Source organism: Pinus tabuliformis, chromosome J (genome assembly GCF_031772625.1).
Source record: "Pinus tabuliformis cultivar Carrire ecotype Pingquan chromosome J, CPIR1, whole genome shotgun sequence".
Taxonomy (NCBI): Eukaryota; Viridiplantae; Streptophyta; class Pinopsida; order Pinales; family Pinaceae; genus Pinus; species Pinus tabuliformis.
In genome coordinates, this window is record NC_142295.1 from 562,673,706 (window position 1) to 562,817,884 (window position 144,179).

Below are 144,179 nucleotides of genomic sequence, written 5' to 3' on the forward strand. Positions count from 1 at the left end.
TTCAATGATTTTCTCTCTTTGCCAAATGAGAGTGATGAATTTGAAAAAGGAGTGTGACATCTTATATAGAGGTTGATTTTTATTTTTCATTAGAAAAACCCACTTTCTAATGCTTTGGAAATTTTTCTTCTTTCCTCCAAATCTCTGTTTAATACTTTTCTCTCTTTGTCTCTTTTCAGGTGGATGATGCTTGGATTGAACTGATTTCTTCAGTGGTTTCATTTTCTTGTAGCAAGGAGAAATGTTTGGGGTAGTTGGGAACACTTATTACACAAAATTGATTGAATTACATGAAAAGAATATAAATTAACTAAAAATACTCTGTTTTCATCTCAAAAACATGTTTTTGAGATGAAAATTACATTAGCGACAAAATATTTATGTACAATCATCATGACTTACTGGCAATCACTCTTTGTTTATTGGTCATCCTCATACCTTTGTTGCCCTTTATTTACACTTCAAATCATGCTTTTGACAATGGAAATGAACCCTAAGACCTAATGTTTTTGAGATGAAAATTACATTAGTGACAAAATATTTATGTACAATCATCATGACTTACTGGCAATCACTCTTTGTTTATTGGTCATCCTCATACCTTTGTTGCCATTTATTTACACTTGAAATCATTCTTTTGATCTTGGAAATGAACCCTAAGACCTAATGGAAATACCTTGGAAATGAACCCTAAAACCTAATGGAAAGACAACTGCCTTGACACCTAAAGTAACACATTTGAAACCTCAACTAAATACAACATGGAAATGGGTCAGCAAATGTACCTCATGAGGGAAGATTTGATTTTCTAAGAAAAAGAGAACCATCAGTGAACCATTTTAACATGACCTAATGGAATGATCCAAAATTCAGTATGAGACACCTAACATGAAAATACAAAGAGCAGATTTGATCCCTGATGGAAGTATGCATATACTGACACTAACAAGATCAGACAATGGAGGTGAATATTGCAGCAAAGAGTTTGATAGTTACTGTCTAGAGAATGGAATTCATAGAGAGAAGACAGTTCGAGGAACACCACAAGAAAATGGTGTGTTAGAAAGGATGAACAAGACAATCATGGAGCGTGCAAGGTGCATGAGATTGCATGCAAGATTGCCTTTACAATTTTGGGTAGATGCTATAGATACTGTTGTTTATCTAATAAACATAGGGCCTTCAAGTTCCTTGGATGGTGGTATTCCAGAGGAGGCATGGACAGGTAAAAAGGTAAACTACTCATTTTTAAAGACTTTTGGTTGTGAAGCCTTTGTCCCATTAATAAAGAAAATAAAACAAAGCTTGAGGAAAAATCAAATAAATGTACCTTTATTGGATATGGTGTTAATTATTTTGGTTATCGCTTTTATGATTATGAAAAACACAAAATTATTAGAAGAAGAGATGTCATATCAATGAAAAGGTCTTTTATAAGGATTAGCTGTAGGAAAAGAAACAGGAAAAAGAAAACAGAGAATACACAATGCTTGATGAGATCACAAAAAAAAGTGATGGTGCCTGAAAATCATAATGATCAGCAACCATAACAACAACAACAACCACAACAACAACAAACACCTCAAACACCTGAAAGTGGTGTTAGAAGATACACTAGGATAAGTAGACCCCCTGAATGATACTCTCCATCATTATATTATGTATTGTTGACAGATTCTGGTGAACCGGAATGTTATGAAGAAGTAGTGTAGGTAGAAACTAGGAAGAAGGGGGAGCAAGCCATGAAAGAAGAGATGGACTCCTTAGCACATAACCAGACATGGGAATTAGTCAGGTTTCCTGCAGGTAAAACATCATTGTAGAATAAATGGGTTTACAGGTTGAAGGAAGAAGATGGAGGTAGAAAAAGCTATAAAGCTAGACTTGTGGTGAAGGGGTTTGCACAGAAAAAGGGTATATTATTTGATGAGATATTTTCTCCTGTTGTTAAATTGACTTCAATCGGAACTATTTTAAGTCTAGTAGCAGCTAAAGATTTGCATCTTGAGCAGTGAGATGTAAAGACAACCTTTCTCCATGGGGATTTGAAGGAAGAGATATATGTAGCAGCCACAAGGATATGAGGTAAAAGGGAAGGAGAAACTAGTGTGCAGGTTGAAGAGGAGCTTGTATGGCTTAAAATAGGCTCCAAGGCAATGGTATCTAAAATTTGACAGGTTTATGTCTGAACAAGGTTATACTAGATGCCACTTTGATCATTGTGTTTATCTCAAAAGGAAAAATGATGACAACTATATTATACTATTATTGTATGTAGATGACATGCTTGTTGCAGGTTCTAACATGCAAGAAATAAATGTGCTCAAAATAAAATTGGCAAACTCATTTGCAATGAAGGATTTGGGTGCTACAAAACAAATCCTTGGTATGAGAATAACTAGAGACAAGAAGAATCACAAATTAACATCGTCTCAGAGTGAGTACATACAAAAGGTGTTGAAAAGGTTTAATATGCAGAATGAAAAACCTAGTTAGTATACCTTTGGCTAGCCATTTCAAACTAAGTAAGGAAATGTGTCCCAAGACTTAGGAAGAAATGAATTATATGTCTAAAGTTCCATATACATCAGCAGTTGGAAGCTTAATGTATGCAATGGTCTGCACAAGGCCTGATATTGCACATGCAGTGAGAGTTGTAAGTAGGTACATGAACAATCTAGGAAAAGAACATTGGATGGTAGTGAAGTGGATTCTCAGGTATTTGAGAGGTACCACAAATCAAGCATTATGCTTTGGTGGTTCAAACATTGCTCTGCAGGGATATGTTGATGCAGATATGGGGGGTGATAGAGATAATAGGATATGTGTTTGTTATAGATGGAACAATTGTCAGTTGGGTCTCAAAACTGCAAAGTGTTGTTGCACTCAACAAAGGAAGCAAAGTATGTTGCTACTACCGAGGCTAGTAAAGAAATGATTTGGTTACAAAGGTTTCTGGATGAATTAGGTAAGAAGCAGGAGTTGGGCAGGTTATACAGTGACATCCAAAGTGCCATACATCTTGCAAAGAACTCTGAATTTCATTCCAAGACTAAACATATACAACTCAAGTACCATTTCATACGGTCAACATTGGAAGATGGATAGTTGAAGCTGGAAAAGATACACACTAACCAAAATCTTGTAGATATGTTAACAAAAGTTGTAACCAGGGAGAAACTGAGATTTTGCTCAGTTTCAATTAGTCTTCAAGTATGATGAAGAAGATGAAAAACAACTAGGTCCAAAGTGGAGTTATTGTCCAGCAAATGAAGCAGAGGTGGAGTTGCCATAATCAGTCTCCAAGTGGGATCATTCATTAGGAAGAGATATTCGTAATCAATATGGGTCATTCATTAGGCAGAGATTTGATGGTAGAAGTTATGTTTAATTTAGGGTTTTTTTTCCCTAGAAGGCAAACCCTCGCTATATATTAGGGAATTGTATTGCATCTATGTACATTTGTATTATGAGTGAGAAAGAGAGAGGAGATTGTGTGAGAGAGAAGAGGGAATTACAACAGATCTATTGTAAGTTGTATCTCTTCAGTTTGCTGGATAATATAAAAGGAAGGAATGGTTGTTTCTCTGTGGACGTAGCCCAAATTGGGTGAACCATGTATATCTGTGTCTCTCTTGTTTTATGTGTTTTATGTTTTTATATTTCTACAATATATTTTATGTGTTCCATTGATCTATAATATATAATTTTCTAATAGTTATAATGTGATTTTCCATTGTATATTACTTCTGAATTGATTCTTTTGAACTGCCTTGCATTTTGTCACATTTGTAAACACAAATGCCATGCATTCTATCACATCTTGTTTATACTTTTATCAGTTAGTTCATTCATCGAAGACCAACTGTTACCAAGGACAACACACACTAACAATCTCCCTGAATCAAACCTTTGACCATTATTCTATTCCATCATTTTGTTACCTCTGATATGTCCTGTAGATTCATCTAGTTATCATATACTTGTTCTGTTAGAAGTGGGTTGCCATAAAGTACAATACATGCATCGTAATGCCAACAATCTCCCCCTTTGGACTTGATGGAAACTACTTTCATGTTTGATCACCACAACCTGTAAATAACATCAAACTACTCTCCAAACACCAAGCTACTCTCCCCTTTTGACATCAAGGGCAAAGGGTTGGCTAACCAATGTTAAATTAAGACTTCCATATCTGAACAACTGAATATGAACATTGATCATGCTCCCCCTAGGCACATGTTGAATTCTCTGATCAAACTCCCCCTTAGTACATGTTGAGATGCACTATATTGTCCATGTTCCCCCTGAGCACATGCAAAGTCTACAGAAATATTTTTCAAAATAATAACATGACTCTTTATTGACCTTCCTATCACCAATGACTCATACATACATAAATCACCCAGTCACGTGGGGATACACCAAATTTGACTCGACCTGTCAACCAAGTGGGATTACATATTTGACATGATCTCAAAAGTCCATACATGATTGAATATGACAATTATTGCATCACAAGTCTTTACATGACCTTTAAATCAAATGATATACATGACATTTATAAAAAATACCAAATATTTAAACAAGACCATGATAGTTATCAACAACTATCATACACCATATATGATTTGCACCATAAGCATCTGTCAGCAGCATCCAAAACAACAACCATAATATGTCCATCATCAGTTTGCAAGATAAGCCAATTTACCTTTAATATCATTAACCTGTGACAAAGTATGTTGTATATGGATACCAACTCATCTTCTTTATCTTAACAAGAGCACCTTGCTCCATAACATTCCACGAATCAACTAAGCATATGTCATATTTCCAAGCAGTAGTACAAAACCATTCACATCATATCTTATATATATATATATATATATAGATATATATATATATACATGTGAAACCACTATAGTCATCATCTATGACCATAATATCATCATTGTCATAACAATAAATGCATAATCTTTCCATAACTACCCTCAATATATCAATCATGTGTCTTCACTAGGGATTTTTCCAACATCCCACATTTGATAAAAATCAACCATGATAAACATATGTGAGATCCAAACCAATCATCATAAAGTAAGAATTCATCACATTATGTGACTAAGTAAGCCATGTCTTCAATTAGTTATGTCTTCATGAGACCTGCAATAACTCCATTTTCTTGGCCAACCAACATTATTTACCAATGTATAAGTAAGCATCCATGTATCAACATAATATGTATCCATCATAGAGATAGAAATATGTATCTAGAAAACCATGAGCTCATAGTCATTTGTCAAGCTTTCTTGATACCATCAACAACAACAATCCTCAACCATGTGAGAGCCAAGAACTATAGGAATCCTCATCCATAACTGCACCATATGAAGTTTATGCATCTTTGAAGGCATGATGACAACAACATAAAATAAATGACACTAATGAAGTTGTGTACTCAAGCTTTGTTCTTCTCCTTGTCCTTATGAAGATCACCATGTAAGCAACATACCATATGTACTATATGCATCATCAAAAGAGTCATCCACAATCATCCATAAATCTGATCTGAATAACAACTATGTGGCTCAAGCAATATAAGTATCATCTGAGACTTTATCATAGGCAACCCATGACTATAGCATAGTATGATGTATCATTTAAGCACCTCAAAAACATAAGCATCCTGACCATTGGTAAGAATCGTTTTGTACCAAAGACTTCTAAACATAATTCCAACAATGCATTATTAGAAGCATAGCATATTCTCCCCCTGAACCTGTGCCAACTGTTCACTTTTAGATCTTATCATTGCACATATTAGTAAGAATCATCAAGGCATCATCATCAACTAGTTATACATCAAGTTATCAACAACTTATGAGGATCAAAATTACTTCTAAGTAACATCCACAGACTGTAGTCATCAATCATCTAGACAGAAAACATAATTGATACTTATTTGAATCATATCAGACCCTTTTTCTAAGTCTATCCCACTGCATCTTCAACAAACCAACATATACATGATTGTGCAGCTTCTAACTCACGTATATACGCAACTTGTACTCACGATAACTGTGTATGAGAATGAGAACACTGAAATTTCATATTTTCAGTTCCTCCTGAGTCTATTCTATTTGTATACTGAGTTATGCCACACTTTTCTTAATGTAATTCCTTCTTCTTCCATACCTTGGAGTGTAATGATGTTTGCTACTTTTGGTATGTTGCCGAAATTTGCTTCTGCATTCTTTTGCTATATGCCCAAAATTGTTACAAGAATAACATATTATATGTTTCATATTCCTTCTAAAGCAATCAATGGCTTTGTGACCAAACATATTGCAAGAAAAACAGTATCCCTTAGAGTACCTGGAAGATGATGATATTTCTGTGTGACGGTTATTAGCTTGAACAATTCTACTTCCGCACCTGGTTGCAACATGTCCAAAATTATGACAGATATGACATTCAACATTATTCATCAGAGGAAAGAATCGATTAACACTTCCATAGTTAGGAGTAAATGATTTTCTTTGAAGGCTTTCTTTTCTTGGTTGTTGATGGGGTTGACCTCTTATCTCCTTGTTGGGCATTTCAGATTTGCATTAGAGTTCCTTGCCTTAGTTTGTGAGCTAGATTCGTTTTTACTAGTTTCATGAAAACCACGACCAAATTTGATGGTAGGAGACCTTTGAATACTAAGAATATTATCCAAAATCTTAGTACTATCTTGAAATCTCAAAAGTTTATCCTTTTCCTCTAATTTACCTTTTAGGATATTTACCTCAACCTGATATTACTCTTCCTTTTCTAGATGCTTCTTCTTCATGATTTCTTTAGCTTTTCTTCCTTCTTCCACTTGTTGTTTTAATTTGAGAATCTCATTTTCTTTTTCTTCATCTTCTTGAGGTAATCTTCATTTTGTTTGAATTTTCAAGATCTTATTTCATTTGCTTCATTTCTCAATGATGTCACTTCATCCTGTAGCCTTTAACATTGATCTTCCTTTTCCTTGTACTGCTACCTTACTTTGTTTCCTTCCTCCAATGAAGGATTTGGGTGCTATAAAACAAATCCTTGGTATAAGAATAACTAGAGATAGGAAGAATCACAAATTAACATCGTCTCAGAGTGAGTACATACAGAAGGTGTTGAAAAGGTTTAATATGCAGAATGAAAAACCAGTTAGTATACCTTTGGCTAGCCATTTCAAACTAAGTAAGGAAATGTGTCCCAAGACTCAGGAAGAAATGAATCATATGTCTAAAGTTCCGTATGAATCAACAGTTGGAAGCTTAATGTATGCAATGGTCTGCACAAGACCTGATATTGCACATGCAGTGAGAGTTGTAAGTAGGTACATGAACAATCTAGGAAAAGAACATTGGATGGTAGTGAAGTGGATTCTCAGGTATTTGAAAGGTACCACAAATCAAGCATTATGCTTTGGTGGTTCAAACATTGCTCTACAAGGATATGTTGATGCAGATATGGCGGGTGATAGAGATAATAGGAGGAGCACCACAGGGTATGTGTTTGTTATAGGTGGAACAACTGTCAGTTGGGTCTCAAAACTGCAAAGTGTTGTTGCACTCAACAAAGGAAGCAAAGTATGTTGCTACTACCGAGGCTAGTAAAGAAATGATTTGGTTACAAAGGTTTCTGGATGAATTGGGTAAGAAGCAGGAGTTGGATAGGTTATAAAGTGACATCCAGAGTGCCATACATCTTGCAAAGAACTCTGAATTTCATCCCAATACTAAACATATAAAACTCAAGTACCATTTCATACGGTCAACATTGGAAGATGGATAGTTGAAGCTGGAAAAGATACACAGTAGCCAAAATCTTGCAGATATGTTAACAGAAGTTGTAACCAGTGGAAAACTGAGATTTTGCTCAGTTTCAATTAGTCTTCAAGTATGATGAAGAAGATGAAAAACAACTAGGTCCAAAGTGGAGTTATTGTCCAGCAAATGAAGCAGAGTTGGAGTTGCCATAATCAGTCTCCAAGTGGGATCATTCATTAGGAAGAGATCTTCGTAATCAATATGGGTCATTCATTAGGCAGAGATTTGATGGTAGAAGTTATTTTTAATTTAGGATTTTTTTCCCTAGAAGGCAACCCCTCACTATATATTAGGGAATTGTATTGTATCTATGTACATTTGTATTATGAGTGAGAAAGAGAGAGGAGATTGTGTGCGAGAGAAGAGGGAATTACAATGGATCTGTTGTAGGTTGTATCTCTTCAGTTTGCTGGATAATATAAAAGGAAGGAATGGATGTTTCTTTGTGGACGTGGCCCAAATTGGGTGAACCATGTATATCTGTGTCTCTCTTGTTTTATGTGTTTTATGTTTTTATATTTCTACAATATATTTTATGTGTTCCATTGATCTTTAATATATAATTTTCTAATAGTTATAATGTGATTTTCCATTGTATATTACTTCTGAATTGATTCTTTTGAACTGCCTTGCATTCTGTCACATTTGTAAACACAAATGCCATGCATTCTGTCACATCCTGTTTATACTTTTATCAATTAGTTCATTCATCGAAGAACAATTGTTACCAAGGAAAACACACACTAACAATCTCCCTGTATCAAACCTTTGACCATTATTTTGTTCCATCATTTTGTTACCTCTGATCTGTCCTGTAGATTCATCTAGTTATCATATACTTGTTCTATTACAAGTGGGTTGCCATCAAGTACAATACATGCATCGTAATGCCAACAATCTCCCCCTTTGGACTTGATGGAAACTACTTTCGTGTTTGATCACCACAACCTGTAAATAACATCAAACTACTCTCCAAACACCAAGCTACTCTCCCCTTTTGACATCAAGGGCAAAGGGTTGGCTAACCAATGTTAAATTAAGACTTCCATATCTGAACAACTGAATATGAACATTGATCATGCTCCCCGTAGGCACATGTTGAATTCTTTGATCAAACTCCATGAAGGGGTGACATATGGTAATTTGTAGCTAGCGTGAGCACGGGAAGCAACATACGTTGATCCGTGATTATAACGATCATGGAGACATCATACACTAGCCAAGGACATAGTGGGAGTCCCATGCATCATATGGTAATCCAGAGAGCACAAGCATAAGAGCCGACATACACTAACCCAATTCATCATGCGCACGAAGGTCACGTATGACAATCCATGATTGAATATGAAAATTATTGCATCACAGGTCTTTATATGACCTTTAAATCAAATGATATACATGACATTTATAAAAAATACCAAAGATTTAAACAAGACCATGATAGTTATCAACAACTATCATACACCATATATGATTTGCACCATAAGAATCTGTCAGCAGCATCCAAAACAACAACCATCATATGTCATAAGCCAATTTACCTTTAATATCATTAACCTGTGACAAAGTATGTTGTATATGGATACCAACTCATCTTCTTTATCTTAACAATAGCACATTGCTCCATAACATTCCACGAATCAACTAAGAATATGTCATATTTCCAAGCAGTAGTACAAAACCATTCACATCATATCATATATCTATATAGATATATATATATATATATATATATATATATATATATATATATATATATATATATATATATATATATATATATATATATATATATATATATATATATATATATATATATATATATATATATATACACACACACACACATGTGAAACCACTATAGTCATCATCTATGACCATAATATCATCATTGTCATAACAATAAATGCATGGTCTTTCCATAACTACCCTCAATATATCAATCATGTGTCTTCACTAGGGATTTTTCCAACATCCCACATTTGATAAAAATCAACCATGATAAAAATATGTGAGATCCAAACCAATCATCATAAAGTAAGAATTCATCACATTATGTAACTAAGTAAGCCATGTCTCCAATTAGTTATGTCTTCATGAGACCTGCAATAACACCATTTTCTTGGCCAACCAACATTATTTACCAATGTGTATTATAAGTAATCATCCATGTATCAACATAATATGTATCCATCATAGAGATGGAAATATGTATCTAGAAAACCATGAGCTCATAGTCATTTGTCAAGCTTTCTTGATACCATCAACAATAACAATCGTCAACCATGTGAGAGCTAATAACTGTGGGAATCCTCATCCATAACTGCACCATATGAAGTTTATGCATCTTTGAAGGCATGATGACAACAACATAAAAGAAATGACACTAATGAAGTTGTGTACTCAAGCTTTGTTCTTCTCCTTGTCCTTATGAAGATCACCATGTAAGGAACATACCATATGTACTATATGCATCATCAAAAGAGTCATCCACAATCATCCATACATCTGATCTGAATAACAACTCTGTGGCTCAAGCAATATAAGTATCATCTGAGACTTTATCATAGGCAACCCATGACTATAGCATAGTATGATGTATCATTTAAACACCTTAAAAACATAAGCATCCTCACCATTGGTAAGAATCGTTTTGTACCGAAGACTTCTAAACATAATGCCAACAATGCATTATTAGAAGCATAGCATATTCTCCCCCTGAACCTATGCCAACTGTTCACTGTTAGATCTTATCATTGCACATATTAGTAAGAATCATCAAGGCATCAGCATCAACTAGTTATACATCAAGTTATCAACAACTTATGAGGATCAAAATTACTTCTAAGTAACATCCACAGACTATAGTCATCAATCATCTAGACAGAAAAGATAATTGATACTTATTTGAATCATATCAGACCCTTTTTCCCGAGTCTATCCCACTACATCTTCATGAAACCAACATATACATGACTGTGCAGCTTCTAACTCACGTATATACGCAACTTGTACTCGGGATAACTGTGTGTGAGAATTAGAACACTGAAATTTCATATTTTCAATTCCTCCTGAGTCTATTCTATTTGTATACTGAGTTATGCCACATTTTTCTGAATGTAATTCCTTCTTCTTCCATACCTTGGAGTGTAATGATGTTTTCTACTTTTGGTATGTTGGCCGAAATTTTCTTTTGCATTCTTTTGCTATATGCCCAAAATTGTTACAAGCATAACATATTATATGTTTCATATTCCTTCTAAAGCAATCAATGGCTTTGTGACCAAACATATTGCAAGAAAAACAGTATCCCTTAGAGTACCTGGAAGATGATGATATTTTTGTGTGACGGTTATTAGCTTGAACACTTCTACTTCCACACCTGGTTGCAACATGTCCAAAATTATGACAGATATGACATTCAACATTATTCATCAGAGGAAAGAATCGATTAACACTTCCATAGTTAGGAGTAAATGATTTTCTTTGAAGGCTTTCTTTTCTTGGTTGTTGATGGGGTTGACCTCTTATCTCCTTGTTGGGCATTCCAGATTTGCATTAGAGTTCCTTGCCTCAGTTTGTGAGCTAGATTCATTTTTACTAGTTTCATGAAAACCACGACCAAATTTGATGGTAGGAGACCTTTGACTACTAAGAATATTATCCAAAATCTTAGTACTATCTTGAAATCTCAAAAGTTTATCCTTTTCTTCTAATTTACCTTTTAGGATATACACCTCAACCTGATATTACTCTTCCTTTTCTAGATGCTTCTTCTTCATGATTTCTTCAGTTTTTCTTCCTTCTTCCACTTGTTGTTTTAATTTGAGAATCTCATTTTCTTGTTCTTCATCTTCTTGAGGTAATCTTCATTTTGTTTGAATTTTCAAGATCTTCTTTCATTTGCTTCATTTCTCAATGATGTCACTTCATCATGTAGCCTTTGACATTGATCTTCCTTTTCCTTGTACTGCTACCTTACTTTGTTTCCTTCCTCCAATGAAGGATTTGGGTGCTACAAAACAAATCCTTGGTATGAGAATAACTAGAGATAGGAAGAATCACAAATTGTCTCAGAGTGAGTACATACAAAAGGTGTTGAAAAGGTTTAATATGCAGAATGAAAAACCAGTTAGTATACCTTTGGCTAGCCATTTCAAACTAAGTAAGGAAATGTGTCCCAAGACTTAGGAAGAAATGAATTATATGTCTAAAGTTCCATATGCATCAGTAGTTGGAAGCTTAATGTATGCAATGGTCTGCACAAGGCCTGATATTGCACATGCAGTGAGAGTTGTAAGTAGGTACATGAACAATCTAGGAAAAGAACATTGGATGGTAGTGAAGTGGATTCTCAGGTATTTGAGAGGTACCACAAATCAAGCATTATGCTTTGGTGGTTCAAACACTGCTCTACAGGGATATGTTGATGTAGATATGGTGGCTGATAGAGATAATAGGAGGAGCACCACAGGGTATGTGTTTGTTATAGGTGGAACAACTGTCATTTGGGTCTCAAAATTGCAAAGTGTTGTTGCACTCAACAACGGAAGAAAAGTGTGTTGCTACTACTGAGGCTAGTAAAGAAATGATTTGGTTACAAAGGTTTCTGGATGAATTGGGTAAGAAGCAGGAGTTGGGCAGGTTATAAAGTGACATCCAGAGTGCCATACATCTTGCAAAGAACTCTGAATTTCATTCCAAGACTAAACATATACAACTCAAGTACCATTTCATACGGTCAACGTTGGAAGATGGACAGTTGAAGCTGGAAAAGATACACACTAGCCAAAATCTTGTAGATATGTTAACAAAAGTTGTAACCAGGGAGAAACTGAGATTTGCTCAGTTTCAATTAGTCTTCAAGTATGATGAAGAAGATGAAAAACAACCAGGTCCAAAGTGGAGTTATTGTCCAGCGAATGAAGCAGAGGTGGAGTTTCCATAATCAGTCTCCAAGTGGGATCATTCATTAGGAAGATATCTTCGTAATCAATATGGGTCATTCATTAGGCAGAGATTTGATGGTAGAAGTTATGTTTAATTTAGGGTTTTTTTCCCTAGAAGGCAACCCCTCGCTATATAGTAGGGAATTGTATTACATCTATGTACATTTGTATTATGAGTGAGAAAGAGAGAGGAGATTGTGTGAGAGAGAAGAGGGAATTACAACGGATCTGTTGTAGGTTGTATCTCTTCAGTTTGCTGGATAATATAAAAGGAAGGAATGGTTGTTTCTCTGTGGACGTAGCCCAAATTGGGTGAACCATGTATATCTGTGTCTCTCTTGTTTTATGTGTTTTATATTTCTACAATATATTTTATGTGTTCCATTGATTTGTAATATATAATTTTCTAATAGTTATAATGTGATTTTCCATTGTATATTACTTCTGAATTGATTCTTTTGAACTACCTTGCATTTTGTCACATTTGTAAACACAAATGCCATGCATTTGGTCACATTCTGTTTATACTTTTATCAATTAGTTCATTCATCGAAGAACAACTGTTACCAAGGACAACACACACTAACAATCTACCTGTATCAAACCTTTGACCATTATTCTGTTCCATCATTTTGTTACCTTTGATTTGTCCTGTAGATTCATCTAGTTATCATATACTTGTTCTGTTAGAAGTGGGTTGCCATCAAGTACAATACATGCATCGTAATGCCAACAATCTCCCCCTTTGGACTTGATGGAAACTACTTTTGTGTTTGATCACCACAACCTGTAAATAACATCAAACTACTCTCCAAACACCAAGCTACTCTCCCCTTTTGACATCAAGGACAAAGGGTTGGCTAACCAATGTTAAATTAAGACTTCCATATCTGAACAACTGAATATGAACATTGATCATGCTCCCCCTAGGCACATGTTGAATTCTCTGATCAAACTCCCCCTTAGTACATGTTGAGATACACTATACTATCCATGTTCCCCCTGAGCACATGCAGAGTCTACAGAAATATTTTTCAAAATAATAACATGACTCTTTATTGACCTTCCTATCACCAATGACTCATACATACATAAATCACCCAGCCAAGTGGGGATACACCAAATTTGACTCAACCATTCAACCAAGTGGGATTACATATTTGACATGATCTCAAAAGTCCATACATGATTGAATATGACAATTATTGCATCATAGGTCTTTAGATGACCTTTAAATCAAATGATATACATGACATTTATAACAAATACCAAAGATTTAAACAAGACCATGATAGTTATCAACAACTATCATACACCATATATGATTTGCACCATAAGCATTTGTCAGTAGCATCCAAAACAACAACCATCATATGTCCATCATCAGTTTGCAAGATAAGCCAATTTACCTTTAATATCATTAACCTGTGACAAAGTATGTTGTATATGGATACCAACTCATCTTGGATAACAACCATCATATGCTCCATAACATTCCACGAATCAACTAAGGATATGTCATATTTCCAAGCAGTAGTACAAAACCATTCACATCATATGTTATATATATATATATATATATATATATATATATATACATGTGAAACCACTATAGTCATCATCTATGACCATAATATCATCATTGTCATAACAATAAATGCATGATCTTTCCATAACTACCCTCAATATATCAATCATGTGTCTTCACTAGTGATTTTCCAACATCCCACATTTGATAAAATTCAACCATCATAAACATATGTGAGATCCAAACCAATCATCATAAAGTAAGAATTCATCACATTATGTGACTAAGTAAGCCATGTATTCAATTAGTTATGTCTTCATGAGACCTGCAATAACACCATTTTCTTGGCCAACCAACATTATTTACCAATGTGTATTATAAGTAATCATCCATGTATCAACATAATATGTATCCATCATAGAGATAGAAATATGTATCTAGAAAACCATGAGCTCATAGTCATTTGTCAAGCTTTCTTGATACCATCAACAACAACAATCCTCAACCATGTGAGAGCTAAGAACTGTAGGAATCCTCATCCATAACTACACCATATGAAGTTTATGCATCTTTGAAGGCATGATGACAACAACATAAAAGAAATGACACTAATGAAGTTGTGTACTCAAGCTTTGTTCTTTTCCTTGTCCTTATGAAGATCACCATGTAAGGAATATATCATATGTACTATATGCATCATCAAAAGAGTCATACCCAATCATCAATACATCTGATCTGAATAACAACTATGTGGCTCAAGCAATATAAGTATCATATGAGACTTTATCATAAGCAACCCATGACTATAACATAGTATGATGTATCATTTAAACACCTCAAAAACATAAGAATCCTCACCATTGGTAAGAATCGTTTTGTACCAAATACTTCTAAACATAATGCCAACAATGCATTATTAAAAGCATAGCATATTCTCCCCCTGAACCTGTGCCAACTGTTCGCTGTTAGATCTTATCATTGCACATATTAGTAAGAATCATCAAGGTATCATCATCAAATAGTTATACATCAAGTTATCAACAACTTATGAGGATCAAAATTACTTCTAAGTAACATCCACAGACTGTAGTCATCAATCATCTAGACAGAAAAGATAATTGATACTTATTTGAATCATATTAGACCCTTTTTCTGAGTCTATCCCACTACATCTTCATCAAACCAACATATACATGACTGTTCAGCTTCTAACTCACGTATATACGCAACTTGTACTCACGATAACTGTGTATGAGAATTAGAACACTGAAATTTCATATTTTCAGTTCCTCTTGAGTCTATTCTATTTGTATACTGAGTTATGCCACATTTTTCTGAATGTAATTCCTTCTTCTTCCATACCTTGGAGTGTAATGATGTTTGCTACTTTTGGTATGTTGGCCGAAATTTGCTTCTGCATTCTTTTGCTATATGCCCAAAATTGTTACAAGCATAACATATTATATGTGTCATATTCCTTCTAAAGCAATCAATGGATTTGTGACCAAACATATTGCAAGAAAAACAGTATCCCTTAGAGTACCTGGAAGATGATGATATTTGTGTGTGACGGTTATTAGCTTGAACAATTCTACTTCCGCACCTGGTTGCAACATGTCCAAAATTATGACAGGTATGACATTCAACATTATTCATCAGAGGAAAGAATTGATTAACACTTCCATAGTTAGGATTAAATTATTTTCTTTAAAGGCTTTCTTTTCTTGGTTGTTGATGGGGTTGACCTCTTATCTCCTTGTTGGGCATTTCAGATTTGCATTAGAGTTCCTTGCCTCAGTTTGTGAGCTAGATTCATTTTTACTAGTTTCATGAAAACCAAAACCAAATTTGATGGTAGGAGACCTTTGACTACTAAGAATACTATCCAAAATCTTAGTACTATCTTGAAATCTCAAAAGTTTATCCTTTTCTTCTAATTTATCTTTTAGGATATTTACCTCAACCTGATATTACTCTTCCTTTTCTAGATGCTTATTCTTCATGATTTCTTCAGTTTTTCTTCCTTCTTCCACTTGTTTTTTTAATTTGAGAATCGCATTTTCTTGTTCTTCATCTTCTTGAGGTAATCTTCATTTTGTTTGAATTTTCAAGATCTTCTTTCATTTGCTTCATTTCTTAATGATGTCACTTCATCCTGTAGCCTTTGACATTGATCTTCCTTTTCCTTGTACTGCTACCTTACTTTGTTTCCTTCCTCCAACTGAGCTTTTAACCTGGTAACTTCTTCTTTGTAGGCACATTCCCTTTTATCAATTAGAGCCTTTTGATCTCTAATTGTGTCTATGAGCCTTTTAAATTCTGCCTCTATTTGATTTCTTTCCCTTTCACCCATAAGAGAAAATTCAGTTGTTTCGTTGTCACATCCATTATCTTCAAATGGACAGAGAAATGTATCACCAGAGGACAACAAATTTATGCCTGATAAATATTTTGCTTGTTCTTCTTCATTTTGAGTGATTTTGAATCTGAAGAGTTGCTTCCACATAATGGCCAATCGTCTCTCCTACTATCACAGTTCCTTTGAGATGTCTTCTTCTTTTGAGGTGCTTTCTTCTTTTGCTTCTTTCCCATTGTTACTATGGATCTCCTTCAAGCGATCAAGCTTCTGCCAACGGACCAACTCTAATACCAATTGCTGGGAAAAATATTGAGAGGGGGGTGAATCAATATTTACAAATCAATAAATTTTTCATTTTATCATCATATTTATATATGCTACTTCAGTGAAGGGAACTCATGTGTGCATGCAAATTTTCTTAACGAAACTAGTGTATATCCAATGAACTTATGATTCAGTTAATTCATCATATGTTTATCTTTAATCAATGCATCGATACTTATTTTAAACATTAAACAGTAGCCATGTGTAGTAATTGCATAATAAACCATCACACATAAGCAACACACATGAACACAAAGATTTAAGGTGGAAACCCAATTCGAGATAAAAACCACATGCTGCTTTTGTCTCTGTCTATTTTTAATATAAGAAAAAGTTGTTTACAATCTTGTATTGGTGAAAACTCATACTAGTATGCAAGCACCCACCTGCAGAAGGCTACAACCTTCTCTTGTTCTCCAGTTTCTATTGGAAGGGAGCTACAACCCACTGGCTCTTGTACTAGCTGATATGTTTACCAATACATAGGAGCCGACCTACCACCTTTACTCATTCTCCAGCTGCTACTGGAAGGGAGCTCCAACTCCTTGATCTAATCACCAACCACTACTGGCAGGAAGTTTCGACTTCCCCACTGAAGGCTCCAACCCTCATTATCCTCCAGGGACCACGTTTCATAAATTTTCATACTGGATACTCCTGGTACACATCAATACAATATGAAGGCCATATTTTATCAAATTTTCATACTGGACCCATCAGTAACATTGAAGTCAAAATCAATTATCACTACAATACAACCATTAAAAACATCTGCATCAACCAATCACTGAAACTCAATCATCAATCTCTGATATAACTGAAACCCAATCATCAATCTTTGAATCAATCACAACTGAATCAATTGATCATTGAAACCTCTGCCATAACTGAGTCACCTAATCTTCAATTTCTGAATCAACCACAACTGAATCAATCAATCATTGAAAACTCAATCAACCGACACTTAACCAAAATTCAACCAATCAACTGGAACTGATAGATCACTGTAACCAGTACACAGGTTTGAACCTAGAACACTGCATCAAAAACTAGAACCAACTACAACCTCAAAAATCATATATCAGAATGTATATGCTACTTCAATGAAGCCAACTTGCATGTATACGCTGCTTCCTTTAACCCAACCTGCGTATAACTGCAAAAATAATGAATCATAAAAACCTCTGACTCGTAAACTATACCAATCAATGATATTCTTAATGTCTACTATCAAATTACGAAGTTCTAAACAGATAGCAGCAAAGATCACCCTTCTTACTCAATCAATCAATCAACCAGACTCAATCTCCTTATACAGTCAATTCTACTTTCAGATCTAATGAAGACATCAATGACAGACAACATTAAAACAACAACAATGATCATATAGATCAGTCATCCTTGAACAAAAAGCTTTTCTTTTGCATACGCTACTTGGAAGTGTCAAACCTATGTATACGCACCTTCACCAAGGCGAACCAACGTATAGATCTGCAAATAAAAACTTATAACGTCGCAACTATTCTAGAATTCAGATATACCCATATCATAGAATTTAAAGGACAAAACATTTTCTAGCACTCAGATCTATCCTATCCATTATTAGATCACATAATGATAAGTTATTATGATCCTGATCCATCATTAGATATCGTCCATCATCAAATATTCAGGTGCATACTTAGTCCAGATCAAGCAAAGCATCAGAAACCCATAACATGCATAATTTCTTTTGATCTAACACTTCATAAGATATTCATTACTTGTGTACTTAGCCCTTTGATCTTCTCCTCATATAGTTTTAGCCTTTCTCAATACCTCAGACAAAAAAAACACTTAGAATCTGTGGTATTCTTAGAAAAGCTCAAGTAACCATTATTTCGCTCAATATTGTGGGTTAATACCATGGTATGGACCCTTGGTATTCTTTCACCTTAATTTCCTTAATTTTCCATCCCATACGCTCTTTTCCTATTGTGAAAGTGCATGCATACGTATACACTCTTTTTGTATACTGAACTCGCCTGTATACACTCTTTTTCTACAGAACCCGCGTATACAACTTAGCATACCTGAAAACATTCTTTTTCCTCAATTTTTTAATTTTGATCTGTAATCATTTGTTCATCATCCTATTCTTCTATACCATTACTCTGCTGCCTTTGAATAGACTTGTTATAATGTGATTTTCCATTGTATATTACTTCTAAACTGGTTCTTTTGAACTTCCCCAATTTTTTTCACATCTGTAAACACAACTGCTATGCATTCTGTCACATCCTCTTTATACTTTTATCAATTAGTTCATTCATCAAAGAACAATGGTTACCAAGGACAACACACACTAACAATTTCCCTGTATCAAACCTTTGACCATTATTCTATTCCATCATTTTGTTACCTCTGATCTTTCCTGTAGATTCATCTAGTTATCATATACTTGTTCTATTATAAGTGGGTTGCCATCAAGTACAACACATGCATCATAATTCCAACAACTCCCACTTAATTCTCAACCAAAAAAAAAAGTGACACCTTGAAACAAGTGTCACATACACTACTACTACGTATTTCCTTAGCTTGGTGTGTATGAGTTGTTAACTAGCAACGATCCTTGCTTTGTGGATGAGTTAATTTGGAGTGGAGGGAGAGCTGGGAGTTAACTCCTACAAAATTTGCTGCTAACTTCACAAAAGAAATGTTTTGTAACCTCAATGAAATGGCAAGTTGTTGGGGCAAAGTGATTGTGTTGTGGGGAAAAATGCCTATGCAGGACGATCCTATCCACCTAAGGTGTGACAGCGCCTTAGCAACAAACGAATACTGCTATTATGATTTCTTCCTTTATGAAATGTGAAAGAGGGGAGATTGGTAGACTTACCGTTGTCTTCCAGTTGTCCCTCGATCTAGATCCTCTTCTCTTTGGGTGTCCACAGCTACTTGCCTCCTCGCTTGCTTCAAGAGAACAACTACTTGAATCCCACGAGATCACAAGAGAACAGCTACCTGTGACAAGAGAACAGCTACTTGCGACAAGAGAAGAACACAACACAAAGGCAAATATACATATTCATAAATGATTCAGGATTAGAAGTAAATCAAATACACTAATGCAATCATATAAAATACACCAGCATATAGGAAAGAATCAAGATAGCTTTATTGATTGATAACAAGGTTCAGGAAGAGATACAACCCATAGGGCCCCAATCCAGCATCTCCTTCCCAGCAGAATGGAATTCCTTCTTCAGCTCCCTTCAAAGCATTAAGCACCCAATGTTTCCAGCCACAAACCAACAACAATTCTTTGCAATAACAAAATGCCAGCCTCCTAGATCCCATGGAGGAGAGATCTATATATAGATGTTTGGAGAGAGGATGAGTCAGCTTGAGATCTGACTAGTGTCCTCTCCCTCTCTCAGTTCTTGAGTCCACTTGGAGGTTCTTGCTTCCACTTGGAGATTTGGAACCTCTTACTCATCACCAGTCGCATTCCTTGATGCAAGTGTCATTTTGGAAGCTTCCTGGGCATTGACACCTTGAGGAATGAGCCTTCCACTTGTCCAATTACGCTCAGCGCAGGTAGCCTTTGTTGGAGTTGACATTCAACGTAGGTAGACAGTGGCGCAGTTGACATTCAGCGCAGATGCTCAGTGGAGCAGTTGACATGATCCAGAATTGGCTTGTTTTTGAGTGTTTTCAGGTGGAGAACTTCTGTGAATTGCTGTGGTTGGTTTGCCTTGTTCCTCTAGGGGTAGGAACAACATGTTTAGGGACTTTGGATCCCTTAGATTATGGACATTTCATGCTCAATGCTGAAAGGCACAAAAATGTCTATAACAGTTGCCCCCTAAAGTATGAGGCCGTTTATCGGGTGAAATGCTTTATCCAGGAGGATCCGAAGTTCATCCATTTGCTGGGAGGAGACCTGTAATAAGATACAATACAATGCATTATGATTCATACTGCTTTCATGATCTAGCTGAGGCGGGCATTCCCATGCTCAGCTTTATAAATTCATTTTTGTACATAGAACAGATGATCGTCTGATGGTAGACTGATAATTTTGTTGAAATTATCATCCTTTGAGTAGGATGATCATCTGCTGCAATGATGTACATGTCAAATGTCTTTATTTTTCCTGAATATATATCACAACCCAGATGGATGAAACTAGATCCGGGGTCTTCAAACTCATTCGATCTTCACTCTAAGTACAAGTCGATCCATGTGAGAATTGCGCTGAAGTCGAACATGGAAAGACATCGCTTGATTACCGGTCAATGATGTAAACCGTTAACAAGCGTGAGAGGAATCACCGATAATGATAATGACCCTCAAGGTACTGCAGTACAATTCACGTGGTGTGAATAAAGGACTTGGCGTCGAACACCACGCAAAATCTTCTGGTCGAAGGTCATTGATGTATACCTGTCGCCGGAAGTGAGAAACTTGCCATTGAGGCATGCAAGCTTCAAAGTACTGAAGGGGTTGTTCCTAGATCAACTTCTTGGATAATGAGCTGATGTCGACAAGAAGCGATCCGTCAAAGGAGGGCCTTGATGAATCTCACATCAGTGACATGGAACGGAGCTAATGATTTTAATGGAGGTGAAAACGATCTGTGACATATGATTCAGGGTGGCGGTCATGAATGGATGAAGGATAATGTATGGTAGTGGATGGGACCCGGTTGACTCTTTCTGAACGACTTCTCTTGAACATATGGCGACACTGATGCGATGGATTGGTAGCATTACCCCAAATATGGATGGTATGGCGAGACCATGGTGATTTGACCGGTGAATGAGACAACCCAACCCGATTGTGGTACGGAGGAAAAGTGTCATGTTCAAGAGCGACCTGCTACCATCAAAGTTTTCTCGATTTTCTCCCAATTTTTCCCCAGTCATTGTTGACCAGTACCTCTTTATTTTTGTCAAGCTTGAGGAGGATAACATATGCTTGTTCTATAACCTGCCCTTCGGGCAAGCCCATCGCTATGTTTTAACGAGCCTAGCGATAGTGAAACTCGTTCTCGTCTAAAGACAAGTTTGTCGCTATTTAGTGGTTTAATGAGTCTAACGACAAGGATAACTCGGTCCTTTTCATTTTTAGAGAGTCTGAAAAGGTACGTAAAGTTAACTCCAAAAGTCCTTTTTCGTCATCTAATCCCTTAAGTCCGAAAAAGTATAAAACAATACAGAAGGGATGAGTTTTCGATAGTTTTAACGAGCCGAACAAAACAAGTGCTCAATCTTTTTGTGCAATAATCCCTCAGGTCCAAAAAGATTAAAATCTAGAGGAGGGATAGCACTTCTGGTCGCTTTAACGAGCTGGAAGGCCAAAACTCAGCAATCTTTTCATATTTTACGAGTCAATTGAAAAGAGCTTAAAGAAGACTCGTCTTCTGAGAAACGAGTGATGAACAGGGTTAGCAGCTGATTCCAGGTACAGGTTGGAATTTTCCAATCACGGCAGTGTCACAAGGATGGCTAGGTGAAATCACTCTTCGCAGCTGTTCCTCAAAATGGGTAAACAATCAAATGGAGGTAAACGATTGGCCAAATGAAAAGTGGAGGTGACGGTGCAAACACGACCAAGGCTTTTATGGCTGATAAGGTTACGTACACAATGGTTATTTTACCGGTAATGGGTTCATTTTTTAAAGAGCTTGAATGCGCCAAAACACTGCTCAAGCTTATGTTTATTTTTTAACGAGCATGAATTCCGCGTTAAAACTGCTCGGATCTTGCGTTTATTTTTTAACGAGCATGAACTTTATGCTAAAACTGCTCGATTAAGTTTGCATGCCCCCAGCATAATAATGCAAATCGAGGTGCATGCCCCCCAAGCTTCATTGCATTCAACTTGGTGGTTGGAATGAAGGTTTACCTCCGAGATCTTTGAAAGACTCGACCTGGAAAGGGAGTCGTTTCATTTTTTAATGAGGTTGACACAGTAAAAGAACTATCCTCATGACTCCTTGTTTCATTTTTTAACGAGGTTGACACGAGATAAGAACTGTCCTCGGAGTACAAATCCATTAGATATAGAAGGCTTCATATTCCACTGTGGCCACTTCCGCCAGATTACTCGGAGGCGGTAGGGCAAAAGTACCCATTAAGGCAGGGTCTTTTAGGAGACCTACTCCGATATTTTGGAGTGAATGATTCCTTTCATGGATCATTGGAATGCTTCCCGTAACTTGTGAACTGTTGGGGAGAAATATTTGTTGGTCGACGATTGTAATTCCTCCTTGGAAGGGAAATGCAATCTTCCTGAAGTAGGTCGACACAACTGCGGCCATGGCATATATCCAGGGTCTTCCCAATAGGATGTTGTAATCAAGGTTTCCGTCGATTACTTCAACATCAATTTCTGCTGTTTTCCCTCCTAGTTCAACTTTCAAGTTATTTAGAATACCATACGGGGTATAGGTCCTTCCGTCGAATGCTTTCAATGTCGTCGAAGATCGCGACAAGGTCGGAGACCCTAAAGTTTTCCAGCAACTCATCGACATAATACATGTAGATGCCCCCTCATCAATGATTGTTCGGTGAACAGTTTTGTTGAGGGATTTCACTTGAATAAGGAAAGCTAGTTGAGCTGGTAACTGAGGATCATATCCTTTATGATCAAAGGCCACAAGATTGGAACCCATTGGGTCAATCCCACCTATTGCTGATAATAAAGCTTGCTCTTGGGAGAAGCAATTTTGCGGTACATCAAGTGTCGACATAGCGGACGGCGATTGGGCCAGGTCCTCTATCTGTGCTATTTTCGCACAAGGATTAAATGTCGATTTGTGTACTGCCCCCTTTTGCGACTTTATCATTGGCTCAGGAACGATGGGTGGCACAACTTCGGTCAAAGTTGTTGTCGAACTACTAAGTTGTTCATTAGCCTTGTTGTTCGACAACTTTGGATTCCTGTAATCTTTATTCCTCGTCAAAGCATCATTTTGCTGCTTTGATACAGACAACATAACCACTTGGGATCGGGAAGCATTTTGATTAGCAACCAGTTTGGTTCCCGGGCTTGGAAACGGATCAGTCAACACAACTGAGGTTTTCGAATTCTTAAAGAATCTTTTAAGCTCAACTTTGTATGGACAATCTGCTGTCCAATGATCCTCATCGCATATATGACACCCCGTAGGGGGTTTCCTTTTTCTCCCTTTCTTTTTCTTCTTGCCCCCTGGTTGCTTCAGTTGTTTGCCCTTGTTGTCCGACACGACACTTACTTCCGAGGCAAGAAGTTCCTCATTTGCATTTTGACCGGAAATCTTACGGGCCTTTTTAGATATAGCCTTTGTCGATTTCATGTCTGTTGCGCCAATCACGCCATCGCCAGCATGAGAGTCATTGTTTGATTTAGGAGGAGGAGGAATTGAGAATTCCGGTCTAGGGGCATCAGGTATTTTGTCGTAGAGTGTGCCGGACTGAGTGTAAACCAAGTCCAGATATTGCGCACGAGCGATGACTTTCTCTTCCGTTACGACTCCCCCCTTTGCCACATCTTCCGTGATGGCAGGAAGTAATGACTTGATAAACCATTCAGCTAATAGCTGATCGGGAATGTACGTTTTTACCATCCTACGACGACGTCGCCACTCATGTATATGATCAGATATGTGAGTGGCCATTGTCTGTTTGAAGTTGGTTAGGAGTTCCATTCCCGTTTCATACCTTATCGGTAATTGAAAATGGGTTAAGAAAGTCGTGGCTAAGGTACTGAAATTGTCGAACGAAGCTCTAGGCAATTCGATATACCATTTTGCTGCTGGACCCGTTAACGTCCTCTGAAAAAGGCGAAGTCTTATCGAATCATCATTCAGGGTGTTTGAAGAACACCACAGATGAAATGTCATCACATGATTCGACGGATCTTCGCCCGGATTTCCATTAAATTTAGGAATATCTGACGAAAGTTTATGCGGAATCGCTGGCCACCAAGGGGCATAAGCAATTGGATCATTCGTCAGCTGGTTTAGATCTGGTAATTCTAGAGTTGCTACAAAGGGCAACTGTTGATTCAGGTTAGGCGAAGCATACCCAGGATAAGATGGAATCGCCTGAGCAGTGGGTCTTTGCATACCAGCATAATGTATTTGATGCTGGCAACTTTGACAAGGTTGATGGGCATAACCATTATAATATGGTTGTTGATTACCGCTTTGGAAATGTGCAAGCCCCGGAAGTGATGATTGATGCTATGTGATTCGTTCTCCACATTTCACTAGTTTCAATCCCACTTCTTCACCCCTGTGAGCATCACCCGATGCAATGAGTGCTAAGTGAACTATTCAAAAATCATGAGAAAGTAGTCACTTTACGACTACCTCTCATGGAAATGGTCATACTTTGAATGACTTACTTAACACAGTTGAATCCCAAAAATGATATCTAATATAATGCACTGCGAAAATCCCCCATACTTAAATTCAAAAAGAGTCAAGGGATCTCTACCTGAATGGTTCATGAGGCACAATACTTGCTAAGGTTTTGCAAATGGGGTAGCAAGCTAAGTGGGCTTGATTGTGGGGAAAAACTCCACAATTAAGCGCGCTTGAGCCAGAGGAGTTCTGGGATGGGTGACCTCCTGGGAAGTCCTGGTTACCGGGTGCAAGCCCCGGAAGTGATGATTGATGCTATGTGATTCGTTCTCCACATTTCACTAGTTTCAATCCCACTTCTTCACCCCTGTGAGCATCACCCGATGCAATGAGTGCTAAGTGAACTATTCAAAAATCATGAGAAAGTAGTCACTTTACGACTACCTCTCATGGAAATGGTCATACTTTGAATGACTTACTTAACGCAGTTGAATCCCAAAAATGATATCTATTACAAAGACTTGTTGCTCAGGTCCTTGATATGATTGCTGGAATGGGGGTTGTTGAGTTTGAACCAGCTCTGGTTGTTGAACCATTTTCTGTTGACCAATACTGGATGATTGACCAAGATGAGGAGTCACAGTACTTGTTTGATCCTGAGTCGCTCCTGATAAGGAGGCACTAATCTGAGGTTGTGATTGAGTTGTTAAGACAAGAGGTTTTTGTATTGCAACCTGAGAAACTTGGGGTTGACATACAACAGGTAGCGCTTGTACTTGCGACGCAATCACCATACCCGGTATAGTGGCAACATTCGACACAGGGTGGACTGGTTGCATTGAATATGCAACTCTTGGTTGCTGAGGCAGTATCGGTACCCATCCGCTGGATGTAATTCCAGTTTGACCTGAACTTTGTTGTAAACTCCCATATGGTTGTTCTCCGGGGGGGAACAATGAAAAGGCATACTGCCCTCCATATGGTGGCAATCCAGTACTTAAAGGGTAGATTGGCCTTTGAAGACACATTGGATCAATTTGTTGAGTTTCAACATAAGAAATACCAGATGATAATCCAGATGAAGAAATAGGAACTAACCATGTCATCAAAACAGTCTCTGATTGGACTCCAGCTTGTTGTTGACAATTTGCCGGGACAGATAGTATACCAGCGAACATCGTTGGAGTAGCAGCAGGAGGCTCTACCGCTGCTGTGTCGGATGACACAGTCCTGGATGTCGACGGTTGTTCAGACATATTTAGTCTATCCAAAAGATTTCCTAACGATTCTATAAGAACTTTGTGATGAAGGTAGACTAACTTCGAAGATCAACGAGGGAAAGGTGATGATTATTTCATTTAAAATAAATTTTTAACGACGCTTAGACACAACTTGCTTTTTCACCTTTAAAGAGTCAAGAAAAAGCTAAAGATGACTCTAGTCTCCTTCGATGTTTTAACGAGCCCGAAGTGACAAATTCTCGGATGGACTTTTTCTGTTATAGAGTCTGAAAAAGGCCAAAAGGAACTGCTCTGGAGTTCTAGGCAAAGGGTGTGCCAAAATTTTCGCAAAACCGCAGAATACTTTTTAGGGTACGGGCGGTCGATCTTCTTGAATGCTGTGTTCAGTGCATTGCGATCAGTAGGGCGGCCGACACGGCTTCCTATGGATAAAGGTTTTATGCCTATAGGGGTCTCCCAATATATACGCGACGGTACGTGGGAGCACAATCCGTACTGGCGCTATCGTTCCTCAAGAGGAATCACCCACCATCCACAAGATCGACAGTCACCAGGCTTAACGACGCCGGAACACGTCTCTAGCCTAGACCTCTATGTTGTGCGTTATGTTGCAAAGCGTTGTTAAGTTCATTCAATTTATTTTAGGTTGATCTTTTTAAAGTTTGCCTTTCAAGGTTCACCACGAGATGTATGATACAATTCCTAAATGCAGTCTAAAGATGATAAGCAAGCTTTATATCTTTTCAACTTTGAAAATCCTAGCTACTAAGGGAAAAGAAAGACACCATCTTTTCTCAAAGAGCAATCAGCACACTCTAATGCACTTTTCCTAAATCCAACATGCAAACTATAAATGCAAAATGCACAATGCAGGTGTTTGTTTTCCGCTTTCTTAGTATTGATGCCTACAAAGAAAGCCTTTTGTACAACTTTGAATTTTCTTTTAAATGATCAATACAAACAAGTTCACTTTTTCGAAATCAGAGAAGATAGAAGAGATTACAACACTTAACGATTTTCGAAATAAAGACTTGTTTTGACACTTCAAAAGAGACAAATTCAAACCAATAAGCAAAAGTAAATGTATAATCAATCTGCAAACAACCAATGAACTCTCTTCTAAGATCACAATCAATCAGATCTGAATCAAAGGCTACAGGATGACTACTTTACTCATGCAAAGGAAAACTATAAATGACGCCACAAACACATAAAAACACTCACAGTCTTTTTGTACAAAAGGAGGCGGAATCTAAGCAAAGAAAAGGAGTTATCAGACTGGTACCTATGCTGGTTAAAGGCTGCAAAAACAGAGATCAAAACAGGGCAACAGACAACAGAGAACCCCAGCTGCACAAGGCTAAACTGGTTCAGCGCAAGTTCAACACTGTGGGTTTGACATTCAGCACAGGTAGCCTTCACGGGACCTGCGTTGAAATGCAAACTGCCTTCACAGTGTCTGCGCTGAAGGAGAAACTCTCGTTTCCCCTGGGTTCTGGGTCACAAAATGCTCAAAAATCAATTGTTTCAGGCCAAATCAGAAACACAAGCAAGGTATAATCAGAGGGATGCTTTGAGAGGGTACTAAAGACTATCACAAAGGATCATCAAGTCATTTGTGAGTCCATTGTTCAGATCATAGACAAAATCCAGTGAAGGATCAAGGCAGCAACAATCTACTTTGGAGAAGCAGTTCGATTGTTGTTGTTGAGTCTATGAAGCAAACAATGATGTAAACACAAATAAAATGACTAAAGCAATCTTCCCCAGCGGAGTCGCCAATTTGTTGTGGGGAAAAATGCTTATGCAGGACGATCATATCCACCTAAGGTGTGACAGCGCCTTAGCAACAAACGAATACTGCTATTATGATTTCTTCCTTTATGAAATGTGAAAGAGGGGAGATTGGTAGACTTACCATTGTCTTCCGGTTGTCCCTCGATCTAGATCCTCTTCTCTTTGGGTGTCCACAGCTACTTGCCTCCTCGCTTGCTTCAAGAGAACAGCTACTTGAATCCCACGAGATCACAAGAGAACAACTACCTGTGACAAGAGAACAGCTACTTGCGACAAGAGAAGAACACAACACAAAGGCAAATATACATATTCATAAATGATTCAGGATTAGAAGTAAATCAAATACACTAATGCAATCATATAAAATAGACCAGCATATAGGAAAGAATCAAGATAGCTTTATTGATTGATAACAAGGTTCAGGAAGAGATACAACCCATAGGGTCCCAATCCAGCATCTCCTTCCCAGCAGAATGGAATTCCTTCTTCAACTCCCTTCAAAGCATTAAGCACCCAATGTTTCCAGCCACAAACCAACAGCAATTCTTTGCAATAACAAATTTCCAGCCTCCTAGATTCCATGGAGGAGAGATCTATATATAGATGTTTGGAGAGAGGATGAGTCAGCTTGAGATCTGACTAGTGTCCTCTCCCTCTCTCAGTTCTTGAGTCCACTTGGAGGTTCTTGCTTCCACTTGGAGATTTGGAACCTCTTACTCATCACCAGTCGAATTCCTTGATGCAAGTGTCATTTTGGAAGCTTCCTGGGCATTGACACCTTGAGGAATGAGCTTGCCACTTGTCCAATTACGCTCAGCGCAGGTAGCCTTTGTTGGAGTTGACATTCAACGCAGGTAGACAGTGGCGCAGTTGACATTCAGCGCAGATGCTCAGTGGAGCAGTTGACATGATCCAGAATTGGCTTGTTTTTGAGTGTTTTCAGGTGGAGAACTTCTGTGAATTGCTGTGGTTGGTTTGCCTTGTTCCTCTAGGGGTAGGAACAACATGTTTAGGGACTTTGGATCCCTTAGATTATGGACATTTCATGCTCAATGATGAAAGGCACAAAAATGTCTATAACAGATTGTATATCATTTAATTTGTCAACCCGGGGGTTCCATAAACTTGTGAAACATGCGTGCAATGTATGTGCTAGAAATTGTCTTTTAGTTTAGATCAATCTAACTATAAAATAACGAAAACTAATTCATCTAATCTATGAAATCAAATAATGAAAATGAAATTCAACTAACCTGTGAAATAAAAAACAACTAATGTATATTTAGTTACTCCAACATTCAATTATGAAGTGTTACCTTCTTGAGATGATGTGTAAGTAACTATTTATACTTTAAATTCTAATGTCCTAGAAAAGCAAATAAAGTGTGCAGAAAATAACTTAGTAATTGCATGTATTAAATATTCAACCATTCATTCTTGAAATATGATTAAATCAATTTCTTAGAATGATTTTTAGGAATATCAGTTAATGCAATTAAATAGGGATCTTAAAAGCAAATATAAAAGCACGAAAAGGTAAAGCTCAATGATTGCATGGGTTGAACATTCAATCACCCAATTTGAAGTCACCTTCTTGGCTTGATCCTTTATTCAATTATACAATGAATTGATGGTTTGATCTAAGAAAGTAAATAACAAAATATGAAAGGAAATTAAATAACTATGAGCCCTTGCCTCAAACTTAATCCAATTAGAAAATACATAAATCTTCCCTATTGAAATGTTTTTAGAAAAGCAAAGATTACACGGTCATTCTAAAACTAATACTAAGAAAGAAAATGAACTTACAAAAGCAATTAAATCTCACAATCATTAGATGACCATTCAAATGGTGTATGAGGATGGCAAGTGAAGAAGCTCCATATGCAAGCAAAACTAAATCTTCAAATCTCCAAGTATAAGCTCCAAATTCTCTATTAAAAACATGAGAATTTCTCTAACTTTACACATGGCTTTCAAAGGAGAAGACTCTCCTATTTATACAAAAACATAATAAGCTACCCTATTTAATGAGGATCCACTAAAATCTCATATAGTTACAACCAAATAGCTCATAATGAGACACATATCCCCTAAATGTCTCATAAAGTTCTAATCCAAATAAGGAATGATGAGATACCTCATAGAGTTACAATCCAAATAGGACACATATCCTTCTTTGACCTTTATCCAAATCTCCTTTGAAGGGAATTCGAATTTGAGCATTGGAGGCCACATAAGGGTGCCTTGGAAGCTTCCTAATGACTTACACATGTCATGAAACTCAAGACACATATATAGATACATGAAACCATGTTAATTTCCTAGTTTTTAATCATAAATTCACTTTAAACACATAAAATAAATAACTTTGGTAAATAAGGATCCTAACCCAAATATTTATGAAAATGGTGGCTAATGAAAGGTTACATGGTTATGGAGTTGCGACATGTGAGTGAAATGGTGGCGATAAAGGTGAAAGTGGATGTCATTTTGAAGACATTTTGGAGGCCCAACATACCCCCCAACTAGAGTAATTGCATGTCCTCATGCAAATATTGCATTAATTCCTTTGATTTGCTCACAACGTCTTTGCTTTTGAATGAGCTTGGCTTATATGATATGTCCTTAAACTTTGCATTTGACAATTTTATTTATTTTTGCAAAGAATTCCTTGTTATACATTGAATTACAACATGTTTGGTTGGTTGTTGTGTTTCAACCAAATTCTAATTGGTATTGGTTCTTGCGTTTCAATACCTTGTTTCTTTTTGTTGTAGCAAGATTCATTGAACATATTTAAGAATGCATCTTTAAAATCAGCCATATAGTGTGCTCTTAATTTAGACATAATTTGCAAATCATATAACTTTTTGAACCATAATGCAATCATAATTGATTATGGCAAGTATGTTAGGATGAAATGAAAATGTGTGATGGTGTATGATATATGAATATTAAATGATGTCCCTTCCCCCCAACTAAAAATTAGAAAACCACATACCTTCACTTACCTTCAATGTGCATGAGTTATGGATATTGAAGAGTGTGGTTGCTTCTGGATCATGGAATGAAATGTAGAATTCATCTGCTTCTTGGTTACATAAATGGTGGATGAGGTTGTGAAGTGCATTCTTTATTTCTGCTGCTAAATCTGTTGTATCTGCTGCAAAATGCTGAAATGATATAGTCTTCAATCGCTATAAAACAGATGGTACAACTCTAGTCATGCGAATAAATGTGTCGGTGTCAAACATGAAGAGAGGTCATTGGATTACCGACCATTGATGAATGTTGTTAACCAATGCGAGACAAACTTGCGATTAATGTCAACGAGTGCTAAGGTACCTAAGTACATCTTGCAAAGGGCGAATAAATGAGCCAATGTCAAGCCACTTGCAAGATCCAACGATCAAGGGACATTGATGTATTCCCATGATTGTTGGTGTATAGAAATTTTGAATAATATGACATTTATTCACAGAGGTTATCCCGATTATACACTATTGCGGAATACATGCATAATACATAACCTCCTCTATGTTGATCATCAATTTAGCAGCATTAAAAAAAATGAAACATCAATCGCATGCACACATTAACACAGTATGTAACCCGGGGAAAGCATATAGCTGAAAACCCCACACTATCTGTATATTATAATGATTGAGAACATGTAACAATACATAGTACAATACTCCTCACAAGTACTCAGTACTATCTCCACCTGTTACACACAAACTAGCTCAGATCTGAATCAATCACAAGTTGAAATCTCCTCTGCTGCTTGCCTGCCTCCACTGCGCAATCCTGCATGAGAATCAATCACTATGTGAATTCGAATTCCCTTGGTTATACTACGCAAGCCTCATGGGCAATCTCCATCCATGCATGTGAAAATCTCATGCACAACTATAGTCACAACTGATAGCAATCTCAACCTCTAACACCTGTCTCCACTGAACTGTACATGCACTGAGTTAACTGATGTATTCTTTAGTTGCTTTATGAGCTAATAATTAGTGAAATAATTTAACAATTAATTCACATCACTCATCACTAGTGTATTCTGCAGTTATACTAAATACAACTAATTTAACCAAGTCAAACTGAACACAACTCCATCAACTCCACCGAAACTCAACCACATGAGTTCTAACTGAAGTCCTGCATGAAATAGCTCAACTGAACCACATGAAAAGCGTATTTCCTTCTGACAGCTACATGTGCCACATCTGTAGCTCAAACTGAAGTGCTCCAAGAGGATAAGATAATGGTTATAGTCCAAATATTATTATGAGACAATAATATTCGACTGTTCTATTTTTAGCCTGGCAGTCTAAAAATAGAAACCACCTATATGTCTAAAAATAGAAGTCCACATATTTTTACCAACATGACCAATCATCCACAAATAGCATCCTGCAACTCATAGACCATGATCCATATGTCTAAAAATAGGCATAGTCTAAAAATAGACTTTGCGCCAAAAATAGCCTGCGGGCCCACTTAGTGAAGGTGACTCCTTTCCACTAAGCTCCATCATCTTGTTGCATTTTCAACACTCCCTCTCAACAAGATATGGATTATCTGCAACCCCTATCCTGCAACTCTGGAATGTTCTGCATGCAACACATTTGCCTGGTACACTTGCTCCAACAACACTTGGAACAAAAAACACTCCCAACTGACCACTCTGTTGGGCTAGGAACATACTTTGATGCTGAAGCTCTACCTGCTGCTGAAAAGTGTTCCCTCTCTGACATCTGCGCTACTGCAACATCTCCATGCATCTCGCACCATTGCACACCTCTCTGTGCCACCTAGCACTGTGCAAAACACTTGTTCCTCTCGCATTATTGCAGCCTGCTAGCTATGCGCTGTCCTGGGATTCCCTACACCGTCGCTCTCTCTGCTGCTCCATCCGCATCTGTCTCTACCCAATCAGTCAGTTCCTGCTACTCCACATTAGGGATCCCGTAGCAAGGTCTCATCCAAGAGGTTGGGTTACCTCAAGGATCCTGCCCCCCCTCCTTGGGATGATCACTCTATATTGCCCCACCTCCTACCTGGAGGTATGGCTGCATGTGATCCCTCAGCCCACCTGGCTCAAAGTTTCCCCCTACTGGAGGTCTCTCATGAGTAGATGTCTCTACTCAATCTCCTCTCAGCTTCCCTTGTTGTGACTGCTCCACAACCTCCTGAAGCTGTTGCACCAATTGTGGCTCCTCCACAATCGTCTGAGACTTCTTCTGGCTCTGCATGTTGACAGGTAATATATGCTCCCTCTCAACCACCAAGTCTCCATCAGTTGCCTCGCTACTCAAGGCTTTGCATGCATCTTGAACCTCAAGAGCATATAGGTTCTTGACCCGTGAACCAATCTGCTTCACGTCTAGTGATGATGTGTCTAAGGAAAACCTTTCCCTTACTGAAGACTACATCATAGCCTCCGTCTTCCAGCATCGCGATTGACACCAAGTTTCTCTTTAGTCCTGGTACATACTTGACATCGGTCAAGGTAAGGCGAGCTCCATGCTCCCTTTGAAAAATAATCGTGCCTACACCTGAGACAGTATACTTCTCATTATTACCCATCTCTATGAGTATCTGGAGATCTTTCTCCTCCAAAGCACTGAACAAACCCTTGTCACCGGTCATGTGGAAAGAAGCTCCACTGTCAAGAAACCAACCACTCCCACCATGGATGAAACCATGCATGCGAAGAGTGTGAAATCCAACTCGAACTGTGAAGCAAGTGTGTCACCTTCAGATCCTTCCCTAGATCCCTTCTTGGATTTCTTCTTTGGGCAATTAGTAGCATAATGGCCCAACTCATGACAACGAAAGCATCTCACCTTCGACTTGTCAACCTTCTTCCCATCATTGGAAGAACTGGATTTGGAAAGAGAACCCTTCTCCTTCCCCTTCTTTTCTTTTGTAGCCAAAGCACAATTTTCTTCATCAGATGCCTTTGATGAAGATCCATCCCTAGTATTCTGCCTGATCTCCTCTTGCACAAGATCTGACCAAAGTCTCTCCCATCCTGGAAATTTCTCCCGACCATTGAGAGAGTCCTGATAGGAATGCCAACTCTTCAGAAGACCAAGGAGAGCCAAGCTCACGAAGTCCTCATCATCAACAGTCACCCCCACACTTCCCAGCTCATCCCGGCATTGGGTGAACTTTGTGAGATACCTAGGCATACTGTCTCCATTCTCACACTTAATGTTTCTGAGTTTATCCTTGAGCACCAACTTCCTCTGATTGCTCTTGCTTTGGAACAGATTTGTCAACGCTTTCCACATCAAGTATGGAGAAGCCTTTCCATGCAGGCTGGATACAATGTGATCCTTCACGCCCTCCAACAGAATCCTTCAACACTTTGCTGTCTTCTTTTGCCAAGCCACAACTTCAGCAGCATCAGTAGGTTTTGGGACCTTAGCCTCTATGAAATCCTTCAACCCATTATCATCTAACACCTCCTCCATCCTGTCTTTCCATGCAATATAATTTGAGCTGCCCTCAAGAGCATACTCCAATCGCAATCCGTTGAAAGACATTGCCACGTTGACACCAAGAAAACACTGCTGCAAATTTGAATTCCACCAGCTCAAAACTCAACTGCTTCTGATCTAAAATTCGTGAGAACAAAGTATTTCTCGTACAGAGATTGACTGTATGGGTTTTTACCGGATATCTCACCTTCCAAAGGAAGGATGAATCCAGAGGCTACGTGGCTCGATTACAGACTTTGCCTGAAGAAATAAAATGTAAACACTTTCTGAATAATAGATCTAATGATCAACAGCTCTGATACCATGTAGAAATTTTGAATAATATGACACTTATTCACAGAGATTATTCCGCTTATACACTATTGCGGAATACATGCATAATACATAACCTCCTCTACATTGATCATCAATTTAGCAGCATTAAAAACAATGAAACATTAATTGCATGTACACATTAACACAGTATGTAACCCGGGGAAAGCATACAGCTGAAAACCCCACACTATCTGTATATTATCATGATTGAGAACATGTAACAATACATAGTACAATACTCCTCACAAGTACTCAGTACTATCTCCACCTGTTACACACAAACTAGCTCAGATCTGAATCAATCACAGGTTCAAATCTCCTCTGCTGCTTGCCTGCCTCCACTGCGCAATCCTGCATGAGAATCAATCACTATGTGAATTCGAATTCCATTGGTTATACTACGCAAGCCTCATGGGAAATCTCCATCCATGCATGTGCAAATCTCATGCACAACTATAGTCACAACTGATAGCAATCTCAACCTATAACACTTGTCTCCACTGAACTGTACATGCACTGAGTTAACTGATGTATTATTTAGTTGCTTTATGAGTTAATAATTAGTGAATTAATTTAACAATTAATTCACATCACTCATCACTAGTGTATTCTGCAGTTAGACTAAATACAACAAGTTTAACCAAGTCAAACTGAACACAACTCCATCAACTCCACAATCAACTCCACTGAAACTCAACGACATGAGTTCTAACTGAAGTCCTGCATGAAATAGCTCAAATGACCCACAAGAAAAGCATATTTCCTTCTGACAGCTGCATGTGCCACATCTGTAGCTCAAACTGAAGTGCTCCAAGAGGATAAGATAATGTTTATAGTCCAAATATTATTATGAGACAATAATATTCAACTGTTCTATTTTTAGCCTAACAGTCTAAAAATAGAAACCGCCTATATGTCTAAAAATAGAAGTCCATATATTTTTACCAACATGACCAATCATCCACAAATAGCATCCTGCAACTCATAGACCATGATCCATATGTCTAAAAATAGACATAGTCTAAAAATAGACTTTGCGCCAAAAATAGCCTGCGGGCCCACTTAGTGATGGCGACTCCTTTCCACTAAGCTCCATCATCTTGTTACATTTTCAACATGGTGAGAGAGCCTGTCATTAAGGCATACAAGCCTCAAGGTACTAATTATGACTCTAGCCCTGAACCTAGATAATGTGTTGATGTCGATAGGCCAAGGCTTGTTAGAAGGAAGGCCTTAAGGAATCCTCCATCATCTAACGTAAGCATGAAGCAATGATTTTGAAGGACTATGAATGGAAAATTTTGTAGTGGATCAAGGTTTATTTAACAGAAAGGAAAATGACAAGTGAATGGAAATTAAAAGGACAAACTAACATGCAAGTGAGCTGAATGTCTTTATGAAAATCGGTTATGAGTTAATGAAAGTAAGGCAAGAAAATATAGTTTCTATGAATAAAAAAAATGAGCAGTGAAGGAAAATGAGATGAGAATTTTATTAACTGATTAAGTGAAATGCAATATGACTGCAAAGGAAATGAGGTGAAGGTTTTATTCACTGGAGTATGGATGCAATGGAAACATTGTCATCTGAATGGCTTGCAACTACTGGATCTAATATGCATTAGCATGTGATCATGCATTGATGTTTCATCTCTGTTGCTTCTCTTAACATTTTCTTTTGAAATAAATGTGGTCTTTGAGAGACACTATTTGCTTATAGTCATCTATTCTTCCTCCTGGAACCTATAAAAACTAGTACTTCTTCTCTAATGGATTGTAAGGTTATCAAAATAGAGAGGTGATCAATTTCTCTGTTAATGACATTTACATAAAAAAAATAAGAATCAATACTATTAAACAAGTTCATGAAAGAAAACCAAAAGAGTTTATACCTGTGTCAAAAGTAGTGCCTCAAGTTATCTTTTGTTTTTCTCAGCAATTTCTTCATTATTTACTATTTCAAAATCTGATAATAGCTTCCTCATTTTGTATATCTCGTCAAGATCTTCCAACAACACTTGAATTATCGAATTCCGATGTCGTATGAGGAAGTTAGACTGTTTTGAAATTTTTATGAAATAGTGAAAATTGTCATGTAAAATGTGGCATGGGAACATGATTCTTCAGTGAAAGCTAATGTAAGCAGATGAAATGGCATGTTGATCATGAATTTCTAGTTAGAATGCATTGTTTGACAAATAAATCATTGAGTTAAATGCATAGCTGCAGAATGTGCACAGTTTCTGTAGCTAAAATATTGTCGATCTTCTTTGGCTGTGCCATGGCATAAGATTTTTCATTTTGTGTTGTCATTGGCTTTTGTATCTGCAAGGCTCATGATCATATAAAAATACTTTATGAAAAAAAATAAAAATGCATGTCCACAAGATTCGATCTTGCCATCTACAGGATTCTTGTTAAGCCATTGTGGGTATCCACAATCCTGTAGATGAAGCACCCTATCAGTTTTTTTTTTTTTTCAATTTCAACCCAATATCAGAAAACAACCTTTCGATTTGCTGCAAATATTAACATTTTTTTTTTCCAAAACTATTTTCCTTATGGAAAAAATATTTACAATTAAAACTATATATAAAAAATGATGTTATAAAACAACATGAAAAAGAAAAAGAAAATATTTACAAAATCATTTGTAATAATGACACCACCATGAAAAAAATTGAATTATAAAAATCAAACAACGCGTGAGGTTTTTCTTTGAGGTTTGCTTGCAGCAGCGTTGATGGAGGAAGAAATGGCCAACGTTGATGTCATTGCCACGTGATTGAGTAGGTGAGAGTGGCAGATATATCTCCTTGGGTGGTCTATGAAATTGATATCAGCTCCAGTGGCGGCTTCTGCACTAAAGAGAGAGGAGGAAATTAGTAAATGTGTGCACATTTTGAACACACATGGCTTCGGTGAGATCTACTAACTGCGTAGTGGGTATGAATTAAATTGGATTCTTAGGTCATGTGCCATGTGGATCGAATGCTACAGCAAAGTTTGTTTTTAATTTGAATTCTTCCCTCTTCAACGTGCCATGTTCAAACAGTTCACAATGTATTAATTAGAAATCATTTTTCTTCACGCAATCAGTGAAACAGGGTCCCGAAGAATCTCATATTTCTCTCAAACGGTTGCGAAATTGAGAAAAATATTTTTGGGTTATTTAATTCGACCTATTTTGAGAAAAATCCATGTCTCAGTTTTTTGAAATTTTCCTCGGTTTGCTCAGAAAACACATTTTAAAATCATGTGTCAAAACAGTTACGTTTTCTATGATGCTCAACAACTAAAATCATTTGTTGTGGTTGGATTTGCAGGTTTTGATGTGAGGTTGAGCAGTCAGCTTATCAGAAACTTTTTATTAATTCTATTGGTGGTGAATGGATAAGAAGAATTTTCCTAGCATTCTTTCTTCTAGTTGAAACCGTTCACTGTGTATAGATAAAAATCGTTTTTTTTCACGCAGAGAGCAAAATAAGACTCTGAAGAACTGCAAAATTCTCTCAATTGGTTGCAAAATCCAGAAAATGGTTTTTGGGTTACCTAATTGCCCCTATTTCGAAAAAAACCCATGTCGTAGATTTTACTAATTCACCCTGTTTTATTCAAAAAACACGTTTTAAAATCGTTTGTCAAAACAATTACGTTTTTTGGAAATGTTCCTGCAACCAAAATCAATTTCTGGTGGTTTTGATTTACAGGTTTTGAAGGTTGGACTTGTGGCTCCGTGGATGTCTTCTAGCAAAGGAAAAGAGAAGATCTAATTATATCAATTGTCCTATGGGAAATTATGGGGAACTCGAAATATGGGACATCGCTTTGAAGAAATTGAACGAGTGAGTTTTGATCACGAAGTTACTGATCCAAAGATCTGCCTAAGAAATCTAACCGCATCATTTTTGTATCCCCACAAAAAATTATTAATTACAGAGGTAAGGATCATAATTTTTGCACATGGATTTGCAAGTCTTGCAACATTCTTTAGAGGTTTTGACTTTCAAATCACAACCCCTAATTGACCGTTTTTCCCAAAACTTTTGGTGTTTAACGCTACTACTTTTTTAGGCGCAAATTAAATTGGAGTTTACCAGCAGATTTGCAGTCACCATAGATGTAGCTGGTATTGAAGGACGTGTTTTGTTAATTAAATATATATATTTTTAATTGATTTGTTAATAAAATTATATATGTTATACTTTCAAAAATTTAAAATATACATATATATTTCATTAAAGAAAACATATTTTTTTTTTTATATAAGTTTATTATAAAACTAAATCAAATGAAATGGTGAAAACATAAATTAACTGCAGAATTGCATTCTGTAGCCAAATAAATTTTTATGATATACTAACAAAACAATTTCTTTTTCTGATCCTTCAGGTCACACGAAGTGCAGAAGGAGAGAATACTTGATATTTTTTTATTTTGTTAGTATAGTCAAGATTTTATCAATCAATTCCTCTGTAAATTTGAAAAAATAAAATGAAAAGGATTGATCTCATACCTTAAATTATTGTTCATGATCTTCACTTCCGCTCCTTGTTCTCAATCATTTGTTTTATTGCAAATATTTTATGTAAAGGGTTAGTAGATGGATGGTTCTCACTGCACCAAAAAACATCAAATTTATCCTAAAAACAAAAGAAAAAAATATTTTTCCTATCTATCTAAAAACTATTTTTATTTTTATTTTTTAAGTATATTCATTCTTCCAATGAAGCCATTTACAGATTAGAATTTTTGAAATGCTCATATCCCAACTTGAAAAATATACTTGATTGTTTGTAAGGATATGCAAAATTAACTTGACCTTTCGATTTGCCGCAAGGATCTCTTGAATAATTGATGAATATTGTGGCGTAACTGCTTCTTGATACCATTCCTCAATGTAGTCTTTGGGTTGCATTCTAGATCCTATGTCCATAAATGGTTAGTAAAAACAAAAACAAATAAAATACACTCTAAACTGAAAGCTAGTTCCTATGCACACTTCCCCGACAATGATGCCAAAATGTTAGGTCAAAGTGATTGTCTATCATTTAATTTGTCAACCTGGGGGTTTCGTAAACTTGTGAAGCATGTGTGCACTGTATGTGCTAGAAATTGTCTTTCAGTTTAGATTATTCTAACTACAAAATAACGAAAACTAATTCATCTAATCTATGAAATCAAATAATGAAAATGAAATTCAACTAACCTGTGAAATAAAAAACAACTAACGTATAGTTAGTTACTCCAACATTCAATTATGAAGTGTTACCTTCTTGAGATGATGTGTAAGTAACTATTTATACTTTAAATTCTAATGTCCTAGAAAATCAAGTAAAGTGTGCAAAAAATAACTCAGTAATTGCATGTATTAAATATTCAACCATTCAATCTTGAAATATGATTAAATCAATTTCTTAGAATGATCTTTAAGAATATCAGTTAATGCAATTAAATGAGGATCTTAAAAGAAAATATAAAAGCATGAAAAAGTAAAGCTCAATGATTGCATAGGTTGAACATTCAATCACCCAATTTGAAGTCACCTTCTTGGACTGATCCTTTATTCAATTATACAATGAATTGATGGTTTGATCCAAGAAAATAAATAACAGAACATGAAAGGAAACTAAATAACTATGAGCTCTTGCCTCAAACTTAATCCAATTAGAAAATACATAAATCTTCCCTATTGAAATGTTTTTATAACAACAAAGATTACATAGTCATTCTAAAACTAATACTAAGAAATCAAATGAACTTTAATCTATAAAATCAATTAAATCTCACAATCATTAGATGGCCATTCCAATGGTGTATGAGGATGGCAAGTGAAGAAGCTCCATATCCAAGCAAAATTAAATCTTCAAATCTCTAAGTATAAGCTCCAAATTCTCTATTAAAAACATGAGCATTTCTCCAACTTTACACATACCTTTCAAAGGAGAATGCTCTCCTATTTATACAAAAACATAAGAAGCTACCCTATTTAATAAGGATCCACTAAAATCTCATATAGTTACAACCAAATAGCTCATAATGAGACACATACCCCCTAAGTGTCTCATAGAGTTCCAATCCAAATAAGAAATGATGAGACACCTCATAGAGTTACAATCCAAATAGGACACATCCTTTTTTGACCTTTATCCAAATCTCCTTTGAAGGGAATTCGATTTTGAGCATGGGAGGCCACATAAGGGTGCCTTGGAAGCTTCCAAATGACCTACACATGTCATGAAACTCAAGCCACATATATAGATACATGAAACCATGTTAATTTCCTAGTTTTTAATTATAAATTCACTTTAAACACATAAACTAATAACTTTGGTAAATAAGGATCCTAACCCAAATATTTATGAAAATGATGGCTAATTAAATTTTATATGGTTATGGAGTTGCGACATGTGAGTGAAATGGTGGTGATAAAGGTGAAAGTGGATGTCATTTTGAAGACATTTTGGAGGCCCAACACAAGTAAGGTCATGTTGCTGCATTAGAGTTTACTTTGTTGAGCGTAGAGGTCTCCTAGCTAGAAAAGTGTAATCTTTTGGGCTGCGTACGAAAAGGGGGAGTGAGATGGGTTCTACTCCCACTCACTTATCTTTAATTTAATTGTTATCAAATTTTTTTCTTGTGAATGTTTGGTTTGATGGGGAATGAAAAATGGCAAGGAGAACCTTCAAAAAGGCAAGTGAGGAGAAGATGAATGTAAAGTTATATAAGCAGATTTTAAAAAGGAAAAAGGATGAGCTTATGTAAACAAGGCAAGAAGAGTTAATATATCTAGGCAAGAATAACCCAAATAGTTTTTGGTAGAAACTTCAACCAAGAAAGAAACAAATTGAAAATAATATTACAGCTAATTAGTGGTTTGACTATGCAAGACAACTCTATGAAAAAGAATTAGAGGTTGAGCCTCCTCCCAGGATCAACACAACTACAATGCTTTTCACATTACAAGAGGTGGAGGTAGGAATTAAAAAGTTGAAGATAGGGAAGGAAAAGTACTTGGTTGAACTTCAAGAAAAATATCTAAAGTGGGGAATGAACATTTTGGCGCCGCACATCGTGGAAATACTCAACAACATCATTCGGAAAGGATTCCCAAGAGATTGTATAACTAGTCTAGCAATACCCCTTTTTAAAAGTGGAGACATTAATGATCCTTCCAACTATAGAACCATTATGATTAATCCTTTTTTTGCAACGCTTTTTAGCGACATGGTAGAAAATAGAATCAGTAAGTGGGCAGAAGTAAAATAAAAGAGGGCAAAATGGAAAGCAGGTTTTAGGCCGAAGCATTCTATAGTAGATCATGGTATCACACTGAGACACATCACTGAAAGGTTTGTGGGGGGGAAGGAGTATTTTTCTTCTTTGTTGACTTCCAAAATGCATTTGACATGATCCCTAGAGATAAGTTGTGGCGTAGAATGGAAGAAATTGAAATTCCTTTGCATTATAGAGATGCTTTCCATAGGCTTTATCAAGAGGTGAAAGTCAAAATTAGAACTTTAGCAGGAATTGCAAAAAGTTTTAGAAGCGGCATCAGATTCAAGCAAGGCTTCCCTTTATCCCCTACCCTCTTTGGTTTATATATTGATAAATTGGAAGAGTGGCTAAATTTGCAAGGTGGGGATGGTGTTCGGTTGGGAGATTTTGTGACAAAGCTTCTTTTATATGTTTATGACCTTGTATTGATTGCTAAATCGACCCATGGATTGCAGATGCACCTCTATGCCATTGATATTTTTTGTAAAGAAGTGGGGATGCAAGTCAATACCAGTAAGACCAAAAAATGATTTTCTCTAATAAAAGGAAGCAGAGCCAACATTCATTTTTCTTTGAAGGAAACATTCTTGAGAAAGTAAATGAATACAAGTACCTGAGGATTGATTTCAACAATAAGCTTACTTGGGAGGACTACAAAAAGAAGAGAATTTTAGGAGGGTGGAAAGCATTATATGCACTTCAAAACAGATGTAGAGAGACAGAGTTATGGGATTGGAAAATGATTAAAGTGCTTTTTAGACTCTTAATTTTCCCAATGACATTATATGGGTGTGAACTGTGGGCTAGCAACATCCTTGTTTCAAAATGGAAACAAATTGAGAAAATCCAAAAATGCTTGATCAAGAGCAAGTTCAAAATAAAAATTTCGGTTCCTTATGAGATAATATTGAGTGAAACAAGATCATCTCCCATTGAAGCAATTGATATGGTGCGTCTTATAAGGTATCTAAAAATAATTGAGAAAATGGGAGTAGGTAGATGGCCGAAAGTTATCTTCAATGAAGGCATGAGTGAAAGAAATAAATCATGGATGAGATAAAACAACAAATGGATTAAAACATGGAATATTTACCTCAATGCATGTCCCACAAATAGAAAGGAGTTAAAGAATTTTGTTATGGAGAAGCTCTGTAAGCATATATGGGATAAAGAGTTGGGTAGAAAGAAGAGGTACTATGTTAAGGAATTCAACCCCACTTGTGATCTCCAACAAAAAGAGTACATTGGAGCTAACATTCTGTAAAGAGAAAAGATTCTTATTGCTCAATTAAGAATTAACTCACATAAACTTCGATGTGAAACGGGATGGTGGAAGAGACCTAAAGAGGCTTGGGAAGAACAAGTGTGTACTTTTTTCGGGTAGTGGAACTGGAAAAGAATTTCATTTTGGAATGTGATGCTTTCAGAGACATCAGGGACGTCATTGGCAGTATATTAGCATCAATTCCTTGGCATTGTCTTTTCAGTGAGGGGACTGTTAGAAGGTTGGGTCATCTCATCATCAATTTGAGTAAGAAAATAATTGAATTGCAAAAGGAAAAAAACAGGGAGGCTGGTAGTCCCATAGACTATATTTAGTCTCGTGGATGTTAAAATATCATTCATTCTTTAATCTTTAAACCATACCTCAAACTAAATTACATCTTGAGTAATTTGTGGGTATCCAAAATTCAACGTGCTACCTCCTTTCCTTAGTTTATTTAGAATTTGGATTGTTATGCCCTAGGTGGATGCCCAATCATCGGTAATCCCTTCTGGAAATGGTCCTTGACTTGACTTTCATTTTCCATGTCATTTCCTTTCTTTCTTTGACTTGGAGAGAATTTATTGTTTTCTGTAATTATTTAATTTTTGGGTAATTTGTTTCCAATTTATCCACTAAACTTAGGAAAATGGGGTTTTGAGAGGGAAATATTGATTTTTTTACCCCCAAAGTGTATCTTAAAAGAATGTTGAGGTGGAAAGGATGAATTTTGATCACTGATACCTGCCCAAAATCTTTTGGTATCACTTATTTACATTTTACATACAACTTTATTAAAAAATCTTTTCCCGCGAGATTTTTTTCCAAATATGACCTAGCATGGTAATCTACATCTATCCTAGACCTAGGATGGACCCAAGTCCCCACCATCAAGCTGCACTCCAACTTTGGAGGTATATATGAGTGAAAAAACTCAGCTAGTTATTCATTGTTAAAAAATGTGAATAATTAGCTCAGTGAAAAAAACACTCTAGAGTGTACTCGATAACAAGGTTCTAAGTTGCCTAGACCTATTACAAAGATTTTTTTATGATGCTAGTGACAATTTTACAATTCCCTGCAGAGTTGCGAAATCTGAGGTATAGAATGTAGATAGAGGAGAGAGAAAGGGGTTAGAATGCCTTGCTAACTTCTAGAATTCTGGAAAAATTGATAAGTGCCCTGTGTCTTGGGCCATGGGGTCTTCATAATCTGCTAAATGAAACTCAAAAAGCAACATTTGGCTCCCCATGGGGATGTGTGCTATATATTCATGAAAGAATGTGAGAACCTAGAATCAGCATCCAAACAACGCAACGCAATTAAAAGTACATGTACCTGCACCTAACATATATCATGATAATCCAAAAATAAACATGGCATGATAAAGGAAATGTTGAAAGGAAATGCATAAGTAAAATGTTAATACTAAGAGCAAAAGATAAAAGGAGATTAGGGTTAGAGATACAATTACAAAAATGCCCCCTGGGCATCAGATTTCTTTTGTGTAAAACAATTTGAGAATCTAACCATTAGAAGGTAAGTTAAGTGGTTCCCCATCAAGAGTACTTAAATGGAAAGAATTATGTTTTGCTTGACCTCTGATAATGGATGGGCCAAGCCACAAGATATCAAATTTCATATCTTTCCACGTTTTTTCCTTTCTTCGATCCCAAAAAAGTACCATGTCACCTTGTTGTAATGGCCTCTGTCGAGAAGATTTGTCAAAAATTATTTTTATCTTTGCTTGATTTTTGGAACTCTGATCAAAAGCTTTTCTCCTAGTCTCATCCAACTCAATAATTTGATGAATTCTATGTTGAACTATGTCCTTCTCTAATGTAAAATTGTGAAGAAGTTGATATGATGGAAGCCTCAAATGTATAGGTAAAGTAACATCCAAACTGCACACAAGTTCAAAAGGACTCTTTCCTGTAGAACTTTTCTTTGTTATGTGATCATCCCATAATGCATACTTAATCTTGCTATCCCAATCTCTTTTATTGCCCCCCATAATCTTCTTAATGATGGTAATTAAATTCTTATTACTTGATTCCGCAAGACCATTCCCTTTTCGATAGTAATTTTTTGACTGGGACAAAATAATACCACACTTGAAGAAAGCAAATGAAAATTCCTTTGAACTGAAGGCTTTGGAATTATCAATAGTGTTTTTAGCAAGCACCCCAAATCTAGTGATAATCTTATTCTCTATGAAATCCATCACTACTTTCTCAGTCGTGAATTTGGTAGGGATGGATTCTACCCATTTAGTGAAATAATTTGTTGTTGTTAAAATCCATGAGTAGTCATTACTTGAATTACCATTGAACTTCCCTATAAAGCTAAGACCCCAATGTTGAACTGGAGCTTCAACTACCACTGGTTGCAAGGGTAGGTCAACCAATTTTTGTTTTCCACTGAACAACTGATAAGCTTGGAAACCTCTTACAAACTTGTGCCCATCTGAAAATATGGTGGTCCAATAATATACAACCCTAAGGATCTTATGGGTTGTAGTCTTAACTGCGTATGACCACCACAAAACCCTGCATGAAACTTTGATATAATCTTCTTAGCTTGAAACTCATCAACACATTTAAGTATAATTCCTTCTGGGTTTCTCCATCATAAACCACTTTGAATGATGCAATACTTAGTGGCTTTTAACCTCAATGCCCTTCTCTTATGTCCTACTAAGTGGCTTGGGAAAGTAAGGTTCTACAAATAGTAGATAATATCCCCATACCATACCAACTGCTCTAATTTCTGAAGATCTGATGAAGTCATTGACTCCGATGAAGTGTTTAGGAAAATCAATCCCAAGGATTCCTCATTACCTTCTGTCAAAATTGGGGTCAATCCATGACCCTTAACCAATTTAGTGGGTCTAATATCTAAATCATACTCTTGAATATTATTGACACATATAGCTCTGGTTCCTAAGCAATCAGTTTGAGCATGAATCTCTTTTACTGTCGAGTGTGGGACAAGGGCTATGACTTTGGAATATCCCATATATACTCTGAAATGCTTGAGTGAATTTACTAATGCATAGGCTTTGTTTTCCATGATATGTTGCTTCAACTTTGATACTTGTAATGCTGTACTCATGAACACAATGGGTTGACCTTGACCCTCATCATTCTTTTGAAGCAAAACCCTTGCAATAGTATCTTCTGAACCAAAATAAAATATCATGAAGTCTTTGGCATAATTTAGACCTACAAGGACATGTGTTTTTGTTATTAAGCCCTTAATATCTTGGAAAGCCTTTTTTCCTTTGTCAACCCATTCAAATTTTGCATTTTTCTTCAGGAGACTCTGAATGGGTTTTGCTACCTCAACAAAATTTGGGATAAACCTCCTAAGGAAATTAATTTTCCCAAGAAAAGATTGGATGGATTTAACAGTATGAGGAAAAAGGAATATTTTGTATCACTTCTACTCTATGGATCAAACTTCATACCATCCTTGGAAATTATGTGACCAAGTAAATTTCCCCTTGTTACCCAAAATATAGACTTTTCTGGATTAAGGGAGATACCATACTCCCTACACCTTTTAAATATTTTCCTGAGATGACCAATGTGTGCTACACCATCCTTTGAAAAAATTGTAAGGTCATCTTGATATATTTCAATGATTTAGCATATTAAGCCTTTGAGAGCATAGTCCATTTCTCTCTGAAAAGTATCCTGTGCATTTGTTATCCCAAAAGGCATCCTGAAGTATTCAAAGGTCCCTCATGGGGTGGTGAAGGTAGTCTTGTGCATATCCCCTTTATTGACCATGACTTGATTGTAACCAGAAAATCCATCTAGCAAAGACATCATACTTGAACCCGTAACTCTTTGCAATAAAGTTTCCATATTGGGCAAAGGTTAGTTATCCTTCTTGTAAGCTAAGTTGAGATTTTTGAAATCAACACAAATTCGGATGGAACCATTTTTCTTTCTCACAATCACCAAATTAGAACATCATGTGGAATGTCATGTCTATGATATAATTTATGCCACCAACATCTTTTGGAGTTCCTTTTGAACCAAATGGGCTAAGTTTTAATTTATTTGCCTAAGTTTTTGCTTAAATGGATTAACATTTTCATTCTTAAGGGGAATGGTATGTTCCATCACATCCTCCGTATATCCTTTAAGTTCATCATAAGAAAAAACTAAGACATCCCAATACTCAAGAAGTAAATTAACAAGTTTCTTTCTTTCTTTCTTCCTCAATCTTTACCATGTTAGGATCCTTGTCAAGTGCTTTACAATCTTAGGGTATTTTACCTTCATTGTTGCTAGTGCTTGTCAAAAATCCTTTCCAAAGCTACATGTCCCTTAGGAGTGAGATTTGTCTTGTCACTTTCACACTCCACATAATTACATCCTTCCTCCTTGTAACTAACTTAGAAACCTGAGAATTATTTCATATTATTAAGGAATCTAATCACTTGAATTTCATCACCGAAAACTTACCAACGCTAGAACATTATCAGGAACTGATGGCCTGAAAATCACCCCCACTTTTACTTTATCTGTAACCAAGTTTTCTGCAAGTTGTAATGTAGACGTTGACACTGCTAGCTCATTTACATGATTATTCTTTTCTCTAAGTATTGCCTCAATTTTCAATGCATCAAATAATCTCATATTATCCCATACAACATTCCAATATTTTCTAAGTCTATCATTCTTGCAAGAAAAATGATTCTTTACTTACAGAATGACAAAATATGAATCACCCTTGATACTTAGCAATTTAACTTTCAAATCTTTTGCCAATTCCAAATCCAACAAGACAACCTGATATTCTGCCACATTGTTGGTAACATCAAACTCTAATCTATATGAAAACTTGAAAAATGACCAAGAGGAGATTTAAGGACAATCCCCACACCTTTACCAAACTTAGACTGAGTTACATCCAAATTCATGTACCAAAGTCCATTACTTGAACTTTCAACCTTTTTTCCAATGGGTTATGGAGTTACCTAATATGGCATAGTTCGTCAATCCATCTGATTCATACGCAATTTCATTGTTCGGCTCCTTTGGGTTCTCAACATGATATTTTCTCTCCAATTCTCTATCAAGTCTATCAAGTCTAATAAATCTGTTATTAGGTGCAGGAATGGTGGCATAAGATAAATCCATTTGAATAATACCACCTAAATCTAAAGCGCATTTGCTTGATAAAAGGATGCCCCATGCATATGGTACATCTATCACAACTATGTCCACGACAACCATAATATCTAGATATTCTAACAAATGTAAGTCTTGTAAATATTTTATCAATCCACAAACTTCTATTATCTTGGAATCCATACAAAAATGTTGTGGTAATACCTAGGAATCGTTAAGTTCATTTGTTCCATAACCTTATTTGTCATGACACTAGAAGATGCACTAGAGTCCAAGATGCAATTGTGCAAGAGAAAACCATTACCAATCATGTAATGAAGAAAGGTTGATGACCTTTGTTTCCTTTTTCTCTATCCATGTGTTGATAGTGTTGGACCCACCAACATATTAGGGGATCTCCCTAGTAAGAAGTCCCAACTAGACCTCAAACCTTTTGGAGTAGGAGTCCCAATAGTGGGTAGTAAAGCAATTCCTTGACTGTGATAACCCACAGAGGTAAGTGTGATATATTTCTCAGAAGCAAGTGCATGACCTTGCAGCGAGTCAAGTGAGATGCATGGGGTTTCTAACACATGGAGGGGAAAAGGAAGTGTGTACCTTAGAAGCTTGTAATAGTACAGAACTTGAAAGGAACACATGAGCTAACTGACATCACAAGTTGAAAAGAAGAATAGTCCACAATCCAAAGTGACGGGTTAAACCAACAACACGTTTGCAACAAGATTCATATAATTTCATACAAAATAGTTCATACACAAATGTGTAAGTTAAATAAAATACATTGCTAAAGCAACCACAATAGTCCAACTACAATAACAACATATGCATGAAAACGTGTTGGCTCTATTATATATTATATTAAGTGAAATTTCCATCGATACATACTGTTTCATGGAAAACTAGTGCCGATTCGAACTACTAGTCCCACTAAGATGGGTAGCTGTCTTAGAAACAAACAATGAAAGCTTTTTAAGAGTTCCTTTAAGTGTGATAGATGGAAGAGAAGAAAATAGGACCAACCTGGATCTTCCACTTTGATCCTAGCTTAATTTCTCCTTTCCTTGATAGAATTTTCCACTCCTCTCCTACTTGCCTCGCTTCAAAGAGTACCTATAGAGTCAAAGTAACAACAAAATATTAAAGCATCTCTATCTAAAACATCATAAACAATGTAGAATTAGAAATAAATTGACCATACAATTGCATTCATAAACAAGATTCACAAATACACGATTATATGGAGGAAAACTTAAAGAACTTTATTAATAGTAATGTAAGAGAGGATTACAACCCAACTGTCTGATCCAGCATCATCCTCCCAGTTGTAGAAGCCCTCTTCACCTCATGAACAAGAAAATCACCCAACAATGCAATGTCTCTTCTCACCAACAAACCAACAGCACTTCCTTACAAAATACAAAATTTCAGCCTCTAGATCTCTAAGATGAGGGATCCATTTATAGATGTCTTGCAAGGGTGTGAGTCAGCTCTGGATTTTTGATTAGTGTCATTCCATTGATAGTTCTTGGTTCCACTTGGAGATTTCATTGATCTCTTACTCATCCCGGGGTGAATTCTGAGAGGCAAGTGTCACAAGAGAAGTTTCTGGAATATTTCATGATCATCCACTTAGCAAACTATCTCTGCCATTTGTCTATTCTCACTCATCGCACCCCACAGAGGGCCATTTCAGTATGCATCTCACTTGGCCAGTTTGGCAGTCATTATGCATCGCACCTTGCCCATGGAGCAGTCTGTATGGTCCAGTTTTGGCCAGTTCTGAGTAGTTTTTCAGGTGGAACTTCTGGGAAATGATGTAATCAGTTGACCGTGATCCTTTAGGGTATGAAAAAAAACTTTTAGGGACTTAAGAAGCCCTTAGTTTATGGACATATGAGTTTGGGGTTGTAGTGCCCAAATATGCCTATAACACATACACAATTGACAACCACTAGCCCTAATAGTGGAACATTACAGTTAACACTGCCTGCTCCTCCAAAGAGATGTACTTGCTCTACATTGTGGAGAAGCCAAGGCTCGTAACAATACTCTCCAAGACCTCTCTAAGAAATGCCTAGCTAAAAGATTCGCTCCCAAAAACCTGTTCTATGAGTTATGAGGTTCTATTTATAACAAAGGGTGGGGTAACCATTGACATTCCCCTTTGTGACTCTTGGAATACCCTCATGACTCTTCACATTACATAGTAGTTGTCCTTATTCCACTAGTGACACTTGGAATTTTAGTTACCCATGTGAGACAAAATAGGCTAGAGATAGCCTAACAAGACAACACACTATGACTTTGAGGTTCGGCGAAAGGCAAAATCGGTAACATCCACTTGATACTTCTCAATCTTGTACTGATGCCAAGCTTGGTGTTGTGATGTGATGTCCCCAAATTACTTGATTTTGTCTCACTGAAAGTGGACTCTTGCCTTCATGGAATCCAAGCATGTGGTCTTGGAACCTGTTCAGTCTCATCTTGAAGTATGCACTGCACTATATTATTGGGTTGTTGGAGCTTGACCTAGGTTCGAAGTTAATTAGCCAAACAATTCCTATACTACTGACCCTTTTGGCAACAGTTCACGCAGCGCATACTGAGGTCTCACCCGAAGTAGTATGGGGGGGTGCTGGAAGCAGGTTTCCGCACCCTTGAGATGTTTGAGGGTTTGGTTTGGTCCAACTGCGAGTCCCATCACATAGGTTACTTTGCGCACTTTCCTGGCCTTAATGCCTTGATATATTTGCCTTCACGCAACCCTAACCCAAGGCAGAGGGACTTTTACGTTGCTGGAGTAGCAGTCTGCACTATTCCCCTAAATCACACCCGATATATTACTTATCTTCTTATACCAATTAGTTATCTTCGTGCAATTAGATGCCTTGTGTTATATTTGCTTGTTTTAGCACATTCATATGAGTTCGCGCAGTAAATAAATAGTAAACTTGCAATTCATACTCAATAATACATAAGACAGGAAAAGATACACAGAAATATGGCAAAACTTCTGTTTATTAATTCTTCCAATGGTTACAGACATGACTTGCCCTGTGCACTCAGCTGCAGGGGTCCGTGCACCCAGCTGCGGACTACTAGGCCTCTACGCACTCAGTTGCAGAGCCTTCTCCTACTCTATGACCCAAAGACACGATTTACACTTGACTCAATGCTTCATCAATTTTCTCTCTTCATCTTTGATTCTCTTCTCTACACTTAGAGCCTCACTCTATTTATACAAAACTGACATTATATTACAAAAACAAGGGTGGACAACCCTGTGACTCTATTATGACTTTGTGCTACACACCCACAAATCACAGAGTCTTTATAATGGACTTAGTCAAAACTTGGGTTTTAAGCCCCAAAACATGTCTTGGGGAGATTCCACGCCCAACAGGCCCCCAACACAAACATCGTGACTCGCCCTCGAGTCACTCTGTCAGTGCGGAGACCTTCGCACGGAGACCCTCCAACTCTGCTCGAACAGCTGCAAGGTTAGCAATGCACTGAGTGGTTGCCTGCCAAATCTGCTGTACACGTTCTTTCGAGACTGTGGTGTTGGAACTGCTTCCCTAGATTTGTTCTTGTGTCCCCTACATTTGCATGAACTTGCCTTCAATTGTTGCTGTAATGATGAAGGCCTTGTCGATCCAAGGCTGAACGCGCACCTTCAAAACTACTTCTTTGTTTCTTGCTGCGTCCACTTGCTCTTTCAGCGCTTTGGCCTGCTGCATCAGCGTAAGCCTCTGAGTCAGGGCCACCGTCTGCACAGTCCCCTTGATGCTATCATACTGCTGCTAGAGCTCACGTGCCTCTATTTATAAGCATTGGATGTTAGGGTTCTCCTGCAGGTTGGTGGGGACCTCGAATGACTCCTCCAACATTCTGGTGTAGTCCCATATTGCACTGTTGATCTCTTCCATCCCCAATGTAATAGAACTAGTGCATTGTTCTCTGACTTTTGAAGGGGTGTATGGCTACACCTTCAACCGTAGCTCTGCTATCTGAAGGTTCACCTCTAGCTGAACCTTGGTCATTTCTTCTCGTGCCTCGTGCAACCCTGCGGCTAATCTATGGATACGCACCTCTGCTGGTGGTGTCTGCTGGGATGGCTAGCTCAGGGACCATCCGGCAGGCTTCTTCTAGTACTTATACCATATGCCTTTTCTGTGACACCACTTCGTTGCACTTCTAGATCAACTGTTCCATGTTGATCTTTTGCTCACTCAACACTTGCAATGCGTGGCTCTCCCTAGCCCGTAGTTCTATAGTAATCCCATCCTGCAGAACATAGAGCGTCTCCCACAGGAGCACAACCATGTTGATCCCTATCACTTTGAGTGCACTAACCGTAGGCCTTTCGGCCTCATTTGTTGTAACTAGGCCTCTTCTGGTAGCACTATTGTGTTTGTTGTCCGAACGCACAACATTTGCTCAGCTGCAGTTGTCCCTACTGCGAGGCTAGTCGAAAGGGTACCAGCCTGAGGAGTGCACACTTGTAACTCCTGAAGCTGCACTCAGAGGGCCCCCAACACAATCTTATTCTCTTGTGTGAAGTTTTGGAGGGCCTTGGAGGTGACGTTGCGCACCGTCTTGCCTATGTCATGCAGATCCCCCACCATAAGGGTGATCGGGTCGATAGACAACTTTGATGCTTTGACCTTCTTGCGCGGCCTCGTCTGCTCGCTTGGACGCTGGCGCTTCAGTTGTGTTGACGTTGTTTGTGGGTCCGCGCTGCCCTCCTCTTCCTCTGTTTCCATCTCTTTCTCTTGCCCATGCGAAGGTGACTGCTGGCCCTCGTGCACCTTCTCGACTGCCTCATGTGCTGCTGCTGCTGTGGCCTTTTTCTATTCAACTGTTGTCTATGCAGCATCCCGTGCCTCCTACACTTTTGCTTCCACTACTTCTTGCTTTCTCTTTTCTTCCAACTCTGCCATGCGTAGTTTGGCCTCCTCTTTCCTCTCCTGCGCAACAAAATTTTCCACCGCTGTAATGTCTGGGGCATGCCACTCTGGCGACCATGTCTCCAATACATCAAAAATCACATCATCGGTGGCTATGAAGGGTAGCTCATTCCATTTCTTGTTTGGGTCCTTGTGCACTCTGAGATATATGTTGTGGAAGTCTGGTTTAAATTCTACAAAACTCTGCAGGCTATTGTAGACAGTGGGTGATAACAGCGGCTTGCAGTTAATCCCCATTCTGAAGTTCATCTCCATGAACACCCATAATATCTTACTGTTGCAGATCCAGTTCACGTCCTTAGTGGCCCACAGTGAAGCGTACTTGACGGCCTCTGGCAGATCCTTGTCAATTGTGGTGAACTGGTTGTCCTCCGGCAATTCCCCTGCCACCAGCACTATGGATAGAAAAAGCCATGCATAGTGGAATGTCTTTCCTTTTTCCTATGCCTCGCAGCAATTTTCTAGGAACTCCTTACACAAGAACTCAGACCAATTAAACTAGACCCCCTCTGTGCAGTACTCAGCAAGTGCCACCATTGGCGTTGGTACCTCGTCTGTGCAACACTTCCACATAACTTTACTCGCCAGTATCTAAGTCGCCACCATGACTTCTTTGTTGTTGATACCGGAGATTGCGTAGCCCCGCTTCTTCTTCTCCCGCTTGTATTTCTTCTTCATGGCCTCTGCGATGGCCAAATCGCTGCTCTTCACCTCCAAGATATCTGTGGGGTCCTCTCCTTTGCACGGGAGCTGGGTAATGCGATGTATTAAGTGGTCTGTGATGGGGATGGGCTCCTCTAGCCACAAACACCCACCATGCAAAAGGCAGAGTAGCTGCCTGATGATGAATATCGTTACTGGGGCGTGGTAGAAATGCAGCACCCAGAGCAGGTTTATTAACCCTGCTTTTTCTACGCCGCATAACCACTTTCGTGGCTCCAATTCGATAACCTCCATTGTGGTGTTCTTCTTGGGATTCATGAGCTGTGCGGTCTCTAGATGAAGGAATTTCTTGTGGTCAACAAGATCCCAATCTTCAAATTTCAATCTTGGCACCCATCCTAGGTGCGTGCCCTCAAAGATGATGTCGTTCGGGAGGAGTGGAGTTTGGAGAGAGCTCTTGCTCTCGTCGAGGTCTTTGGGCACTTTCACCTTCCCCTTCCGTGGAGGGATATATGCGAGTAGCTTGGTTGGAGGGTACGTAGGCTTGGTTTCTTCCTCCATGCCATTTTCCTCATCTTCTTCAATTATGAGGTCCTCTAGGTCTTCCTCCTCCTCCTCGGTTTCCAAGTTAACCGCTTTCCCTTTCTCCTCCATTGTTAATCTGGTGTGCAATGGTTTTCGTGGGGGGACACACACCGGAATCATTAGTTGTTTGTCTTTCTTCGGTTTCAGTGTGCATGGTGATTTATGGATTTCTGCCACAATCCCAGCATCTTCAGGGGCATCTTCCACACTCAGGGTATGTGCAGCCTCTTCAGTGGTCATCTCAGCAATTTCCCTAGCTTCCTCAAATGCTACCATCTTGCTCGTCCAGAAATCTCTCAATTGCTTAATTAGGGGCTCAATCAATGCTCGACACAGGGCAAACATGTCTCAGCTCAGAATACGCGGGGCATACAATAGCTCAATTCACACATGACCAAGTGTTGTTTGCTAGATAGCCCTGTGTAATTTATAGCGCCTTTTGAATTTGAATTCGACTGTTCCCCGCAAATCCAGTTCATTAATGCTCCCTTGGTGGAAAAGTTTCCCAAATCTTTCCCATAAAGCACATCTTAACTACGTGCAGCCCGCTCCATTTGGTCTCAAGTCAAGCATCACATCGTGAATAGTGACTCCAACGGTCATTTTCCAGCCAACCCACGTGGCAGCGCAGCCCCCCTTGCGCAGTTGTGGACCTTGTGACACTTTGCTCCTGCGCGCAGTTCCAACATTGCATAGCTCTCAGGTAGAGTAGGTTATAGTCTCGCGCATCCTTTCAACCACCTAGAGTGCTAAGACTATACTTCCCATGGCCAGTCAGGTGGCGACGCCACTTGTATATGGTTTCAACCAGTCACACATCACTTTTCCTAGAACACATCCACGTTTTATTGTTACTGGCTGCATCACGCACCTCATCATCTACAATTGGCCACCTTGGTTGATCCGTTTAGTAATGTACGGTCCAATCCAAGGCATCAGGTTGGTCAAATATCAACGGTAGTCCCCAAATTTGTCAATGTAATCATGCGCACCCTGTTTTATCACCCTGGTTTTCTTATCAAGAAAATCTTTCTTTATTTCATCCTCACGCTTCTTGACTTCCACTTCCAGCAGAGCACTTTTCTCCCTTAATCGCATTATTTCTTTCATAAGTTTTTGGAGCCTAAGATCACCCTGTCAGATTTTGTCCTCAGGTCCCAAGCGTTCTTCTTCGTTCAGCTGTGCGATCCCTTCTTCCAAGGCTCCGCGAGCCGTTGTATCTACTGGCACTGTTATGCACAAACTAGTCATTTTATACGCTATGGGGATTACAACGTTCACTCCATAATCTATCCTTAGAGGCGCCTGCTCCGTTAGTTTCTTGCACGTTGTCCTATAAGCCCATAGTACTATAGGAATGCGAAGGTCCTAATCAGTCCGCTGTGTCTTGTGTACCTTATTCAGCGCTTCACATACTTCATTAAAGGCTTCTGCGTGGATAACTTTTTGCACATTCGTTCCTTCCATACCTTGTTGTTCCAACCAGAGGGGTCATTCGCACAATTTCCTCGCCCGCCCATGCTTACTAACCATGTCTCCTAACACAAAGGTTGTGTGTATCCACGCAGGTTTGTAACATACACCTGTATCCATCTGGACATGTGCGCATGCAGATAATTCCATCTGACAATCTTATCTGTTAATCACATTTGAGGCTTCCCAAACCACATGCGCATCATCCTCCTACATTCGTGCCAGTCCCCAAAGCTTTCTTGGTGCATACCCCATCACCTCGCGGGTGTAGCACGTAGTGCCCATTTGAAAGCTTCGAAATGTTGTTGTTCTGGCACCTCTCTTTCAAATCTGTTCAGGAATTCATCTACCTTGCTTAACCCTTCATACGTAGGTAGATCCCTTACCTCTGTTGATAGGTAGTGCAACGATCTCGTCATCATGTTACAGCTCAGCATGGTTACCTCATGTAATTGGTTCTGCCATCACTCTATCTCCTCGTCAGAATCCGTTGTATAGGAGCTTTCACACTACAATGAGATTCATCCATTTGCGGTGGGATTCACCCAGTCTTTCTCTCATGCGATTATCTTGTAGATGTAGTCCAAGTCATCGTCACTTTCATAGTCACGCAATGGCTCTGTGTAGTGCGATCCTTCTGCAAGGTCCAAAGGCATAACTACGTGCAAAGAATTTTTGTCAAAAATCATCTTGCGCTTCTTCAGATTTATCACCCCATTCATGTCAGTGGCTAAATCGATTCCTAATAGCACAGGGTATGGATTGATGTCATCAACAATCTCTATCACTTCACAATCTGCCAGCATGTTCACTCCTTCAATATCCACTGTGATCCCCTGCAATCTTCCCATAGGTAGGATCATTTCCTGGCTCGCCATCCGTAGCTGGATAGGAGACCATTGCAGCGTAGGCCCTCCCATTCACTCCCATGTCTACTTTGGCAGAATGTTCGCATTTGATCCTAGGTCCAGAATCACTTGGTCCATCTCATATTCCCAAATCTGCACGGTCAATCTCATTTCTCTTCCCGTCCTCATCGCATGATTTCCAACCTTCCTGACTACGCGCGGTTCGCCTGGCGCGGTCTCGACACATCTATTTATGAGTTCCTGCAATCACTTTACAACCTTGATGTCGCGTAGTAGCTTCATGCATGTTTCCAGGAACATTGTGAGCATCGAGGGGTCCATTTACGGCTCCGGTCTATCTTTGCTTTCTAAAATGGAGGCATCAGCGAAGCTCTTCCTAGCTTCCATGAAGGTTTCCTTAGCATGCTCCAAATCAAACTATGGTTCTTTTGTCAGAGCCTTGCGAACCCAAGTACTCTCTTTAGGCTACTTGCCTTTGTCATCCCCTGTCATAATTCCACTTCGGAGCACAATATTCACATTAGGGTCTTCCTTGTGTGGCTCAGACCTCATCATTTGCAGGTTCTAAGTTGGGGGAGGTTGGAGCGTTCCCTTGTCGCATAACCATGCTATCAGTGTGGGACAATCCTCTGTCTCATGATAAAACAATGTAAAATACAAGCATGATGGACGCGTTGGATTCGTAAAATCATGGGCATAATGCCCTGGCCCTCCGCAATTGTAACATATTAGCTATCCACAACCTCTTCTAGGTCCTCCTTCACCTCGGCCTCATCCGCACCCCTGAAATTCAGTTTGCGCCATTTCTGCATTCTGGTCAAGGGGCCGCATTTCGGCCTGAACCCTGGAGGTGGGAATCCTATCCATCATCAGTTCATAACTTCTACAGGTGTGCTCATCATGTCCCACTGACCTACAGAAATTACAGAACAACTGTTGTGAATTCTGTGTGTACTTCTGCAATAAATGGAAGTTGTCTGTAGCATGCTTTCCTTCTATTTGACAAATCGCGCACTATAATGTAGGCACCACGCTAGGTCCTGCTTGTGCCTCTAGTCTCAACGGCATTGATCTTCCTCTCGCAAGGTAATTCGTGAACACTAGGCAGTTGTCCTTGTCATGACCCGAACCCTTACATCTAACACACCATACCCTGTCACACACCTCTGGGTGAGTTGTCCTGTCCTGTTTCAGACTCTGCATCTCAAGGCACAAGTTTTTCAACTACACATGGATCTGCTGAACTCCCAGGTTTGGATCTTATATCGAGGTCTCATGCAGTCTCATCACGATCTCCAAGGCCTCGGCCTAAGCGGTTAGCCTTTGTTGTGACAACGCATTCCTTAAATGCGGCGTTAGTGATGCTACAAACCATTCAGGTATTGTTCATCCATCAAAGTCATGTTAGCTTCACAAATTGTGCACTTCAGTCTCTGATCCAACTCCGAAGGGGTATCGCCTAATAGCATCGTGATCTCCTTGAACCCAATGATCGACTGCGCCTTTGCCTTCGGCCTACTAAATTATTTGTTTAATGCAGTTTGGATATCTATGATCCCTACATTTGGATCGCCATTGGAATTCTTAATGTACCAGGTCAGCACGCGATCCTGCAGAGCGCTGACCAATGTTTCTTTCTTTATATTTTCATCCGTAACTCCTTGCGCTTCCCATACAAATTTTATCATGAACCAAAATTGGTTTGTATCTTCATTCCCTACTCCCTTGAACACTGGAAAATTTATCGCACTTGCCATATTGACTCGCGGTGGTGGCAGAGGTGGTATGGGCGAAGATGGGGGTGAATACAGTGAAACTGGTGGTGGTGTGGGTGGGGGTGGTATGCATGGAGTCCCCTACCTTATAAAATTGATCGTACTTCTTGGTGAGACCTTCATGAGCACTTCCTCGTCCCTCACGAAGGTGAAATCAAGGGGCTAGTTTCTCATTCTGCACTTTCTTCGATTATGTAAATTCTCCCAATTCACGTAGCCCCAAACATCAATTTATTCGCATAACCCACCTTTCACACAGAAGCATTTTGATCCAAGTTTTAAAAGACTTAACATACTTACCTCATAGTCTTTGAGGAAGCATTGCTCTACCTCGCTGTAGTTGACTGAAATATCTACCGCGAACTCAGTGACGAATCCTCCTATAATTCGATCGAGCCAATGATCAACAGTGCACGTGATCTTACTGTAGAAATTTGAATAATTAAGTACTTATTCACAGAGATTATCTCAATTATACACTATTTCAGAATACATGCACAATACATAATCTCCTCTACGTTGATCATCAATTTAGCAGCATCAAAAACAATGAAACATCAATTGCATGCACACATTAACACAATATGTAACCCAGGGAAAGCTTATAGCTGAAAACCCCACACTATATGTATATTAATGATTGAGAACATGTAACAATACATAGTACAATACTCCTCACAAGTATCCAGCACTATGTCCACCTGTTACACACAAAACTAGCTCAGATCCAAACAAGTCACAGGTTCAAATCTCCTCCGCTGCTTTGCTTGCCTCTATTGCACAATACCAAGTGAAAATTACCCACACTGAAAATCACGTGAGCACAAGCTATTTCACTGGGCATATACTGCGCAATCCTCATGGGCATACTCAATCCATTGATTGTGCAAGATCTCATGCACAACTATAGTCACAGCTGATAGCAATCTCAACCTCTAACACCTGTCTCCATTGAACTGTACATGCACTGACATGCAACTGAGTTAATTTATGTACTCTTTAGTTGCTTTATGAGTTAATAATTAATTCACACAACTCATCACTAGTCTATTTGCAGTTAGACTAATTACAACTAGTTCAACCAAGTCAAACTGAACACAACTCCATCAACTCCAAAGTCAACTCCACCAAACTCAACCACATGAGTTCTAACTGAAGTCCTGCATGCAATAGCTCAACTGACCCACAAAGAAAGCGTATTTCCTTCTGACAGCTACATGTGCCACATATGTAGCTCAAATTGAAGTGCTCCAAGAGGATAAGATAATGTTTATAGTCTAAATATAGTCTAAATATTACTAAGGGCAGCCTAAAAATAGACTTTGATCACTTCGCTGTGAACCAGAAATAGAAGTCCATCTATTTTTCCCAACATGACCAATCATCCATAAACAACATCCTGCAACTCATAGACCATGATCCATATGTCTAAAAATAGACTTTGCGCCAAAAATACCCTGCGGGCCCACTTAGTGAAGGTGACTTCTTTCCACTAAGCTCCATCATCTTGTTGCATTCTCAACACTCCCTCTCAACAAGATATGGATTATCAGCAACCCCTATCCTGCCTCGGTGGTATTCGAATTTGCTCCTGGTGAGCGCCTTCGTCAAGATATCAACATCCTGATCCTCCATTGGAATGTATGAAAGTAACATGATTCTCCGCTACACAAAATCTCTAATATGATGGTACCTGATGTCAATGTGCTTAGATCTATCATGAAAAACAGGATTAGCCGAGAGTTTAATGCAACTCTGGTTATCATAGTAAATCACAGTAGGCTCCAAGTAAGAACCGAACAAACTAACCAGAATCTTCCTCATCCATATAGCTCGCATGCAACGAAACTTTCTGCCATATACTCGGCCTCTGCTAAACTGAGTGCCATGGATCTCTGCTTCCTGCTGTACCAAGAAACTATTGTCGACCCAATACTGAAGACCCCTCCTGATGTGCTCTTTCTATCTGTTGGGCTCCCTGCCCAATTTGCATCCGTGAAGCCACATAGCTTCACCTCATCCTCCTGTTTGTACCACAATCCATATCCCGATGTGCCTCTAAGATAACGCAATACATGCTTGCCTGCCTTCCAGAAGAGCTTCGTTGCCTTAACCATAGCTTGTGAAAGCTGGTTAACAGCATAGCATATATCGAGTCATGTATTGACCAGATACATAAGCGACCCCACCAACTGTCGATAAACAGTGGCATCCACTTCTTCTGCCGAAGTGGCATCCTCCTTCCTCAAACCTCTAGGAAGAGGAGTATCAACAGGCTTGCAGCCATGCATGTTGAACTTCTCCAGTATCTCCCGAGCATACTTACCCTGAGAAACAAATAGTCCATCACTGCGGTGCCAAGTTTCCAATCCCAGGAAATAATGAAGGAGGCCCAAGTCCTTCATCTCAAACTCCTCAGCAAGATCATCCTTGCATGAAAGTATCAACAGCTCATCACCCATTAGAATCAAATCATCTACATAAAGTACAATGATAAGCAACTTACCCTCCACCACAATCTGGTATAGGTTAGGATCCGCCTCACTGTTGGAGAATCCAAGTCCGGTGAAATAACTGTCTATCCGTGTGTACCAAGCACGTGGTGCTTTTTTCAACTCATACAGTGCTCTCTTGAGCCTGCACACATGCGACTCGCTGCTAAAGATCTCAAAACCTTCGAGCTGCTCAATGTACACCTCCTCCTCAATGACTCCGTTGAGAAACGCAGCCTTCACATCCATTTGATGAATGTGCCACCCCATCTACGCTGAGAGAGAAAGAATCGTCCGTATGGAAGAATACCTTGCGACAGGTGCAAAGGTCTCCTCATAATCGATCCCCTCTATTTGTGAAAAGCCTCGGGCAAAAAATCTTGCCTTGTACTTCTCTACACTCCCGTCGGCTGCCTGCTTAACTTTGTAGATCCAAACCCACCACTGATTTCCCTTCCGGTCTAGGAACAATCTCCCATGCACTGTTTCTGACAATCGAATCATACTCTTCCACCATGGCGTCTACCCATGCGGGATCCTCCACAGCTTCCTCGAAAGAGGATGGCTCAGTCACAACACATTTGCTCATAAGAGCCATGTATCCAGTGTACCGATCAGGTGACTGTCGTTGACTGCGTTGGGCTGTAGGTGGTCCTACAACTTTCTCTGCATCTTGAGCCAGTCGCTCAGCTTCTGTCAATTGCTTTCGCCCTCTGATGGTTGGCGCTGCATGAGTGGTCTCTTCCACTCCATGAACCTCGTCTTGTGGCTGATACATGTCCTTAAGCTCATCCTTAGGAACTAATAGCTCCTCATCTGCATGCAAGTGTGGCTCCCTCTCAAGTGAACACTTCATGGCTTTCTCCTCCTGAAATTTTATATCTCGTCACACAAAAACCTTACCACTGTCTGGAAAATACACATGATAGTTGTGGGGCGTATCAGTGTACCCCACAAATATCCCAACCTCTGCGGTCGGCTCCAACTTCTTCCTGGCATCCTTCATCACATGCATGTAAATGTTAGCACCAAAAATCATCAAATGAGAAAGATCAGGCTTCTTACCAGAATAAGCCTCCTCGGGTGTACTCATGCCAAGTATCCTGTGAGGACAACGGTTCTGCACATATACTGCAGTATTGCATGCTTCCACACACAAGTGAAGGGGTAAGCCCTGATCATGCAACATTGCCCATGCAGCACCCACGATCGTTCTGTCTTCCGCTCAACAACCCCGTTCTGCTGTGGGTTATGGGGAGCTATGAGCTCTCTTCGAATCCCTTCTGCACTGCAGAAATCCTTGAACTCGCCAGAGATGTATTCACCACCATTATCGCTCCTAAGAGCCTTCACCTTCTTCCCTGTCTCCTTCTCGACTAGTGCTTTGAACTCACAGAACTTTGAGTATGTCTCGCTCTTCTTCTGCATGAAGAAGATCCATCACTTACGAGAGAAATCATCAACAAAGATCACATAATACCTGTGTTTTGCTGTTGAAGCTACTGACAAAGTTCCACACACGTCTGTGTGAATTCTCTCAAGGATCTTCGTGGTGCGAATATCCTTCTCGTGAAAGGTGGCTTTCACAAACTTTCCCAAAGTACACCCCTTGCACTGATCTGACTGTGCAAGAGTGCCTTTAGGAAGCCCTGTAGTGAACTGCTGCAGTATCTTCAAGGCTCCATGGTGAAGGTGACCCAATCTCCTATGCCACAGCTCGCCATCATCCCGGCTCACCAATCCTTCTGCCTTGCATGCCATTGCTGCGCATCCACCTACATGTAACTGATAAAGGTTCCTCACTTGAACCCCTATCTTCCGGGTTTCTCCAGTTGTCTTACTGCGCAGGAAAGCCTTTCCCTCACTGAAAACAACATCATATCCCTTGTCTTCTAACATCGACACAGAGATAAGATTCTTCTTCAATCCTGGAACATGCATCACTTCCTTCAATACGAAGGGTTTACCAGACTCCCTCTCAAAGGAAATGGTACCGATATCGGTCACACTGTGTCTACCGTCGTCGCCCATCTCGATGTGCACTCCAAGATCTTTGTCCTCCAGATCAGAAAACAAATCTCGATCTCTTGTCATGTGAAAAGACGCACCATTGTCCAAGAACTACACCGATCCCATCACACTTGAAACCAAGCATGCAATCAATGAAAAATCAAGCTCAAACTATGAGGCTAGAGCCTCTCCTGCTGTAGATCCAGCAGCTTGCTTGTTCTTCTTCTTCTGTAGACAATTAGTGGCATAGTGTCCGTGCCGGTGACACTGAAAGCACTTCACCTTTGACATGTCCTACTTCTTGCCTTTCGCACCAGACTGAGAAGCTTTCTTGCTCTTCCCCTTCTTTGCTTTGGCAGCCAAAGTGCAATTTTCTTCATCACTGCCCTTTGATGAAGATTTGTCCCTGGTATTCTGCCTGATCTCCTCCTGCACAAGATCTGACCAAAGTCTCTCCCATCCTGGCAATTTCTCCCGACCATTGACAGAGTCCTGATAGGAATGCCAACTCTTCGGAAGACCAAGGAGAGCCAAGCTCACCAAGTCCTCATCATCAATAGTCACCCCCACACTTCCTAGCTCATCTCTGCAGTGAGTGAACTTTGTGAGATACTTGGGCATATTGTCTCCCTTCTCACATTTGATGTTTCTGAGTTTATCCTTGAGTGCCAGCTTCCTCTGATCACTCTTGCTTTGGAATAGATTTGTCAACGCTTTCCACATCAAATATGGAGAAGCCTTTCCATGCAGGCTGGACACAATGTGATCCTTCACACCCTCCAACAGAATCCTTCGACACTTTGCTGTCTTCTTTTGCCAACCATCAACTTGAGCAGTATCAGTAGGCTTTGGGACCTCAACCTCTATGAACTCCTTCAGCCCGTTATCATCTAACACTGCCTCCATCCTGTCCTTCCATGAAATATAGTTTGAGCTGCCCTCAAGAGCATACTCCAATCGCAATCCATTGAAAGACATTGCCACGTTGATACCAAGAAAACACTGCTGCAAATTCGAATTCCACCAGCTCCAAATTCAACCGCCTCTCATCTAAGATTCGTGAGAACAAAGTATTTCTCGTACAGAGACTGAATGTATGGGCTCTTACCAGATATCTCACCTTCCAAAGGAAGGATGAATCCAGAGGCTACCTGGCCCGATTACAGACTCTGCTTGAAGAAATAGAATGTAAACATTTTTTGAATAGTAGATCTGATGATCAACAGCTCTGATACCATGTAGAAATTTTGAATAATTAAGTACTTATTCACAGAGATTATCCTGATTATACACTATTGCGGAATACATGCACAATACATAATCTCCTCTACGTTGATCATCAATTTAGTAGCATCAAAAACAATGAAACATCAATCTCATGCACACATTAACACAGTATGTAACCTGGGGAATGCTTACAGCTGAAAGCCCCACACTATTTGTATATTAATGATTGAGAACATGTAACAATACATAGTACAATACTCCTCACAAGTATGCAGCACTATCTCCACCTGTTACACACAAAACTAGCTCAGATCCGAACAAGTCACAGGTTCAAATCTCCTCCACTGCTTTGTCTACCTCTATTGCACAATACCAAGTGAAAATCACCCACACTGAAAATCATGTGAGCACAGGCTATTTCATTGGGCATATACTGCACAATCCTCATGGGCATACTCAATCCATTGATTGTGCAAGATCTCATGCACAACTATAGTCACAACTGATAGCAATCTCAACCTCTAACACCTGTCTCCACTGAACTGTACAAGCACTGACATGCAACTGAGTTAATTGATGTATTCTTTAGTTGCTTTATGAGTTAATAATTAATTCACACAACTCATCACTAGTCTATTTGCAGTTAGACTAATTACAACTAGTTCAACCAAGTCAAATTGAACACAACTCCATCAACTCCACAATCAACTCCACCAAACTCAACCACATGAGTTCTAACTGAAGTCCTGCATGAAATAGCTCAACTGACCCACAAAGAAAGCATATTTCCTTCTGAAAACTGCATGTGCCACATGTTAGAAAATTATATATTATGGAGCAATGGAACACATAAAATATTGCAGAAATATAAACACAGAAAACGCACAAAACAAGAGAGACACAGATATACGTGGTTCACCCAGTTTGGGCTATGTCCACCCCGAACAGCCAGTCCTTCCTTTCTATTATCCAGCAAAATGAAGAGACACAACCTACAGAAAATCCACTGTAATATCCTCTGTTTTCTCTCACAGTCTCGCCTCTCTGTTTCTCGCTCACATAATACACATCTATCACACAGCCTCAAATACAATGCCCTCATACATAGAGAGGGGTTGCCTTCTAGGGCAAAAAACCCTAAACTAAACATAAGTTCTACCGTCAGATCATCCGCCTAATGAATGGCCCAGATTGACTAGAAATTACTATACTTTTACAAGGCATTTTTACAGTTGTTTTTAGCTTCAGGGGCGCTGCCCCCGAAACCCCCTGCCAGGGGGGGTCTCCCAAAGGTCGCAGCCACCCCCCCTGGACCCCCCTGCAACAAATATAATACGGGCGGCGTTGCCGCCCCCATTTCGAACTGGGGTCCAATGTGGCGATACCTTTGAATATAGAAGATAATCAGGCTCCACATCCAACACCACATCTGTAGCTCAAACTGAAGTGCTCCAAGAGGATAAGATAATGTTTATAGTATAAATATTACTAAGGGCTAATAATATTTGACTGTTTCTATTTTTAGCCTGGCAGTCTAAAAATAGACTTTGATCACTCCACTGTGAACCAGAAATAGAAGTCCATCTATTTTTCCCAACATGACCAATCATCCATAAACAACATCCTACAACTCATAGACCATGATCCATATGTCTAAAAATAGACATAGTCTAAAAATAGACTTTGCGCCAAAAATACCCTACGGGCCCACTTAGTGAAGGCGACTTCTTTCCACTAAGCTCCATCATCTTGTTGCATTCTCAAAACTTATCCTCTGATGCTTCCAATTTGTGCACCAATTCTGGAGTCCACACAATAGGTCTGTCGAGTTTTCACCTTCCTTGGCTGTTTGCTAGCTTTACGATCCACTCGTACAATTCAGTAGGGAAAGATGCGAAGAAAATTCATGGATTTCTGTGTACAGTAGTAGTCCAACCATTATTCTTTTGATAGTTGCAGATTCCTGTTCTCCCACGTCACGAACTCATGAATCTTCCTATCCAACCACTCTTCAATTCCTTTCTCAGTTGGATTCCAGTGATACGACATCAGACATCTCTATGCAGATCCCAGTCCCGGCAACGGAACCTTGTGTTGGCTTATTGGGGCCTGACCCAGGTTCGGAGTTAATTAGCCAAACAAATCCCTATACTACTCGCCCTTTCGGCAACAGTCCGCGCAGCACAGACTGAGGTCTCACCCGAAGTAGTATGGGGGGGTGCTGGAACCAGGTTTCTGCACCCTTGAGATGTTTGAGGGTTTGGTTTGGTCCAACTATGAGTCCCTTCGCACAGGTTACTTTGCACACTTTCTTGGCCTTCGTGCCCTGATATACTCGCCTTTGCGCAACCCTAACCCAAGGCTGAGGGACTTTTGTGCTGCAGGAGCAACGGTCTACATTATTCCCCTAAATCACACCCAAGATATTACTTATCTTCTTATACCAGTTAGTTATCTTCGCGCAATTGGATGCCTTATGTTATATTTACTTGTTTTAGCAGATTCATATGAGTTTGCGCAGTAAATAAATAGTAAAATTGAAATTCATACACAATAATACATAAGACAGGAAAAGATACACAGAAATATGGTAAAACTTATCTTTATTAATTCCTCCAATGGTTACAAACTCGACCTGCCCTGTGCACTTAGTTGCAGGGGTCTATGCACTCGGCTGTAGGGATCTACACACTCAGCTGCGGACTACTAGGCATCTGCACATTCAACTGCAAATCCTTCTCCTACTCTATGACCCAAAGACACGATTTACACTTGACTCAATGCTTCATCAATTTTCTCTCTTCATCTTCTATTCTCTTTTCTACACTTAGAGCCTCACTCTATTTATACAATCCCATGGTCTGCGAACCATGGGTAGATCTTTCAAACCAAAATTATATTACAAAAACAAGGACAGACAACCTTTTGACTCTATTATGAATTCGTGCTCTGCGCCCACAATTCGCGGAGTCTTTACAATGGACTTAGTCAAAACTTGGGCTTTAAGCCCTAAAACATGGCTTGGGGGATTCCATGCCTAACATGTACTGATTGTGGTTGGACCACTGATGTACTTCTGCATGTTGACCGCGTTCAACTGCAAGTCTTCATTGGTGGCCTTACGCATCAACTGTTCCATGTACCTGTTGACCTCTAACCCGACTTGGTTCTTGTGCTTAGCTTTGGTGAGGAAACCTGTATTTGTTCACTCTTTTTCTCAATTGCTGGTTTTTCCAACTTATCAACCTGTATGGGTGTTGTTTGCTCTGTCATTCACCTTTCATTTTTCCTTATTCCTTGTTTCCTCTTCTCATCTCTTGTTCTTCCTTCGACTCTTGTTCTGCTTGCTACGATCTCAATTCCACTACCCACAAGCTCTTCTCTTTGCTCTATTGTCTGTGTCCTCTGCTTCCTTTTTCTTCTGTTGTCAAAGCTGCCTACATGAAGATTGAACGTGCTTTTGCTCTACAACTTTGTTCTCCCTCATTTATGTCAGCAACTTCATATTTCCCTGTTCCTGTACTGGATTGCTGCCTTCCACTACTGCTATGTTAGTGTTGATTGACGCTTGCTCAACTTCTTCCATGGTATTGCTTTTAGTGGTCGCTCTTGAAGCCACTCTCTTTGGTGCTATGGTACAATGGCTGTTAGAGAGAATTTCTTAGCAAGTGTGGTACCTGTGGGACATAAAAGACACTCATGGAAATAAAACATTAGCTCTTGCAAATCCAACTTCACAACATGATAAAGCAACAACCAAAGAATCTAATGAGAGGAATTACGTAATTTTGACTGACAGGGGTGATTGACTGACTGTTGGAACTGTGCACTGCACTGTCCAAGTAGTCAGTGTGGAAGCTTGATGACTAGAACTAAGAAATGCGCATTTCAGTCTGGGACAGGGCTTGGTAGAGACTGTGCATTGCATAGTCTCGGTGACCAAGCTAGGAGACTGGCTCCTAGAACTACATAGTTTGCAGTTGGAGCTAGCCTAGGACAGGCTCTGTGTAATTCGAAAAGCCAAGGGAGAGGCCTTAAGTTTCCAGATTGCACAGTGCATGCAAGTGAATGTGAGATCCGGGTAAGGGGAGCCCAAACCTGTCCATGGGGAGCGTGCAAACAGGAAGATCTAAAAGATGATGCAAGTATGAGTACAAATCTAGTTAAGTGTAGATGTATGCATGTGAAATAAGTGCAACAAGTGATTAAACTAAAGGAACATGAATCATGTGAAGGGAGTCGCTGCAACGATGACCCTTAGAGAAAAAATTGGGTCATGCATGCGATGCTTAAGAAAGATAATAAAAAAATTGAAACAACACTTCTACAAGACAAAACAAGTTAAAACGTTGGTCTTTGAACAACATGAGTGAAACAACACTCTCACAAGTTGAACAAACAAAAATGAGAGAAAAATAAACAAAAGACGATAAAAGCAAAATTCACGCCTAAAAGCGATGACAATACTCCGAAGGCTCCTTGATCTCCCAGGGAAGCTAGAGCTTGATGATGGAATGCATAAGTGAGCTATAGAGTCATCCATTACATATATTTGAGCAAATGGAGTTCATGACACATATGCTTGAGATCAAGGACAATAACAACACTTAGCAGAAAGTTCTAAAGATAGCAATGTGTCACCTTCGGGAAACTGATAGAAGATCCCTCCTTCCCAGGGATTCTTTTCTTCTTAGCTCCTTTCTTTTCAGGAACACTGTTATGCACTTCCTGGAAAGATTACAGAGTTCTGGAGGGAACTGGGCAACCTTCTGGCACATGCATCAGACAACAACTGGTGGAATGCTTTTGCGCAATTCCTAGGCTGAGTGGCTCTGGATGCCTCTCATGCTCTGTGCAGTTTCCCAACTAAAGATAAGTTGTCAGCTGGGTCTGTGCAGTTTTAGAGCCTAAGCTCACTGTCAGGATGTTGTACACAATTCTTGAGAGCAATGATATTGGGCTGCTCTGCGCAATTCTTGAGAGCGAGGTAGGCTGCTGGCTGCTCTGCGCAATTCTTGTGAGCAAGGCAGGCTGTTGGCATCTTTCCCGGTGCGTTTATATTTACAAAATGCACTGCCACAATGATGGTGCGTTATGTTCACACACTGAAATGTGGTGCACCCTGTAAATTTACAGGGCACACTGCTCTTGATGCAAACCAAACATATCGAGCGCACCGCTCGCTGAACAATTTTTTTTCAAAAACAATGAGAAATTGAACCTAATTTGCAATTCTAATCTGCTAAAAACTTAAATTAGAAAGAAACATAAAGATTACCTGGACATTTGGTCGTCGGGGAGGCATTATGGACACGTAATGGAGAAAAACAATTTTTTACATAGTTTGAAAAAATTAGAAACTCAAACAATGAACACGATACTGAAAGGTGGTGAGCAAGAGAAGCACCAATGTCAGGGCGCTTGCATGTGGCAAGAGTGGCACTGGTGCTTCAAAGCTCTCCCACACTGTAGATGGTAAAAATGAAAATTACGGTTGGGAGGGTTTTTTTTTAACCCTCCTCTGGTGCATTTCGCGAAGCGTACCAGGCAGGTTATATCTAAAAGCATCATGTTTTTTTTGTTGTTGTTTTTTTTTTTTTTAATTTAACCCTCCTCTAGTTCATTTTTCGAAGCGTACCAGGGCTGGTTATATCTAAAAGCATCATTATTTTTTTTCACAATGCTTTATCGAGACATCAAAAGCATATATATTATTATTATATTTTTTTTCGTGAGCCTTTATCGAAACAACATATATATCATATATATATATATATATATATATATATATATATCTCTCTCTCTCTCTCTCTCTATATATATATATATATACACACACACACACACATATACATATATATATTATTATTATTAATTTTTTTTTCTTTCCATGAAGCTTTATCGAGACACCAAAATCATCATGTTATTGTCTTTTTTTTTGTCAATCACGATGCTTTATCGAGACACTAAAAGCATCATGTTGTTGTTGTTTGTTTTTTTTTGTTTTTAATATCGAAATGCTTTATCAAGACACCCCTAGGCTTTACATTATTGGTAGTGCACCGATGTTGTGGTTTTACAATAGCACCGATATTTTTTGGAAATTAGAAACCATTTATTAGTATGGATTATAAGATGCCCTTGGGTGTTGTTATACATTTTCCCCACTGGGACATCATTGTCGAATAATACCGATACATTTTACTATATGGAGGAGTCTGATGCTAGCGAATATTCAAGCACCAATGCGTTTGGGTATTTATAGCACCGTCTTTTTTTATTTTTCAAACAAAAAAACATCTATAGTGCACCATGTTATATGCATCTCTAGTATGTGTATGGATAATAAAGCACAGATGCACTTAAATAATTTAGATGCATCGTCAAAGAAACATCCGCTAAAACATTTGCCTCCCCACCTCCGCTGGTGACCTCTGCTACAAATGGATTTTTGGGCTATTTTTATAGGGGCGTCTGCAAAAACCTCTGCTACAAGGTCTTTTCCTTTTAGTGAGTTTGATTCCCCCAACTCTTAACTAGAGATACAATATCAAATCTTCTAGAGTCATATTCATAATGATCATGTGGTTAGCCCCTTTCCTAGGAAAAAAGGGGCTAGAAGTAGCATCCTCTTGATTCATGGTGGTCAAAATAGGAAGGTCAACTTTCTAGCGACATGACCTTTGCATACAAACTCCAATTGAGGTGATTCTTGAGTCATTGGAAATATATTTGTGTGTAGAATAGTTCCATGGGGTACCTCACTTAAGCAACAAAATTTTACGCCAAAAAAACATCATTTGATGCCTTAAATTGCTTCTCGAAGGTTTCAGACCCCAATGTGCAAATCTAGGACTTGCTAGTAAATTCCTCCAATTTTTCCACTCTAAAAGCATTAAGATGGATAAAAAACAATATAATTATTCAATCTAGATCACATCATGCTTTCCTCAATGCTTCATGATTTCATTGCATTTGTCAACTAAACATGTTCCATCTACACTTTCTCTTATTATCCCTTCATGAATGCAAGACTAATGCATTATTCCCATAATTAGCTTTGCAAAATTGTGTCATCCATTTTCCAATTCAAATGGATTGTAGTCCATTATGAAACTCTTTTACATGCCATAACCAAATTAGGTTGCATCCAACAACTCTAGCTAGCTCAACTGGTCTAAGTGAACAAAATGCCTTAAGTAATCCTCCAAAAGGCCATTGATATGTTCAATTTGCACATAAATATGTGGATGCTAACTTAAACTCGTTATCAATTTGGTTCCTACAAGCCTGAACAACTCTGTAAAAATTCTCCCAGTGAACCTTGTGTCTTTATTTAATATAATTCTCAATGGGATACCCCACTACTTCACAATATTCTTAAAGCACAACTTTGCAACTTCTTCTTCTATACAATGCATCTTCATTGGTGTGAACATTGCATACTTGGAATATCAAGTAACAACTACCATAATCTCATTATACCCTTGTGAAACTTAAATTTGAGTGATGAAGTCTATGGAGACACTTGCACAAGGTCTCTCTAGCACCAACGAATGCCAAAGTGGACCAACCTACATTTTAGTGTCTACCTTGTCTTGTTGGCACACAAGGCAAGTCTAAATGTATTATTCCACATTTCACCTCATATGTTCCCAATAGTAACCTCATTCCAACATTTCCATTGTACTTTATTGTCTGACGTGGCTAACCAAAGAAAATCATGACACTCCCTCAAGAGTTCCTTCCAAAGGTTAGATGACTTATGCATGTAGATGTGATGACTAGAGTAAAAAAATCCACTATGCACCCACAATTCCCTTGTTTTTTATTCCTTCGCTTGTCCCATGATGTTCAAAGTTATGGAACCCTTGTTCAATCCTTCCTTGATCTTTTCGAAGCTTGTTAAAACTTGTGCTTGACTACCCATGAGCATTAACAACTCATCCTCCTTTAAGGCTTCAAGTTGTACCTTCCCGTGTAAGGCATCTGCTACCATGTTCAATTTACATGGTTGATACTCAATGGTGATGGCTACCAAGAAGTCTTACCACCATGCCTACTTAGGTGACATCTTTGGTTGGGTAGCATAGTAAGTTGAATTGTATGTCTTCACAATGAATAATTTGTGTAACAATTAGTGTCCCATGCTTGTAGATAGTGTGCAACTAGATTCATCTCTTTCTTGTGGATAGGGTACCTCTATTCACAATCTTGTAGATTTTTAGTCTCATAGGGCACTGGACATCATACTTTGCACTTTGGTTCACATCATACTTTGCGTTTTGGTTCAAGGTACTTCTTTCATTGGTTTTGTGGTTTGTTCTTCTTTAACAAGTGACTAAATGGTGTCAAAATATTAGAGTAACCTTTAACAAATATGTGGTAGTAGTTATCTAAACCAATGAAAATCCTTACCTTATGAACTATTACCAATTTCTCCCAATCCTCAATTTCCCTTATTTTTGCAGCACATGGATGCATCCTTGTAAAATCCAATAGCTCAAGAATGGAATTTTAGTCTGCCTAAAGACACACTTGGACATCTTCATTTACAGTTGATTATGCCTTGGTGTATCAAAGAAACCTACCAAATGCCTCTTATGGTTTTCCATGTTCTCGCTGAGTATCATAATGTCACTTGTGTAGACAACCACGAGCTTTTCTAAGAAAGGTCTAGGACATTATTCATCAAAATCTAAAAGGTGGTTGGAGTGTTGCATAACCCAAATGGCATAACAAGGAATTCAAAAATATGATACATTGTCATGCATGATATCTTTGACTTATCTACAACCCTTGCTTGGTAGTATTTCTACCTCGAGTCCAATTTTGAGAAAACCTTGGCCTTAGCCAACTTATCAATGTAACCTACCATCAAAGGGGGTACCTACTTTTTATTGTCTACTTGTTTAATGCACGATAGTCCAAGCATAACCTCAATTCTAGTGTGTCCTTCTTCTTTTAGAAGAGGGCTAGTATGCCATATGAAAAACCAAAAGACATTGTGAAGCCAAGATCGATGAACACATTCAACCATTGCTTAAACTCTTCTAACTTGGGTCTAGAAAGATGATAAGAAGCTTTAATAGTTTGTTGCAATATCAATTCAAGCTTAATATAATGGTCAATAGTGCACCTAGGTGGGAGAAATTTAGGCAAAGAATAAAAAATTTGATCTATAAACTCATCTAACACATTTTTAAGTGTTGGTGGAATATACATCGGCACTCCACCCTCATCCACTTATCTAATAACTATTGCAAAAAATCGAGACTCTAGGTGGTTGGCTACCCTCTTCGTGCTTGATGTAGGTTTAATCCACACCTTTCTATTTTGCTTCATTATTGTCGTGCACTCAACAAATGTCTTCCATCCACTAAGTATCACCAACTTTTTTATAAATGGCACAAGAACTAAATTCATTCTCCTTAGGTATTTTTGCATAAGAACAACTTTAAAGTCATACATCTAGAATACCATAAAGTTTTCACTACCCTTCTATTTTTCCATCTACATGTGAACTGCAAATGTAACCCTAATTGTTGCCTTAGCCTTAAAATTGATTACCTCTACTAAAGCATTGCATGAATTAACTCTAAACCCAATTTCACTTGCCACCTCCTTCTTTAGGAAGATGTGCAAGGCATAAAAATCCAACAATGTGAGTATTATCCTTCCCTTGATGATTGAATTTTTTGTACATCTTAACCTGGATAAAATGCACTCTAAGGCATGGTAAGACACTCATCCAGGCCACTTCTAGACTCACCATAGCTTGCAACAATGAATCAATATCATCATATACCTTCATCCAATCTCCAATGACTACTAGCACTATTTTGGACAATTTTTGAAAGAGGGGTAGCTCCAATAATTATGCTGCTAGATGTTGCCTCAATGAGTGCCCAAGCCTCCTAAGCAACTTCCTTGCCAAAAGATGATTTCAAAGTCACTTTGAATCATTTAGACCACCCTCGCAACCTACTACTCCATTTTGAAACACGTGGAAAACATCGAACAAGGTTTTGAAACCAACTCTTTTGAGAAGTCAAGCTTTTATACTACATATCACAAACCTAAGAGTCTTGCCCAAAATTTTCCTTTCGTCATCTCCATTCATGTAATGTTGCCTTGCTATGGTCATAATGGATTAACCAACTTGCACTTACTACAACTAGACTATGCGTCTTCTTTTAAGGTCCACCCATAACTTCACCTTAAGCTACAATATGTTAGATGCACAATAAAGTTCACCAATAATAGGGGCACATCCAATTATATCTTGCAAAACATTCCAACAAAACTTCAAATTATCCAATATTCAATACTTCGCCAACCTAAATCAAAGCAAAAAATATAGCGTTCATCCAAGTAAAGTAACCATACTACACAAGTATAGGTGGCACACAAGGTGAATGCCTTAACTATATTTATATGAAGAATGATACAAAGTAAAAAAGAGGAGCACAACTAATTGTTTACAACTTATTTATAGACATAGTTATATTAGGCACAACTATGTACAAGGATTGTCAATCCAACCCTTAAAGCAACTCCAAATATGCCCTAATATGCCAACCTTTTACTTAACACAAATCACAAAGCTCTTTTACACTATAATGAATGGCTAATGCTTCTTCTTCCATCATTAGCATCTTCGAGACATCCTCCTTTTATGTGACACTTGGCTTGCACTAGCAAGCTCCTTCACTCTAAGGTAAACTAAGTGACAATTGTCACCATTGATTCCTTTAGTACCTTGTTCATTAATTGTTCACATCTAGCAAGTACACTTAACTATGCCTAGTCTGCCTGGCGAGTGCACCTAATAATGCTTTCATGTGTACCCAAGTACCTCCAAGTATGTAAGGTAACTTGAATGGCTAAGAGACATTTATCTCCTTGGGTCTACATGTTCAACTTATGTGCTTAAGTCATCCCAACTCATATAAAGGTGACATGGAACAATTCACCATTTTTTCCATTGACTGGGTAGACGCCCTTTGGCATTGCAACCTTCTATGGCAACACTTTGTGGGAACCTAGGTGGAGCACTTACCACCATCCATAGTCAACGAATTTACAATAATCGACCACAATTCAAAGCAAAAGATACAACAAAATTATTCTTGTTACAAACATTTCTCTTGAAGAAGGATAAAAGAGCTACAAAAGGAATTGTGACAACTGCCATTCTTTTATTTTGCACATCATCACCCACTATCCATATAAAGAGGCTTTGAATGATTATGATATCTATAAATGTCACCAAATATAAGCTTCCATCTAGCAAGCTCATTGGTTATTTGTGTTTGTACTTCCTTGTCCAATTGTCCATACTTGGTTAGATATCTCCCTACAATGTAAAAAAGATAAGAAGGAAAATTCTAATAATAAAAAAATCACCATGAGGGAATTCAATATTGAAAACCAATGGACTCGTGCACTCCCATATTTCGATAAGCATCCTAAGGTGGATCTTATATAATATAAATTATTTGCGACACCACCTCATAAGTGAAAAATATATGTTCTTTCTCCTCAATCACATGTTGCATTTCCTGATATGTTGAATGGTAGAATTTTTATTGTACATCTTATTCTTCGGCATCATAACTAGATCTCATTTAATAGTCAAGGGACCACCCCGAATTCAACAACTTCAAACCTAGCCTTTTGTTTGGCATTATCCTTTATTGCAACAATCCCATTCCTTCATTTCTGAAATCGTCCAAAGAATTAAACCTAGAATCCTAATACTCGTGGACTAACACCTCAAATACAAGGTGATTTCTTTTGTAGTCAATCTTCTCTTGGCCATAACCACCCATGGGAACTAGGTTCATTTGATCGACATGCCATTCCATTGAGTGTACCTCATGGGGGAATTGTTAAGGATTAGATTTTGGTATAGATAATCATTCCTTTCCTTAGATACCTTTACTTGTTTTTCACGTAAGGGCTCAATAATACAAAAAATAAATGGACTTATTTGTATTCTTGTGAGATATATAAAGGAGGACTCGATTTGGTTATCCATGAGAAGCCCACTAAAATTATCTACACTTTTTTTGTGCCCTTGGGGGTTTGCCAATGGGGTAAGCTGTAATAGTTAATAGATAGTTCACTCTCTATCAAGGTTAGGAATTTGACCTTTGAAGTTAACTGTCAATCTTTAGGCATGTGCGTAACTAGATTCTAGATAAATTAAACCCACTACAAAAACTACCAAATAATAAAATAACATCAAACAAAGATCTAACTATACTCATTTATATGGACATGTTTACTATTTTGAGGACCCATTTGGCCTTGGGTTGATTTCGATTTTACATCCAAATTTGAATAAAATACCCTTGGAGATACCTGATCTGGGATGTTTGAAATAAGTTTTCACAAACTTGAACAAAATCTAACTCCTAGACTTGATTCAACAACATGAGAAACTATGCATGATTCACTATCAATATTCAAATCCCACAAAATGGATTCTTGGCTTCAATACAACGACCCATGTACTTCTAAACCACAAACTTGGGATCCAAACCAATGCACCATTTACAAATCTAAAGTAGGAGGAATGAATGAAAACCAAGTCACGGGGGGTCAACTTGTGGTTAGTCATCAAAGACAGTAAGTGAACACAAGTTGCAAAGTGAAAGTTAAACTCAAATGAAAACACAAGTACCTGAGAGGTGTGTTGAACCTCACAATTGCTTCTTTTTGACACTCTTTTTCACTCTATCTATTTCATTTTGACCTTCATAATCACACATTGGGCATCAAGTTACATAGATTATAACATGGCTAGCATACAATTGTCATGTATTTCATAAATTGATAATGTTCTTTATTATTTAGTTTAATGTTTACTTCAGCTATCGAATTTCAATGATTCTGCAGCTAGTGCATGATTCTGCAACCAATTCCATGGTTTGATAGGTTCCAAGGTGTCAGCTGGGAAGTGAAATATATGGATAGGTGGAAATTGGTGCACTCAATGATTTCCTCCTATTCTCATGAGCTAGATCGATGGAAACATGTCCTAAGTCAACCTCCGTAATTGACAACAAGCGAGTGAGAATGAGATCCGTGCCTCATGATTTGCTTTGACAATAGAAAATCATGAGTGAATTATGCAATATTATATTTTCAAGTTAAATTTGGTTTCTGTTGATAGGGATTAGGCATAAATATTTGAACAATTTATTGCTATGAGCTCTATAAATATGTCTCTCGACAGAAATGAACAAGTTGTTAAGTAAGGATGCAACAGTGATATTTAAAATCTATTTTTAATGCTCTATTTATAAAATAATTGTTTCATTTCCTCAATACGTGGTTAAAGTGCTTGATCAATAACGTGATGATTTCCTGCTTCTCGTGGAGGGCCCTCTGAAGATAGTAAGGATTCTTACTTTGTTTTTAACAATTAGATATTAGCCTTATAGTCTTGTAGATTCTATTTATTCAATTGATTATTCACATTTTCAATTTTCTTTTAGAGTTAAGTTAAAATTATTATGCTAATCATTCTTACTCTTCAGATTTTGAATGCACACGGATAAAGCTTAGCAGTAGAGATCTAGTTTCACATAGAGTTTCATCTTAGACAGTAGATTAATTTGCAGAATTAGTTGTTAAATTCAAGCATGTGTGATCTTTAATTCAAGTAAGTGTGAGTGTGTTTTAAGTAGAAGTTTGTTTCATTTCATTTTTCATGCAAGTGTGATTTCCTTTCATGTAGATGTGTGATTTTATTTAGACATGATATTTCTTAAGTAAGAGAAGTTTTCATTTATGCAAAAGAGTGTGAATTTCATTTAAGGAAAGTTTTGATTTATTTTCATTTATGTAAATGTGAGATTGATTTCTATTTTAAAGTAAAGCGTGGAATCTTATAAGTAGAAATAGCATTTTTTTAAAGCGTAGAGAGTGATCATCATTGTAGAGAGAATCTTATTTTCTAGAAATAACTAATTTTCTCATGTGCATTTCAATAACTTAATTTAATTTAGAATTTATATTTTGATAACTCATTTTAATTTAGAATTTGTGTGAATAACCAAAGACTTTTAGCACATACAATGCACTTACGCTTCATCATTTTACTGGCCCTGGTTAATAATTCATGTAAATAATTTAAGATCAATTAAATCACTAAACATTTTGGCATCGTTGTCGAGGAAGTGTATATAGGAGTCTTTTATTTTTACTTAAAAAATAAATGATATGCATAGGGAAATAGATTCTAGAGGTAGATTTGTAGGTAGAGGTAAAAGCTTAATTCCAACATCATCACTCACCCCACCACAACCTCGTAGTGCCACACCACCCACTCAAACTAGTGTTCCATCATTTCCAGGCAAACATAAACTTCTTGAGGTACTTAGGTTTGAAATCCAACCTAGAGATTCACCAACCTCATCAACTGAAGCAGTAATAGAAGAAGAAGATCCTACATCCCCAACATAAGGAGTAGTTTTCTTATCTTCAACTAGAGAGAAAATTCTAGGACAAGAAATAGAAATCCCTAGTGAAGAAGAGGAGGAAGAAAATAATTTTAACTTACCATTGATAGAATAAATATAAGAGCTAGAAGAGGAATTAGAAAACCTAATTTTGGAACCCTATATTAGTTCTGAAGAATCTACAATGGCTGGAGAAGGGGAAGGAGAGGTACATAATATTAATGGTGAACAACCTAGGATTGGAGGAGGAAGAGGAGGAAATAAAAGAGGTGGAAGAGGTGGAGGAAGAGGGAGAGGAGGAGGTAGAGGAGATCCAAAACCCTTTGGATTTCCTATCCTCGATGAAGATACAACAACTACAATGAAAAACATCTCACCCTCCATCCTTCCAAATTTTCATGGATTAAGAAGTGAGGATCCTGAAACATTTCTCTTTGAGTTTGAAGTCTTGTTTAGATCTTAAAATTCCTTTCTTGACACTCAAAAGTTGAAATTGTTTCCAACAACTCTTAAGGATGCAACATTAAAATGGTTCATGGGCTTAGGAGTAAATTCTATAAGAACATGGGAAGAAATGAAAACTACATTCTTAGAGAAATATAAGGACTATTGTATGCCCCATAATCTTAAGGATGAAGTCTTTAAAATGATGCAAAAAGAAGATGAAAATATTGAAGATTTCATTGAAAGATTTGCTTATAATGTTAAAAGGGATAAAATGCATAAATTAGATGAAGAAACTTTGAAATATCTCTTATTAAAATCCATCAGAGATGAGTGGATTGATATTCTCAATTTGATGGGTAAGGGAGATATTTATTAGTTATCATTTGGAGAAATTTGTGAGTTATGCATACACATTTCAAGAGGTAAGGCAAGAACTGGGAAAAATCCAAGAGATCCTCTCATGTCTAGGATTAATAAATTTGCAACTAGGACAGTAAGTAGGGTTGAATTAGGCAATTTTCTTGACAAATTTTAAGCAAACATTTTGGGAAGCCTTAGTGAAAAAATAGATACCCTTAAAGTGAAAAATAAGCAAAAAGATGAAAATGCTGCATTATCAATATTTTGTCCCAAATATAGAAAAAATGTGCTCTGACAGAATTCCCTCTTGACTTAAAAAGTGTAGAAACATGTGTTATATGTGTAGAAAATCATGATACAAGGGAATGTCCTTCAATACCAGGTCTTAAAGTTTTTTATCAAGATTAATTATTATCAAATCAAGTAGATCCCATTTGTTTTATTGCTAAGAGACCGTGGCAAAATTCACAACCAAATATGACTCAGGGTTTTAACACTCAAGCATTTGCACAACCATCACAAAACAATTGGACTTCACCCATGCCTTGGCAATCTTGGCCTCAACCTTGGGCACAATGATGGAATAAACATCATGAAAAATATCCTCAATATCCTCAATATCAACAACCTTACCCTATTTTTCCACTACAATGTTTTCCTCAACATGTTCAACCAACTCAACTTCAGAATCCAAATCCACAACTTTCATTACTATTTCCTCAAAGACCAAATCAGTTGCCTGCTCAACCACTTCCAAATCCAAATAATAATAAAAATTCACAAGTTGTTTACAATATGGAAGGACAAAATTTCCAAAACTACATGATAACTACATTAGATCTAAATAATGTCCAACTTAGATCTGGTAGAGTATTGTAAAATAAGTCCCCATTAGTTGTTATTCGGGAATCTGAAAAGCAGAATCTTTCTGAAAAAGAGAAATCTCTTAATCAAGAAGAAAAATCTCAAAAACAAACCACCCCTGTACATTCTGATGATATTCGAATAAAATCAATTCCCATCATAGAACAACCTTCAATATATGTCCAAACACCACCTTTTCTTGAGAGATTGAAAATTAAGGGGTAGAAAACCATATTTTATTGCCTGATTATGATATGATAGATGAACTGAAGAATGTTTTTATAAAGATTCCTTTCTTACAAGCTATCAAAGAAACACCAATATTTGCAAAGACAATCAGGGAGTCAAGTATTAAAAGACCAGGAAGAAAAAGAAAAGAAGTCAAAAGAATTCAATTAGTTGGAAAAATTGCAGTATCATGATGGGAAAAACAACAATTAAAAAATACCTTGATCTAGGAAGTCCCATTTTGAAAACACATATCAATGGTATCGAAATTCCAAACACATTGACTGATTTAGGAGCAACCACAGACATCATGAGTAAACAAACTATGAATCAAATGAAACTTCCTAATATTCAATATACACCTACATTGTTGCAATTAGCAGAAAAATCTGTTATTAAACCTGATGGTGCATTAGAAGACATATTTGTATCCTTAGATTCTTGGGAGTATCCTATTGATTTTATGATTATAACACCCAAGAGTAATTTATGAGGACATCCATTGATTCTAGGAAGACCATGGTTAGCTACATACGATGCTTTTATAAGTTGTAGATCCAATGATATGTTTTTTTTTTTTTTTTATGGAAGTTCAGCAAAGATGTTCACATTCTATCCTCCTGCAAAAAGAACAATAGAAGTAGAAAGTTAAGAATGGATAGATGATGATATTGATATATGACCAATCTTTGTTAGCTCACAAATATATGAAGAAGATCAGATTGTGGATTTAATGGAAAATAATGAGTCTTCCTCATATTGTGAATCTAATCAAAGTTTTCAAGAACAATTTAATATTGAATATTTATCATCTCGTCAATTATCTTTACATTCTATGGAAAAATTTGGCAATTCTTCAATAGAAATCTTTCCAGAAAAAACCTTGAATATCAATAATAATTTGGAAGAATTTCAAAAGAAAGATTTAATAAAAATGTTACAAGAACATTCCTCTGCTTATGCATGGGAATACATTGACATGAAAGGAATTGATCCAAATACTTGTATACATCATATTTACATTGAAGAAAATGCCAAACCAATTCAACAACCTCAAAGGAGAATGAATCCAAATTTAAGGGAAATTGTTAAAGAGGAACTACAAAAAATTTTGAATGTGAATTTCATTTATCCAATATCAGATAGCCAGTGGGTTTCACCATTGGTAATTGTTCCTAAAAAGAATATAAATGGAGAGTATGCATTGACTATAGGGAATTGAATAAATCCACTTTAAAAGATCATTTTCCACTTCCTTTCATAGATCAAGTTTTAGACACATTGGCAGGAAATAAATATTTCTCATTCTTAGATGGTTTTAGTGGATATAACCAAATCCAAGTAGCTCCAGAAGATCAAGATAAAACCACTTTTACCTGTTCATGGGGAACCTATGCCTACCAAGTACTTCCTTTTGGGTTATGTAATGCACCTGGAACATTCCAAAGGCCAGTTTTAGGTATTTTATATGGATGATTTTAATGTCTATGGAAATTTCTTTGAAGAAGCTCTTAAAAATTTAGAAAAAGTTCACATCAGATGTAAGGAATAAAATCTTTCATTAAGCCACGAAAATTGTTTTATGATGTTTACTAAGGGAATTGTTTTAGGACACCATATTTTAGGGAATGGAATTAGAGTGGATAAATCTAAAGTAGAAGTTATTTGTAAATTATCAATTCCAACTTGTCAAAGATATGTTAGAAGTTTTCTTGGTTTTAATGATTACTATAGAAGATTCATAGAAAACTTTACAAAATTGCTTCTCCACTTTTCAAATTTCTCATGAAAGATTGTGAATTCATTTGGAATTCTGATTCCAAAAAATCTTTTGAAACATTTAAAGAAAATATTTCTGAAGCACCCATTCTAAGAGGACCAAATTGGAAACTACCTTTTCATATTTCAACTAATGCTTTGGATACAAATTTAGGATTTGTACTAGGACAAAAGGATTTAACTCCTTATGCCATTTACTCCATCAATAAAAATTTGACTCCTGCAGAGTTAAATTATACTGTAACAGAAAAGGAGTTTTTAGCTATTGTCCATGCCATTAATAAATTCAAACATTACATCACTGGTTATGAAACCTTTGTACATAAAAATCATTTTGAAATTATGTATTTAATGAATAAACCAATCACTAATGAAAAAATTACAAGATGGTTATTATTGTTACAAGAATTCAATATTACTATTTTGGATCGACCTAGAAAATAAAATACAATTGCTGACTTTCTATCTAGGATTCAAAATGATAATAATGATGTACATGTAGAAGATAATTTTCTTGATGAATATCTTTTTGCAGTATCTATTAAATCTCCTTGGTTTGCAGATATTGCTAATTATTTGGCTACAAGGAAGTTACCACTATATTTGTCTCCTCGAGAGAAAAGAAAGGTAATTCAAATTAGTGCATCTTACTCATGGATAAATGGAGAATTGTACAAAAGGCCAAATTTAATCATTCTGAGATGTGTTAGAGAAGATGAAGTACCAAAGATATTAAAGGCTTGTCATGGTGAACCATGTGGAGGACACTTCGCTCATAAAAGTAATTTTTACAAATTCCTTCTCTTAGGATATTATTAGTCTTCCATTTTTAAGGATGCCAAAGAATATGTTAAGAGATGTGATAGTGGTCAAAGGATGGGGAAACCTGTTCCTTTAGATGAAATGCCTCTACAACCTTAGGTACTCATTGAACCTTTTGAGAAATGGGCTCTGGATTTTGTTGGTCCAAATAATCCACCATCAAGACAAAAAAGGTACATTCTTGATTGCACTGATTATATTACAAAATGGGTAGAAGCAAATGCATTTCCTTCTGCTACTGAAAATGTTGTTGTTTCATTTATTTTTGAGGATATCTTTACTCGTATTGGTGTTCCAAGGGAAATTGTGACAAATAAAGGTACTCAATTTACATCTAAGTTGGTACAGAAGATAATGGAGGAATACAAAATCAAACATTGAAATTCCAGTCCATATCATCCATAAGAAAATGGATAGGTGGAATCTACCAATGAAGTAATTGAAGCAATTCTTACCAAAATTGTGCATCTACATAGAAGAGTTTGGATAGAAAAGCTTCCATAATATTTATGGTCATATCATACCACATGGAGAAATACCATAGGACATACTCCCTATGAACTTGTTTATGGGAAGCAAGTCTTATTTCCTATTGAGTTCCAGGAAAATACCTTCAAGACAACAACCAAATTGGGTGTTGATCTATTTGAAGCACAAAAACAAAGAATAGATAAACTGAATGAACTAGATGAGATGAGATAGGATGTTATTCAAATAACCAACATAGTTCAACAATAAAGTTCCAGGTGGCATGACAATTTCATAAAAGAAATGAAATTTCAGCTAGGAAATTGGGAATTACTTTTTGACTCAAAATTTAAATATTTTCAAGGGAAATTTCAAACTCATTGGCTTGGGCCTTATGAGATTGAAAATGTCTTTGATAATGGTGCAATCAGGATTAGAACCATTGATGAAGAAAAAATGATCTTCCTTGTAAATGGTCATCGATTGAGAATTTATCATAAACCATTGGCAAGGGAAGAATTTGTTAAATATCTGCAAGGCAATATTGATTTGAAGGTGGTTAAGAAGGATTTCCTTTCCTCTCAAAATTGAATCGCAAAGATTTTTTTTCTCTAAAAAAAATAAAAAAAAAAAAAAAATTAGAAAAATAAAATAGTATAAACATGAAAACCAACATTGTTGGCATGTTTATACAAAAAAATTAGGATGAAAACTAAGTATTATTGGCACCCTAGATTTTCTTTTTAAACCCTATTCTAATCCCATTTTCTTTGTAACCCTCTTTTTCTTTTCAAAATAAGTAGCTACAAAATTTTTGAGAATCTGCAGCTTTAACAAAATTCCACAATTGATACTGACAGGGACCAAATGGGACAATTGAATACATTGACATAAGAAAATGATCAAGCTTGCAATTAAAGGCATCCAAGGACAATCTACAAAGGTCAATCAAAGCATTAGAATTATAAATCCAAAGGTATGTAAATATTAGATTAAGTAATAAAGGTAAGAAACATTAGATTATGAAATAAAATAAACGTTGCTACCGCCATTTGAAGGAATCATTACTATTTGACTTCATATTTAATTATAAATACTATGTCCTATCAACGAAGTTGGTCATAATCCCATTCATAATTCATCATTGTGCAGATACTCCACTCCATAAACCCTGATAATTCCGCCCTCATTTCATACTATGTTTTCCTAAAGGCCTTTTTCATTCATTTCCATTGATGATTTCATTATCATCCATATTCAGTTTTCCAAAGCCATTTTTGCTCCATAACCTTGTCAAAAGAAGCAATTGCAGGTTGAGACTTCGCCAACATGGGGGTTATTGTGAGGACAAATCCGGATGGGAAGAAATTCATGGAGGTTATCCACAAGTCAAATAGATGTTACAACAAGCACAATTGTTGGAATTTGTAGAAAAATTTAATGTCTATGATAGAGAAGTAACAATGTCCATTGCCCAAGCATTTGATGGAGTTGAGGCAGAAATTGGAGACGTGAAAATAGTAGTGACAGAATCTTTCATGGCAAAAGTAAATGGGCTACCTAAGTGTTATGCAACCAGCTCACAAAATAGAAGAAAAGATAGATCAATGACTTCAAAATTAGCCTCTTCAAGGGAGAAACCTCCTTTACATTACACAAATGAATAATTTTTTGATGATTCAAATGACAAAACCTCCTTTCTATATATAGGAGTCTAAGGGGTCACAATATGATCAGATCCGACATAACAATAATAATGTGATGGCACAACAATAACAATAGTGGGCTTCTATGGGGAACAATAATAACAATATGGGGACAACATGGGCACAACAATAACAATAAGGGTTACAATGACAATAATAATGGGCGAATACACTAGTATTATAGGGACCTAACATGCCCCTATCCTTCAAAAAAGTGTTGTCCTCAATGCTTGAGTAGTTCTAGCTGCTTCTATATAAAATTCTCATTCTCCCATGTGGAATATTCAGTGGGTAAGTTCTTCCACTTGATGAGATACTCTGAAATTGATCGATTTTGTAGTTGTCAAGTTCTTGTTTCTGTGAATGATTCAGGTTCCAATATGATTTTTTCTTCCTCGTCAAGTCATGGTAATATTGTTTGAATTGGGAACTTGTCACCTATAACCTTCTTTAGGCATGAAACGTGGGAAACTGGGTGCACTCGGGAAGATGCAAGAAGCTCCAATTTGTATGCCATAGCACCAATATTTTGCAACACATTGTATAGACCATAATACTTTGGTGATAATTTATTATCCTTATTAGCTTGCTTGAGGGACATTTGTTTGTATGGTTGTAGTCGTAGAAATACCCAGTCACCTACATCAAAACATTTTTCGCTACGATGTTGATCTGCCTGTTGTCTCATTCTATTCTGCACCAAAGTGAGGTTATTCTTTAAGAGTTGAAGAACTTCTTGTTGATTTTCGATGTGATCTTCCACCACCTGCACCTTAGATTTTTTTCTTAAAGATGATGTGATGGATGGTGGATGATATCCATAAAGTGCCATAAATGGGGTCATTTTTGTTGTAGTATGGAAGGAAGTGTTATACCACCATTCAGCCAAAGGAAACCACTTGATCATTGTGTCTGTTTATCAGATACAAAGAAATGAAGATATCCTTCCAAACAATTGTTCGCTATCTCAGTTTTCCCATCAGATTGATGATGATAAGATGAGCTATGAGCTAACTGAGTACCTAGACAAGAAAATAAATCCGTCCAAAAATTTCTAGTGAAAATGGGATCTTTGTCACTTAGAGTAGTCTTTGGGTTTCCATGTAGCTTTTGTATTGTTTCCATAAATGCAGTAGCAACCATTAGGGGAATTTTGATGTATAAAATGGGCCTCCTAAAGAAATTATAAAATAATATTGGAAATAATAAAATAAGATTAGATTACATCATCAAATTTTAGAGGGAAAAAAGAGAAAACTATTTTTTCAACTTGTATTTTCAAAGTATCTCCCTATGGGTTTACTCAAGTTTTGAGAAGAAACACTCATTGGATGAAAAATTTGATTCATCGTCCAAGGAGTACCCATTTTAGATACTTTCGATGGAGCATACTACACGAAAAATGAGAAACACATAAAGAAAACGTGATTACAATCACGTTTTTTTCATGTATTTCTCATTTTTCGTGTAGTAGGGTCCATTGAAAGTATTCAACATGGGTACTCCTTGAATGAGGAATTAAATTTTTCATCCAACGAGTACTCCTTCTCGAAATTTGAGTAAAAACTTAGGGAGATAACTTAAAAATACGAGTTGAAAAAATGGTCTTATTATTTTATTATTATTTAATCTTTTTACTTTTTCACTCCAAAAATGGTGAATCATCCCCCATGGTTGACATTATCATATTGAATCCTATTGGTTCTTATAAAGTTTATTTCGGTTGTACATTTTTCTTAGGAGGCCCATTTTAGACCTCAAAATTCCTCTAATTTGTACTGGCTTTAAACGGATGAGATACTGCACAAAAGTGTGCATACTTGTTAAGTCTATCAAATACCACCACGATGACACTCTTTCCTTCGAACTTGGCTAAACCTGTGATAAAATCCATTGAAATCTCCTCCCAATGTTGACTTGGAATGGATAAAGGTTGTAAGAGACCCGCGGTCTTAATTGTCTCAGCTTTAGTTTGTTGGCAAACCAAACATTCTGCCACAAATTTTTGAATATCAGGTTTAAGGCCATCCCAAAGAAATTCCTTCTTAACCCTATTGTATGTTTTTAAAAATCATGAGTGCCCTCCTAACGGAGAGGCGTGAAATTCCAGAAGAATCTTTTGTTTGATTTGGGAATTCTTACAGAGGTATACGCGATCTTTGTACCATAATGAATCATTTTTACAGCTAAATGTGTTAGATGTACTAGGATCTTGCTGCAACTTTTGAATGAGTGCCCACACTTCTTCATTCTTCCATTCATCCCTTGCTTTTTTGTCCAATGTAGTTGGAAATAGAAATGGCACAAAGCAATGATTCCACATCCTCATCCTTTCTTGAGAGTGCATCTACAACAACATTTTTCTTCCCTTTTTGTATATGATTTCAAAGTCATAGCCCAACATCTTAGTGACCCATTTTTTCTGCTCTTCTGAAGATAATGTTTTCTCTAAAAATTATTCAGAACTATCATGATTTGTTTTTAAATTGAAGTGTCTTCCCATTAGGTAAGGTTTCCATTTCTTAAGTGCATGTAGTATTTCCAACATTTCCTTCTCATAAATAGCTTTGTGTAAATACTTTCCTTTGATTGGATGACTTTCAAAATAAATGGGTCTTCCTTCTTGCATTAAAACAACACCAATTCCATTTCCTGAGGCATCACATTCCACAATAAAGGTTTTTGTGAAGTCTGGCACAGATAATACCGGTGCTTGGCACATTGCCTCTTTAAGATGTTCAAATGCCTTCGTTGCTTTTGGAGTCCAAGAAAATGCATCTTTCTTCAATAATGTTGTTAGAGGTTTTGCTATTCTCCCATAATTCTTAACAAACTTGCGATAATACCCTATCAACCCGAGAAATCCTCGCAGATGCTTTATGGATGTGGGAATTTTCCATTCCTTAATGGCTTTAATTTTTATAGGGTCTACCTTAACACCTTCATGAGATACAATATGACTCAGATATTCCACCTCCTGTACTCCAAAGAAACACTTGGAAGTTTTTCATATAATTGTTTCTCCTCCAATAGTTTGAGCACCCTGTCAACATGTTGAACATGATCCTTCCAAGACTTGTTGTATATTAGTATATCATCAAAAAATAGTAACACAAATTTTCCAAGGAAGGGTTTGAAAATGGAATTCATCAAACCTTGAAATGTAGAAGGTGCATTGGTAAGGCCAAAAGGCATGACCAAGAATTCATAATGAACCTCATGAGTTCTAAATGCTTATTTCAGAATGTCTTTAGTCTTCATTTTGATTTGATGATATCCTGACGAAGATCCAACTTGGTGAAGTAAATTGCTCCATGTAATTCATCCAATAATTCATCAATGACGGGAATGGGATATTTATCTTTAATAGTGAGCGTGTTGAGCTCCCTATAATCTAGAAATATGTGCCATGATCCATCCTTCTTCTGCTCCGATACTACTTGAGGAGAGAAAGAACTTTTATTAGGTTGAATTATACTAGCCTATAGCATTTCTGCAACCATATGTTCAATTTCACTCTTTGGGGCATAAGGATATCTGTAAGGCTTGATGTTTGGAGGAACACTTCCTGGAATCAAATGAATAGCATGGTCATTATAACAAATAGGTGAGAGGCCCTTGGGAGTCTCAAATACCTTGGAATGATTATCCAAGACCTTTTGGAGATCTGGAAAACTAGATGATTTCAATTTGGGAATCTCTAGTGAACATAATTGTGCAATTACACCCTATTGTTCTTTCTTTAGAAGCTTTGTCATGTTGTTAGAGTTGATTATATTTCTTGGTTTCCCTGCGATACCCCTTAATTCCACTTCCTTTCCTTCCCCAAAAAATTCAAGAAAAGTTCTTGAAAATTAAAAGCTATTGTATCCCAAGATTGTAGCAATTGGACTCCTAGTACACCATCAACACCACCCATTGGAATGGAAAGAATTGGAATATTCAAAACGTATTCTCCCATGGATAGCTTGATATTATGGAACTTTCCAGAGAAATGTATGGTTCCTCGATTTGTAACCATCACTTTACACTCTGGTGATGGATATAGGAAGCAATTCAATTCCTTGGCAATCTTACAATGAATAAAATTATGGTACTACTCGAATCAATCAACACTATTACTTTTTCTTCTTGATATGTCCTTCTATCTTAAGATTTTGAGGAGTGGTAATTCTTGCCAGTGCATTACAAGATATGGTCAGATTGATTTCTTCTTTATCCAGGGTTGGTTCTTAGTGTATATTTTCTTCTTTTGATGTTTCTTGTTCCTTTTCTTCCTCCTGTTCACAATCTATGTAAAATAATTTCTTCTTGGCACACTTGTGACCTTTAGTGTATTTGTTATCACAACTATAACAAATCCCTTTTGGTATTTTTTCTTCCAATTTTTGTGGTGTCAACCTTGTAGGTTGTGGAAGGCTAGGGGCAACAACACTTCCATATTTATAGTTGTGAGTGCTAGGCTTCCTTGTAGCCATAATTTTTCTTTCAATTTTTATTACCAACCTGAATGCCTTCTCCAATGAATCAGGTTCCCAAAGTCGAACCTCATGTTGGATGTTATCCTTTAAAGTCTCTATGAACACATCAATCCTATGCTCCTCTCGAATATAATTTACCCTTATATTCAATTTTTGGAAGTCCTCAATGTGCTCCACCATTGAACCCCTTTGTTTGAGATTCATCAATTGACTAAAAAAGGTGTTTCTCTTCTTATCCTCATAATTTGCTATCATTTCCTTCATAAAAATTGACCAAGTGACAATTTTTTACGAGAGAAAAGCCATTGATACCATACAAACTAGTAGGGTTCTAAATATAAAGTTTCAATGTGTACAATTTGTGTGTTTTGCACATTATGGAGATCGAAATATTGCTCCATCTGTAGTATCCATGTTACAAGATCCTTGTCATCAAAATTCCTCATATCGATCTTTGGAATGTGGTGGGTTTTAAATACAATGTTAGAGTCTATGAAATCATGATTAACATTTCTTTTATTCTCATCGTGAGTTTCCTTTACTACCCTTTCACCATTAAGAAGCATTTCTTGTAGCAAATTTGTCAAATCTATTTTCAAATCTTCCATGTTTCCTTTAAGTTTTGCTTCCATGCCATCCATCTTAGCTTCCATGCCATCTATCTTAGCATCCATGCCATCCATATTAGCTTCCATTCCATTCTTTAAACCATCCATATTAGCCATAGTTACCTTTTGTGAGAGCAAAACTTGTTGCACTTGGTCTCGTAATTTTGATATATCATGTTTCATTTCTTCCTCTTCTTCATGTGTCATAGTAGAGATTTCGGGTTGCTTACTAGGTGTTTCCATTTTCTTTCTTCGGGTCATCAATTAATGATAACTATGCTTCACAATTCCCTTTGAATCACTTCAAACTACTTTCTTAAACAAAACTTATGCAAATTTTTAAAAACTACACACCTTTTTTTTCACTTTGTAGGATGTCGATATTGAATCTGATGTATCTCTATAATTGCAGATCTCCAATATCTGATTTTTTTTCTTGTGGTCTCCCTTTGAGTCTTATTTCCAACCCAAAATTTTGATTGCGATTGGATTATCCAAGAAATAGTTATACCCAATCTTCCACAATGACCTGAGTATAGACTAGTTCAATAGAGTGAACTTGTATGAAGTGCCACGTGTCACAGTTTTGACCTTCGTCCCTAAAAATGATACCCAACAAACTAAATTTTGTTATACTTCTGTCACATTTTACAAAATTCAAATCCAATGATCAGGGAGAAAGTTATGACGATTTTCCCAAGGTCACCTATTTGATATGGAATTATGAATCCTATAAAAACCCTAACTTCATTGCCTCGTATATCTGAAAATATAGCACAAAAAGGTCTAAAATTCGGTCACGATGTTCATAACAATTTCTATTCAAATGGGTTTTTTTTTAGCTTCTGAAGCTTTGTAGAAACAAAGTTATAGCAAAAATTCCACGATGACCTGTTTGAAGCAACAAAACCCTAGAATCCAAAGCTTTGATACTAAATGTTATGCAACTAGCTCACAAAATAGAAGAAAAGATAGATCAATGACTTCAAAATTAGCCTCCTCGAGGGGGAAATCTCATTTACATTACACAAATGAATAATTATTTGATGATTCAAATGCCAAAACCTCCTTTCTATATATAGGAGTCTAAGGGGTCACAATATAATCAGAGCCGACATAACAATAAAAATTGTGGGCTTCTATGGGGAACAATAATAAAAATATGGGGACACCATGGGCACAAAATTAACAATAAGTGCTACAAAGACACTAGTATTATAGGAACCTAACACTATGATTGGTGAAAAATGGTTCAAAAATAGAGAAATTGAAGGAGATGAATGGAGGGCATTTCTCAAAAATCCAGGTATGGACACTTCAGTCTTTGACACTTCAGTCTTTAAGAAGGCCATCCAAAGTAAAAATCTTAAAAGAAAATGGAGAAATTTGCTGTTGTTCATTAAAAAATTTATTACTTGTGAAGGTAGATTTGGCAGTATGTTTTTCTATCATATACACTTGATAATGAATTTCCTTGAGGGTAATGAAATTAATTTGCATTATTTATTACTCAATAGTCTGAATAAAATGACTGGTAATACTCAGAGAAAAATACAATCTATTGAAAATACCATGTATCATCACGACCTGATAAAAATGTTGATTGAAGCTACCCTAAAAAATATAGGAGATGATTGGGAAAGTTTCTTAGTTAGAAACCGCTTTAAAGGAGTAGAATAGGAGGAACCCAGTAGCAACATAAAAATAAGTAGAAGAAACTTATCTCTAAACCCTAAAGATGGCCTACCTCTACAACAAGAGCAGCCCTTAGAAGATGAAATTCCCCTTGCTAATGTATTAGAAAATCTTAAAAATAAGAATGTTCGAAGAAGAAAAATTAGTGATAAGGAAGAAAACATATCTAGAAGAAAAACAAAGGAAATAGAGCAAGCAAAGACAGAACAAAGAAAAGTTCAAAAAAAAATCCTCTCACTAAAACCTCATCCACTATCAGGAGTGCAAGACTCAACAAAACAATGAAGGAATGATCTTGACAATCCATAGAGTTTGTCAATCTAGAGGAAGAATAAGTGCTAAGGGCTCCATCACTAATTATTTCTCCTACAGTTTCATCACCAATTATATCACCAGTTTCATCACCAATTGCTAATGAAGTAAGAATAACACCTTTAATTGACCCAGTCCAACAGGAGATATATGACTATATAGAATCTTTGGAGAAAAGAGCTACAAAAAATGCCACTGCATCCTCTTCAAATCAAGAAAAAGAAATTCATTCTGATAGTCCACAAGAACCTCAAATTATAAATACTCTCAAACAAGAAATTTTTGAATTGGAGACACTAAACATGCACTTAAAACATGAACATGAAACATTAAAAGTGCATAATGAAATACAGAGGACGAACAATGGCAAGATTCTATTACATCGTGCTATATGGTATGATAAGAATAAGAATCTAAAAGAAAAGAACAAATCCCTTAAGATTAAAGTCATAAGTCTGAAGTATAAGATTTTTATGAATAAACCAAGAATGACAATCACTAAGAACAAGGCAAAGAAGACAAATTTGGATGTTTTAGCTCAAGAAACTGAAGGAGTTCGGTAATAGTAAGGGCTCATCAGTTTTGAAATTTTGCATGAGGACATGCAATGACCTCAATGTGGAGGAATGTTGAGCCTAAAAATTGCTTCTTTTTGACACTCTTTTTCACTCTATCTATTTCATTTTGACCTTCATAATCACACATGGGGCATAAAGTTACAAAGATTATGACATGGTAGGCATACAATTATCTTGTATTTCATAAATTGGTAATGTTCTTTATTATTTAGTTTAATGTTTACTTCAGCTACTGAATTGAAATGATTTTGCAGCTAATACACGATTCTGCAGCCACATTCGTGGTTTGATAGGTTCCAAGGTGATGGTTGGGAAGCAAAATATATGGATGTGGAAATTGATGCACTCAACAATTTCATCCTGTTCTCATGAACCAGATCGATGGAAGCAAGTCTTAGCAATGTGGTTAAAGGAAAATTCAACCTCCATAATCGGCAACAGGTGAGCGAGAACGAGATCCTTGCTTCATGATTTGCTTTCATAATAGAAAATCATGAGCAAATTATGCAATGTTATATTTTCAAGTTAAATTTGGTTTCTATTTATAGGGATTAGGCGTATAGCTCTCAACAATTTATTGTTATGAGCTTTATAAATATGCCTCTTGGCAGAAATGAGCAAGTTGTTAAGTAAGGAAGCAACAATGAGATTTAAACTATGTTTTTAATGCTCTGTTTATAAAAGAATCATTTCATTTCCTCAATGCGTGGTTAAAGTGCTTGATCAATAACGTGATGATTTCCTGCTTCTCATGGAGGCCCCCCTCGAGACAGTAAGGATTCTTTCTTTGTTTTTAATAGTTAACTATTATCTTTATATTCTTATAGATTTCTATTTATTCAATCGATTATTCATGTTTTCACTTTTCTTTCAAAGTTAAGTTAAAATTATAATTATGCTAATAATTCTTACTATTTAGATTTTAAATGCACATAGATAAAGATTAGCAGCAGAGATCTAGTTTCACACAAAGTTTCATCTTAAACAGTAGATTAATTTGCAGAATTAGTTGTTAAATTCAAGCATGCGTGATCTTTAATTCAAGTAAGTGTGAGTGTGTTTTAAGCAGAAGTTTGTTTCATTTCATTTTTCACGCAAGTGTGATTTCCATTCATGCAGATGTGTGATTTTCTTTAGACATGAGATTTCTTAAGTAAGAGCAGTTTTGATCTATGCAAAAGAGTGTGAATTTCATTTAAGAAAAGTTTGGATTGATTTTCATTTATGTAAGTGTGAGATTGATTTCTATTTTAAAGTAAAGTGTGGAATCTTATAAGTAGAAATAATTTTGTTTTAAAGAAGAGAGTGTGATCATCATTGTAGAGATAATCTTTTTTTCTAGAAATAACTAATTTTCTCATGTGCATTTCAATAAATTAATTGAGTTAGAATTTATATTTTGATAACTCAATTTAATTTAGAATTTGTGTGAATAAAAAAGACTTCTGGCACATACATTGTACTTATACTTCATCAATTTATTAGCCCTGGTTGATAATTCATGTAAGTAATTTAAGATCAATTAAATCACTAAACACAGTGCAAGACAAGCTGTTAAGATTTTGAGGAGGGAGGCTCCAAAACAAAGCGAAAGAAAATTTTTGGAGGGTAGTTGTAGCGATACAACACTGTCGACACACTGGTAGAACTCCAACTCTCTGTATGGACCTTGTCTTGTATAAAGCGAGTCTAACTCCTCTGGAAGTATTTTTCAATTCTTTTATCATCATGGCTTCCTCACTAGCTTGAGTTAAAGTTATAGTCCTTGTCATTCTCTTGATTAGTCAACACACATACTAAGCCAAGTCAACTGAGTTGTTTCTATTGGGGATGAGGGGTATATTGATGCAAAAGTAATATAACTATGGAGTTTCAGTTCCATCTCTGGTTTTGCTATGTTGCTAGTAGGCTTGGACAGTACCCTGATAGGGTCACTTCAGGGACACAAACATTTCTTCGCTACTAGTGAGCTTGGACAGTAGCCCAACAGAGTTACTTAATTCACCTCTTTGTGCATGAAACCTTTCTCTTCTTTCACCTTTATTTTATTTTTAATTTTCAAAGAATTGTGTTAAGCACTTATTTATTTCATGAGGCAGAAGAGGGATCTTGACTTACTGAGAGAAGAAGAGGTTGTCCCTTCATAGAAGTATGTTATATATACCTTTGACATACTTGTTAAGGTTTTCCACCTCACCTTATTCTACTTGAATTAGTTGAAAAGGGTTAGCCGGATATAGAAAAACTGATTAAAGTAGGCGGTACTAGTTAAAAGTGCAAACGTTGTGTTTTTTCCAAGACTTCATGTTGAACATAACGTATTTTACATCAAGGTATCATTGACGGAAGACAACAAGCTCTTCATAAAGAGAGAGGATAACAGACAACAAAAAGTTGAGTTGTACAAGTCCTCTTGTAGTACACCTTGCTTGTCTCAAGAGCCAAACATGGTTTCATGTGAAGCTAAACCTATGGGTGCATAACAAGAAAACAAAACAAACATGCAGAGAATAGAAGTAAACGAAAGCAAAACAAGTAAGCAAAGAAAAACATGCAAGAAAAGAAAACAAGAAAGAAAACACTACTCCTACTCCTAAAATAAATAATGCATTGCCTACTCATGTGACGTGATATTTCCACTGCAGCCACTGACACATTGGTTTACCCATGTTGGTGAAGGCATGGTTAACAAGAAAGATATACAAGTAAACCAACGCACAAGAAATATAAGACAGTGAAAACCAACATGCTTGAAGTTTGAATGCGTCCATAGAAAATAAAAGAGTAAAATCACAAGACAAACAATCTGCAAATGTACCATGGTGTTGCAACACACTGTGCACAGACGATGAGAATGTACACTCTTTTGACCATTAAAAACAAGAAAACATGAAAAAGGAAGACAACTTACACGTAGAAAGAGTTCTCGTTGTGTATGATTCCTCCAATGCATGAGTGATTGGATCATGAGATTCAGGTGGAGGATGTGAAATATGTGGTTGAGGTTGATTTTCTTTGCAAACAAGAGAGTGATGAGGAGCCTGGGGTGTTTCAAAAGATTTTTAATCTGGAGCAAAACTAGCCTCAAGACAATGAGGACTTGACATAACCATCAGCTCAGGTTGAAGTGCCTTGACAACTTGAGGGGTTTCCCCTTCATTAACAGGTAGATCATCAAAGATCGGTGGCTTAAAGATAAAAAATGAATGAATCAACATCATGATCAAATGAAGGAGTAAAGAGACCATGAAAACCATGCTCAGAAAATTCAAGATGTTCATCAGCATCCTCATGGTTTGATGAATCATACAGAGGAGTTGATGAGAAACAAGAATGTTTACCCTCTGAGTTTTCATAAAGGAAAGATGATAGATTGGGTAGATTCAGAAAGAAAGATGTGTCCTCTCCACAATCAAATGACAAACTAACATCCAGTGTGTTTTGTGAATGATTGAAAGTAAAAACATCTAGGGATGAATTTTCACAAGACACATTAGAAATGGAAGAATCACAAAATATGTTAGGAAACAACATATGAGGTGCAGACGGAAGGAGGTCATCCTTCACGTGGGTTCTTCTTTAGATTCCCACACATACTCATAAAAAATGGTAGTGTGGGTTGACTTCTCAATGCCAACTCCATTGAAAACTTGATCCTTGTGAACAACAATGGTGGCATCAGGGATGGGATAACACATCACAGTACAATCCAGAGGATCAATAGAACAAGAGGACAAAGGTTGAGAGAACAAGTTCATGTGAAAACCAACATGCTTGCAATCCAAATCTACACAGATATCTAGAGAAAGTGGGGTGGGAGGATGTGACAACAAAACAAATGCATTCACAACTTCTCCCACCTTGCACTACGGAGCTAGAGTTGTTTGATGAGGAGAGGACAAAGGGTCACATGTGACAACAACCTTGTCCGTCTTAGGTTTGGCAACTCTAACACCAAGGTATGCTGGGAGGGGTTCAAATGATTCTAACACGTGGATTTTAGATATGTGAAGAAGATACTGAAATCTTTCATTGAGAAATTTCCAATCAATTTCATCTTTTGGGATTTGAAAAGTGAGATTATAGAAGCGATTCCAAAATTGCAAAAAGGATTCATCAGGTGCTTTCTATAATTCCAGAATTTTTCTATTGAGTGCTTTGCGATCATAATGATAGAAAGCACGGGCAAACTCTCTAATTATATAATCATAAGAGTGAATGGAGGTTGCGGGCAATGTGACACACCATTGCAGTGCGTGCCCTATGAGCGTGTAAGCGAACAGGGAGAAGGAAACATCATCTGGGAGGACTTCATTTCTTTCACGAAAATCCACGAAGGCAACTTCGTGACTAAGAAAAGTTTCTCCGCCTTCACCATCATATGTGTTATGTGACAAGTCATTAAAGAGATCCTCTGACACTTCAAAAACACATCCATGAGACAGACATGTTAGAGGATTAACTGTAATGTAAGTCATGAAAGATGTGCAAAGATTCAAAATAGAATTTGAGGACTCAACTTATCATCTAGCCCTCATTCTAGTGCCAGAAGTGTTGACAGCACTGGACCTGCCAACATGTTACGGGATCTCCCCAGTAAGAAGTCCCAACTAGACCTCAGACCGTTTGGAGTAGGAGTCTCAGTAGTGGGTAGTAAAGCAATGCCTTAACTACGATAGTGCATAGAGGTAAGTGCGATATCTTTGTCGGAATCAAGTGTGTGACCTTATAGTGAGTCAAGTGAGATGCATGGGGGTTCTAACAGATGGAGGGGAAAAGGAAGTGTGTCGCTTAGAAGCATGTAATAGTACACAACCTGAAAGGAACACACGAGTTGAATGACATCACAAGCTAGAAAGAAGAATAGTCCATAATCCAAAGTGACGGGTTAAACCAACAAAACGTTCGCAAAAAGTTTCATATAATTGCATACAAAATAGTTCATACAAAAATGCATAAGTTAAATAACATACATTGCTAAAGAAACCAGAATAGTCCAACTGCAATAACAACATATGCATGAAAACGTGTTGCCTCTGTTATATATTATATTAAGTGATGCCTCTGTTATATATTATATTAATTGAAAGTTCCATCCATACATACACCATTGACAACCACTATCCCCGATAGTGGAACATTACAGTCAACACCGCTTGCTCCTCGAAAGAGATGTACTCGCTCTATGTCGTGGAGAAGCCAAGGCTCATCAAAATACTCTCGAAGCCTTCTCTAAGGAATGCCTAGCCAAAAGCTTGGCTCCCAAAAGCATGTTCTATGAGTTATGAGGTTCTATTTATAACAAAGGGTGGGGTGACCCTTGGCATTCCCCTTTGTGACTCTTGGACTACCCTCATGACTCTTCACATTACATAGTTATTTTTCACATTCCACTAGTGACACTCGGAATTTCACTTACAACATGTTTACAATAATATACATTTTCCACATGTACCCATGTGAGACAAAATATGCTAAAGACAGCCTATCAAGACAACACACTATGACTATGAGGTTTGGGGAAAGACCAACTTGGCAAGACCCACTTGATGCTTCTCGATCGTGTACTGATGCTAAGCTTGGTGTTGTTTTGTGATGTCCCCAAGTTACTTGATGTTGTCTTGGTAAAAGAAAACTCTTGCCTCCATGGCATCCAGACATGTGGTCTTGGAACTAGTGTCTGTCTCATCTTGAAGTATGTGATGCACTATCCTAAGTGTAGTTGGACCATCGATGTACTTCTTCATGTTGTCCGCGCTCAACTGCAAGTCATCATTGGTGGCCTTGCACATCAACTGCTCCATGTACTTATCAACCTCTAAACAGACTTGATTCTCTTGCTTAGATTTTGTGAGGAAACCTGCTTCTGTTCACTCTCTTCCTCAGCTGCTAGTTGTTTTGACTTATCAACCTATATGGGTATTTTTTTCTCTGCCATTTCACCTTGATTTTTTTCTTCTTCTCGTTTCCACTTCTCAGCTCTTGTTCTTCCTTCGACTCTTGTTCTTCTTTCTGCGATCTTATTTCTGTTAACCGCAAGATTTTCTCTTCACTCTGTTGTCGTTGTCCCCTGCTTCTTTTTACTTTTGTTGTCAAAGTTTCCTGCATGAAGATTGAACGCACTTTCGCTTTGCAACTTTTTTCTCCCTTTGTTATGTCAACAACTTCCTCTTTCCCTGTTCCTGTACTAGATTTCTACTGCCACTGCTACTAGTCTTTTTGCCATTTTAGTGTTGAGCATTTGCATATATTGGCAAGTAAATCGACACTTGCTCAACTGCTTCCCCAATACTTCTTTCAATGGTTTCTCTTGAAGCAACTCCCTTTGGTTCTATGCTACAATGACTGCTGGAGAGAAGCACTTCGCAAGTTTGGTACATGTGGGATAGAAAAGACACTCATGGCAAGCAAACATTAGCTCTTACAAATCCAACTTCACAACATGATCAAACGACAATCAGGGCATTTGATGAGAGGAATTACTCAATTTTCACTGACAAGGGTGACTAACTGATTGTTGGCACTACGCACTGTGCAGTCCCAATAGTCAAACAGTTACCCTTGTCAGTCAAAATTGAGTAATTCCTCTCATCAGTGTGGAAGCTTGATGGCTGGAACTGCGTAATGCATAGTTTAGTTTGGGACAGGCCTTAGGAGAGACAACACATTGTATAGTCTCAATGACCAAGCCAGGAGACTAGCTGTTAACGGGAAAAGTGTCTACTGAGAACGACCCTATCCCACTAAGGTGTGACAGTGACCTTAGAAACAAACAAGGAAAACTACTTTCGTATTCTTCTTTATGAACTATAAACGAAGAGGAATAGGATGAACCAACCTGTGTCTTGCGCTAGTCCTTTTGATCCAATCTCTCTTCTCTTTGACAGCTTCCAGCTAACTGCTCCCTTACTTGCCCAGCTTCACCAAGTTCCTGTAAGATCACAGAAGAAGAAAACTACACAAAGACATGGATTTATATTCATAAATAGCTTAGGATCATATTTAAGCTAAACATGCAAATATAACAAACATCAATGATACACAAGCATGTAGGAGAAACTCAAATAGTTTTATTGATATGACAAGAAGGTCCAGGAGGAGTTACAACCGATGATTCCTGATCCAGCATCAACCTCCCAGCAAAGGAATCCCCTCTTCACCTCCAACAAAGCATAAATCACCCAATACTCTGATATCTATCTTAAAACCAACAACAATTCTCTGCAATGTACAAAATTCCAGCCTCTGGATCTCTGGGATGAGGGATCCATATATAGATGTATGCAAAGAGGATGAGTCAGCTTATGATCTGACTAGTGGCTTCTCTTTGTCAGTTCTTGCTTCCACTTGGAGACTGAGAGCCTCTTACTCATCCTTGGTCGAACTCAGTGAGGCAAGTGTCATTGGGGAAGATTCTTGGAAGCTTACATTGTCTGTCCACCTCGCGGAATGACACTGCCATTTGTCATTTCCCGCTCAACGCACCCTGGTAATTCATTTAGGTGCATTGCAACGCACCTAGCTAGTGTACTTGGGTGCTATGAAACGCAGCTAGCTAGTGGAGCAGCTGAAATGATCCTGATTTGACTGATTCTGAGCAGTTTCTGGTGGAGAACTTCTGGGAGAAGCTGTAATTTGTTGACCTTGTTCCTTTAGGGGCCGGAACAACACTTTTAGGGACTTAGGATCCCTTGGTTTATGGACATTTCATGCTTAGAGCTGTAAGGCACAAAAATGTCTATAACAGTTGCCCCCAAAGTATGAGGTCGTTTATCAGGTGAAATGCTTTATTAGGAGGATCTGAAGTTCTTTCAATGCTGGGAGGAGACCTGTAATAAGATACAATACAATACATTATCTTCATACTGTTTTCATGATCTAGCCGAGGCGGGCATTCCCATGCTCAGCTTTATAAATTCATTTTCATGTACATAGGACAGACAATCGTCTGATGGTAGACTGATGATTTTGATAGAGCCATCATCCTTTTGGTAGGATGATTATCTGTGCTGCAATGTTGTACATTTCAATGTCTTTATTCTCCTGAATATATATCGCAACCCGGATGGATGAAACTAGATCCGGGGTCTTCAATCTCGTCCGATCTTCACTCAAAGTACAAGTCGATCCATGTGAGAAATGTTTTGAAGTCGAACATGGAAAGACATCGCTTGATTACCAGTCAATGATGTAAACTGTTAACAAGTGCGAGAGGAATCACCGATAATGATGATGACCCTCAAGGTACTGCAGTACAATTCACGTGGTGTGAATAAAGGATTTGGCGTCAAACACCATGCAAAATCTTTCGGTCGAAGGTCATTGATGTATACCTGTCGCCGGAAGTGAGAAACTTGCCATTGAGGCATTCAAGCTTCAAAGTACTGAATGGGGTGTTCCTAGATCAACTTCTTGGATAATGAGCTGATGTCGAAAAGAAGCGATCCGTCAAAGGAGGGCCTTGATGAATCCCACATCAATGACACGGAACGGAGCAAATGATTTTGATGGGGGTGAAAATGATCTAATGATATATGGTTCAGGACGACGGTCATGAAAGAATGAAGTATAATGTATGGTAGTGGATGGGACACGGGTGACTTCTCTGGATGACTTCTCTTGAACATGTCGGCAACACTTATGTGATGGATTGGTAGCATTTACCCCAGATGTGGATGGTATGGCGTGACCATGGTGATGTGGCCGGTGAATGAAACAACCCAAGCCGACTTAGGCACGGAATTGAAGTGTCATGTTCAAGAGCGACTTGCTACCAATAAAGATTCTTTGAGTTTCTTCCCAATTTTTCCCCAGTCATTGCTGACCAGTAGCTCTTTATTTTTTTCAAGCTTGAGGAGGATAACATATGCTTGTTCTATAATTTTCCCTTCGGGCAAACCCATCACTATGTTTTAACGAGCCTAGCGATAGTGAAACTCGTTCTCGTCTAAAGACAAGTTTGTCGCTATTAATATTTTTAACGAGTTTAACGACAAAGATAACTCGGTCCTTTTCATTTTTAGAGAGTCTAAATAGGTACGTAAAGGTAACACCAAAATTCCTTTTTCGTCATCTAATCCCTTAAGTCCAAAAAAGTATAAAACAATACAGAAGGGATGAATTTTTGATAGTTTTAACGAGCCGAACAAAACAAGCGCTCGATCTTTTTGTGCAATAATCCCTCAGGTCCAAAAAGATTAAAATCTAGAGGAGGGATAGCGCTTTCGGTCGTTTTAACGAGCTGGAAGGCCAAAACTCGGTAATCTTTTCATATTTTACGAATCAGTTGAAAAGAGCTTAAAGAAGACTCGTCTTTTGAGGAACGAGTGATAAAATGGGTAGCAGCTGATTCCAGGTAAGGTTTGGAATTTTCCAATCACGGCAGTGTCACAAGGATGGCTAGTGAAATCACTCTTCGCAGCTGTTCCTCAAAATGGGTAAACAATCAAATGGAGGTGAATGATCGGCCAATAGAAAAGTGGAGGTGACGGTGCAAACACGACCAAGGATTTAATGGCTGAAATGCTTCATTCACGGTGGTTATTTACCGGGGAATAGTTCATTTTTTAATGAGCTTAAACGCGGGTGGAAACATTTGCTCATGTCTTATGTTTATTTTTTAACGAGCTTGAACTATGTGCTAAAACTGCTCGATTAATCCAGTCATATGATAAGAATGTCTCATATAGAACGGCAACTTTTAGATTTTTGCCCCACATCCTTTCTTTATGCAAGTTAGGTGACGACTAATCCTACGAGTTTAAAGGGTTAGAGGTCCTAAAAATTTAAAATAATAAATAGTCACCCCTTGCTTGCACTCCAAAAGGTTTGCATGCCCCCAGGTATAAAACAGAGTTTCGAGGTCTCCCTCTATTCGAGCTGACAAAACATTCATTTTATCAGGAAGGGTCACCCTTTATTCGAGCTGACAAAACATTCGTTTTATCAGGAAGGGTACTACCTCCTACAGGTTACCCAAAGATTGTTCTATTTACGACGTAAACAAAACACTTCTTTGGCGATGTCTACCGAGATAAACAAAGGTGAACGGATGATATAGTGAGACCATCCCTGACATAACTTTGACAAGAGAATCCTATTCTAGAATAACCCCTCTTCCAATCACGGACGGGGCACAGACTAGTCATATTCTCCCGCGGAAACCTACCCTATACCCGAAGTTTTCCTGCCAAAGCAGACCAGGACGCATGCCCCCTGGGTTTCAGTCATATCCCTCCAAATTACTCGCGTTCATCAAGAGGACGGACTGGAGATTGAAACATTTCTTGCGTGAAGAGACCATTTAGGGATGGTATATGACTATTTTCTATGCGTGATCCGGGAAATGAAAGCTGGTCTACGAGCTTGACCACTCTTCCTTCGTGCGGAAAACACATTACTCTAAAGAGTGAGGAGACGATGGCTCCCATGCAATAAATATAGTCTCGTCCAAGGAGTAGATTATAATCCAAGGGTCCTTGAACTACCATTACGTTCATTTGAACTGTCTTCCTTCTCAATGTTATGGGCACATTGGGGAGGATTTCTAAAGGTCGACTGGTTCCTTTATCAAAGCCTGTCAGATTTCTCATCTCAGGCAAGAGCGATGGCGAACCAAGCGCTTTCCAAGTAGTAGAGGAAAGGATACTCACAGAAGCCCCCTCATCTATGATGGTACCAGCCATAACCATTCTATATATTTGAACGATAATTCGGAATGGTATGCTTGCTGGTAAACGGGGTCTGCCTATTTGATTCCAGTCGAAGGAGACAACTAGGTTGCTTGGAGGTGGGACCGAGTAGACGGCCGGGTATGGCTCTGACGAACTTCCCTCCTGTGGTAAGGGAATGGGTAGATTGCCCCCATGTTCGTCGGAGTCTGTGTTGATGAAGAGAATTTGGATGGTGTCATCCTTGTTCTCTTCAGTGACTGTATCATCCGAAGATAAAACCTCTGAAAGCAAGACCGGGTCAACTGCCGCCTCGACCTTTTGACTTTCATCTGGTATGGATTCAGATGGTTTATCTTCGATGATAGGCGCTTCAGCTGACCACTTGAGCGGGCCAGTTGGATTCTCAACTAGCGACGGACTCGGCAAGAGTTTTTTATATCCAGGAGGAAGTCGTAACGGTGAAACCGGACGATCATCCAAAACTCTTTTTGCTTCATCTAAGAAGGGACAACGGTGGATGGCATGGTTGCCTTCGCACAGTTTACAGGGAAATCTAGCTTTCCCTTTTTGTCCTGGGGCTTCACTTTCGCTAGTTGACGGTGTGTTTTCAACATGATCATCAGAGGTTGATGACACTGGATTGTGCAAACGAGGGGACCAGTCCCTTAGTATCCGAGGGATGCAAGGACAATCTCTGTGAAAGTGGTCTCCTTTGCAAATGACACATGGCGATTTAGGCCTGGTCGGTGCAGTGTGTGGATTTTCGTTAGACGACACTCGTTTTCCCCCATTCGCCTTTGGCTCCTTCTTCTTCTTCTCTTTCTTCTTCTTCTCCTTCTTCTCCTTAGGAACTTGACTTTTGGCTTTGCCAGCCCCATCAAGCGAAGAGGAAGGGGGAGAGGAAGAATTAGAGGAAGTAGAAGGTTGGTGGGAAACTCTGGACTCGTCTGGTTGCTGATTCGATTGTTCAGGAATAGTGGTGTTCTGAACGACATTGGTTGAGAAGAGCCATACTGGCAAGCCAATTGTCAGTCCTGGAAGCGACAATGTGGCCATATGGGGTGCACCAACATCTCCCCAAGAGGAGAAGGGACTAGGATTTCCACCAAGGGGAATTCCTTGGTTGGTAGACTCCATTTTCTCAACCTAAGATCAACGTAGGAAAAGGGTATGAATATTCCGTTTAAAATAAATTTTTAGACGCTTTAACACAACTTGTTCTTTCAATTTTAAAGAGTCGAGAAAAAACAAAAGATGACTCTAGTCTCCTTCGATTTTTAATGAGCCTGAAGTGACAAGTGCTCAGATGGACCTTTTCCGTTAAGGAGTCTGAAAAGGAACGAAAGGGACTGCTCTGGAGATCTAGGTAGAGGGAGTACCAAACCAATCGCAAAACTATAGAATACTTTTTACGGTACGGCAGTCAATCTTCCCGAATGTTGTGTTCGGTGCATTGCGATCAGTAGGGCGGCCGACACGGCTTCCTATGGATAAAAGGTTTTAAGCCTATAGGGGTCTCCCAATATATACTCGATGGTACGTGGGAGTACAAGTCCGTACTGGCACTTATCGTCTCAAAGTGGAGGAATCACCCAACCATCAGTGAGGATAACAATTACCAGGTTTTACGATGCCGGAATACGTCTCTAGCCTAGACCTCTAAATGTTGTGCGTTAAGTTCCAAAGCGTTGTTAGATTCATTCAATTTATTTTAAGTTGATCTTTCTTAGAAGTTTTCCTTTTGGGATCACCACGAGATGTAGATGTAATTCCTAAAAATGCAATCTAAAGATGATAAGCAAACTTTTATCTCTTTTCAGCAATGAAAATCCTAGCTACAAGGGGAAAAGAAAGACACAATCTTTTCTCAAAGAGCAAAGAGCACACTGTAAATGCACTTTTCCTAAATCAAGCCAAACAGATTATCAATATGCAAATGCACATGTGCATGTATTTGTTTTCACTTTCTTAATATTGATGCCTAAAAAGAAAGTTGATGTACAAATCTGAATTTGCTTTCAAATGACAAACACAAACAAGCTTCTTTTCGAAATCAAAAGGTAGAGATGATTACGAAACTTTATGATTTTGAAATAAATACTCGTTTCAACACTAGAAAGTCACAAATTCAAACCAAAGGCAAAAGTAAAAGCATAATCGACTGTCAACAGCAAATAAAGTTTCTCCTAAGATCAAAATCGAATCTTACGACAGATCTAAATCAAAGGATGACAGTATGACTATTCTACTTTTTCAATGGAAAACTGTAAATGATGTAACAAACACACAAAGAACATCTACAGTCTTTTTGTACAAAGGAGGTGGAATTAAGGCAAAGAAAAGGGGTTTTTAAACAGACACACATTGATCACAGGCTGCAAAAATCAGAGACAAAACTGAAAAAAATGAAGCAAAGAACCTCAGCTGCACAGGGCTAGGCTGATCAGCGCACTTGTTACACAAAGAAATTGGATTGCAGCGCAGGTAGCCCTCTCAGGAACTGTGTTGAAATGCAGAATCTCTTCACAGAGCCTGCGCTGGGGCAGAAACGAGAATTATATCCAGGTTCTGGGTCACGGTTTGCAGTTTAATCTATGGTTTTTGGCCGAGCAAAAGCAATCAATAATGCACAATCAGAGGGTTGATTTAAAGGAGGTCTAAGAGCTATCACAAAGGGTAATCAGATCATTTGTGAATCAGATGTTCAAATCATAAACAGATCCAGTGAATGGATTGAAGTAGCAGATGTCTACTTTGCATTTGATAATGGCAAATGCAGTTCGATTGCTACTTCTATGTTTATGAAACAAACAACAAGAGAAACACAAACAAACTAACTAGACACGATCCCCAACGGAGTCGCCATTTTGTTAACGAGAAAAGTGGCTACTGAGAACGACCCTATCCCACTAAGGTGTGACAATGACCTTAGAAACAAACAAGGAAAACTACTTTCGTATTCTTCTTTATGAACTATAAACGAAGAGGAATAGGATGAACCAACCTGTGTCTTGTGCTAGTCCTTTTGATCCAATCTCTCTTCTCTTTGACAGCTTCCAGCTACCTGCTCCCTTACTTTCCCAGCTTCACCAAGTTCCTTTAAGATCACAGAAGAAGAAAACTACACAAAGACATGGATTTATATTCATAAATAGCTTAGGATCATATTTAAGCTAAACATGAAAATATAACAAACATCAATGATACACAAGCATGTAGGAGAAATTCAAATAGTTTTATTGATATGACAAGAAGGTCCAGGAGGAGTTACAACCGATGATTCCTGATCCAGCATCAACCTCCCAGCAAAGGAATCCCCTCTTCACCTCCAACAAAGCATAAATCACCCAATACTCTGATATCTATCTTAAAACCAACAGCAATTCTCTGCAATGTACAAAATTCCAGCCTCTGGATCTTTGGGATGAGGGATCCATATATAGATGTATGCAAAGAGGATGAGTCAGCTTATGATCTGACTAGTGGCTTCTCTCTGTCAGTTCTTGCTTCCACTTGGAGACTGAGAACCTCTTACTCATCCTTGTTCGAACTCAGTGAGGCAAGTGTCATTGGGGAAGATTCTTGGAAGCTTCCATTGTCTGTCCACCTCGCGGAATTACACTGCCATTTGTCATTTCCTGCTCAACGCACCATGGTAGTGCATTTAGGTGCGTTAAAACGCACCTAGCTAGTGTACTTGGGTGCTATGCAACGCAACTAGCTAGTGGAGCAGCTGAAATGATCCTGATTTGACTGATTCTGAGCAGTTTCTGGTGGAGAACTTCTGGGAGAAGCTGTAATTTATTGACCTTGTTCCTTTAGGGGCCGAAACAACACTTTTAGGGACTTAGGATCCCTTGGTTTATGGACATTTCATGCTTAGAGCTGTAAGGCACAAAAATGTCTATAACACTAGCTCCTGGAACTACACAATGTGCAAGTAGAGCCAGCCCAGGACATGATCTACACAATTCCAGAAGCCAAGGAAGAGGCCTTAAGCTGCCATATTGCACATTGCATTCAAGTGAATATGAGATCGGGGTAGGGGGAGCCTAGATCTATCCATGGAGAGTGTGCAAATAGGCAGATCTAAAAGATGATGCAAGGATGAGTGCAGATATGGTTAAGTGTAGATGTATTCATGTGAAAGAAGTGAAACAATTGATTAAACTAAAGGAACACAAAGCATGTGAAGGAAGTCGCCACAATGACGACCCTTAGAGAAAAAATTGGGTCATGCATGCAATGCTTAAGAAAGGAAATGCAAATCTTGAAAAACACTTCTACAAGCTAAAAAAAGTTCAAAGGCCAGTGATCATTTAACAACATGAGTGAAACAACACTCTCACAAGCTAAACAAACAAAAGCGTCAGAAAAAGAAACAAAAGACAATAAAAAAAAACTCACCGTGAAAATTGATGACAATTCTCTGGAGGCTCCTTGATCTCCCAGGGAAGCTAGAGCTTGATGATCAAATGCATAAGTGAGCTCTAGAGGCGTCCATTACATATATTTGAGCAAATGGATTTCATGCCATGTATGCTACGGATCAAGGACAATAAAGACACTTAGTAGAAAGTTCTAAAGATAACAATGTATCACCTTTGGCAAACTGATGAAAGACCCCTACTTCCCAAGGATGCTTTTCCTCTTAGCTTCTTTATTTTCGAGAGCACTACCATGCACTTCCCGGAAATATTGCATAGTTCTAGAGGGAACCGTACAACCTACCTACACATGCATTGGACAACAATTGGGGTAATTATTCGGCGCAATTCCTAGGTTGAGTGACTCTGGCTGCCTCTCATGCTCTGCGCAGTTTCCTAGCTGAAGACAAGATGTTAGCTGGGTCAGTGTAGTTTTAGAGGCTAATTTCACTATCGTGATGTTCTGTGCAATTATGGAGAGCAAGGTTACTGGGCTTCTCTTCGCAATTCTTGAGAACGAGGCAAGAAGTTGGGCTACTCTACACAATTCTTAAGAGCAAGGTAGGCTGCCAGGCTGCTCTGGGCAATTCTTGAGAGCAAGGTCTATTGCCCTCTAGGACTGCACTATTTTTCAAGATAGCACAAGAACGAGATGCAAACCAAGTCACGGGAGGTCAACTTGTGGCTAGTCATCAAAGCAAGTAAGTGAACACAAGCTGCAAAGCAAAAGGTAAAATCAAATGAAAACACAAGTACCTGAGCAGTGCAAGATAAGCTATTAAGATTTTGAGGAGCGAAGCTCCAAAAGAAACCGAAGGAAACATTTTGGAGGGTGGTTGCAGTTGCTATAATACCATGCTTTGAATAATAACAGGAGCATATTTATAATACACTTCAATATATCTTCCAATAGAGGCTCCAATAGCCTTCAATAACTTAGATTTTTTTTTTGGGGGGGGGGGGTGATCTTGAGAATTTCTATCACATGGACCAATATCTTAGCATTATTGATCCAAACCCCCAAATCAACATTCAAACTTGAAGTAGGTGGAGTAAAAACCTTTGGGGAATTTTGAGTCCTTTCTTGATCCTTGCCCCTCCTTTGATAAGTCAATACCTTATCCTTGACTATCTCCAATATTTGGTTTGGATAAGGATTTTCACCATACAATTCAGTGACTATATACAACTCATTAAAACTATTCACACTATATTAGAATGGAAGCCTACTAATTTTTTGACTTTTTTCCATTACTTCCATCCAATCCTCCATGGACAAGTGATGTTCTTTGCCAATTAATTTTATTTGCTCACTTGTTCCAACCATTCCACTTTCAATAATCCTCCTCACTATGGGACAAGTTGCTTCATCATGAAGTTAATTACAAGGTATATAAGAAGGAGGTGCTTGATCAACTATATTTGTAGACTTTAAAGGATTAGGTGGCCTATGCTCATGGGGAGGGCCTCTCTTTTTCCACTTATCATTTCCTCTATTCTGAAATTTCCCTATTTGAGATCTTTCCATGGCCACCAACCTATTTTGGATCATTGGAATTCATTTGATTGGTGTGATTTACCTCCATGGTCCTAATGAGTTGAGCCAATTCTTTGATGGGCTCACTTTCAACTTATTTAGTCTCAACTTTTCCCTTAGACTCATGTGATTTTGCATGACCCCTATTAAAACGTAGGATTTCATATTTCCCATAAGCTTTCCTATCCTTTTCTTTCTTGATGGCTTTACTTTGATCATCCTTTAAGTCATTATGCTCATTTTGTCTCAATCCATAAGATGTATCCACATTGAAAGCATCAATATAGTATATCAAGAGAGGCTTATCCTGTGGCTTGATGTCATCAGGAAGAATTTTCACTATATAATTGAATCTCTTATTGAACTCTTCCATTGTTTCATTCTCTTATTTCTTGATATGGCTAATGACATTGAGTAGATGTCTTTCTTCCCTCTTATCACCAAACTTATCAGTGAAAGAAGTTATCTTTTTCCTCAAAGTGTCAAATGTGTTGGCAGGTTTCTCAGCAAACCAATCAAGTGCATCTTCATCCAAGGAAAGTACAAATAGTCTCATTTTAACATCTTCAAAGTTAGCAGTGTTGCACCATTTTCTAACACACTAGTTAAAATTCCTCAAGTGAGTCTTGGTGCTTATTGCACTATTGCCCCGAAAATAAGCAATTTCACAGTGGCCTTATATGGAATGTTATGGGTGTAGACATTTATGCTACAAAACACACAAGGGGAAAGCAAGTCATCCATGGCATCTTGTTCAATTTGAGCCCCAAAAAGAAAGTGGATATAAAAAAGAGTTTCATGTCCAATATTTGCAAGAAGTCTATAAGAAGATATTTTTTTTAACCTCACTCTACAAACCCTTTTAGGCTCAAGAATGGGGCCAACAAGAAACCTATATTTCTTCTAGTAGAAATTCTTGTAGAAATCTGATCAAGTGGAATCACCACTTGGACAATAATCTATCTCTAAATATTCCAAAATCTTAAAACCAAAGTTAGTCGTATCTTGTGTTTAAGAGGACTTATCCCCAACAACGACACCAAATATGTTTATGCCTAAATCCACACGTAAGGTCAACATGGAGAAAATCCCTAACTCCAGATGGTGTGGGGCTATCACCCAATTACCAACTCCTCCATCTAGATTAGCTCTTAATAAAAGCCAAGGGGGGTAGACCCTAAAGGAAACTAAGGCTTGCTTAGTTTTTCATTAAGTAAGTTCTAGGAGTAAGCTATGAATTCACCACACAAAATACACCAGTTGAAATATATCACTTTAGGTCATGTAAATAACTTTAAAAATTAAATTACACAATCATATTCACATTATAACCATCCATAAGCAAGAGATGAAACAAGAATACTCAAATGGATGGAAGAGATATAACAAATAAAGACCAATGTTGAGTAAGATGACCTTCAAAGTAAATGATAATACTTGAAAGAGTAAATATATGAAAATGGAACACTCAAAGTGAATGACAATTTCTTGAAAGTAAGTGCTTGAAATGTTCAAAGTACTTGGAAAGAAAATGGAACTTTAAAAGTAAATGTACTTGAAAAATATTTTTTCTCAAATGGAAATATGATAAGTGAATGTAGTAAACCATGTGCACAAATAAAATCAAGTAAACTATTCATGTACACAATTGCAATACAAGTAAAGTGTGATGAAGCATTTGTTTATTTTAATTAATCCTAATCTAGAGCAGGTTTCAATAAACTTCGGTCCCAAGACCTCACCCTTGCCTAGGCCTTGGTATCAGAGTGAGGATTCAATAGGTGTGGAGGGTCCCTATTGTCTAATAGAACCAACTTATGTTGGAGGTGAGTTTTACAATAAAAAATGCTCAAAATTAAGGTGACAAGTTAAGCTTAAAATGAAATGAGATAAAGAGCATGAGATGGATTTTTTAGCTAGATAAATCAAAATAAGAGAAACTATTTGAAGTGAAGCATTAACATGAAAAAAACAATGGAATGGAAATAAACCACTTAGCATGATATGGCCATTAGCATGAAGTGAAATGAAATATTGTGCATGAGATCAAATGAGATGGAACATGTAACCATGAAAATGGAAACTAGCATGGGAAATTAGCAAACTAAACTAAAACATTAGCCTATAGATTTAACTTCAAGGAAATAAAACTGAGAAAAATCAAAGAAAACATGCAATGAGAAACCTTCCCTAAAAAGAGAGAAGAAGTGGGATGCCAAGGTGAAAATCCCAAACCTCCCAAAGGAAAATATTTTTTTTAGTAGCTTGGATGCCCTCTTATGAAATGAGGGACTAATGTTGATTTGGAAAGAGCTTACAACAACCCTTTAAAGGAGAAATTCTCTTTTCCCAAGTTAAAATAAGCACTCTTGGTGAATACAAGAAAAACTATTTTATGAAAATTAGCGACTACAATCAAGTCCTCTTTAGAAGAGGCTTGTATTTCTTGAAATGAAAAACTAGTTACAAAGATACAATCTTCATCATAAGGATTTGTGAGATTTCTTAGTAAGGAATGCTAAATGAAGGAAGAAGTTTAGTTGATTTGAATCTTGGAGATCAATGTCTCGTTTGGTCTCATCAAGGTATCTCTTGAGTTCCTCTTTCTCTTCTTCAATATGCTTCTAATTATTCAAACTCAAGGAATCCTCCAAGTTTCCCTATATGACAACAAATAAACAAGTTAGAAGGTGACTAGGTAAAAGCTAAGAAATCACTACAAACCTTGGGCAGGTGCTTGACAAATTTACTATGATGAAAGAATAAGTCAAATGCATTATAGCTAAACTATGTTGACTAAGAAAACCCACTGGCATGGGCTATTTCTTGGACAAAAGGAACTATTGTCCCAAAAAATGGCCTTCATGCTAGATTTAGTCAATGTGAGCACAAGGGAATAGATAAGAAATGTAATTTTGTAGAGAGATGGAAAGAAGAAAAAATGGGTTTTGGAAACACCCTTTGGTTTTTCCTTCAAATGGTCTTAGAAAATCCCATAATGCTTGCACAAGGTTCTTTGAAACTTTGCTCTTGAAGTTGGTTGTTTCAACTAATAAATTTTCCAACTTCAATCTTCTACAACCTGTATCAAATGATAATGCTACACACTCACAAGTATATTTTAGTACCAAGGATTAGCTCATACAATGATGAGGAAGATCTTATTGTTCAACCAAGAACAATCAAGATCTAATGTTAGGCCCCTATACTACTAGTGTAACCCCTTATTGTTATTAGTACAACCCACTTATTATATTGATGTACCCATGTAGTGCCCTTATTGTTACTATTGTGCCACATAGAAGCCCACTATTGTTATTATTGTGCCCTTACATTATTATTGTTATGTCGGCTCTGATTATGTTATGACCCCTTAGACTCCTATATATAGAAAGGACGTCTTTTCATTTGTATCATCAAAGAATTGTTCATTTATGTAATGTAAAGGAGGTTGCCCCCTCGAAGAGGCTAAATTCTAAGGCATTGATCTATCTTTTCTATCTTTTCTTGAGCTGGTTTCATAAGATTTGGTATCAGAGCTTTGGATTCTAGGGTTTCGCTGCTCCAAACAGGTCATCATGGAATTTTCGCTATAACGTTTTTCTGTGATGTTTCAGAAGCTAAAAACAAAAACCATTTGAGAAGAAATCGTGCTGAATCGCGGATCCAAATTTCAGAGCTTTTTTTGCTATATTTGCGGAGATATGATCTGCAAAAGTTGGTATTTTTGCAGACTCCTGAATTACATTCCAAACAAGTGACCTAGGGAAAATCGTCATAACTTTCTCTCTGAGCATTGGATTGAAATTCCTTAAGAAGGTACAGAAAGAGGACGGACTTTAGTTTCTTATATATATTTTTCAGAGCCAAAGGTCAAAATAGTGACACGTGGAACTTCATACAAGTTCGCTCTTCTGGAAAGGTCTATAATCAGGTCATCTTGGGAGATTGTGCATAACTATTTCTTGGAGAATCCAATTTGGATCAGACTGGTGGCATTGGAAAGAGGCAACAGAGGGCTACTACATATCGCAATTTCAGAACTTAAAGATTCAAAAGTACAAAGTTACAGTCGTTTCAAGATCGAGCTCCTAAAATCAAGAAAAAGCAAGATGAGGAAGTTTGATGGCAAGGATCCTGTAAATTGGATACCTCAGATGGAGCAATATTTTGATCTACATGGTGTACCACTATTACAAAAGGTATGTATTGCATCTTCATATTTAGAACCGGATCAATTTTTATGGTATGAAGGGCTTTGTTCTCATAAACAACTTGTTACTTGGTCAATTTTCATGGAGGAAATGATAGCACATTATGAGGATACAAAGAGCAACACCTTCTTTAGAGCAACACCACAACAATTGGAAAGAGTAAAAGAGCTTTGTGACATAGTGGAAAGCAAAATTATGGAAACCAGGAAGTATACCCCTCACAACTATAAAGATGGAAGTGTTGTTTCTCCCAGCCTTCCACAACCTACAAGGGTTACACCACAACAATTGGAAGAAAAAATAGAAAAAGGGCTTTGTTACAATTGTGATAGAAAATGCACTAAAGGTCATAAGTGTGCTGAGAAGAAATTATTTTACATAGAATATGAAGGGGAGGAAGAAAAGGATCAAGAAACATCAAAAGAAGAGGATATATGCCAGGACCCCACCCCAGAGAAAGAAGAAATGAACCAGACCATATCTTGTAAAGCATTGGCAAGAATTACCACTCCTCAAACTCTCAAGATAGAAGGACATATCAAGAAGAAAAAGGTGCAAGAAGTGAAAGATCACATCGAGAAAGAATAAATGAATCCAACCATATCTTGTAATTCATCAGTTGAAATTACCACTCCTAAAACTATCAAGATAGAAGGACATATCAAGAAGAAAAATGTTCAAGAAGTGAAAGATCACATCGAGCATCAAGAAATGAATCCGACCATATCTTGTAAAGGATTGGAAGAATTTACCACTCCTCAAACTCTAGAGATAGAAGGAAATATCAAGAAGAAAAAGGTTCAAGTAGAGCAAGATCGCATCGAGCATCAACAACAAGTTCTCCAACTTTTAAAGGATAATGCCACTTCGGTGCAAAATCAAACGAAACAACAGGTAGATCAACATCGTAGTAAAACAATTATACCTCAAATATCAAAGAAAACATTTATGAACAAGTATGAACCTCCAAAGACTTTTATAGGTTCATACAATCTTGTCCATTTTCATTGGAGTAACACTAGCCTAGAGCTTCCAACCATCTTCAAATGAGAGCTTTGTGGGTTTATTTATACAAATTTTGGAGTGAATCCCAATGAAATCCATCAAATGAGTGGCCAAAGGGAGATTATCCCAATGATCCAATGAATCGCGAAGTCTATGTGACCAATCTGCATGTGTATGTCGAGATGATGTAGGTGGCCTAGGACTAGCTATGTGTATCTCCTCATCAGCCTATGTGTATTTCCATAGTGTGAATTGAGTGGGGTGAAGGGGAAGCAAGATCCCACTTAATTCTCAACCAAAAACAAAATTAACACATTGCAACAAATGTCACCTCCACTGTTTTTATGTATTCCCCTTAGGATGGTGCGTATGAGATGTTAGATGGCAACATTCCTTGATTTGTGGATGAGTCAAGCTACAGTGGAGGGAGAGCTGAGATTTAACTCCCACAAAATCTATTGTTCATTTCCCAAAAAAATTGTTGTGTAGCCTCCATGAAATGGAAAGTAAGGTCATGTTGTTGTGTTGGAGTTTCCTTTGTTGTACATAGAGGTCCCTTATCTAGCATAGCGTGATACTTTGGGATACCTATGACAAAGGGGAGTAAGGTGGGGTATACTCCCACTCACTTCTCTTTAATTTAAACTTTAATATTTAAACCATACCCCAAATTAAATTACATCTTCAGTAATTCATGGGTATCCAAAATTCAACGTGTTGCCTCCTTGCCTTACTTTATTTGGAATTTAGACTTGTGGGCCCTGGGTGGATGCCCAATCACCATTAGTCCCTTTTGCGAATGATCCTTGACTTGAATTTCATTTTTCATGTCATTTCCAATCTTTTTTTGATTAGGAGAGAATTTATTATTTTCTCTCATTATTTAATTTATGGGCAATTTATTTCCACTTTATATAGTAAACTTGGGAAAATTCGGTTTTGAGGGGGAAATAGTGACTTTTTGACCTCCAAAGTGTGTCGTAGAAGAATCTTGAGGTGTAAAGAATGAATTTTGAGTACTCATACACCCCCAACATCTTCTGGCGTCACTTATTTACATTTTACATACATCTTTATTGAAAATCTCTTCATGTGGGAATTTTTTAATTATTAAAAAATCATGCCTAAACCTAATAAAATTCTACGACACTTTAGATATGACCTAGCATGGTAATATACATTGAACCTAGACACCAGGACGAACCCAAGGCCCCACCATGAAGCCACACTCCAACATTGGAGGTATATATGAATGAAAAAAGCTAACTAGTTATTTATCATTAAAAAATATGAATAATTAGCTAAGTGAATGGAACACTCTAGAGTGATGACAAGGTCCTAAGTTTCTTAGGCCTGTTACAATTTTTTTTAATCATGCTAGTGACATTTTAACAATTCCCCGTAGGGTTGAGGACTCTGAGAATAGAATGTAGATAAAGGAGAGGGAAAGGGGCTAGAATGCCCTATTGACTTCTGGAATTCTGAAAACAATGATAAGTACTTTGTGTCTTGGGCCATGGGGTATTCATACTATGATAACTGAAAATAAACAAGAAACAAATACCTAATAATATTATGTACAACATGATTGGATAGACCTAGTCAATATCTTTCCAGTGGTATATCAAATGTTGAAAAATACCCCCCAAATGAAAAGTTATGGCTTCTAGAAATTTATCAATAATAAAAGATCCACATATGGGGAAAAACCCTAGTAAATATACTTATTAAAAAGTTTGCACAGTTATGATTTTATGGAACATGTCATGGTTACAGCCTTATGGAACCATCACATGATGGGGCAAGTTATGATAATGTGGAACCACCACATGCAATTTGGGCATGGTCAAAGTTTCATCAAAAGGCATGCATCATCATGGAACCAACACATGCCACAAGCTTTAACACATCAAAATCCATCAATCCCTAGTCATCTCTTATGGAATGAGCTTTAACACTACAAACCTGCCAACCTATGGTTGACTCTCATGAGTTATGGGTCCATACAACTAGTTAATATATGCATGAGATAGAAAATTCAAATGATCAAGAATCAAAAGCAAATATACTAAGGAATTGGTTAAAAAAATCCCTATGGAGTTTTGAAATTAAGTTTGATTAATTTGTTCTGGTTTGACCCAGCTTGAGATTTGTTTTTCGAGAGCTCACATTGATGGTGTAGATTGAGAGCTCCAGACCTCATAGTGATGTTATAGATTGAGAGCCTAGAAGCTCATAGTGATGGTATATATTGAGAGCCTAAGAGCTCACACTTATGGTTTAGCTCAAAGAGTCTAAAAAGTTAAGTCAAGTCACAGAGATGGTTGAGAGCCTGAATCTCATAGTGATAGTATAAATTGAGAGCCTAAGATGTCACACTAATGGTTTAGATCGAAGAGTCTAAAAATTTGAGTCGAGTCACAGTGATGGTCAATAGCTTGAGAGTTGAGTCAAGTCATAGTGATCATATAGATCTAGAGCCTGAAAGTTGAGTCGAGTCACAGTGATCATATAGATCTAGAGCTTGAGAGAACACAATGATGGCTGAAATATTGAGAGCTAAGTTGAGTCACAATGATCATATATATTGAGAGCCTAATAATGAGTCACAATGATCATATAAATCAAGAGCGTGAGAGCTTAGCACAATTATTTTTTAGATGGAGAGCCTGATATCTGTGTCGAGTCATAGTAATCATATGGATCTAAAATATGTTAGCTAAGTCACAATGATCATATAAATCGAGAACCTGAGAGCTTAGCATAGTGATTGTTTAGTCAGAGAGCTCAAGAGCTGAGTCAAGTCGCAATGATCATCGAGAATCTTGTTGCCACAATATATAGTAGGCCTTGGAGAGGGAAACCCTAGAAGGTATAAACTAGACCTATTAGCAACAATGGGGTGGTGGCCCACTGTCACCACAACCAAAACCCCTTGCTATTTACAATTTTTCATCGATGGGAGGAGTCTTAGGAGGAAGGATATTAATTATAATAGGTATTCTAGGGTTCATGTATGAAATGATCTTACTAGAAGGTCTTCTAGAAAGACACAATTTTGGTTCAAGGCTTCACAAGGAAGAAATTTGCTTTCTATGAAGATTCCTAGAAATTGAGGCACAAGACCTAGGGTTTGATTGATTTGATGAGTATTGGAGTAACTCAAGGTCAAGGTGAGAAGACAAAACTTCCTATAATGTATATTAGCTAATAAAAGGCTCATGAAACCTTCAAGAAAGTCCTTAAGTTGAGGGAAGAAATACTAGGGTTTCCCTCTTAGGGAAAACACCTAAGGAAAGAAAATTTATGGACGAAATTCAAGTGGATGCCCACCAAATTGATAGGCTTTTTGTAGAAACCTATCTACTTGATGTTTATGCTCTCCAACCACCAAAATCCTCCCTCCCTAGATATTCGCACCAAGCCCTAGGTTCCTTCTCTAGACTTGAAAGGAACCAAATTTATGAGAGAAAAAGTATGGAGAAAAAGTGAGAATCGTCACTAATAATTTGGATTATTGCCTTATCCTTTGGGTATATGGAGTCAAGGATGTTTTAAATTACCTAACCTTGTTTCTAAGGAGGCAACACATTTCAAGGATTTAACCACTCAATGAAATAATGGAATTTTATGGGAGAGCTACTAGGAGTTCACCACTAGGACAATTCTCAATGTCATCTATGAGTAATGCATGTGATATTCTTCTAGCTAGCATTCAATTAATCTTCAATGGAATTAGGGCACAATTTTGCATGAACTAAAACCAATCATTCCATACATTAGACATAGAAAACATATCTTCAACAATTAAGAGTACTTACAAGACAATGTGCAATAAATCCATTGATTAATACAAAGAATAACTCCAAAGAATATCCAAAAATCGACTCTAAACATCAAAATGCATCCAAGATCCAATTTAGTCCACAAAAGAGCAAGTGTGAATTCCTCCATGAGACTGAAATTCCAAGTGTGATGATGATGAAGATCAAATGAAATTTCTCTAATATATATGTGCTATATCATACCCTATTTTAGTCTACAAACCCCTCTAATCATAAAATAATGTGCAAATAATGGCCTAGGTCACAAGCTGACCTAGTAGTTTTTGCAAATTTAATTTTATCTCCACAAATGCTAACCAAAATGTTGATGTCATGCTTACATGGGCTTCTTGAGGGCTAACATTAAGGCCTTTTGGTGCTATGACAAGGGTATAAGGCCTCTAAAATCAATATTTAGGGTTTTGCCCCTAAATCTCAGTGAAATTCATCCCTCGAACCCCACATGTGGGTTTGAGGCACAAAATTGGGTCTCATGGGTCTTTAAGTGATAAAATCTCAATATTTGAAGATGGTGTTATCCCTCCCATGTCTCAAGGCATGAGACAAACCTCATCTGAGCTCTAGATCAATTGCCACACCATGTATATATTTCTAAGCCAATTAGGGTTAAATTGGTCTAGGTGCATCATCCCATGAATAATAAGGAAAATTCAGGAACACTATGGGTGTTAAATGTGCCCATGGCTATGAATGATGCTCTACAACTGTCTAGAGTCCCATGGCTCTCAATGCATCATGAATGGGTGTCAATATGTTCCTTTGGAGGACCCAGACCCTATTTAAGCTGCCCAAACCTATAGATGGAACCACCTTTCAATTACACACAATAGACAGTGCTGCAAATTTGATCATCATGTACATTAATTATTATTTCATCTAAGTTAACCAAGCTTGAAATAAATGGGCATAATTACACTTCATATGTGGCTTCTCTTCTCAAATTGGGGCCTTAGTTATGCAATGGTGTGACCTCCCTAGGCAAGAGTGGTTAATGGATGATCCTATTAGGTGTTCCCAACCCCTAAAAGGAATTGACATGTCCTATGTCCACCCTTCAATCAATAATTTCCATGTGAATAATGATGGAACAGAATGGGAAAGGACTCCATGACCAAGTGTCATGGTCAAAGGGACCATCTATGACGGAATACCTCAAGAGGAAGAAATCATGGATGTGTAAGTTACCTCGGCCTTTGCTTTTCCACCCCTCTATATTTCCTTTTACTTTTTCTTGATTTTTAATTGTATTATTGCTCATAGCTTGAGGAATGAGAACCTGATTTCTATGATGTGTAGTAGTTATTAATCCATTTAGGATGGGGTTTTTCATTGCCCATGAAAGGTTGGGACATGTAAGGGTTCCATGTATTCTATGAGATAGGGTAACATTGGCCTTGGAACTGGGTGATGGCCATATGATAGAGGTAGAGCTCATGCTAGGATTTTTCCGATGTGCTAATTTGTTAGGTCCCTATAATACTAGTGTACCCTACTTATTTTTATTGCTGGTGTTGCTCCCTTATTTTTATTGTTGTGCCCATGTAGCCCCCATATTGTTATTTTTGTGCCCCATAGAAGCCCACTATTGTTAGTGTTGTGCTATTACATTATTATTGTTATGTAAGATTTGATTATATTGTGACCCCTTAGACTCCTATATATACCAAGGAGGTCTTGTCAATTGTATCATCCAAGAATTGTTTATTTATGTGATGTAAAGGAGGTTCCCCCCTCAAAGAGGCTAATTTTCAAGTCATTGAAATATCTTTCCTTCTATTTTGTGATATGACTGCATAACATTTGGTATCAGAGCTTTGGATTCTAGGGTTTCGCTGCTTCAAACAAGTCATCTTGGATTTTTTGCTATAACTTTTTTCTACAAGGCTTCAGAAGCTGAAATTTAGATCACATGGAGCTGAAATCTTGGTGAAATTCATGTGAAAGTTTTAGATCTTGGTTTGTGATATTTTATGAGATATGGTCCGAAGAAGTTATGGTTTTCACATTCAGTCTCAAACATGTAACCTAGGGAATATCATCATAACTTTATCTATGAGCATTGGATTTTAATTTCATAAAAATTTACTGAAAGTGCACGGAATAGAGTACTTCGTGTATCATTTTCAGGGCTGAAAGTTGAAATAGTGACATAGATCATTCCATACAAGTTTTCTTTACTGAACGAGTCCATAACCAAGTCATTGTGGGAGACTGGGCATAATGTTATATCGAGGAATCCAATCTAGGTCGGAATTGTGGCATTGGAAAGAAGACTCAGAGGGCTACTATAGGACAAAATTTCAAACCTTGGAGAGTTGAAATTATAGAGATACAACTGTCTCAAGTTCGAGCCCCTAAAATGAAAAAAAGTGTCTATTTTCTTAAAAAAATTGCATAACTTTTGTTTGAAAAATCAGTTTGAAGTAATTCCAAGTGAATATTGAAGCATATATATCAATATTTGGTTATAAAATTCCTCCCAAACAAAATAATTCTACACCCATTAAACCCTCAGAAAGATCTACAATGATACATGAAGAGGAAGAATTGCAACATGATATATCAAAATTATGGGACCATGTGCAACAAATTTCGCTCTCACAAAGAGCAACCAAAGATGAACTAAAGGTGACATGGATTGTTTAAAATCAGAAATAAAAGCATACATGGAAGGTTTGAAGGAAGTTTTGACAAAGTTGCTACAAGAAATACTTCCTAATGGTGACAAGGTATTCCATCAAACTCACGATGAGAACAAAAGGAATGTTAATCATGATTTTAGAGACTCTAACTTTGGGTTGAAGACCAGCCACATTCTAAATATTGATATGAGGAAGTTTGATGGAAAGGATATAGTAACATGGATACTACATATGGAGAAATATTTTGATTTGCATGATGTGCAACACTCACAAAATGTATGCATTGCATCTTTATATTTAGAACCCAATCAGTTTGTATAGTATCGATGGATATTTTCTCATAAACCACTTGTCACTTGGTAAATTTTTATGGAGAAAATGATAGCACATTATGAGGATAAAAAGAGAAACACCTTCATTAGCCAATTGATAAATCTCAAAAAAAAGGGTTCAATGGCAGAGCACATCGAGGAGTTCAAAAATTTGAATATCAAGGTAATTGATATTCCAGAGGAGCATAAGAATGATGTCTTCATAGGGACTTTAAAGGATAACATCAGACATGAGGTTCGCCTTTGGGAACCTAATTCATTGGAGACAACATTCAGGGTGGTAAGAAAAGTTGAAAATAAAATTATGGTAACAAGGAAGTCTACCACTCACAATTATAAAGATGGAAGTGTTGTTTCTCCTAGCCTCCCACACCCTACAAGGTTGACACCGTAACAAATGGAGGAAAAAAGAGAAAAAGGGCTTTGTTATAGTTGTGATGGAAAATACATTAAAGGTCATAATTGTGCTAAGAAGAAATTAATTTACATATATTATGAAGAGGACGAAGAAAATGAATAAGAAACATCAAAAGAAGAGGATATACACCAAGAAACAACCCTGGAAAAAGAAGAAATGAATCCGACGATATCTTGTAATGCATTGGTAGTAACTACTACTCCTCAAAATATCAAGGTAGAAGGATATATCAAGAAGAAAAATTTAATAATGTTGATTGATTCGGGTAGTACCCATAATTATATTCATTGTGAGATAGCCAAGGAATTGAATTTCTTTCTATATCCAGCACCAAAGTGTCAAGTGATGGTTGCAAATGGAGGAACTATAAATTTCTCTGGAAAGTGTCATAATATCAAGCTAACCATGGGTAAATATCTATTGAATAATTCAATTCTTTCCATTCCAATGGATTGTGTTGATGTTGTACTAGGAGTCCAATGATTACAATCTTTGGGGATGATAGCCTTTAATTTTCAATAAATTTTCTTGAATTTTTTTTGGGAAGGAAAGGAAATTGAATTAAGGGGTATCACAGGGAAACCAAGGAAGATAATCAACTCTAATGGCATGACAAATATTTTGAAGAAAGAACAACGAGGTGTAATTATACAATTATGCTCACTAGAGGTTCAAACATCGAAATCATCCATTTCTCCATATCTGCAAAATGCCTTGGACAATCATTCCAAGTTATTTGAGACTCACAAAGGCCTCCCACCTATTTTTGATTATGATCATGCTATTCAATTGATTCCAGGAAGTGTTCCTCCAAACATAAGGCCTTACAGATATCCCTATGCCAAAGTTATTTATCTACTCCATTAGTAGTGGTGCATAAGAAGGATGGATCATGGTGTATGCGTCCGGATTATAGGGAGCTCAACAAGCTCACTATTAAAGATAAATTTCCCATTCCTGTCATTGATCAATTGTTGGATGAATTACATGGAGCAATTTACTTCACCAAGCTGGATCTTCTTTCAAACCCTTCCTTAAAAAATTCGTGTTAGTATTTTTTGATGATATACTAATCTACATCAAGTCTTGGAAGGGTCATGTTCAACATGTCGTTAGGGCACTCGAACTATTGGAGAGGAAACAATTATATGCAAAATTCTCCAAATGTTTCTTTGTAGTATAGGATGTGGAATATTTGGGTCATATTGTATCTCATGAGGGTGTTAAGGTGAACCCTAACAAAATTAAAGCCATTAAGGAATGGAAAATTCCCACAACACTAAAGAATCTTTGAATATTTCTTAGGTTGATAGGGTATTATCGCAATTTTGTTAAGAATTATGGGAGAATAACAACACCTATAACAACATTATTGAAGAAGGATGCATTTTCTTGGACTCCAAAAGCAACTAAGGCCTTTGAACATCTTAAAGAGGCAATGTGCCAAGCATCGGTCTTAGATACACCAGACCTCACAAAAACCCTTATAATGGAATGTGATGGCTTAGGAAATGGAATTGGTGTTGTTTTAATCCAAGAAGGAAGACCCATTAAAGTTTTCCAATCAAGGGAAAGTATGTACACAAACCTATTTATGAGAAGGAAATGTTGGCAATATTACATGCACTAAAGCAATGATGACCTTACCTAATGGGAAGGCACTTCAAGGTAAAAACAGATCATGATAGTCTTAAATACTTTTTGGAACACATCTTATCTTCAGAAGAGCAACAAAAATATGTCACACAGATGTTGGGTTATGACTTTGAAATCATACAAAAAAGGGAAGCAAAATGTTGTTGCAAATGCACTCTTGAGAAATGATGAGAATGTGAAGCATTTCTTTGTGCTATTTCTATTATTCAACCCGATTGGATAACTGAAGCAAGGGATGAATGGAAGAATGATGAAGGGGTGTGGACACTCATTCAAAAGTTGCAGCAAGATCCTAGTACATCTGATACATTTATCTGGAAAATTGATTCATTATGGTACAAAGATCACATATATCTATGTAAGAATTATCAACTCAAATAAAAGATTCTTTGCGAATTGCACACCTTCCCCATAGGAGGGCACTCAAGATTTTTAAAAACTTACCATGGGCTCAAGAAGGAAATTTTTTGGGATGGCCTTAAATCTAATATTTAGAATTTTGTGGCAAAATGTTTGGTTTTCCAACAAAATAAAGTTGAGACAATTAGGACCTTAGGTCTATTACAACCTTTAGCTATTCCAAGTCTTCATTCAGAGGAGGTCCCAATGGATTTTATCACATGTTTATCCAAGTCCGAATGAAAAAATGTCATCATGGTGGTAGTTGATAGACTTACCATGTGTGCACACTTTTGTGAATTTTCTCATCCTTTTAAATCCATTACAATTGCTACTGCATTTATGGAAACAGTTCAAAAGCTACATGGAAACCCAAAAATTATTGTAAAAATTATGGAAACCTTTGGCTGAATGGTGGTATAACACTTCCTTCAATACTGCAGAAAAAATGACCCCATTTATGGATCTTTATGGATATCATCCATCACATCATCTTTAAGAGGAAATTCTAAGGTTCAAGCAATGGAAGATCACATCAAACATCAACAACAAGTTCTCCAACCCTTAAAGGATAACCTCACTTTGGAGCATAATCGAATGAAATAACAAGCATATCAACATCGTAGTGAAAGAAGTTTTTACAGAGGCGATTGGGTATTTTTATGACTACAACCATATAAAATAAATGTCCCTCAAGCAAGCTAAGAAGGATAATAAATTATTACCCAAGTACTATGGTCCATACAAGGTGTTGCAAAAGATTGGTACTATGGCATATAAATTGGAGCTACCTGCATCTCCCTGAGTACACCCAGTTTTCCATGTTTCATGCTTAAATAAAGTTATCGGTGACAAGCTACCAGTTCAAACAGTATTTCTAGAACTTAACAAAGAAGGAAAAATCATATTGGAGCCTAAAGTAGTCATGGAAACAAGAACCCAACAACTATGAAAGAGTTCAATTTTAGAGTATCTCATTAAGTGGAAGAACTTAATCATTGAATATTACCCATGGAAGGATGAGAATTTTATACAGAAGCATCCAGGACTACTCAAGCATTAAGAAAAGCACTTTTTTGACAGAGAGGGGCATGCTAGGTCCCTATATTACTATTTTATCCTCATTGTTATTGTTATTGTAGCTCCCTTATTGTTATTGTTGTGCCCATGTAGCCCCCATATTTTTATTTTGTGCCCCATAGAAGAGAACTATTATTAGTGTTCTGCCCTTACGCTATTATTTTTATATAGGCTCTAGATATATTGTGACCCCTTAGACTCCTATATATACCAAGGAGGCCTTGTCATTTGTATAATCCAGGAATTGTTCATTTGTGTAATGTAAAGGAGGCTAGCCCCTCAAAGAGGCTAATTTTTAAGTCGTTGATCTAATTTCTTCCGTTTTTTTATCTGTTTACATAACATAATTTGTAAGTCCTAGTGATCCAGGAATTTTCGCAAATGACTTTGGTTCAAAAATTGTTCAAGTGCGTTTGTATGTTTTATCACCATTTAATCACATTAACATAATAAAAGTGTGAAGAACTTGGAGGAATTGCATAAAACATAAAAGAGAGACAATAACAGAATTAAAATGCACAAGAGAGTTGATAGTGGATTTCATCCAAGGTCTGGACTACGTCTCTAGGCCCGTGATCTTTAGTTGGGAGGCCACTTTTATTAGCTTCAAATGTGTTAAAAAATACATTAAATGAGCCTCCAGACGGCTCCAATAACTTCTACTCAGACTCAGGAACCTGCTGCAACAGATGGCTCAGAAAAATATTCAGTAGATATCCTAAAAATGGCATCCAAAGTTTAATGCCTTTCACTAGTTTTCAAGATTTTTTCGACCATAAAAGTCAGACTAATGCATAAAATTTTCAACTATGAAACCCTCAGTGTGCTGGTATATTTTTTCATAACGAAATGGGTGGCCAACCACCCAAGGTAAAACCCTGCAAAGGTGGCTCCAATTTGTTTTAACTATTAACAAATAGGTTGTATGATATCATGCCAACCTTATGATATAATCGAACCAATCATTTTTCAAAAAAATTAGTTGATTGTTTCAAAATTACAATGGTCCCACAATCCAATAATGAGACCCTGCATGTTACTTGTTTAGATACTATGTTGGTTTTTTATAATAATATAATTGTGGTTGAACTATAATATACCAACCAAACAATAATATGAATTGGGGTCCAATGTTTTGGCATCACAATTTAATATGTGACAGTTCATAATTATATTTGTTTAAGATTTTCGGGGTCGCCTAACATGGCAATTTCGCCCCCTATTTTCAGTCATGCCAATACCATATACATTTCTTGCCACTGTTCACATTTTTATGGTGTGGCCCATTAGTTGGGCGTGTAGCCCCAAACATAGAGGTCATGGGGTCGAATCCCCACGGGCTACCATTCCACCATTTTTTTTTGGTTTGTTGCATGGAGCTTCCACTAGGTCATCAACCAAGCTCCTTTTAACCACCACCAAGGTTCCACATGGCACCATTTTATTGGGCCACATGGTGGAGTCCCATTCGTCCAACTGTGCCACTTGATGCCTAGTCACTAACAATTGTTTGACATATGTCGAGCTCTAATTTTCCCACACATCAGTCTGTACAAGCCACATATCAGTTTATCATTGGTCTATTTTTCAGCACCACAGTGCCACATGGCACTCCCGGTGCTTCCATGTGGTAGTCCTGCCACCAATTTTTCCTATTTTCTATGAACTTGAAACTGTGATGCCTTCTTCATACGAGCTCCTTCTTCACCCATTCAAGTTGCATTAGATTTGGTTTTCCAAAATATATGCAATGGTGCTTCTCTAGCACGAATATGGAGACTTTGAATTTTTGGCCATTTCTAGATCCTCATGGATCATTCCTTCCCACTAAGATCTTTTGGACCTCCAAAAGCCTAATTTTTACCTAGATGTGAAGTGAAGATAATGTTTATCCACTTGTCATGTCATTGGGCCATCATGCTTGGAACCAATACATTTTACTCATCATAACAATAATCAACACTACAAAAACATTGTTAAGTACACTGATCCATCTTCCATCCACAACTGCATTCACTGTTGTTGCTATCAACCACACACTACTGAACAATAGAAAGTTGAATAACAAAACTGAACACACTGATGCAAATGAGACTATACTTGTTTATCTTTTACAATTGTAACAAGACCCAACTTTTCATACAGCGACGGTTTATGTTGTACATATTGTGATTTCTTAAGCATGTCTTTATGATTGTTTAGATTAACTATTTTTTTTTATACTTAAGTTATTTAGATTATACGAACGTAGGTGTCACTTTCTTGATTGCATAAGCTTCCCTTTCCAATTGTTCCATTGTTACAAGAGATCTATTTTCTTTGATTGGATGAGAATGTACAACGAATTCAATTCCCTTTCTAAACAAATGATATTTGATTATGTTCTCTAAAGAATATTGCTTTGTGATCATATAAATATGGGCTCCCTAACACAATCCCATAGAAATGGCACCACATCAAATCTAACTATATCCACAAATTTGGATGTTATTACAAACCTTAAAACACATTGCTTTGTTAATTGGAATTTATCATATTTTCACATCCAATTTAGTGAGTAAGGTTTCTGATGCAATTTTCTTTTCAATCTCAATTGCTTAACTGCTTCTTCTGAAATCAAATTATCTTGAGATTTTCTATCTGTTAATGTGTCGATTTTAGTATGCCTTGAGACTATCTTTATATGAAGTAACTCACACCTCTTTCTTTCTTTCTTCAAAAACACATAAACTATCAACATCAAAATCATAACCAACATAAGTTTTACTTGCTAAAACCACTATGGAAATTTGCGCTTCATCACCAAAATATAACCCAAGGTCCTCCTACTGCATTGTTGTTGCTACTTTTTCTTCCCCTTCTTATCTCAGAAACATTTCAATCTCAAGTCAAGGTGTAATTCCCACCAATGCTCATCATCATGACCATATTTCTTACAGTGAGTGCAAGAGTGTTTCTCATCTTCTTTTTTTGACCAAGTTGTTCCTATTCACTTTTCCTTTCTCTTAGATTTTTCAATTTGTTTTTCCTTATAACCTAAGCGATAGAATTGTTTTCTAATTGATGAAACAAAATCATGCCAAGAAGGGAAAATTTTACAGACTTGTTGTCTCCTTTTTGAAGTTTAATGTCCCACCAAATAAGTGTCACGCCTTCAAGGCGAAGTGAGGCCAACTAGATTTTGACCAAATCATCTACAATTTGTTGCACACTGCAGTAAACTTCCATTTGTTGAACGCAATTATCAAGTTGTTCTGCAATTATGTCCCCATTGTACATAACCTATACGAAGATAAAATTCCACGTCCAACTTTAAGAAAGGTTTTAAAGAAGAATTTTCAAGAGCAAGAGAAGAATAAGAAGAAGGAAAATCCTTTTTTTCACCACTAGACTCCTCATTCTTCACCTCATGTGATGTTCCTCTATCTCATCTTTGGGCTTATCAGTTTCTTCTGACTTCTTGAACTTGTGATACATCTCCTCGAACATGGCTTTGAATGTCATGATGTTGAAATGTGTATCTTGGTAGGTACTCCCACAACCCTTGGCGTATTGATCCAAGTGTATATTGGTGGCCACCTGCCAAGTCCACTTGGACCCCCACCATTGTTTCTTTTACCTTTTCATTTTCCTTAATTGTAGCATAGTTTACTATTTTTAGCAGATTTTCGGGCCCTAAACTTCCAGAGCCATTTTGAGGCCCTAAATGACGTTTTTTGGGAAAACTGGGAGGAACATGGTTCATGGACCAATGTTTCTCTTCCCAAAGTTGTAGTTCTCAGATAGATCTTTCTAACGAGATATTGTGCGTGTAAAATAGAGATCGTATGCCAAAGTTACGACCTTGGGAAGTCGATATACCAATTTACCCAAACGGGGCCCATAACTTGGCATTTCATCTTCTAGGGTTAGGTTTTTGGATGTTTATGGTTTTCCATTGTTTCTCAACAATAAATAGGCCTTTTAGCCTCATTGTAACACAGTTCAGAGGCATGTAGCCACTACATCTCTTCTCAAAGATAAGCTACCATCGCCCTAGCTAGTTTATTTCCATTTCTATTTGTACGCATATTTCAATATTTTACAGTAATGAAATGAAGTATTATTTCTATTGCATCTCTATATGTATGGTTATATCTGTAATTTGTTGTGTTCTTTTTTAAATATAGATCCCTGGTATCAGAGTGGTCTACTCTTTTTCTGTCTTTCTTTGCATGTCCCTAACGAGGTTGGGATATAAGGAGTTGGGGCTTGAACTGGTCGAACCTTTGCAAGACCAGCCTCGCAAATCCTGACGGCCTCCCATGGAAGATGAAAAGAAATATGAGGGGGCAGGAGATCCTATCAAAATATTGCTCGAAGAGGCCCTCAAACAACAAAGGAATGTGATGATGGACAACTTTGCCCAGATCCTTCAGTGGCTACCCAGGGGCGACACATCTACTTCCAGCAGCTACTCTAGAAGTGCCACACCCTTTAAGGTACAAGTTAACTTTGACATTACCATATTTGAGGGTTAGATAGATGAAGACGACATAGATAAATGGTTAAATCTGGTAGAAGGGTATTTTTCTGTTCATGATTTTTTAGGCTGGGAAAAGATTACTTTTGCTCTTCTCAAAGCCTCCCCCCACGTTAAGGACTGGTGGGAAACCTACTGCGAGTGGAAGGATGAAAGTATGGCCTCACTGTTTTCAGCCACACTGACTTGGAATTCATTCTGGACTACCATCAAGGAGCAATACTACCCTATCAGAAGCTATGAGTATCAATACATAAAGTGGACCATGTTGCGGCAGAGAAGGAACCAAGATGTGCCGGAGTTTACCAATATTTTCCATACCCTTCGCACAAAGTTGGGTATCAAGGATTCAGAACAACATTTGGTACTCAAATACTGCAGCTACCTGCACAAGTACATCCACAAAGAAACAGAATTCCTGAACATCTCCTCGCTCGGCACGGCATACTGATATGCCGTTAATATCGAGCAAAAGTTTAAAAAGAAGAGGTGAGACTTTGGATCTGCGAATCTGAAGCAAGGGAAAGGTGCCCCCAAACCGCAAAACAAAGGAAAAAGCCAAGGCGGGGCGGCCCAAGACAACCCACCAAAGCTGCAAGCAAAGAACAATGCTGCGTAGCTGAAAAAGGACACAGGAAAGTGGTGTGAGTTCCATAAGATCTCCACTCACAACACAAGTGAGTGTCGGGCCAAGCAATCACTAGTGGCCGAGCTAAAGGTTTCAGAATCAGATGCATGTTCCGACTCTAAGTTAGAACCCAACAAGGGGAATGAAAAAGGGAAGCAGATTATCGATGCGGAGCCCAACACCACCATTGCCACCATGAATATCCAGAAGGAGGAACCCGAAGATCTAGAGGAGGAGGAGCATCTCTTCCACTCCCAAATGTGGGTAAAGGGCTCCCTGCTACAGTTCATTGTCAATAGTGGGAGCCAAAAGAACCTTTTTTGGCAGAGGTCGTGAAGTGGCTGGGCTTAGCAACCACAACACATCCACAACCATATACCATAAGGTGGCCTCACCAAGGACAGGATCTTCGCGTGAGCCACCAGTGTCACCTTCCATACAAAATCAAGCCCTTCACGGATGAGGTATTGTGTGACATTTCTCCCCTTGATTTTTGTGATGTATTATTAGGACAACCATACTTGTGGAAGCGACATGTTGTGTATGAATCAAGGCCCTGTGCTGTTATTATTACTTTGGGAAATAAGTTGTATAGGATACCAATAGTAGCACCGCCTACTGCCATCTCTTTGGTTACTGCAAAACAATGCAGTAAGCTCATTTCCAAAACTGGGAAATTTGTTTTCCTAATGATATGCCATCAAGGACAGAAGAAGACGGTGGCCACGACCTTTAGACAGGGCCCCTCCGCACAACAACTACAGTTAGACAAGGTCGTGGAGGAGTACGAGGACATCTTCACCTCCCCCGCAGGAGTTCCTCTGCACTGTTAGGTCAATCACTCCATCGATCTAACCCCAGGTGCGCCACTGCCCAATGGACCAATCTATCGGTGATCCTTTCTAGAGAATGATGAAATCAAGAGGAAAATTCAGGAGTTGCTGCAGAAAGGTCACATCCTTCTATGTTCATCACCCTGTGGGAGCCTGATTGTGTTGGTACAGAAGAAGTATGGGACTTGGAGACTCTGCATTGACTATTGTGCACTAAACAAGATCACTGTCTGTAATAGGTACCTGATCCCATGGATTGATGACCTCCTAGACCAACTGAAGGGGGGAAAATATTTCAGCAATATCGATTTGAAGTCAAGATATCACCAGGTACCAATCAAACCCTTCGATGTGTGGAAGACTGCCTTCAAAGCCAAGGAGGGCCTTTTCAAATGGTTAGTTATGCATTTCGGATTGACGAATGCTCCTGAAACCTTCATGAGGCTAATGGATGACATCTTGTGGCCATTCACCAACTAATTTGTAGTGGTATACTTAGATGACATCCTGATCTTTAGCCAGAGTTGGGAAGAGAACCTCCACCACATCCGACAGGTTCTCCAAACATTGCAGCAACACAAGTTATGTGCCAATTTGGGGAAATGCAATTTTGGCATGACCTAGGTTTAGTATCTGGGATACATTATTGATGAGTGGGGGGTGCATGTTGATCTAGCCAATATCCAAGTCATTCAGGATTGGCCATCTCCAACCACTCTGACAAAGCTTCACAGCGTTCTAGGTCTTGCCAACTTCTACCGTAGGTTCGTGTTGGGATTTTCTCATATCACTTGGCCCTTGAGTCAAGTCCCCAAGGGAGGAGCGAAAGAAAAATTATTTTGGTCTGAATATCAACAGAAATCATTCGTAGAGTTGAAATATTGCCTCTACTTGGCACCAATGCTCGCGTTACCAGACTTGCAACAACCATTTGAGGTCGAGACATATGCCTCTGAATATGCTATTGGGGCAGTCCTTACTCAACACGGGCATCTAGTGGCATATAACAGTGGGACACTTTCAGACACAGTCCAGAAGTATCCCACTTATGACAAAGAGATGTATTCCATTATGCATGCCTGTCGACAATGGAAACATTACATTTTGGGGAAGGAAACGGTAATCCACATAGACCACTGACCCCTGCAGTTCATACAGACCTGAGGGAAATTGCAGAATGATCGCCATCAGAAGTGGTCCACATACTGCAATAGTTCCATTTGAATATCAAGTATAAGAAGGGCAACACCAATAATGTTGCATATTGCCTCAGTCGACCACCGATCATGGCGTTAACCACTGTGCTCAACTCTTGTGGGCACAAGACTTTTGATTGGCTACTTCTCTACAAAAGAAACCTAGAATTCGGCCACACATACCAAACACTCTTGGAGGGTCAAAATGTTCCAGATTTTCACCTCCAGGATGCCCTGTTATGCCGCCTGGGTCACCTTTGTTTTCCTTCAAGTGAGTGTGCCAAGATGATTTGGGAAGCACACTACAGTCGGGCTGCTGGGCATTTCGGGGTCGAGAAAATGGTGGCTGTACTGCAGAAGTATTTCTATTGGCCAAATCTTCGACAATATGTTGGGAAGTGCATCAGATCATGCATTGCCTGTGCCATTGCCAAACCGACCATCAAGAAGCAAGGCCTCTATACCCCGCTTCCTACCCCTAGTCGACCTTGGGAATCCATCTCCATGGATTACATGTCAGGCCTTCCTTCTACTAAGCATGGAAACGACTGTGTTTTTGTGGTCATCGACAGGTTATCGAAGATGGCCATTATGGCGGCCTGCAAGAAGAATATCACAACAGAAGCCACTGCTAAAGTCTTCTTTGAACGAGTGTGGGTACACTTTGGGATCACACAGTCTATCATCTCAAATCGGGACAACAGGTTTCTCAGTGCATTTTGGTCCAGTGTCTAATCGATGTTGGACACCAAATTCACTAAGCCTACAACCTTCCATCCTCAAACTGATGGCCAGACAGAGGTTGTCAACAGGACGTCATACACATTCTACACATGTACAGCTCAAAGAATCCATGCACATGGGATGAGAGCCTCCCCTATGTTCAGCACAACAATAATCTAGCTCTCCACAGCTCGACTAGCCACAACCCTTTTCAGGTGGGCTTGGGATTGCAGCCACCATGTCCCATTGGTGTAGCCATGCCATTTGCAACTACTCACACAGATTTGGCTCATGTCCAGTCTGAAACAGATAATGCAAACAACTTCATTGAGCACATCCAACATATTCGCCAGTAGGTCCACGACATTCTGGAGAAATCAAATGCCAAGTACAAGCAGCGACATGATCAACATCGGGTGCCACACAAGTTTCAGGTGGGCGACAATGTTGATGAGCCTCAGAAATGGGTAATTATATGGGCTCATTTTGCCTCTTAATTCGACTTAATCCACCATTCTCATTAGTTTATTGCATTTTTTTGAATATATTTATGCTAATAGAGTGAATTGGGTTAGTCATTTTTCCATGTAGTCTAATGTGTGCTTTATGCAGATTTTTTGGTCAATTTTGGACAAAGTCAAGGGATTTATGAGCAAATGGCAGCAAATACTCGAGGAAAATAGGGAAGAGGATTTGTAGGGGGGTGTCTCCTTCATTTATGACCCCTTTCCTTGAATCCTCCATCAGCAACTTGGAGCACAAAGGTCCACATTGATGCATCCAAGGGGCAGTCGAGCAAGTAAAGAAGGACTGTTGTTTATCTCCAGTTCTGGGAAGCTGAGCTCCTTGATTTTAGGAGGATTGTTGGAGGAATCCATTTGTATAAATAGGGGGGCTTAGAGCCTCAGTAGGTTAGCCAGTCATTAGTATAATTTTTGCACTTTTGTGCAGCACTTGTTCAGCTCATTTTCGAGTTTCTTTTTTAGAACAGTTCATGTAATGTGACTATTATTTTTGATAATGAAGATGAAATATTTCCTGAGCTAGTATTGATCTCTTTCAAAGGGTTGAAGCTCTTGGGTTAGGGCCCAACCCAAGCTTCCCAACACCTCTTTCTTTGTACTTATATGTTTTTACTTTAGTTCACAGGTTAATTTCTGTTAGATAGATTTATTTTGCCTTGTTAGAATAGGTTGCTTTTGATGGTTTGCATAGCTGATTTTATTTCAGTTGCTGAAGTAGGTTAATACAGGGATATATTAAGATTCAAAAAGGCAACCAACAGGTCCTGATATCTTTTCTCCCTTCTTGGGATCATGATTTGATGTCTTGACACCATTGCTGCCACCAAAAACACAGTTTTTTCTCTTCCATGAAATTTCTAGTGTGATGAATTGATTCAAAGGTTAATGTGTTGCTTCAGATTCAGTTGCCTAGATCATTTCCTGTTATTTTACAATATATCTCTCTGCATGCTTTTCTGTTCAAGGGTTACTGTTCATCATTTTCTTTTTGTAGGTCAGAAATTAGGTCAAGCTAGAGAAATTTTTGTTTCCATGGTATAACTAGTCCTTTCTTTGATCATTTTTTGTATGTAGATGTGTAGATCTCTTGCAGGACACCTCAGCTCATCATACATCCATAAAGCATACATCACCAGCTCACTTCCCATAGATTTCCCAAGTCATTCGCATCATTTCTCCAATCTGCCCTAATTTCTGCATTTTTCTCCATAAGCTCCCCTCTTGCCATTTGAACAAATCCAACCATCATGTTCCCTCTTGATCTTCCTTGACAAGCTCCAGACACCTCAACACCTTAATCTAACCTTCAATTACCATTTTCCATTATTTTTCCACCTTCAAAACTTCCAAAAATAGCTCTCGGCCTCCCCCTCTAGATCCTCCTGTAGATCCCCTGTAGCCTCCTGTAGAATTCCCTGTAAGTGGTTTTTGAAATCCGATTGCAATGGAAGTCTTTAGAAGGGTACTAGGGGATTCTTAGGACCTCTTCACAACTTCCTCCACTTAGGACCTCTTCACAACTTCCTCCACCTCTGCAAAAACCAAGTCCATCTTCCTTCGCCACCAAACCTCTGCACAATCACAACTAGATAAATTACAAGCATAATAATTTTACATAAAAACACTCAAAAGCACAAAAATATGTTTTCTTCTCATTTCTTTTTAGAAGTAGCTTGAATAAATGTAATTTAAATTTTTTAGTAGTCAGTGGCACTCATCGCATCAATTTCTATCTCTTTTTCTACAAAAGTAGGGTTAGATGGATAAATTAGGGTTTGCGCCTTACATTCCAGTCTTCTTTCTCTTTTTGCAAATAGAATACCCTCCATAGAGTTAGCTTTCTTTCATCACAGTTAAAAGCCTCTTCTGAGAATTCATAGAAATTGGCTTAAGCTCCTAGTGATCTTGCGCCAGCTGACCATGTGATAGCCTACAGTAAGAGCTAGTACTTGTGCATATAGTGCCATCGCTTCCAAGTTTGTTACGAACTATTGGGTTGATAAAAGTAAAGTAGGAAACCCCAGGAGTTGCAACATTATTGCTACAATACTGGTGCTCACCAAAAGTCTAGTTGCATTTGCAAAAGGAACGCCTTACTGGAGCCTATCAAAAACTCAGACCACTCCGATATGGTCCTTACACCATTACCGAGGCTGTGGGAGACAATGCATTTCAGCTCAACATTCCCCCATTCCTTGGCTTGCACCTAGTGTTCAATGTGGACCACCTTCGACCATACTTTCCACCATTACTAGACACATCCGACATTGCAGAACAACTCACACCCACAGAGTTAAATCCAGATTGCATGGAACAAGTTGCAACCGATCAGATCATTGACACACATATCAAGCACACTCGCTAGCAAAATATCCAACTATATTGAGTTGTCAAAGCAGGCCAACTCCTTCACTAGGGCAAGTGGCTCACCAGGGAGCAAGTTCAGTAGAAGTTTCTTCATCTCATGGAGGAACTCAACGCAATGGGGACCATTGCTTCCTAAGGGGGGAGGAATGATCCAGGTGGATATTGGTGGCCACCCACCAAGTCCAATTGGAACCCCACCATTGTTTCTTTCAACTTTTCAATTTCCTTAATTGTAGTATAGTTTACTATTTTTAGTAGTTTTTCTGGTCCTGAACTTCCATAGCCATTTTGAGGCCCTAAACGATGTTTTTTTGGAAAACTGGGAGCAACTTGGGTCTGTGGATTGATATTTCTCTTCCTAAAGTTGTAGTTCTCGGATAGATATTTCTAATGAGATATTTTGCGCATCAAACAGAGATCGTATGCCAAAGTTATGACCTCAGGAAGTCGACGTACCAATTTACCCAAACGGGGCCCACAATTTGGCATTTCATCTTCTAGGGTTAGGTTTTAGTATGTTTATGGTTTTCCATTGTTTCTCAACAATAAATAGGCCTTTGAGCCTCATTGTAACATAGTTCAGAGGCATGTAGCTGCCACATCTCTTCTCAGAGATAAGCTACCATCACCCTAGCTAGTTTATTTCCATTTCTATTTATAAGCATATTTCAATATTTTACAGTAATGAAATGAAGTATTATTTCTGCTGCATCTCTATATGTATGGTTATATGTGTAATTTGTTGTGTTCCTATTTAAATTCAGATCAGATATTGGGTTTTTGAGAAGTTGACTCACAAAAATGGAGCTTTGTGGGCATTGTAACCAAGTGGTGGGCTTTGTACCCAAAGTTGTGGGCACAAGGCCAAGGTAAAAGTTAGTTTTTTAATCATTGGAAGCATGGGGGTCACCCTTGAAGGAGTAAGGGGAGCCCAGGGCTTCAACGATGTGGTGAAAATAAAATGGAAAGAATTTTACCTCTAATGTTAGTTGGGGTTTTATGTGTAGGTTCATGTTGGCTTGGCCTACAAGACATGACTCTTGGTGGAGAATGACACCATCTAAGATTACTGTAAGTAGAGGTGAATTGGAGTTCATTTTACAACCACAAGTGAAATATTATCAAGAGAAGACTTCAAATGAAAACCATAGAATTAAAAAAGGAGCTGAGTTATAAAGGAGAAGAGGATGTGCTTGGTTTATTTTCTTGTGATCTAGCTGGCCAAGTAAGTGAAGGTATGTTCGTGTATTCTAGGCATGATTCTATTCCATAACTTTTATAATAATCTCTGTGGTATCCGAGATAATTTTGGTGCTTGAATAGAGGGTTGAGACCCTTGTTTGAGGTAGTATGTTAGACTGAGTTAAGGTCGAGTTATACTCTAAGAGTAGCGAAGGAATATATGTTTGTATGGGAGAAAATCACAACGTGTGAGGGATTGTTTTGTGACTGAGGTAACCCTAATTGTGGGGGCCACAAAGGACTATGAATTAGGCCAAAAACCCCATCCAAGTGTGTGACCAGACCCGTGGATCATTAGGAGTTGTGTCGAGTTCTTAAGGAGGTAAGTTCATGGTCTTATGGTTGATGAAATTACTAAGTATGGAGGTTTGTACTTAGGAGATTTGGACATCAGTTTATATGCCCTAGTTATAGTGATTTTATGTGATAATATCAATATTGTGTGTGCTGCAAAGTGTGCCCTAGTTAATGTGATTTTGTATGACAATTCACTATTAAGTGGGTTTTCCTAGTAGCCTTAAAATACAATCATCTTAGTGTGCAAGAATATTGTTGTGAGTGTAGCTTATGGAAGCCCTAAGTATAGTCACCTTAGTGGAGCAAGTGGACAGTTGGTGGGCAGTTTGATGGAGCCTAAGTTCGGAAATTTTGGGGCAGCAAGAAGTTTGTTAGAAGGTTGTGGAAGAAGACCTTATGTTCAATCACCTTTGGAGTAGCAAAGGGATTGATATAAAGTATATTGATCAGTTGAATATGCAAGAAATTACTGAGAAACAAAAGTACTTGTGAGTAAAAATAGAGGTGGAAAAATACGTACCAGGTATTCAAGGTATGTGGACTAAAAGGACTGGTGTGAATGTTTCTTCAACAAGTTAAGTGAGTCTTGCTCAAGGGTAGATTGATTGCCATACATTGTTGACATCAAGGCCTAGTTGTTCTTGTATCAGGGCTAATTGTAAGGGCCATGATCCCTAGTATAGGATCTCTATGTTTGTTGTACTAAAGTTGTAATATAACAAGTTTTGGGTTTATAAAAATTCTCTTGTGTATTACATTTGGATGGGTTGTCCAACTATAGTCCTTAGAAGGAAAGGATCAAGTTGATCTTGTTGGTGAACACAATTTAGGAATTTTCTGACAAGGAGATTTAGAAACCAACAAATCCTAAGGAGTTTGAAGTGTATGAAGAGTTGGATACAAAGGAAAATTTGATCATCATAGACGGTGTCAAATATCACTTAATACCTCGTCTTACAAATAAGAACATTTCCCATGAGATGTGGATATTTCTTCAATATATGTTCCAAAATAAGAACGAGAACTGGTTGTTGGTATTGAGAGAGAAGTTTAAGAACACCAAGATGTTGGATGGTGAAGGCGTGGCTCTATATCTCATGAGAATTTCGCAAGATTGAGATGGTCTTGTTGCCATAGGAGATAGTGTTCTTGAGTATGAGCTAGTGAGGACTGCTTTGAAGGGATTTCCTTTGAGGAATATAAATCATTTATCCAAGGGATCGTTGGTTGAGATAAGATGGTGAATTGGAATAGGTTATGGGATGACTTCATCCAGGAATAACTGTGAGACGAGGACCTCCACAAGAAGAATAATACTTCTTATGATAACATGGATCTTGTAGGGAATATGAAGGGTAAGGAAAAGAAGGACTTGAGCACGCTGAAGTGCTATACATGTGGTGAATATGGTCATTACACGAGAAAGTGTCCACAAAAGAAGAAGGATGAAAATAAGAACATGAAGGGGAAGGAAGTAGTTGGGGTTGCTACATCTTTTGAGTTGGATGACTTCTCAAGAAGTTTAGAGGACTTTGTTCTAGTTTCTCATTTCTCCAAGGGTGACATCGATGAGATTGCATGGCATGTGGATAACAAAGTGTCAAAGAAAATGAAAGGTTTGCATGAATTTTTTGAGACTCTAACTGAATGGGACTCAAATTTGCACATGGTGGTTGGCGACAAGAGCCAGAAAGTTTTCATAGGGTCAGGTGTTGTTCCATTCAACATGGATTCAGGTGAGATGTTATGAGTTCAAGATGCATTGTGGGTACCAAATCTCCAGTACAATGTGTTGCCTATCTTAGTGATCAAGGAGAAGGGGTTTGAGGTGATTTTCTAGGATGGGAAAGTGAAGCTCGGGCCCATAGGATTTGAATCTACTGGAGCTATCACTGGAGTTAGGGTGAATGGTCTATACCAGCCAGCGAGCAAGCCTATAGATCAGGGGAAGAATTAGGTTCCTGAGACTCAAAGGGAGTCAAGTTTGAGCGTGAGTATGTAAGTTTAGAGGGAGAATATACAACCCAAGAAGAGGGAATGGTCGGTGGGGAGTAAGGAGAATTTTGCTGGAAAGAAGGAACCGTGGAATGGCCTAAAAGAATTTTAGGAGAAGAAGAAGTGGGAGGCTTCTGGTGGTAGTGACACTACCAAGGATAGTTTGGTTCATTCTACATGGTATGCTATAGTGGTGAATGCTAGAGATTGGGCTAGTGTTGTTGATGATGACGAGATACTTTTGAGTAGTGGAAGTACCTCCTTTGCTAAGAGGGATTGTTGAAATGTGTAGCTTGGGAGTACTCCCACAACCCCTAGGGTACTGGGTTTGTGAGGAGTTGACCTATGAAAATCAAGCTTCATGGGAAATGTACCCAAGTGGTGGGATTTGTACCCAAAGTTGTGGGTGCAAGACCAAAGTGAAAATTAGTTGTTTAATCATTAGAAGCATGAGGGGTAGCCATGAAGGGATAAGGGGCACCTAGGGCTTCAATGATGTCACGAAAATCAAATGGAAATAATTTCATGTCTAATTTTAGTTGGGTTTTATGTGTTGGGTCATGTTGGCTTGGCCTACAAGAAATAACACTTGGTGGAGAATGAAACTGCTTAAGATTACTATTAGTAGAGGTGAAATGGAGTTCATTTACCATCCACAAGTGAAATCTCATCAAGATAAGACTTCACAAGAAGACCAAAAAATTCAAAAGGAGCCAAGATAGAAAGGAGAGGACGATGTGTTTGGTTTCTTATATTGTGATCTAGTTGGTCGAGTTAGTGAAGGTATGTTTGTGGTAATTCTAGGCATGATTTTGTTTCATAATTTTTGTGACAATATTTGTGGAAACCAAGGTAATTTCTTTGCTTGAAGAGAGGTTCGATACCATTTTTTGAGGTGGTATGCTATGCCAAGTTAATTTTGAGTTCTTCTTTAAGAGCAGTGAAGGAATACAGGTTTGTATGGGAGAAAATCATAGTGTGTGAGGGATTGTTTTGTGTCTAAGGTAACCCTAGTTATGGGCGACATAGAGGATTGTGAATTAGGTTGAAAACTTCAGAAAAGTGTTTGACTAGAATCACGGATACTTACAAGATATACCGAGTTCTCGAGGTATGTTTGTGGTCTTATGGTTGATGAAATTGCTAAGTGTGGAGGTTTTTCCATAGTATTTTTGGACAATAGTTTATATTCCCCAGTTAGAATGATTTGATGTGATAAGATCATTATTGTGTGGGCTGCCAACTCTTCCCTATTTGATGTGATTTTGTGTGACAAGTCATTGTTAAGTGGGATGTCCTAGTAAGCCTTAAAGTACAATCATATTTGTGTGCAAGAATATTATTGTGAGTGAAATTTTTGCAAGCCCTAAGTACAGTCAACTTGGTGGAGTAAGTGGAGAGTTAGTGGGCAGCTTGATTGAGCCTAAATTCATACATTTTGGGGTAGTAAGAAGTTTGTTAGAAGGAAATGGAGGAATACCTTATGTTCATTCACCTTTGGATCAACTAAGGGATTGATAAAAGGTGGATTGGTTAGCTAAACATGCAAGCAATTTTGGAGCGACAAAAGTACTTGTGAGCAGAAGTAGATGTGGCAAAGGACCTACTAGGTGTTCAAGGTACATGGACTAAAATATCTGGTGTGAACGTTCCTTTAGTAGCTAAGTGAAGTGTGCCTTGTTCAAGAGTATATTTGTTGTCATATGTTGCTGAAATCAAGCCCTAGTTGTTCTTGTATTAGGGCTAATTGTAAGGGCCATGATCTCTGATACAAGAGCCCTATTTTTGTGGTATTAAATTTGTAATATAACAAGTTTTGGGTTTGTAAAAATTGTCTTGTATACCACATTGATTTGTTGTTGTACATTTTCCGTTGTGAAAAATACTTGTGTTGTGGAATTTTAGTGTGTTTATGTTTGTGTTTTAGACATATACTTGATTCTAAAGTGCCAAGGAAAATCAACATGGTATCATACCTACTTTGAAGGGATATTTGAATTAGAGTGTGCATAGTGCATAATTCAAGAGGGAGTTAGCTGCCTTGTTGTTAAAGGAATAATATGAATGGAAAAGTTAGTTGTTGGTCTGCAATATGAGGATAGGTTGGATGGGTTGTCAAACTATAGTCCTTGGAAGGAAAGGATCAAGCTAGTCTTTTTGGTGAACAAGATTTGGGAGTTTGTCGACAAGGAAATTAAGAAACCAACAGATTCTAAGGAGTTGGAAGTGTATGGAGAGTTGGATATGAAGGAAAAGTTAATCATACTAAATGGTGTCAAATATCACTTGATAAATCATCTAACCAGGAAGAAAATTTCCCATGAGATATGGAAATCTCTTCAAGATTTGTTCCAGAAAAAGAATGAGAGTTGACTGCTAGTATTGGGATAGAATTTGAAGAAGACCAAGATGTTGGATGGTGAAATTTTGGCTCTGTATCTGGTGATACTTTCTCAAGTTCGAGATGAACTTTTTTCCATAGGAGACAATGTTCCTAATTCTAAGATGGTGAAGACTACTTTGAAGGTATTTTCCAAGGAATGGAAACCATTTATCAAAGGGATCGTTGCTTGAGGTAAGCTATTGGATTGGAACAAGTTATGCTGATGACTTAATCCAAGAAGAATTGTGATATGAGTACCTTCTCAAGAAGAAGAATACTTCTGGTGATAAGATGAAGGGCAAAGTGAAGAAGGACTTGATCAAGTTGAAGTGTTATACATGTGGTGAATATGGTCATTATGTGAGAAAGTATTTGTAGAAAAGGAAGGGAGAAAATGAGAAGAGGAAGGTGGAGGAAGTAGTTGGGGATACTACATCTTCTCATATGGATGACTTCTAAAGGAATTTCAAGGAGGAATTTACTCTAGTTTCTAATTTCTCCAAGGCTTCCATTGCCGAGACTGCATGGTATGTGGATAACAGACCAGCGAAGCATATGAAAATTTAGCGTGAAGGTTTTGAGACTCTAATTGAATGAGACTCGAAGTTGCACATGGAGGTTGGTGACAAGAGTCAAAAAGTTGTCAGAGGGTCATGTGTTGCACCATTCAGGATGGATCGAGGTGGGTTTTTATGAGTTCAAGACGTACTGTGGGTACTGAAGCTTAGATATAACATGTTTTCTATCTCAATGATCGAGGCAAAGAGGGTTGAGGTGATTTTCTATGATGGGAAAGCAAAGATCATACCCAAAAGCTCTAACTCTGTTGGAGCTATCATTGGAGTTAGGGAGCATGGTCTATATCGACTGACAGGAAATCCTATAGATCAAGAGAAGAAGTAGATTTTAGAGACTCGGAGGGAGTCAAGTTTGAGTGGGAGTATGTAGGTTCATAGGGAGAATCCACAACCCAAGAAGAGGGCATGGTCAGTGGGGAGTAAGGAGACTTCTACTAGCAAGGAGGAACCATGGAATGATCTAAAAGAATTTTAGGAGAAGAAGAAGAAAGCTTCTAGTGGCAAGGACCCTACCAAGGATAATGTAGTTTATTATACAATGTATGATGCATTGGTGAATGCTAGAGATTGGGCTAGTGTTTCTGATGATGACAAGATACTTCCTAGTGGTGCAAGTAACTCCCTTACTAAGAGGGAGTGTTGAAATGTGCATATTGGAAGGTACTCCCACAACCCCTAGGGTACTGGGTTTGTGAGGAATTGAGCCACTAAAATGGCATGGGAAATGTACCCAAGTGGTGGGATTTGTACCCAAATTTGTGGGCACAAGACCAAGGTGAAAATTAGTTTTTTAATCATTGGAAGCATGAGGGGCACCCTTGAAGGGATAAGGGGAACCTAGGGCTTCAATAATGTGGCAAA